Source organism: Portunus trituberculatus, chromosome 39 (genome assembly GCF_017591435.1).
Source record: "Portunus trituberculatus isolate SZX2019 chromosome 39, ASM1759143v1, whole genome shotgun sequence".
Classification (NCBI taxonomy): domain Eukaryota; kingdom Metazoa; phylum Arthropoda; class Malacostraca; order Decapoda; family Portunidae; genus Portunus; species Portunus trituberculatus.
The window spans coordinates 10,718,633-10,862,811 of NC_059293.1; the positions used below are offsets into that span (position 1 = coordinate 10,718,633).

The following is a 144,179-nucleotide window of genomic DNA, read 5'->3' on the forward strand; positions in this document are numbered from 1 at the left end:
TGTTGACTGGTTGTTTAGAATAACTTAATTCGTGACTCATATTTCCACATGCATTATTCGAAACAAACATGATTTCACGTTAATATCTAGTTGTACATACATCCACGAACGACATTTAAAAGAATACCAACACTTATCGCGCCTACTTTTAACAGGTTATGTTAATTTCAATTTTCTAGTGACGGTTCAACAGGGATTGTGCTCCAGCAGTGAAGAAAAGAAAGACTTGATGACAATGCAACCATTCATCTCTATGGCCTTTGGAAGTGGTTGTGGTGAGACCCCCAGAGCGTTCAAAACATGGATCCCAAACGTTTCATAAGTAATAGTTAATATTCTACTACACGTTATGCTATACGCTTATATTTTTAATGTTTTCATCACAGATAGCGTGTATATTGTTTTAGGAGATGAAATTATATATGTGATTGTAACGTGATTTTATATGTATTACTAAAAAGAAATGAGACTACTTTTTTTCACAGATGAGACTGGTCATGTATGCCTGTAACAAATAATGGATGCTATATTATATATGAGCTGGAATTGAATAGTATATTATGATTGTTGACAGAGGATGAGATGTTTATTTTTTGGCTGTAGTACAAAATGGATGATATATATATATATATATATATATATATATATATATATATATATATATATATATATGTGTGTGTGTGTGTGTGTGTGTGTGTGTGTGTGTGTGTGTGTGTGTGTGTGTGTGTGTGTGTGTGTGTGTGTGTGTGTGTGTGTGTGTGTGTGTGTGTGTGTGTGTGTGTGTTACTGGACCTGCTGCGTGCACTCACCTCCATTTTTTTTTTTTTTCTCCCGCAACCTCATTTCGGAGCTGTATGCATATTTCAGACTTGGAAACTATTGTGCAGTGTGGTAGAGAAGGCTAGCAGTTCGAAAGTTAGGAAAAGTAACTATTGAAATCCCGGTACAAGATGGTAAGAAATGCATCATTGCGACGGCGAGTGAGAGAATCAAGACAGTCAGTAATCATATACAAACTAATAATGTGATAGACGGAAGACAGATCGGTTGGCAGCCTTTAGAAAATGCGACAAAGTCATCTGATCAGCGAACTTGAAATTAAGAGAAAACAGAACAGGCAGAAGAAAACTTGTCAAGTTACCTTTCTTGTGACCACTGGTGTAAGCTGGAGGTCGAAGTGAAGTCACCAAAATGTACGTAGGGATGGGTCGCAAGTACGGCTGCTCCAGTAGTGATGTTACATAGTTCAGTGGATGAGATACCTAGAAATTGACAATTGCTTTATTTAAAAGCTCCGCAAAGAACAAGAATCAAATATAGATAAAAATTCAGTATTTTCTAACATGTTGTCGTGAAATATGACATCACTTCTTGAGACAACTGTACTTATCATAATTGTGTATACACGTTACGTTGCCGACGATAAACGTGCACACTCGTCGGCTATACCAATGCACCACGCAGTTCTGGCTACACGCGTTTGGTATGAGTCATGCACGTGTAGGTTTGTGTTCCGTACTGTTTGCGAGTCATTACTTTATGTATATAATAATAATATTTGATTGTGGATGTGTGTAGACTAACCAGACTTAAAGGTCATCAGCAATGTATGAGAGAGAGAGAGAGAGAGATCGGTGATATTAGGAAAGTTGAATAATCGGACGCTGTATAATAAAACTCGAAGAATTATGCACCGGAATCTTCATTTAGTTAGGTTATGTTTAGATGTATTAGGTACAGATTAGGGCTAGTCAAGTAGGGCGAGAGGGAAGTGATAGTCACTGGACAGGGTAAACATCGCAATATATACCTACATTGCAAAAGACAGCTTGAGGAGTAAATGAGTGATGAATAAATGAACTGCTGCTAGTGTGTGGACAAGTCTATGCTGTGGACGGTTCACTGTTGAAATTAATGGACTATGAAAGCGTAAGAGAACTGTTCATATATTTGAATATATGAAGAGGACAGGGAAAGATGCAGACAAGGACGAGTGGAAGGAGCAGCAAGGGTAGACATACGAATATTAAACTTAAGCATGGCAAGAAGCAAAAATGTGAGGGATAAACGGAAGCGAGGAAGGCATCACAGAATCATATGACGGGACTAACTTGAGAGTTTGTACTGGAATGTTTGATATAACGTAGAGCTGTGGTTCTTAACCTTTTTAATACCACGTTCCCTCTAGGATTTTATCCTTCCCTCCCCTTTGCATCTATGAATGTAATTTCTTCCCAGATTTTCAAGAAAAATGCGATACCTTTGCACTTTTTCATAAACTTCTCATAACTTGACCATGCTATCGTTAAGAGAATGACAAATACAAATAGAAAGGTTCTTGCTTTTTCCCAAGAGCTCACCCCCGCCCCCTTCGAAATTACTGACGGCCCACAGGTTAAGAACCACTGTATTAGAGAGTGTGTAGGACGTTATGATAGTGAGTATCGAAATGCAAGGTACTAGACTACGTGTTGTTTGAAGGATTGGTGCGGGGTTAGAATAAAAGAATATCATGGATTTAATGGAAAGGCCTAAGTGTGTGTGTGTGTGTGTGTGTGTGTGTGTGTGTGTGTGTGTGTGTGTGTGTGTGTGTGTGTGTGTGTGTGTGTGTGTGTGTGTGTGTGTGTGTGTGTGTACTACCCTTTTCATGTTCCCTCCACTCTTCCTATTAATTCAAAACTTCACATCATGGCGTTGGGAAGAATAAAAAGCAAAGAAAATCAAATATTAATTCAGGAAGCATTAACTGTATTGTTCTTATGTTGTTCATTCTATGTGTAATGTTTTCAAGTTCAAATTATACTTAGAAAAAATGCATTACAGTTACAAAATATAATTAAACATCATAATGGAATATTGAGTGAATGTAAAGTGTATTATTACCATTATCATTATTATTGCTAACGTGTCATAAAGGCGACAGCTCGTGTCTTCCCCGCTGGCCTTGCCCTCACGCCCTCCCCTGCGTCCACCAAGCAAGCAGTTCGCCCCTCGCTCCCCTCACCCAATCCTGGCGCGGCAGGAAGCAGGGAGACTTGACGATTGGCTCCGAGACCGTTTTTGAACATCCGGGAATCTTGATTCAACTATTTTCATCCTCTTGCAGATGTTTGTTAAGGTTTTTGATGGTGTTATCATGATTTTAGTGATAATTTGACAAGGATTCCACATCGCCAATAGGAAAAACGCCATTGAGAACGTGACCCTTCATCTTTGTAGTCTTTGAAATTAGTCTTCGAGATCTCGGAGTGTCAAAATCTCAGAACGCGATCTTCCGGCGAACAGTGTCTCTGTTGAACGCAGGGCTGTCTTCTGCCTGTGTCTCCCACGTAATCAACAAGTCTGTGATCCAAACACAATAATATTTTCTTAAGAGCTATTATATGAAGATGCTGTGTGTTAATAAATGAGAGGTGTAATGGTATTGCTTGTATTTACCCTTTCTCCGTCCCTTGTGTGCAATTACAGCTCTCTCTCTCTCTCTCTCTCTCTCTCTCTCTCTCTCTCTCTCTCTCTCTCTCTCTCTCTCTCTCTATCACGAACCCTTACGAGAAGTTTGGTTTTGGAAGATACACTGTGTTATAGGATTGCCATGTGTAGACTCACTAGTTTCTTAGTTTCCCCACAAATGTGTACTAAATTAAAGACCGTCAAACTGTTGATGGACTAGAGAGAGAGAGAGAGAGAATAATGATGGTTGACTCCTAGCTTTGTTTTCATAAATCAATACAAAATTTTAGATGACTATGATAGATACATTGTCCACATATTCCTTCTCGTCGTCGTCGTCGTCGTCGTCCTCCTCCTCCTCCTCCTCCTCCTCCTCCTCCTCCTCCTCCTCCTCCTCCTCCTCCCAAAACCTGAATCTTATCTCCTTGCTGGCGCCACGTGATCATCACACACACACACACACACACACCTGTTTGTTCACATTACTACTAATGCATGGAAATATGACGCAACGTTTATACAGAGCATCACCAACACCACCTTAATTATTACCTCCGCAGCGCAGGCCACCAATAGGTACAGTACCTATAACTGACCGGCAGCTACATACCAAGATGCTGCATAGAAATTCAATGATACACTAATTACACACAAAGCTAATCGGAAGATGCTAGTTGGTGGTTTGATAATACGCTTCCAATGCATTATACTTGCTGTGAATCATGAAACAATTAACATAATATTATATATATATATATATATATATATATATATATATATATATATATATATATATATATATATATATCTTATAGCGCTTGTAGGTATACTTGATGAGTAAGGAAAGCGCTGTTCAGGTTCCACCCATAAGCGGCGCAGAATTTTATTTATTTATAGTGGTACCCATATTAGGGCCCATATCACCACTAGTATTACTTCCTGTGATATGCATATTAAAGATTTACTAATACTTACTATAATGGATAATGTTTTTTTTTTTTCGGGGGAAAGGGGGAGAATTAACCTCAGATACATAGATTCTTATCAGAAACATGGTAACGATAGTTACAATAATCACAATTATTTATACGTCTTGTTCAGAATAGTTTGATGGTTTATTTTTTAGAGTTATATTACTCAGTAAAGCGGAAGACATAAGGCTGTTACGTGTACAAGCATTCTTTAAACCCTTGACAATGAATTTTATGGCATTACTGAAGCACAGGTATGAATGACTTTACGTAATTATTAAAGACCAGTGACAGTGGCCAGGCCATTTTGCTTTGTAAGGTCTGATTTTACTAATGCTCGACAAATATATGTAATGTAAGTAGAATTGAATAACAAGTCTCATTATCACTCAGAAGGGTCAAAGGTGAGTCTGGTTGGCTTTCTCTGCTGTGCTTAGGAAGACGGACCGAGTGACGTCATCTACCGCTTCGTGTCACTCGGGGACTCGCTGCTGCTCATCGACTCTTACCCGGGACTGTTTCCTCATTTATTTTTTTTAATATACTGCAATGAAGATATTCATAAAAACCTTAAAATACACTGTAAATAGCATTCAGAATTATTGATTTATTCTTTTATTCAATATCAGCTTGTTCTAATTGCATAATAAGAGTAACAGTAATTTTTGAGGGGATGCCATGCATTTCCCCAATAATCATCACACGGAGTGGCTAGGAGATTTACTTGAACTTGATTATACATTTCAAATATCATTAAACAATATTTTATGATTAAGTATAATCACTAACATTACGAAAAGGCAACGATAGTACAGTTTGGAAGTATAGACGGTCCTTGGATGGTGAGCGAGTGATGGCGAGGTAAACAATGGAGGGGCCCAAGGGAGGCTCCTGTCGTGCCTGGCTTGCCATGGCCCGTGGACCCTTCAGACTGCTGTTGTGTGTAGCTGCCCTTGCCCCGACAATCCTGGCCGCCAACCAGATCAAGGGCCTGGACGATGCCATCCTGTTTAGACTCAACTGGGGTGGCGGCGATGCGGGCCTGCTGGTGAGTAGGGGTGTGGTGAGGGGTGCAGTGGTGCTGGCTGCTGTGCAAGGAAATTAATACCAAAGCTTATTGATTAATTGCCACAAGACTCAAGGCTCATATACGTGCACCGCCTGCGTCTGTATTATGAACTTCACTGTCCCCTGATGTGACATGGTCCCCCAACAGATAGAACTCTTCATATTGCAGTGCCCACGCTTCCCTCCCCTATCGCGCTAACCCACACACTGAACTCCTTACTCAGGAAGTCACCACCTTCTAGTTGTCCACCCTGGTGTTGGCAGCTGGTGTTCACCCCACATGACAATCTGCTGTTATTTGCCACACTAGTGCCTTCCTCAAGAAGACAGGCTTAGCTGTGCGAGTAGTCACAGCAAATCGCGAGGGTGTGATCAGATGGAGCACAAAATACCACCGGGGCCAGGAACACAACACAAGCACTTGCTGATGCTTTACATTTATTTGTTTATCCCCTTGGATGATCTTACTAATAGCTAGAGATGTACCGATACCAAAATTTTGGCCGATACTGATACTGCTACTTATAGTGATTACTGCACTGGACACCAGGATAAGTTGGTGGACGGCAAGCGTTATCAGATGGGAGGCTGTAAGTCCTTCTGAGAACGTTTGTGAAATAGGAGCAATTCTAGAAGCTTTTTGAAGCCATTTGCAAAGGTAAATTACTCAGTATATAATTGGAATGAATATCTTCTCAGTCTTCTGATTTTTGTCAGTTATTTTAAATTCTTACTTCTTACTCCTTTAGCGACCATTTGGTCTTGTGCATTTTCATTATTAATTTTATTGACAATATTTTGGCAATCAAAAATATTTTCTAAATTATTAAAATTGTAAAACAGATACAAAATATTAGCAAAAGAAACTCATTTTGTTGTGTATGTTTCTCTTTAATTAACTCTGACATCCTTTGATATTAATTCATTAGACATTAGTAGACCAATTCAGAAAAATGAGCTTTCACCTAATCTTTTCAATTAAATAGAAAAAAGTTAGTTTATTCTAAATTTCTAGTGTATTGCTATGATCTTAAATAATTAATATGCAACAAATTATACACAATGCACATGATTACAAAACAGAATCGTTACTTTCTTAGTTATGGAATTTTTACATCCTTAGGTTAACACAAGTAACTCAAAAATTAAACTTGCATTAAAATTAATATACATATATAATTCGAGCTTCCACCTATTCCAGTATGATATCTTGGAAAAGGCTAGCACTAGCACTGTTAATTATAAATCAAATAAGAATATGCTGTTATTTACAATAATGCAAAATGCCTAACTATATATATATATATATATATATATATATATATATATATATATATATATATATATATATATATATATATATATATATACCAAATAATTTTGTTGGATTCTCAATATCTGAAGTTTGACATTCTTAGATTATAGTTAAAAAAAAACATAAGCTTTTCACCTGTGTGAACTTTGTGTGGGTGGAGGAGCAGCGTCTGACTGAGAGACAGTGAGAATGCGTGGTGACTCATGACCGACCGTGTGACAGGATGCCGGAGTTCAGCCTATACGCATTTCATACACGTCCAATTTAGAAGTTGTGGCTTATTACCACAGAAAACAGTATTCTATGACAGACGGTAATCACCACGGAAACTTAATACGCCATATTATATTAATTTGGTATCATCAATATCTTATATCGAATATATCACTAAGTAGTAAATTCCTTTTAGGTATCGGAAGTATCGGCATAAAATAATCCGATACCAATACCGATACCCAAAAAAATGGCCGATACCGATTCCGATACCGATACCGATGCATCGGTACATCTCTACTAATAGCACCTCCTAACAAAGCTGTAAAATACTGACATTTAGTGATGAAGTAGTTTATGCCCAACATGTTTGTTGTGGTTTTATTTGGCAGTTGACCTTAATGTGTCCTACACAGGCTCTCAAAGTTTGGTAAGTGCAGGTGTTCGGATGTTGGTGAGCATGCGGCCACTGTGACTTAGTACAACATGACGTCACACCTGCCAATCACAAGGCCAGTTAGAAGGCAAAACTTGTGGACCTGCGTACTCGCATCACCTGACACCTGCAAGGCTAACCAGCTTCATGATCACAATGGTTGATGTGATGGCAGCAAACAGGCGTGAGGATTGCAATATTGGACTAATTGACTTTTGCTTGCATTACTGTAGTAAAATGAAGGATCTCTTTAACTTCTGTGTCCGCCACAAGCTTATTTAGAAAGAAAAACAGTGTGAAGGGTGCGGAATGGTGGCTGTGCTGGACATTTAGGTTAGGTTAGGGTAGGGTAAAGATTCTAGGGGGTGTCTGGGGGGCACAGCCGCCTGTTAGTTTAGTCTAGGGGGCATTCTGGGGAGCATATAACCCCTCCCTCCTACTAGAAGACATTTAGGTTAGGTTTGGTTAAATTAGGGTAAAGATCCTAGGGAGGATCTGGGGGGTGCAGCACTCCTGCTAGTTTAGGCTGAGGGGGTTTGTAGACTTTTTTGGGTTGCAAATTTTGCAAAATTTGTCTCCCCCCCCAAAACCCCCAATTCCCCACATGCCTCCAAAGAGGGGTATTTAAAAATACTTGGTAAGATTTACCATCCCCTTTTTCACTTTACATTTTAACCGCCATAAGCCCATTCTGGAACTCCCTCTTAGCGCTATGATGTTTACCACGCAGTCACAGTCAGTGCTGTGGCAGCAGTGAAGTGATAAGGTGGGGATGCATTTGGGTCCTAATAGACTCTCTTGGACCTGTTAAAGTCATGTTACAAGGGTGGTACATATGGCAATACATTAGTCTGAGCACTTCATCAGCGTCACATGAGCCACTAGTGGTCATAAAATCCTACGGTGCACCCATGGCTCAAATGGCGATAAAAATATCATTCATGTTGAATAATTTAGCTATTAGGCTAAATGTGGTTCAGTGCCATAAATTTTAAGTTTTATGCTTCACAAAACAACCATTCAATGGAGGCTCATCAGTTTTATGGACATGACAAGATGTCATCATCTTCCGATGAGTGTGACGGGGGAAAAAGCTATGAACCATCACCACAGGAAATGCAATCAAGTGATGAATCTGATGCAAGCAGAATAAGTGACTCAGCAAGTGTTTCATCAAATGATGCAACCATGAATGAACAGCCTGCCACTTCTAATCACACTGCATGGCAAAACATCACTGCAGGCACACCAGAATTTGTATACTTAGAAAGCCAGCAGATACATTACAATTTATCATCATCATCTGTCAGAAATATTTAGCCCATTGATGTTTACAAGATTTATTTTACTGATGAGGTTGTTGATTTGATAGTTAAGGAAACTAATAGCACTTTTCTTTTACAAGGCAAACGATGATAGATTTTATTCGTTTTTGTACTTTGATTTTTGAACAATACTGTTTGATACTTTTTAATGTGCTATTTTTCTGTTACAGAATGTAAGGAAATGTATATGAAATTCAAAGAACATTGTGTTTATAAGGAAAAGTAGTTTTTTATTTTAAGGCAAAAAATGTCAGTTTTCCTATGCATGATATCTTTCAATGCTATAGTTGTGAAGAAATTAATAAATAAACCATCACTTGAAATGTTTGTATCTGCATTTTATCTATTATTTTGTTAGAAATATTGCTTAAAAAGGAAGAGGAAAAATCTCATTAATGTACCACTGGTGGTACACGTGGCAGTTATTGAAAATATGAAATCTACCATCGGTGGTACATATGGCAGTTAATGTGTTAAGAACACTGGGGCTGATACACCACGGCACCCCACAACTCACTCACACACCTCAATAACCACTAACTGGCCCTACCAGATGACATCCAACTTGGTGCACCTACTCTAACACAACCTGGGTTTACCCAAGGAGGGTCAAATTGACCTCAACAATGAGTGAAACCCCCTACCCTAACACCTAACTCGGACCATATGCTTGGCACTGTGAGTTTTCTCCCCACACTTCTTCCTCACTGGTGAAAACAAACCATGTGAGCCTATTTATGCCATTTCACCTGGGTTTTACAGTCACATTTTTTACATTAACACTTCTTCAAAATGCAAAAAAGCATGATACCTTGTGAGAGAGCAGATTCAGGTCTGGGTAGCTGACCAGAATGTAAATGTGGCTGGTATGGAAGGCAGCTGGGTAATGGCAGACTGGTATTCAGGCTCCTTCCATCTCGAGTAGAAACGAAGCAGACACGTAGCAGCGATACACTAAAGTCACCCGCTCGGGTAGATATCAAATCCAGGGTGATTCAGAACACTTCATGTAGCATTATCTACTGTGTGGATCGTTACATTCATAGCTGTAGTGAAATCATTGTGTATTTTCTCATTGCATTGATTGTTGTTGATGGGAAATTAAAAAGAATTTTAGATGTTTTTTATGGAACTTTCCATCACAGACGCATCAGATACAAGCACAAAACTCGTGTCATGTAGAAGGATCGATGACTTTGCCATAAACATAGAAAAATTGCAGGGCATACGTGCAGTATGACTAATAGCACTGGAGTGTGGCGAAATTTGAGATTTTCAAAGTCCAGCGAGCTGTGCACTAGTTGAAAGCAAACATTGTTTATAACAGATTTTTAAGTAATGGCATATGAGGATTTCATGGTACCTATCTATAGAGCTAATCCCTTAATTCACACACTGCCAATCGTGGGGCCACCAATGGTAGGTTCAGTTACACTTTTCATTTATTTTAGACAAGTCAGGCTTTCTGATAGAGGCTCACTGTCGTTCTTTAATATAGCTAGCTACCCAGTGGAGGAAAGTGTAGCAAACAGTACCAATGTTCAGAAGAAGAAAAAAGTCAATATGTAGGGTATTTAACAACTACAATATTTAAGGTGTGAAATACAGACATAAAGAAGAGATTCCACGGGTTTATTATTGAAGCTGCAAAACTGTTCACACCTCCATTACCCAGAGGAACTAGTTCCTTCACCTCACCAGTAAGGCACAATGACATATTTTTTTTTAGGTGTTTCATTAGGTTAAGTTTGGTTTACAGTGGAGGGGGAGATCTAGGGTGTCTGGACACCCAATCCTCCACAGCAGCTTCTTTTAGACTGATTGATTATTCTCAGTTACTGAGTATGATATTTGTAATACAATTTGAAAAAGGAAAGGAAAAGAACATAAATTCAGTTATATTTTTAGTCATTGTGTAAACAAGAGTCACCTCTGTAATGATTTTAGAGTAGATTTAACAGCTTTCTTTCATTGCCATCTGACAAAGGAAAACTGGATTCTTCATAACTTTGTGTACATTGAGTCTGTTTTTATTATGATATTTTTTTTTTTTTTTTCAGTATCAATTTAATCTAGAAAATTAGTTCATGGCCAGATTTATGAAATGTATTTACATATTGGGAATTTACTAAAAACAAGTTTTATGTACCCTAAGTATAAATTAGTTTAATCTGCCAGTACAGTACCAGTAGCAACTGATCATTTTCAAAGTGTAGAACATATCCTTGGCCCGACAAGTAAGTTAGTGCTACCCAATTATTTTGATCTCTGGTTTGGTGACAGGTACCTTATTCCATTTGGCAACATTCAGTTATTATTTGCTGAAAATTTCCGTGCAGTGTATGTTGTAGGCTATAATTGGGTAATATAGAAGAATACTGGTGTGACAGACCCTTATTAGCAATATTTTATTTGGGAAAATATATATATTCATTGTGTAGATCAAGCTACAATTGATTTTCACTGTTTTTATTGATGTTTATCGAGTTTTATTGTGGATTGTAATGTTTTATGTATGCTTGCTGTTGGAAATTCATATTTACCATCACATGCATTAGGCCTAGGCTAGACTGCCTCACTAGTGGGCAGGGCTATGAACTTAAGCTAAGGGAAATTATCATGTTAAAGTAATAAAATGTCAATAGTATGGCTTTAGAATAGTAAAAAATGTTAATTAGTTAGGCCATTGCTGTGGAAATTGATTTATCCAACCAAACCAACCTACCCTAACCTAGGTTAGACACCCCAACAAAAAATCCTGGAAGTGCCACTGGTTTAAGCAGGGCGGGTGGTCCAGTTAGGATAGGTTAAGTTAGAAAAATTAGCAATATTAGATAAAATTCCAGTAGACTATTCAGTATTCAACACCCATATTTCACAGAATTTTTGTCCACCACCTAACACCCTAAATTGCTCACACGCTGCAAAGCTTGGTTGGGTGGTGTGGGGTGGGTGGAGGAATATGGATCTAATATGAATAATTATTGTATTTTTTTATTCCAATATTTGTTCAGCATACATTGCAAGTCTTGAGATGGTTATGCCAAATAATATTTAAAAATTAATTTCCATTGTTACTCTTAATTTGCATCAGCTTGAGTTAAAGATTGAAATACTCCAGATGATCATATATAAAACTTAAGAATGGTAATTTCTGCATGTAATGGTTGAAACTGATAAAATTTTACTTAATTGTCACCGTAATGTCCTCAGAGAGTGTATATGTAACTCTTGTCATGGCTCACTTTTCTTCCCTCAGGATTCACCAGATTATGAGAAGCTGGTGATGACAAGCTCCATGAATGAGAGATATGAGTGTCTGGTGCCCATCAAGTATGGAGACAACAGTGTAAGTGTTCAGGACAAGTATGAGTATTTGATTGATATGAGAATTATGAATCTCCTTACCAGAAAAATACTGAACTCCCTTTACATTTTTATCTCTTTTTTTTTTATCAATCTATCAATCTGTGTATAGGCAAACACAGATTAGCATACTTTTATTTTTGTACCTGCTTTTCTGATCTTGCTATCTGCATGGCTTTGGATTTCTCTCCTATGGCTTGCAGTAGGGAAGTTTCAAGATACTCATCTTCCAACTTTGTATTGTCCTTTTGACATCTCTTTAGGAAGTGATATCTTAGTGGACCTTCTTTTCCATTTTTTTATTGTCTTAGGCAATGCTCCTCCTATAGTAAATAAAAATAATAATAATAATAAATAAATGATGAAAATATTGAAGGGAAATGCCCAGAATATAACCAGGTAGAACAATCATCTTCACAATAATTGTTTTATCTTTGACAGGACAAACAGAAAATCTACAAAGGTCCCAGCCCTATAGCACTACTGATGCCACTCTTCAAGAAACAATCCTGCAACTTGCGGGTGAGTCTCCTCCTCCACCACAGTCTTGGTAACAACAACATGACTCATCACGCCACTAGCACACTGAATTGTTATGCACTAAAGTCTCATGAAGTGTTTGAGCGTATCTCTGTATGTAAATCTAAACTGGACAACCTGATTAGTGGTAACTCTGAGAGGGAGAGTGGTTGCATATCATTATTAAGCAGCAGAAATACCAATTAGGTTCTAGATGGCCATTTGTAAGTTATTAATTTGTACAATGTTGTGGGTGTACTGCTCCCTCTGGAGTTTTCTGCTTACTCTCTTCTAAAACCATAGTCTGAAGCTTTAAATATTGGAAACTCTAAAGTCTTATTTTTTCTCTCTGTAGCTTGAGCCTTACTGGACCTATGAGTTGTGTCATGGCCGCCACATCAAGCAGTACCGGGAGGAGCGGGAAGGCAAGAACATACAGTTGCTGGAGTTCACTCTCGGAATCTTCACGGAGGAAAGTCTCGCTTCTCTCAGTAGGTAGTGTGTGGATTCCCTCCCCCTCCACTCCTCTCTCTCTCTCTCTCTCTCTCTCTCTCTCTCTCTCTCTCTCTCTCTCTCTCTCTCTCTCTCTCTCTCTCTCTCTCTCTCTCTCTCTTTTATTCTGGTTATGTAGTATTTTCATCTTATTTTTTAGTGTTTTTTGTATGTATTTCTTAGTTTTATTTAGTATCTTTATTTCAGTTTATTCCCATCTTCTGGTTTGATTGTTTTCTTTGCCTTTATTTTTTTACTTGTCACCATCCACAATATTCCCAGTATGCATATGAAGTCTTAAGAACTTGACCCATACCTCATTCAGATATAAGGCTCGGACACACACACTCTCTCTCTCTCTCTCTCTCTCTCTCTCTCTCTCTCTCTCTCTCTCTCTCTCTCTCTCTCTCTCTCTCTCTCTCTCTCTCTCTCTCCTTAAGATATCCTGAAATTAAGGTAGGATATTACTTGACCCATCATGCTTAACTGTTACACTATCATCTAGTCAGGTTCTCATGGCAGTCATTCAGCATTTGACAGTAAAGAATCCTTCCACTAGAACATATTAATTAAGAGTACTCAAGATGAAATGCCAAAGAAAAGTTTTAGAATACAAGCCTTAATCCTGCCATGCATCTTCAGGTGAGCAGGCAGAAACCATAACTCAAGAGATTCCTGTCAGTGCCAACATTCCTACCACCAAGATTGAGGGGGTGGACACTCCTTACTTTATGGTGAACTATACACACGGCTCCATCTGTGACGTGACTGGCCGGCCACGAACTAGTCATGTGCTCTTTGTGTGCTACGAGGAAGGCAGGCATGACATTTACAGCATCAAGGAGACATACAGTTGCGAGTATGAGATTGTCGTCCTTTCCCTAACCTCTGCCAGCATCCTCTGTACAGGTGTGTGTTTAGCAAGTTGGAATGGGCAAGGTTTTAATGTATGTACTTGTAACTTATGTTGTGTTGTCCTTTTGTCATCTCTCTAATAGGATTTTTCTGGTTTGGTAGGTTGTAATTCTTGGAGGAGAAAAATTATTATTTGCTGTTATTTTGTCATTACTGTATTGAATCTTAGAAGATTATGTTGATGAAAAATCAAGAAATGTGCTATATTTTTTTACTATTAGTGATCTTATGAAGAGCTTAAGATGAATTAATGTGAGCAAATTTTGGTAGATCTTTATCTTCACAAGTGTAGCATTCCAATTAAGCCATCAAAGGCCATGAAAGACAGATGGATACTTCTCAAGCCTATTGTTACTATCTTAAACTATCATAATATAAGCTGATGGTATCCTGATACATGCAATTATTACGTACTACTGTTGCCCCTTGAAATAGAGAGAGGTTAGGTAACAAAGCTCCTCGCAGACTTCAAATATCTGTGAATGTTTTGCTTCCCTCATCAAAAGCCCTTAAGACATCCTTATTTAACTAAGACTAAACAAAATGCAAATATATGTTACTTCTAGAAAGTTTATTGTTAAAAGAGTGATAAAAGTTGTGGGAGTTGTTATTCACTATCCTATGGAGGTGTGGTGTGTGCAGGTGATGCAGATGAATGCACGGAAAGGTGTAGTTATTTGACTTATCGACACTTGCAACATTACACACAAATAAAGCAAATTTCAAGCAATGACCATAGGTATTGTTCATAGAAAGACAAACTTGTACATTTAATAAGCACACAAGAAGCCATCAAACCTTCATGTGGCAGTCCCTGTATGAAACATGCTTACCTATTGCCACCTGTCATCCCCATCCATGTATCAGTCTAATCTTCTTACCTTACTCAGTACTAACAACTTGATTGCCAAATCCATTCCATTCATCCACCACTCTATTTGAAAACCAATTCCTTCCCATCTCAAACACCTTGATTATGTGGTAAATGCACTCTATCCCTGACATACAAGGTGAATGTCATAGAAGTGGTCCCATTTGTCATTATCCGTCTATTACTCTTACAATGATCCGCGATCCAGCGATTTACTATAATAGCTCTGGACAGCCACTCGGCACCAATTTCCTTACTTGGCCAGACACTACATACCACAGGAACCCGTCCCTTGTTCCTAATCATATCCAAAGCGTGTCTAAACTTATGGAACAGCTCCCTAGTCTTGACCTTGACCTCCTGCACTGAGAAAGACAATAGATTTGGTCACCATCCTCTCCCAAGCATATGTCTAGCCAATCTGCTACCTATCCTATGCCTGCACTCAGCAAACACACCCTCATCCTATGCTTCCCATCCCTGGCACAAAAAAGCACAAGCACTCTATCTTGGGGTCAGGGTAACTGTGCCTACCCCTACCTTCCTCTCCGTGTCTCCTTTTCTTTACATATCTTGGCTTTCCATGGACATAGTTTTATAATTACAACTAAATCCTTCATCCCTAGAAAGCAATTCAGTATAACACTGCCACTTGTCCCCAGGCCCCGGGAACTTCTCCTGACAAATCTGCACTGCATTCCCATGGAGGGCAGCCCAAAGAGACCACGCAACATGCTGCAAATTGAAGCCGAGAGTCTGAAGCTGCGGTCCAGTGACGCAATAGTGAGTGGGAATGTGCAGGGAAAAAATGGAAGGCAGCATAGGTACCAGTAACTACTGAGTGTTTATTGAGCATGTTACTGTTAAATACAGACACAGCTATGTCATACCAAAGCTGAGTTAAGGGGATCTTCTGCAACAATTGATTTATTTTATATATTATTTTTTTTATTTATTTTTTTTTTATCCAAATTATTCAATGAGCTCACTTTTGTTTTAAATGTGACAATTTCAAAGAAAAAATGTGATTGTGCTCAGTCTGTGATCAGTGAGGCAGAGCACAACTGGTCAGATTATTAGATGAAGGCCTAGGAAACCTTACCTTGGCTTAAACCTTTTGACATTTATTGATCTCTTGACTAGAGGATAAAAATAATTCTTGTGTATGGGATGTCAGTATATCACAGCAGTACTGAAGGAGGACAGTAATGAGTGCCCTGTGTCCACTGCCATTTGTGTACTTTCATAAAAATTGAAAATTTATTACAATATTGAAAATCAGTTTTCTCCCTGGTTTTAAGAGAAAATATATGGCTCAAATAACCTTAAATTTGATTACAATTATTATGATTAATGAATACTTATGTTAATGTAAAATCTTTTAACATGTTAATTATTAATGATTTCTGTGGATGATCCCCTTAAAATGCCCATGCACTATATATTTTCTAAAATCAGTGAAGTTATTAATTTTTTAAAGATTTATGTGGATGATCCTTTTAATAGAAGCATGATCACTTACTATGAGGTGTTTCCCTTTGCCCAGTACTCCTCTTACATACAAAAAAAAAAAAATGTATGCACTAAATAAGTTTTCTTGTGATCTGTACTATATATACACATATACATATTTTTACAAAGCAAACCTAGCAAGTAGGCTCAGTCCGTTGCACTTGCTTAGCTGGACACATCTCCAAATGAGTAACTATAAGAGGTCTTAGAATACTATTCATATTCATAATTACTTTATTAAATGATGGCAATCTCTCCTGTCAGATTCATCAGTTTTCAAGCTTACTAATCTGTTCAATTATATCATATACTGAAACTGTATTTGTACTTAGGCTGCATCATTGTGTGAACTTTTTCAGCTACTAATATTTCCATCATCAATCAGTCAAATTTTCACTTAGTCTTGGAGAATGGTGTGTGTGTGTGTGTGTGTAGGTGTAGGTGTAGGTGTGGGTTTAGGGTAGAACAAATGGTATAATAATTATGCAAGCTATGATTTTCAGGAAATTTGTAGAATATCTGCACCTCATTTTATCAGTTATTACTTTAAACTGGTGAATAGTTTTCTGGAGTTCCATGGGAATCTCAGACCCTGAAATTAGATGTAAATACTTTTGTTTACTGTACAATAAGTAGTTGTTTTAAAACTGTAGGAATGCTTGTTGGTGATGTTGTCAAGGTGTGTTGGCCCAAAAAATTCATGGCAACAGCTGTATTTGTAGTGAATACCAAACATTTCCCATGTTCCCCACAGCTGGCTGGTGACACTTCCAGTGGTTCTGTAAAGTTAAAGGTTCAGGACGAGGAGGAGGAAGATACCACTACTACTACCTTTTCCTCTTCGACTTCTGAACCACAGCCTCGAGTGCCCCTCTTTTCACCTCAGCCAGCTATTGATCAGAAGCTAGTAGAGGACTTCCTGAATGGAGATTATTGCCTTCATGGGGTGAGTGGAATGCATGATGACTCCCACAATCAGAATAATTGCTTTTACCTGTTGGTGTGCCTGCTGTCTGTAGGATGTGAGTATAGCTAGAATAGGTGAACAGATAGATAGAAGCAGTTGAAGAATAGTGCCAATGTATTCAGGAGTAAATTAAAGGATGGATGTGGTATCAAGTGTGCTGATAAGCTTTCAAGTATTTTCAAATTGAAGTGTAACTTATAGGATCACTGGAATCTGTCAGTCTTCATTTAGAATGAAAATCTCTCAAACATAAAAATGCCCAAGATCAAGAAAGAGCTCGATAGGATGAGATAATTTGATTACAATGAGAATCATTGCAACTATTGCAATTACAAGAACTAAAAAGCATTTTAAGAATATAAATGAACCTTCTCCATGAATAAATGCTAATCATTACAGTGAAATTGTTGATTTAAAAGGTCATGGTTCAAGGTCATGCTGGACAATGCTGATGTGGCATTGCATCCTGTTACAGGGTAGTGGGTGGTGGAAGTACGAGTACTGCCATGGACGCAAAGTGGAGCAGTACCATGAGGAACAGGACGGCACCAGGACTTCAATCCTCCTAGGTACCTTCAAAATGGAGGACCACAAGAAGTGGATTACACAGGTAAGGAGACTGGTTTGATTGACTGCTTTAATAGAAGCATGATCACTTACTATAAGGTGTTTCCCTTTGCCCAGTACTCCTCTTACATACAAAAAAAGAAAAAAAAATGATAATAATAATAATAATAAAATTTGAAGTAGATAAATAATTAATTTAGGAAAATGTTTCAGAATCCAGAGAAATCCTACAAGCCAAGTAAGAGGCATGTGTCCCACTTCTACTCAGGTGGCACAACTTGTGATGTCACCGGTGCACCAAGGCAGGTGGAGGTGAAGTTGAAGTGTAAGGAGTCCAACAGGTGAGTTTAATGCTGACTTTGTTTTGCTTATTTCCAGCAAATCAGATTGCAGCTCAAGGAATTAATTTAGCAGTTGAGCATATGGATGCCACTCTGATAAAATTAATGAGTTTCCTGGCAAACAAGGGTGTTCAATGTTGCAGTCATGCATACATAGTAATGAATCAATATGTTGCAGCCCAAGTTCCATGGCTGTTTACCTGCAGGAGCCCCGCACCTGTGAGTATGTGCTGGTTGTGGAGACATCCATTGTGTGTCCGTTGTTGCAGCATGCTGACCATCTGGGCTGGTTCAGTGCAGCACTCCCACCAGATGTTGCTCAGGTTCGTTAATAACACCTTACTCGTTACACAGTAAAAAATAATTCTCTTGCATATACGTCACCTAAGGCATTAGGGTCAATGTTTTGCAAGTATATATTTTTAGTTTCCAGGGCATGCTTGATTATTTTCTCCTACATCCCTCTTATTTATGTTTTATGAATACATTACCTCTCTCTCTCTCTCTCTCTCTCTCTCTCTCTCTCTCTCTCTCTCTCTCTCTCTCTCTCTCTCTCTCTCACACACACACACACACACACACACACACACACACACACACACACACACACACACACACACACCCGGTAGCTCAGTGGTTAGAGCGCTGGCTTCACAAGCCAGAGGACCGGGGTTTGATTCCCCGGCCGGGTGGAGATATTTGAGTGTGTCTCCTTTCACGTGTAGCCCCTGTTCACTTAGCTGTGAGTAGGTACAGGATGTAAATCGAGGAGTTGTGACCTTGTTGTCCCGGTGTGTGGTGTGTGCCTGGTCTCAGGCCTATCCGAAGATCGAAAATAATGAGCTCTGAGCTCGTTCCGTAGGCTAACGTCTGGCTGTCTCGTCAGAGACTGCAGCAGATCAAATAGTGAAACACACATATCAGAAAAGTAATGGGGCTAGATGGTGTATCAGGCTGGGTGCTAAAAGAATGGAAAGAGCAACTACTGGATCCAGTTTGGGAAATAAAGGCGTTTTCAGTAGCGTCACCGCAAGGCCAAACATGTTTGAGTTCACGCTGAAGAGGACAGTGCTGAGGACACCGTCGGTGGTGCCAGACGACCGTGTCACTGTGATCTCAATCCCTGGGAGAAGTTATTGTACACATCAGTTGCCTGAGCCAGCACTGTGGTCAAGACGTAAACACAGCAGCATAGTGGAAGAGTTTGGAGATTTATTCCTTGATGGGGAGTATTATAGGTCACCAGTGTTTCATCATTTGTATATGCCAAGGGCCAAGCAGCACAATACTCATCAAAAACAAGAGGTCTTCAGTCCTGGAAGTGGTTTGATCTACACGGGCTTGTTTTGAAGGTGTTCCATTGTAGATGTATGGCTGCGGTTTTCTGATGCCTATATAATTGAATTACGTCAATAATTAGCAGGTAATCTATTTTTACCATCATTCATTACTTTATGATATAAGGATTTGCAAAAATATTATCATTTTTTCACCTAATAATAGAAAAGTAACTCCATTATTGTATCGAAGTCACGACTAGAAGTATGGAATCGGACAACACCCACAACAAGGACGGATAGATGCGACAGGTCACCAGCTACCACCAGCTCCTTAATTTATTTCACGCCGTATTTTTTATATCGGTTCTCTCCAGTATGCCACACAATATGTAAGTGTAAATCTACATCTACAGTATCCACTTCTATGGCCTAAAATGCGTCGGAACTATTCAGTTTTATTCAAAATGTAACTCCTTCTTGATCTCATTCCATGAGGTTGATGGGGTTGCTCCATGCTGATTGACTAAAAAGTGTTTGCCAAATGAGAGCAAATGCTTTGGAAAGGCGTTTGTTCGCGTTTGCGAAAACTTGCCTCCGTTTGACTCCGTTTGCCCCAGCTGCGCCGCCACTGAAAACGCCTTAATTACAAGTTCACTAAATGAAGGAAAAGTTCCACTAGAATGGAAAAGAGCCAACGTAATATCAATATTTAAGGAAGGAAAGGCAACTGAGTCATTAAAATACAGACCGGTGTCACTTACAAGCGTTATGGGAAAGTTGTGTAAAATAATTACAAAAGAAAAATGGGTTAAACATCTGGAAGAAGAACAAGTCACATCAAAAGGACAATTCGGGTTCAGGACAGGATGGTCATGTGTCAAGAAGGACTGGAAAGTAGAGATGGATGGATTCAGTAAACCTGGACATAAAAAAGGCTTTTGATAAAGTCCCTCATGGACGACTACTTTGAAAACTAGGGAACATAGGAGGACTGCGAGGAACTTTGTTATAATGGACAATTGATTATTTAAAGGATAGGAACTGTGATCAGAGATACATACTTATCCTAGGGTAAAGTAACAAGCGGGTTGTCACAAGGGTCAGTGTTAGCCCCCACATTATGTGTCAGATTTATGTAAATGATATTCACAATGGGATAAACAATTACATTAATATATTTGCTGATGATGCAAAGCTGCTAAGAGTTATCAATACCCGGGAGGACTGTTTGCTCTTACAGGAAGATATAAAACAGGATATATGATTGGAGTAAGAAGTGAAAATTGGAGTTAAATGGCAAGAGATGTCACGTAATGGAACTAGGAAAGAGCAAAAGAAGACCAGTAGGAAACTCTCTGATGGGAGAGGAACAATTAATGAAGACTAAAGAGGAAAAAGATCTGGGTGTAATTATAAAGAAAAATCTGAACCACAAAAAACACGCTTAAGATATTTGGATTATCATACAAAATGAGTGGCATTTCAATTCATGGAAAAAAAATATGATGAAAAAAATCATTACAAGCATGATAATGTCCAAAGCTGGAATATGCAGCTGTGATGTGGTCTCTGAGCTCTAAAAAAAATATAAGAAGATTAGAATGGATACAGAAGATTGCTACAAAGATGGTGCCAGAACTAAAAGACTTAACATATGAAGAGTGGCTGAAGGAAATGGGACTACCAACCTTACAAGATAGAAAAGAACATGGAGACATAACAATAATGTACAAGATAGTCAATGGCATTGAAAAGACAGACAAGGAAGACCTGGTGCTGGTGACAGAAGAAGATAGAAGGACAAGAGGTCATGTAAATATCAGGATGAGGCAGTGTGTGAAGGATATTGGAAAAGACAGTTTTCCACATAGAACAGTGGAAAAGTGGAATGCATTGAGTGAAGTTATAGAACAGTGGAAAAGTGGAATGCATTGAGTGAAGTTGTTACAGCACATAATGTGCATAACTTTAAAGAAAAATTGGATAGATAGAGATATGGAGACAGGACATTATGAGCCCAATTTGCAAGGGTATTTAGTATACCAGCAGAAGCAAAAATCATAGAAGACAATCTTTTTTTCACTAATGATATGGCTGAACAATGAGAATTATGTGATATGACATCTTGGCAGCTATACAGACCATTCGACCCACAGCAGCCTCAGGGCCCGATGAGTTCCCGGCGATTCTCTTTAAGAAACTGTGCAAAAGAATTAATCAAGCCATTGCAAAAGCTGTTTGATAGATCAATTTAAACTGGAGTCATACCTGAACTTATGAAAACTGGCAGAATTACATCAATATACAAAAAAGGTTTACGTGCTGATCTCTCAAACTATAGACTGGTTACACTTACATCCCACTTAATGGAATGGAAATGGAAAAAAATTATCAAGAAAATTCATTCATACCTAGAAACCAACAACTTAATAAATGCAGGACAACATGGCTTTCGCGCAAGACATTCATGTCTCTCACAACTCATTGAACATCATGAAAATATAATGGAATCATTGGAAAGGGGATGTAATGTAGATGTAGTCTACCTAGATTTTAAAAAAGCCTTCAGTAAAGTAGATCATGGTGTTCTGATGCATAAATTATGAGCACTCGGGATCACAGGCATTCTTAGAAGATGGATACATTCGTTGCTAACGAACTTAGTGGACTCAGTTTGTGGCCATCAAAGGAGCTACTTCTCAGGCAGTGGAAGTGGTGAGTGGGGTACCTCAAGGCTCAGTCTTGGAACCACTCTTTGTTTTTTATGCATATTGCAGACATCAATAATGCAGTTGTACACTCAACAATAAGATAATTCGCAGACAATACAAGAGTAATGTGTGACATAACAGATGTTAACAGTGCAGTGAATATACACAATGATCTTGAAGTCATTTATGCATGGGGAGAGGAAAATAATATGAAATTCAATGACAATAAGTTTGAACTACTACAATATGGAAAACATGAGGAAATCGAGAGCCGAACATCATATAAGACACCCAATGGGGCAGATATTGAAGAGAAGAATATGGTAAAGGATCTCAGGATTATCATGACTAGTGATGCTGTGTTTGGGAATCACATTGGACAAGTGGTAAGAAGGTGCAGAATACAGATGGGATGGATCTTGTGTTTTTTTTTTTTTTTTTACATTACAAGGGCACTGGCCAAGGGCAAACAAAGTGTTGGAAAAAAAAAATCCCGCTGGTTGCCAGGCCCTGTTAAGAGGAAGTAGAAAGAGAAAAAACAAAAAAATCTAAAAGGAGGGTCCAGTTAACGTAAGAGGTGTCTTGACACTCCTCTTTTGAAAGAGTTTAAGTCATAGGCAGGTGGAAATACAGACACAGGTAGAGAGTTCCAGAGTTTACCAGTGTAGGGAATGAAGGAGTGAAGATACTGGTTAACTCTTGCATTAGGAAGATGGACAGAATAGGGATGAGAAGAAGTAGAGAGTCTTGTGCAGCGAGGCCGCAGGAGGGGAAGGCATGCAGTTAGCAAGTTCAGAAGAGCAGACAGCATGAAAACAGCGGTAGAAGACAGATAAAGATGCAACATTGCGGCGGTGACTTAAAGAATCAAGACAGTCAGTTAGAGGAGAAGAGTTGATAAGACGAAAAGCTTTAGATTCCACCTTGTTTAGTAAAGCTGTGTGTGGATCCCCCAGACATGAGAGCCATACTCCATACACGGGCGGATAAGGCCCTTGTACAGAGCAAGCAGCTGGGAGGGAGAGAAAAATGGACGAAGACGCCATAGGACACCTAACTTCTTGGAAGCTGATTTAGCAAGAGTAGAGATGTGAAATTTCCAGTTTAGATTTTTAGTGAAGGATAGACCGAGTGTGTTTAATGTAGAGGAGAGGGGAAGTTGAGTGTTATTGAAGAAGAGAGGATAGTTGTCTGGAAGGTTATGTCGAGTAGATAGTTGTAGAAATTGAGTTTTTGAGGCATTGAACAAAACCAGGTTTTCTCTGCCCCAATCAGAAACAAGTGAAAGATCAGAAGTTAGGCGTCCTATAGCATCTCGCCTTGAGACGAATTAACAATGCTAACCCTTTATTGGGTTCCTTTGCTTGAATATTCCTGTCAACTGTGGCACCCATGGAAACTGGGTGAATCAAAAGCATTAGAAGGTATATAAAGTGGGGGGCCGCCGTGGACAGTGGAACCATGTGTGCTTTGGGGTCCGAGGGGTCTCCAAGTGCACGGTTTCGAATCCTGTCCACGGTCCGAGTGTAGGTTGGGCTTCCTCACTCGGGACAACGGTTTAAGGTTTAAGGTAGCCCATAAATTCCCGTGAAAAGCCCACATGGTATTAGAAACAAAAAAAAATTTACAAGCAAAGTATCGTCCATCAGAAATTGCAACTACTGGGAAAGATTAAAGAAGTTGCAACTGTATTATTCACTAGAGAAAAGACGCAAAAGGTATATAATAATGTACACCTGAAAAATTATAAACGGGCATGTACCAAATGTGAGTCCTGTTGGGATCACTATCAGAATACATCCACGTTTGGACACTACGTGTGTGGCACCAAAAGTGAATATCCATAGTGGCAGACTGACAACTATAAGGTACCATAGTTTGTCGGTAGTGGGCCCAAAGCTGTATAACTCCCTACCCAGATACCTACGTAATTCAACAAATGTCTCTGCTGAAACCTTTAAAAACCGCCTGGATAAGTTCTTGAAATTTATTCTGGATGAACCAAGCCTGGACCACTCACTACCAAACAGCCGCTGACACCAACTCCATTGACGACCAACTGAGATACCTAATAAACAACGGCATCACCATACAGGAGGAGGAAGCATCACCTTGTCCTGGGATCCCTTACATCCTGATCAACCTTCAGGAACAAACGAACACACACACACACACACGGTCTTGTCTCAGGTATAAATGAATTGAACAACTTTATTCCAAACATAATGGGGATTGCAGAAACCAAACTAAGAGGCCAACTGCCACCAAACACCATTGGGAACGGTCTATATAATATCTACATAAAAAATAGAGAAGCGAAACAGGGTGGAGTGATGATATTAAGCAAAAAAAAAAAAAAAACTTAAAGGCATTGAACGTGAATTATAGTAAAAACAGTGCAGAAATTATCTCAGTTGTAGTTGAGAAAAATTACATGGAGAAGAGAGAATTTGTAGTCTGCTATGTACCTCCTAAAACAAGATCTTGGAGTCTAGGGGAGTATGGAGAAGTTCTGAAAGATACAAATGCTCACTAATTGAGATATTGAAAAATATTGTAATAATGGGGGCTTCAACTGTAAGGAAGTGCACTGGGATGACATGACTACAGAGGGAAATGAAGATTCATGGGGATACACGTTACTGGAGTTAACTATGTAATATACAATGACACAATGGATTCAAGAAAACACCAGATTTATGAACAGTGAAGGGCCATCGAGACTGGATTTATTATTTACAACGGAACCTGAAATTGTGGATGGCGTAGAGTATAAGACACCTTTGGCAAAAAGTGACCATGTACTAATAGTAATGACCTTCAAGCAAGTGATTAATAAAGAATGGAATGGAAAACATAGAGAAGGAAGATTGATATATAGCAAAACAAATTTTAGAGATTTCAAAGACTTTTTCCAAAAGACTGACTGGACTAAATTTGACAACCAGGCAGGAGTGGAGGAAAAGTGGATGACATTTAAAGAAATTTATTATGACTGAGTGAATAAATATGTACCGAGACTGAAAATTATAGATAGATATAAGGAAGAATGATTTAATAGAAAATGTGAAGAAGCAAGAGATAGAAGGGATAGAACATGGAAGAAATGGAGAAAAGACAAATGTCCAAGGAAGTGGCAAGACTATATCAGAGAAAGGAACAACTATGTTAAAATACGGAGAGATGAAAAGAAAAACTATGAGAAAAACATAATAGAAAAATGCAAGGAACAGCCAAAGATCTTTATTTATAGATATATAAATGGAAAGTTGAAAAATAAACACAAAATAGAGAAACTAGTTTATAAAAATAATGAATTCAGTGATGAATTGTAAATCGCTGAAATAATGAACAGACACCTTCAAGTTTTTACAAGAGAAAAAAACATTGATTATGAAGAACTAGGAAATAAATTTCCTCTGATGAGTGACATCATTATTTCAGAGCAGGAAACAATGATACAATTAAGAAATTTAGATGTAAGAAAAACACATGGTCTGGATGGAGTTGTAAATTGGATATTAAAGAGTGTAGAGAAGAGCTGGCAAATAAGGTACAGGCAACCCCCGCTTAACAAACGGGTTACGTTCCTAAAAACCCGTTCGTGAATTTTTAAGTTTAACCAATTATAACAAGTTTGACCCCTAACTTTAACTTCCATTGAGAGTAAACAAAGCGAGAGTGCATCATAGTACAGTAAAAAGTTTAATGAAAGTAAAAATTATGAAGTTAAATATTTAAGCAGTTTAATTTAAGACTAAGTCATTATAATGTACACTAATGTATGTAAGTAACTATAATGTTGATGATCTTAAATTTATGAAGGGAGGGAGAGTGGAGCGGGAAAGATGCTAACCGGCAACCTGTGGAATTTAAACAAATACTGTACAAAACTTGTGCACCACATTTGCACAAGGGTTTCCATTTTATCCATTGCAGAGTCATGAATTCAGGTGGTTCTTTTAGCTTACAAGGAAGATACAGTCTCACCAGCCTTCTTAATAGAGTCTGCTGACTTGAAAATAGTAGAGACAGTAGATGGAGTCAAGCCATGGTGGCGAGCCATGCTATTAGTTTTCTCACCTCTCGTGTCTGTGAATAATATCCAGCTTCATTTAGAGAGTAAGAGACTTCCTGGTCTTCTTAGCAACACTAGGCGACATTGCAGGGGTGGTTGCAGGGCATTTTGGTGGCATGTTGAGTGAGAAAAGACAAGCTGCTGCTTGTTTTGAACTAAAAGCGGGGAAGGGTAAGTGAGTGAGTGGTGAGCGTTTTGTCTATCAGAGGTGCTGGTGTATTCAAAAGCCTGTCGGCTTGCGTGATACAGCAGGGCTTTCAAACTTGGAAAAAATTACCTGGATAAAATTTTGTTAAAGCAAGTTTGGTGTTCATTATATGAGCAGATGGTAGTAAAAAGAAACGTTTGTTGTAGTGAAATTTCATTGTGTGAACGTTCGTTAATCGGGGGTTGCCTGTATACAATAAAAAATGTTCTATTGAAAATGGAAAAGTACCAGAAGACTGGAAAAAAGCCAATATTGTGCCAACACATAAAGGAGGAAATAAAGAGAACCCAACAAATTACAGGCCAGTGTCCCTAACAAGTACAATACCTAAAATATGTGAAAGTGTGATCAAAGAAAGATTGAGCAAACATTTGGATGAAAACAATATAATTAATGAAAGACAATTTGGCTTTACAAAAGGAAGATCATGCGTAACAAATCTTATATGCTTTTACTCTAGAGTCATAGACATAACACAGGAAAGAGATGGATGGGTTGACTGTATTTTTAGGTCTAAAGTTCCACACAGAAAATTAATAAGAAAACAAGAAAATATAGGGGGAATAAAAGGAAAATTGCTGGAATGGATGAAGGATTTCCTAACTGGAGGAACTATGAGAGTGACAATTAGAGATAAGGAGTCCACCTGAAAGGAACTTATAAGTGGGGTTCCGCAAGGTTCTGTGCTGGCCCCAATTATGTTTGCAATATACATAAATGACATGGACAAAGGAGTAGAAAGCTATGAGTTTCTTTGCAGATGACGCAAAACTTTTGAAGAAAGTTGGGTCACGTTATAATGGTAGAACTCTACACCAGGACTTAGATAGACTATGGGAATGGAGTAAAAGATGGGAGATGGACTTCAACATTAAGAAATGTAGCATAATGGAATTTGGGAAGAGCAAAAATAGGATAACAAGACAATATAAACTTTGGAAGAGAAGATTAAAAAGGTGGACAGCAAAAAGGACCTGTGAGTTCTCATAACAAAGAAATGTCCCCAATAAACATATAAATAAAATTGTTGGTGAGACCTACAACTTACTGAGAAATATTAGAATTGCATTCTCATATATTGATGAAGATATGGTGAAAAAGTTATTGGTATCCTTGATCAGACCATGACTGGAGTATGCAGCAGTACTGTGGTCACCTAACACGAGGAAGAATATCAGGAAAATTGAAAGGATACAAAGAGCGGCCACCAAACTGGCCCCAACCTTGTCGGCTCTTACATATGAAAAGAGACTGGAGAGACTAGAATTACCAACACTGGAGCAGAGAAGAGAAAGAGGCAACCTGTTGACTATCTACAGAATAATTAATAATATGGAGCTTCCTGATAGGATCGACCTGCTGAAGAAGGACAGAAGGGACACAAGAGGACATGGATTAAAAGTCAGAAAAGATAACTACAGAAGAGACTTCAAGAAAAACAGCTTCCCCCATAGAGTGACAGATATATTGAACAGACTGGACACTCAGAGAGGTGGTGTGTGCAAATCTATACACGACTTTGAGAGAATTAGACACTGTGAGATACAGAAACGGAACAGCACGAGCATAGGCTCCCCTCCTGTAAAATACAATTAGGTAAATACACTGAGCTGGCCCAACGTGAGATTGTGAAAGTCATACAACAGAAAGAGACCATGGTGAAGAATTTTGCCGAAAGAAAGAGGAGTGTCATCGTGAGCGGATTTAGAGAGGATAATATCAGAAACTGGCAGGAAAGAAAGAAGAAAGAAGAGAAGATGAGAAATTTGCTAAACAAGATCTCGGAGGAGGAGGATGTGTTTAGTGAAGTTGAGGATTATATGATGCTGGGAAAATACGAGAGCTATAAAGATAACATTGAAATCTCAAGTGACTGCATAGGGACTACTTAGCAATGCATGGAAATTGAAGAATGCCCAGGAGACGAAGATGATTTATTTAAGAAGAAACATGATAGAGGAGGAAAGAGCTAAGATGAGGAAATTGGCGATGGAGGTGAGGGAAAAGAATGAGGCAAGTTTGGAGGATAAGTTTTTTTGGAAAGTGAAAAACGAGGGTGTGGAAGTGGTGGTTCAATGGGAGGGAATAGATACTTTGTTAGAGGAGCAGCCAAAGGAAGGGAAAGACATAAGAATATCATATACTAATATAGATGGCTTCTTATTGAAAAGGTTAGTGTGTATGGACCATCGGGAAAGAGACAAGCCAGACATTATGTGCATAGTGGAGTCGAAGCTAAGACCGAACACACAAGTGGACTGGTTTGGGGGATGGAAATTATAGATTGTGGAGAAAAGATAGAGTGAAGAAGGGTGGAGGTGGTATAATTGTGTTGACAAGAAAGGACTTGACAGTGAAGAACGTGAGCCTCGGCGGGGATGGTGAAGAAGTGGTGGGCCTTGTGGTGACTGATGGAAGACAAGATATTAACATTGTAACTGTGTTTGTACCACCAAAAACAAGTGCATGGCCAAATGAACAGTATGATGACATGGTGAGAAGCACAATAGAGAGAATGAAGATCGAAGTTGCAATAAAAGACAGAGTTGTTACAGTTGGCAATTTCAACTGCAAAGAAGTCATGTGAGAAGAGTTCAAAGTGGGGAATGGTGGGGAATGGGGTGAGCAATTGCTGGAATTTGCAATGGAAAATCTGTTAACCCAGTGGGTGAGGCACCCAACAAGATACCCCGTTGAGACTGGATTTGACATTTACAAAGGGAGCACAGCTAAGACAAAGGATAGAACTTGAGTGCCCTTTGGGAAAGAGCGACCATGAATTGTTGAAGTTTTGTTTTGCTTGAGAGTGGAAAATTATCAGAGTGAGATATAATGACGAAGTATTTTGGCAACATGGACTGGTCCGCAATGTATCAAAAAGTAAGCATTCAATCAAAATGTGACAAATTCATGGAAATATGCAATAAGGCCGTGGAGAACTTTGTGCCAAAGTGGTTCAATAAAAATTGCGAGAAGGCAAAAAGTGAGAAAGAAAAAACATGGAGAAAGTACAAGAGGAATAATGAAGAAGTGGAGAGAGAAGCATATAGAACTGCAAGAAATAGATATGTTGAAGTGAGACGAAAAGCACAAAAAGAATATGAGCAAAAAATAGTGGAAAATTGTGAAAGGGATCCAAAAATGTTTTACAAGTTTATCAACAGTATACTCCAGAAGAAAGAAATAGTTGAAAAAGTGAAAGTTGGGGGTGACGTATATGAAGATGTCTCTGATATTGTTTCAAAGGTGAATGATTGCTTCTGTAAAGTATTCACAAACGAAACAGAATTCAATGGGAGCATACTACCTGAAGAGAAACAAATGCAGGATGTGATAGTGACATTGAGAAAGTTGTAAATGGCATAAATGTCAACAAGTCAATGGGTCCGGATGGAGTGTCCGGTATAATGTTAAAAGAAGTCAAGAGCAGTTGCTGGAACCAATCTTGGATATCGTGAAGACATCGATTACAACAGGACAAGTGCCAGTGCAGTGGAAGAGGGCAGATGTAATAGCAATATACAAGGAGTACCAGCTGGGGAGAGAGTTAATAACTGAAGTCAACGAAGAAAAGGACTTAGGAGTGATTATACAGAACAACTTATCACCAGAAAAGCACATTACCAGAATATTTGGAAAAACTTATAGCACACTCCAAAGTATTGGATTCTCATTCAGTTAGACAATGATAATGCGGTCGAAAATGGGTGAAAACGTAATGTATTATACACCAATGGAAAGCTTTTAAAACCAGCCTTCACATGAAATGGGTATTGGGATGAAAAATGCCATTTTCACAATAAAAAAATCACTTGAAACATCAACCATCAATAGAAATGGTGTCAAACCAGGGAGGAATTAACTGTTAGAAACTTCTATTATGTACTTTTCAATGAAAAAATGGTGGATAATGCTAGAAATTACATGTTAGGTTATGAAAAATGACCAAATCTTGAAAAATCTAATTATTAATAATAATCATGTCTGTCCATGGCCCAAAAGGCATCAAATATCACTTTAATATTATCAGCACCAACCTTGGCAAAACACTTATTTTTGCACTTACAATCTGGGCCAACCTTTCATGCCGCCACAACTTTCCCTCCCTGACTCATACTCCTCACCTCAGTTTCTCTTCGCCTTCCTCACGTTTTTTTTCCACGTCTCCGGTCATCTACACTTACTCGCCTAAGCACTGACACCTCCCCTCCACTCTGGTCACTCATTTTGGCAGGTAAATCCACAAGAAAAATGGCTGAAAACAGGGAGAGTTCCCAAGGAGATGCAACATGTGTTGTAAGAATGGCGCCACTTGACTGAAGAAGCGGGATGGTAAAGTGGCTATGATTGGCTGAGCAGTGGCTTTCCCACAACCCGCGCCCCCATTGGCTAGCTCGCAGTGGCTCATAAGCTACGTCAAATTTCAGACCTCCTCCATACATTTATTGCATGTTGGAACCTGACTAAACCCTCTGCCTTGGGGTCATAGAGGTGGCTATTGGGTGTTTCTTTGTAGTCATGTGGCGTACGAGACTGCCATCTACCAGGAACCGGTACTAACTCAAAAACGGTTACGCTACTTCAGCATGAGACTCCTCATATGATAACAATATATAAAGTAGTAAATGGAATGGATATCCTCGATAGAGAAGACTTGATAAGGATGTCTCCCAACAATCAACTGAGAGGACACCCAAAGAAAATACAAAAAGGACAGTTGTATGGGAGATGTCGAGTATAGTTTCCCATATCGTGGCATTCACAAGTGGAACAAATTGAGTAGAGAGGTGGTGTGTGCAGTGAGTGTCAGTCAGTCAGATGAAGGACAAAATTGATAAATGTAGACAAAGAGACAGGACATAAAGGCCCTGTAAATTATAAATAGGTAAATATACACACAAACACACACACACACACACACACACACATATTAGGGCCCATATCACCACTCAAGTGCATCTTTGGTGTAACTACCTAGAACCTTGGTATCATGGTGACATGTAGGTAACTTTAAACCACTCGACAAATGGCATAGCTTCAAAGTGGTATGTGGTGGGATTCGAACCTATGCGTGGACATCTGCCTGATCCCACGCTCACCACCTTATCCACTACCTGCATCAACATTTTGCTTCCTTCCACCCTCTCAACAGTCCAAAATGACTACAAGCAAGGAGAAATATAAGGAGATGCTTATATTACAAAATCTTCCATGTATTTAGGCTGAGGACATCATAGTGGTTGGTACACAGTTTCAAGGATGCTCATGGGCCTACTGCACTCACCCCACTTCCCAAGTCTGACAGGGCTCATAAGACCTGATATCCAGGCATGTTGCTAGAAAACAAAAACTGATAGCAAAAAATAAATAAATAAATTAAAAAAAAACTACCACTCAAACAGGAGTTAGGCTGAGGACAAGAGACCTACTACTCTCAGCCTACTTCCCTAACTCCTGTTTGAGTGGAAATAAAAGGGAGATCATGACCAGCCTTCTATAATGTAAGCATCTCCTTATATTTCTCCTTGCTTGTTGTCATTTTGGGGAATGATGAGTGGATGGGAGGAGGAAAAATATTATCACAGTTAACATTTGTCTTGCACACCAGATGGACAGTACATATTCTCTCTTGCACACCAGATGGACAGTACATATTCTCTCTTGCACACCAGATAGACAGTACATATTCTCTCTTGCACACCAGATGGACAGTACATATTCTCTCTTGCACACCAGATGGACAGTACATATTCTCTCTTGCACACCAGATGGACAGTACATGTTCTCTCTAAATCAGCTGAATAGCTAACTGAGGTGACACATACTGGTGCCTGTTCCCTGCAAAATGTGGAAGGCTCTTCAATGAGCCCTATAGCACACTTAGGGAAGGCTATCAGTCAGTGGCACATCGCTGAGGGCTGTAGTCATATCCTGACAGAGGCAAGTTTTTTTCATGAATATTTACCACCAGCAAAGGGGTCCAATATTTATAAACACTGTAAACATGAAAAACACAACAAAAATCAGCACATGTAAGAATGCTTGGCCACCTTCCATTACATTAGGTAAAGTATTCCTTATACATACAGGAACCTCTGAACACACTACACATGCTATGCACTTGCTCAAATCCTCAGTGTTTGCATAAGTGATAGTGTAGGAATCTCTACTCATGACTACTTTAGCAGTTTGTTGTTTTTCATTATAATTTTCTGAGAAATCTTCCAATGACCAAAACAATAGGATAAAAAAACAGGATACCAGTCCAACAGCAACAAGGAGTCAGTGATGTGTGTGGCCTTGGCTGTGTCAGAAACCCAATCCATCATAAAATATTTCAAGCATAAACTTTGCCTTCATTTGTTTCTCCTTATTATGGCCAGTAGAGTGATCCAAAAAGCTAAAATGAGAGAAGCAATACAGTTAGTAACTTAGTGGTTAGCAACATGCCTTTGCAAGCATTGAAAATGCCAGTGATGTCAGGGCTTATGCAGTGTGCTTGGTAGTAGTTACCTTGTATACAGCTAGACAATGGATCAACACTTTAGCATGCATAGATTTTTCTTACACTTTTTGTGCAGTTTCTTCTGCAATGACAGCACAGACACATCCCCATAGGTTCATAAGAGTCCAGCCTTAATATATATCCACATGCTACACATCATTAGCCCTTTAAGTAGTAGATTATATTAATATATCATTCTCTCTTTTAGATAACAAACGAATTGTCTTCCTCAATCAGTGGATCAGTAAAGCAAGATACACACAAGGGAACTGTTGAGTTGACTCCCCTAGATGAAGATGAAGATGAAGAGGAGGATGAAGATTATGATGATGGTGGTGAATAAGTGTTACTGTACATTAAAAGTGCCTTCTATTGACCAAGTGGAAGAACATCTTTTCTCAAATTTTAGATATATTAAAAAGATAAATGGTTTAGTGGAGGGTTTGTCTTGAAAGGAAATTACTCTGTAACTTAAATGGCAAAACAGCAGTTGGGACTTAGGGACCATGACTGATTTATAACTTATTTGTCCCATTTGATTCTTGTGATGTACTACAGTTGATAAAATTTATGATTACAGACAAAAAAAAAAGTACCAGCTATAAAAACCTATATATTGTGCTGATAATGCTCAAATATTTTCTGTGAATTTAATTTAAGTATGATAATATTAGATGAATAAATACACTTGTTCACTAGAAAGTAAAACCAGAAAGTCTTCTTTTTTAGTATTCAAAATGACTGAATAGCTTCTTTACATTGCATTCCATTTTATAAAGTGATGATCAAGGCATGGCATGTAGTTTAATGTTTTTTTTTTTTTTTTTTTTTTTTCTCTCCAAGCATACAAATGTCAAGAAAATAGAAACTGAAACAGAATACAGAGAGATTTGTATGAATTGTCAACAATTGTTATGCAGCCTCACATCTAATCTGAATTTTTACAAATACTGCTGCAGCACTTAACTACTAGATATGTTTGTTGGATGGTTCTCAAGCCCTTTTTTTGTATACAATTACCAATATATTTTGCCAACTAAAGTTTTGAAATGATTTTTGGAAATTGTTATCAAACAAATCAAGTTACTTAGTCGTAATAGATTTGCATACTATTTCATTCATTACTGTTTAGTAGTTTGTATTACTCAGGATTCAACCACTACTACTACTGCTGGTAGCCAAATGCTAATACAACATGCAACTAAATACCTTACAGTGCCACTGAATAATACTGATTAATACAACCAACAGTGTTGCTACTACTATTGCCAATGATAATGTGCATCAAAGTTAGCTGAAAGTACTTCCCTGTTCAGCAGCTTACTGTTATACATTTGGCTGAGCTGTGGCAACTTGAGGTACATCAGATATCACAAAGGGAGTGGCTTGGAGGGACTTGACTGGGTGGTTTAAATGATATGTTTTAGTGATATTCACTTTTGATATAGTGATGTAATGTCTTCTGCACTGGTGAGATAAAGAAGTACAGGTGTGCAGTGTGGGGTTTGATATGTTGTAGATTACTCCTTAAGTGTTGCTGAGAACTAGTAGCTTTCTTCATGATTCATAATGATGTCAGTGAAATATTAATACTGTTCTTATTCTCCTGTGATCTGTGATGACGGAAATAAGATTAAAAAACAAATATAATGATGCTGTAGATATAAACCAACACATATTATATATAGCACATTTGTTGTTGAAGGGTTAGTGTGATGTTATTTATAAAGTGAATGGTAAAATTTGTATGGTAGGGACTATACTGATGCTGTGTGACAACTACCTTGAAGCCTATCTCCTATCACTGTGTAGAGAGTTTTGTATTCCTGTACACATTTGGAAGTAAAATGTATATTTATAATAAATCCATTTACATAATGTAAAGTCATTTATGTGATATTTCCTAATCAACCCTTTAAAAGACTTGACAACTAAAATATGTGTTTGTTTGGTATCTTGTAAATTCTATACAAACTCCAAATGAGATCACTTACTACAACTACATATAGCTTGTCTTTTTGTCTGACTCCTTATTGCTCACCAGTCAAAACTTAGTTATTATCAGCCCTACCACTCAGGTTATGGCCTATTTTGATATTCATTACTAGGTTTCCAGTAATGATTGCTACCTAAAGCTGAACATCGCAAATTAATTTTACAAAGGGTGGTGATATTTCAACAGCCTGCATCCTCAGGAGCTTACATTGTTCAGCTGTTCATCAAGTGAAGTAAAAATTGATACCGAATTCCACTAACTGTTGAGAGAGTAGCCTTTCTTTGGAAAATTAATCTATAAATTGCAAGCCACAGCTCTCACTGTAGTGTTTAGTCCACATGTCTCACAAGGCTTCAGTACAATGCAAGAATCTTGCTCTATAGAGCATGACAGTTGCCACAGAGGTTGGCTGAAGACTGCTACAAATGATACCAATACAAAAAAAATAAAGAGAAATGTAATAAATTAAATAAATAAACAAAAATAGATAATAACAATAATAATAATGACAACTATTATTTAACTTGATATATACATAACCAAACAAATGCCAGTACCCTAACATGTAGAGTAAGTGTGTATCTTTGGCTAAAATATTATCATAAAGGTTTAAATATACAATTATCTGTGGATCTGGAATGGATTAATCTAACTTACATATTTCTTTTAGGAAGAAATTATTTGCCATTCATACTATTCACAATCTGAATAGCCTCCTGGAATGGATTGTGTATGAATAGAGGCTCCACTGTACGAGGATTTCTCAAATTATATAGGGATACATTCCTGAAGGGATCATGCAATGTAAAAATTGCAGAAGGTGAACATGATTACTGAACAAAACTGTACAGTACATACCAAGTCTGAAGGACTGCATTCAGCTGACATTAGGTTGAAGGATACAGCTCGTTGGTGGTACACATGGGAACACTTGGTGATACCTGGGGCCGTATTCTACATAGTTATCATCAGGTCTCACAGAATTCCTGACCATCACTCCACTGACATTCTTATGACTCACAATTTGTCAACTTTAAATATATAGAAAGAAATAGGTTCTTGGCAAAATTTCCTTTATCTAAATTACTTTGACTTTGTATTACTACTTTTGGGAATAGTCAGACAGTGTAGCCAAACAAAAGAAACTTGATAAATAGGAGAAGATTACGCTTGAAAGCCCAACACATGCAGGCTGCACAGGTTTGTTCTGACTTTGGAAATAACTAATCGTACCTCTCTCCTAGCAGTTATTTACAATAATACATTACTGCATCAAAGAAGAACATCACTTAGTCATCATTACTGATATTTAGAGTTAATTAATAGTAAAAAACTGTTAGGGATCGTGTTATTGTATATACAGCCATATATTCCCACAATGTTGACTAGAGTTAAGATTCTCATTGGCAATGCTATAACAGGGTTAACCCTGCCTTAGCACTAAAAACTACGTCACAAGGTTAGAGCCTGTCCTAGATGGACTTACGAGTATATCTAAAATGCACCATTTTGTCTCGCTATGACCACATCATTACCCATGACAGTTTGTATAAAAACGGCACATCACGGAACTAAACCAGCCATGCAACTTAACTTTCTTGACATTGTGTTATTCTAAATAATCTGTGTAATACGAAAAATTACTAGTTTTTTTACCTCACATTATTCCAAAATTGCATATTCTAAACATGCATAAATGGAGAAATTGCTGTATATGAAAATATATCAATCCACTGTTATGTATATATTCATACAAACATTTATTAATATCTTAAAGAAGGAAGTAAGGTAAAAAATATATCAGTTAATACATCTACATCCAAAATGACTACCACTAAGAAAATACCCAAAGATTTTGACCAATCAGGAGAAAGATTGTAGCCCTTCATTTACTTTCTGTACCTGATTTTTATTTTGGTGACAATGATTTTTAAGTGATGTACAAAATAAAATTGTATGTTTTTTACAAGAATACTGGCAAAGACTGAAGTATCTACTCAACAGTGATTGTTGTTATTGTCTGTCATTTATGAATTTACAGTGAATTAAATACACTTCTCTCACACATTAAGTAGGAAAAATACTCCTGCCTGACAAAGTTATGGCTTATTTTACTTGCAGCTTAACAATTCATGCTTTGCTGCTTTCCCTTGTACTAAAAAATCTTACTTAATATTAATATAGATTCCTCTTTTACTAAAAAAGAGATGGAGAAGTTTTCAGGTATCTAAAAGATACATGATCAACTCACTACTCCAACATAACAACAACCATGTTACGGAGATACACATTCCATTCCCCGGCAAAGTTGACTACCCAGTCCATAGGAATCAACCAAATTTCTAAGTTTACCACTATAATGGTTCTGGGAATGATGCAGTACACTTGAGTCTCTCAATATTGCACTGACAATCACCTGTCATCTTTTGAAACCATGAATATTACAAGCTTCAAAACTATACATTGAGTTAGTTGGAAGTCATATACTTGGCCAACTATATTGTTTTCTTGATGCCAATAATGCAAAACAGAACAGATTTTGACTAACATGGATGACAGGTAGTGGTCAGGGTAATGGATGGCAGGGGAAGAAATAAAATTTATAGTGTGTAACCAGTAACAGATGATGGAGAAAGGAAAGAAGTTGAGTACAGAAGTGGTTGGATGAGTGGGTAGGATGGTGGCTGAAAGATGAAAGTAACCAGAAAATCCAACACAGACCCTGCCCTCCTTGTCTTCACTTCACTTCCAGCACCTCTGCACATGGGTCAAAATTAAGCTCTTCCTTTCATTCATTTTTCATTCATTCATTTCATTTACATTCCTTTGCACATTTTCCAAACTAATCTAAATCACCAGATTCACATATTCAATGAAAAGTTTTATAAAAGAATTATGAGTATGACAGTTGTTTGTTTGTAACATGCATAAGCACACCAATCAGCAACTATCACCATTTTTGTTGGGCTTCTGGTACAAAGACTTGCATGTCATCATAACTCTTCATGAAGCCACTTGTGATGACAAATAACCCTAAATATATAATGAATTTTTGGTATTTGCAATGGTTTCATTCAAGAAACCTATGAAAATCAAAAATTGTCAGAAGTATAAAATGTATTAGTAAGCATTTTTGTCATGCACCAATGCAATTTCATGTCAGCAATGAACAATATGTAACCTGAACTACCAAAATGTCATTATATGATAACTGTTTTATGAACCAGAAACTGTATAATTTATATAGATACCCATCATATTGCCAAGAATCACAGCAAAATTACAAATACCAAGAAAACACTATATACAAATTTTTCTACCATGTATTTTTGTAAAATAGAGATTAATTATAATGTTCTTTTCAAATTCTTGAGAGACTCCAATGTACCAAGAATGTTTGTGGGAAAGACAAACCAACACGTGGAGGAGAGAGCAATGCCAGAAAGAGTCCTCGACTCTCTATGAGTGTCATGAAAACAAAACTGCACAACGATTTGCCTCCTTCCTTCCCACTTCAACGAATACGTGAGGTATACTCTAATACAGTCCACATAACACAAAGATTTAAATCCTATTCTGTAACAAATGAAAAATTGAAGATGTTATTGAAAGTTCTCATTCCCAAAGCCCACCAAACTATAGAAATCAGGACAGCTTAGACAGAACATATAAAAAAATCTGGACAGCTTTTGTGGAATATAAAATAATAATAACAAAATAATAATTACAATAATAACATTAATGATAATAATTATGATAAATAAAGAGGCCTTCACTAAAACATACAGTTTGTACATTGTAAAAAGATTTTCCCATAACCCCCCATAACACTCACTTCTGTGATGCCCAATGTGTCATCATTGCTTCTTGAAGCTTTTTAAGATGGGGTAAATGTTGTCAAAAGCTTCATAAATCTGATTCCTCACTTTTGCACCTGTTGGAAAAAGGAACAGCAACTATAATATATTTTTAATGTTATGCTAAATAGCACTATATACTTTCAATCATCATTATTTAATTTTCTGAACAGTGTAACTTTGACATTATTCACCTCAACACAATTTTTCTTTAGATTCATTCATCCATAATGATCTCAATTTTGAGAATGGTCCATAACATTGAATTTTCCTTAGATCTAATAAACATTAGGTTCTGCAACCAATACCCACATCCACTCACACCACAGATAACAACTTAACTGGCCACAGCTCTACATATATACTCTTGAAATACAGGGATTTCTCGATTTATGCAAGGGAAACATTCCTGAAGGGATTGCATAATGTAAAAATTGCATAAAGTGAACATGATTACTGAACTAAACTGTACGCTGTTAGAGGTTCCAATATACAGGTAACTCTTGATTTACGCGTGTTTAATTTACGCGTTTTTGTTAATACGCGACCAAAAAATATTATAATTAATTAAATTTGCACAATCGGTTTGCTTATACGTGATTTGGTCCATCCGCATTTTCAAACTGAGCATCAGACACAATTTCAAACTGTGTGCCAGAGAGTTCCGCAGCTGGCCGATAGGTGGGAGCTCCGCTGTCATGGACGCACTCTTCTGCTACACAGTGATGCAAGAAGAATTTTCCAAGAAAAAGTGCCAGACCACCATGCTGCAGTTTTTCAACAAAACACCAATGGATGATGTAGTACCAAAAGAGGATGTGGACAATCTCGTGGAAGTGGAGGAAGCAGAAGAAGCGCAGGTGGATAAAGACGTCCTTGATTAGGATTTGGACAGCGACGGCGTGTGCTTGTGAGGGATGAAGACATTGGCGTCCTGCGTTTATTTTTTTATTAGTGTTTACTTTTATACAGTGGGATTATTTTTGATAAATGGATTTTTGATAAAGTGGAAAAGGTCAGAGGAAGATGGTGACTGACTGTGGTGTGAGTGGTGCAGGCAGTGATGCAGTGAGTATTGTGTTTACGTATTCTTTGTTTTGTTGTTTCCTCTTATTATTTTTTGCTTTCTCATTATTTCTTGCTTTTCCCTTTACATTAAATACACTTCTAGTATTTAGAATGGTAAATAATAAAAACATGTTGATTCAGCCAAATAAATAGAGTATTTTGTAAGAATTTTTTTGGACCACATCCCGCATCCCCCCCTATTATCTATTGTTTCTTATGAGAATTACTTTATTTTAAGTGGATTTTTATAAGCGCAATGCCTCTTGGAACACATCTATTGTGTAAATCGAGTTACCTGTATATATATATATATATATATATATATATATATATATATATATATATATATATATATATATATATATACTGTCATACCTCGCCGAACACGAATTCGCCAAACACGAATCTCGCATATACAAGAATCGGTAAAATATACCATATTTCGCCGAGCACGACTTTGACTCGCAATTGCACGATTTGGTCTCCATTTGAATCTCCCGCTGGTTCTGTGTTACTAATGAAATACCGCGGTATTTCAGTAGTAATTCACTATCACTACCTGCCACGGAGTCCAGGTTATCCTCATGGCATGAGTATATATGAATACTAAGATATGATATCCATTATAGCAGGCAATAGAGGAGTGGAAACAAATGTAATATCGTGGTGAAAGAAAACACGCCACGCTAAAAAGGTCACAAGAAGAAGAAGCAGCCAAGTTGCCGGAGTCTCCACCGTCTGTGACCAATCTCATCATCACTGCTTTATTTTTTGGTATTCCTTGTAAGATTTCACTTTATGCATTACAAAACAATCCTTTCTTGCGGGAAAGGCTTGTAAAAAGCTAATAGAAATATATATATATTTTGTTTTTTTACCCATGTGGTATGTTGGGGGCCAGCCCAGAACGCATCCCCCTATTTCCATTATTACCTATGGGAAAATTACCTCCACTTAGCAAATTTCCACTCTACAAACAGCTTTGACACCCCCTATCCTGTTTGTTAAGCGGAGTATTACTGTACAAGTACTATAGTTAAATAAAATGTGTGTTTGGTACTTCACTTATTGTTTTTTTTCAGTCTTTTTGGTAAAAAAGTGTTTTTTTGGGAGGATCTGGGAACATAACCCCTATTTTCCCATAGAGCCTATTATTCACCCAACACGAATCTCGCCATGCACGACGAGCTCAGGAACGTAACTGTCGTGTTGGGCGGTATGACAGTATATATATATATATATATATATATATATATATATATATATATATATATATATATATATATATATATATATATATATATATATATATATATATATATATATATATATATATATAAGTTCTGTGGAAGTCAACAATGGTGTAGTCTCTTCAATCTTTCTGACGAGCTGGCGTTGATCATCGTGAAGAAGTGCAAGAAGAATTCCAAATTCCATCTCAATCCCAAGACGTCTTTCAGTCCTCAGGGTCTTCAGGGGTGAAGTGAACTCCGTGGTGAAAGCGCGGGGTTATATCTACTGGGTGCAGTCGTGGTAGTAGCACTGGCGCGTCAGCCAATCACAGCGCAGCTGCGGTGCGGGAGGCGGTGGTCTATCACGAGACAGCTCCTCTCCTGTATGAGGGAAGGCTAATGTCTGGTAGCAGTTGAACGTTGATAGTAGGTTTGTGGAAATGGATGAGAACTGCTTCTGCCATCCTCAAACGTTGTGTGTCGGACTCTGTGTGGATGATGTTAGTGTTGTCCACTAGGTGCTGTCGTGTGAGAGGGATGCCATGACTCGTGCTTGTGTGTCTGCAAATTGCTCCATCTTGTAGATGGGCAGTGAGTCTTCTTGATAATGTGGTCGTGGTCGAGCCAATGTACAAGTACTTGGGGTTAAGGCGACTGCAGTCACCAATGTTGCATGTGTACAGGGAGTCCTCGGGTTACGACGGTCTCGACTTACGACATTTCGTGGTTACGAACGCGCTCATAAAAACATAAAAAATAATATTAGGTGTCATTCTGTCCTACGTGGTTTAGCATCGTAAGTGACGTAAACAAACACGAACTAGTTTCGGGCGCGCGGCGGAAGAATACGCTTTGTTGTGGTTGTAGGGCGAGGAAGACGGCGTCTCAAGTCTCTGTACATACGCCATTTTGGTTGTTTGCACCGTCTCTCTCTCTCTCTCTCTCTCTCTCTCTTGGTTATGGCTCCCAAGCGTAAGGCAGACTCTTCTGATGGTAGTGCATCAAAGAAGAGAAAGGCCATCACCATGGAAGTTAAAGTGGACATTATAAAGAGATCACAAAAGGGAGAAACACCAACAAACATTGGCCGGTCGCTTGGCCTTAGTCGTTCCACTGTGGCTACCATCATCAAAGATAAAGAGCGCATTATGGAACATGTGAAAGGATCTGCTCCTATGAAAGCGACAATGATAACCAAGCAGCGTAGTGGTCTAATTATTGAGATGGAAAGATTATTGGTGCTTTGGTTGGAAGAACAAAATCAACGGCTTATTCCAGTGAGTCTTATGGTGATTCAGGAGAAGGCGAAAAGATTGTTTGAGGCACTGAAAGAAGAAAAGGGGGAAGGAAGTGAAAGTGAAGAGATTGTGGCTAGTAGGGGTTGGTTTATGCGATTTAAGGCTCGGGTCAATTACCATAACCTTAAAGTGCAAGGTGAAGCTGCTAGAGGTGATGAGAAAGCAGCAAGTGAATTTCCTAAAGCAGATCATAGAGGAAGAAGAAGCACCCACCCCAGAGCCTAGGGCTTTCACAAGGCAGGGCTTGGCAAGAGGTTTTGCTGAGATGCATCAAGCGTTGGCAACTTTTGAGGCTATGGATCCCAACTTTGAAAGATTCACTAAGGTTTCCAGAGGCATCATGAATTTGATGCAATGTTACAAGGAGATCTTGGATGAGAAGAGGTTGCTCTCTGTTCAGACTAACCTGGAGCAGTATTTTAAGAAGGTAGAGAGGCCTGCAACAGATCCTGTACCCTCTACCTCAGCTGCCTCTACTACTCCAGACTCACCTGCCCCAGAATCTCCAGCACCTTCTGAATGTTCTGCCTCACCTCCAGGCTCACCTGCCCCAGTTTCTCCAGCACCTGGAGGTTCTGCCTCACCTCCAGACTCACCTGCCCAAGCATCTCCAGCACCTGAAGGTTCTGCCTCTCTTGATTCACCAGCCCCAGTATCTCCAGCACCTTCTGCAGCTTCCTCTACACAATAAGCCTGTCTCTCCCTCCCTTGCAATGCCTCCTTCCAGTGTGCAAGCCAACCAAAGGAATAAAGGTAAGATTTTTTTTTTTTTCCCCGATGTTCCGACTTACGCCAAAATTCGGGTTACGACACGTGTCAGGAACAGATCAACATCGTAACCCGAGGACTCCCTGTACTGGTACACAAGGCTGACCTCTTGTAGTGAGCTGGTGCGCGGAAGGCAGGAATTCTTGAGTATAAGGTTGGAGGTGTGGCGCATCTGGTAGTATATGGTGAGCTTCAGCTTGGTTTCTGGGTCGGTGGTCTGTACGTTGTCACTGATGATTTTCTTGAGGGCCTTCTCGTCGTCTTTATAGGTGGAGGACATGTAATTCTTGTAATACAGGAGTATGGTATTACTGGTGTCTTGCTGCGGTTGTGATGTGGCCATGAACGCATCCATGCGCCGCTTTATAACGTCGTCCACTTCGTTTTTCGAGTACCCGTTGTTGGCCAAAATCTGGGAGACTCTTCGGAGCTCGGCGTTGGTAGCAGTCCAAGTCAAACAATGAGTGATGGCGCACTTGACGAAGGCATTGATGATGCTCCGTCGATACTGTTCAGGACAATCACTAGCGGCGTTGAGGCAGAAACCAAGGTTGGTAGGCTTGACGTGGACTTCAGTGGAGAAGCTGCTGGTGTTCATGGCCACATCACAACCGCAGCAAGACACCAGTAATACCATACCCCTGTATTACAAGAATTACATGTCCTCCGCCTATAAAGACGACGAGAAAGCCCTCAAGAAAATCATCAGTGACAACATGCAGACCACCAACCCAGAAGCCAATCTGAAGCTCACCATATACTACCAGACGCACCGCACCTCTGACCTTATACTCAAGAATTCCTGCCTTCCGCGCACCAGCTCACTACGAGAGGTCAGCCTTGTGTGCAACATTGGTGACTGCAGTCGCCTTAACCCCAAGTACTTGTACATTGGCTCGACCATGACCACATCATCAAGAAGACTCACCGCCCATCTACAAGATGGAGCAATTCGCAGACACACAAGCAGGAGTCATGGCATCCCTCTCACACGACAGCACCTAGTGGACAACACTAATATCATCCACACAGAGTCCGACACACAACGTTTGAGGATGGCAGAAGCAGTTCTCATCCATTTCCACAAGCCTACTATCAATGTTCAACTGCTACCAGACATTACCCTTCCCTCATACAGGAGAGGAGCTGTCTCGTGATAGACCACTGCCTCCCGCACCGCAGCTGCGCTGTGATTGGCTGACGCGCCAGTGCTACTACCACGACCACACCCAGTAGATATAACCCTGCACTTTCACCACGGAGTTCACTTCACCCCTGAAGACCCTGAGGACTGAAAGACGTCTTGGGATTGAGATGGAATTTGGAATTCTTCTCGCACTTCTTCACGACGATCAATGCCAGCTCGTCAGAAAGATTGAAAAGACTACATATAAGATCAACAACGCAGTCACCGCTGTTGACTTCAACAGAACCTGTATATTAAATGGCCTACTTCCAAATATATATATATATATATATATATATATATATATATATATATATATATATATATATATATATATATATACAGGCAACCCCCGTTTAACGAAGGTTCACACAACGAAATTTCGCTACAACGAAGGTTTCATTTTACTACCACCTGCTAGTTTAACGAACACCAAACTGGCTTTAACGAAGTTTTATCCAGTTTTTCCAAATTTGAAAGCCCCACCATATCACGCAAGCTGACAGGCTTTTGAATCCTGGGACACCTATAGAATAAAGATCAAGATCAAGATCAAGCCTCTCGTGGACAACACGCGCAACACTCACTCCCCAGTCAAAACATAACAGCCTCAGCAGCAGCTTGTCTTCCATAGCTCAACTTACCACCAAAACACCCTGCAATTGGCCTAGTGTTCGTAAGAAGACCAGGAAGTCTCTTACTCTCCAAATGAAGCTAGATATTATTCACAGACACGAGAGAGGCCAGAAAACTATAGCAGTGCTGGCCACCATCTTGACTCCATATTATACTGTCTCTATTTTCAAGTCAGCAGACTCTATTAAGAAGGCTGGTGAGACCCTATCTTCCTTGCAAGCTAAAAGAACCACCTGAACTCGTGACTCTACAATGGATAAAATGGAAAGCCTTGTGGAAATGTGGTACATAAGTTTTGTATGCAGTACAATGATGCGCACTTTGTTTACATTCCACAGGTTGCCGATTAGTGTCTTTCCCGTTTCACTCTTCCTCCCTTCATAAAGTTAAGATCATCAACATTATAAAGTTACATACATACATTAGTGTACATTATAATGACTTAAATTAAACTACCTAAATGTTTAACTTCATAATTCTTACTTTCATTAAACCTTTTACTGTACTATGATGCACTCTCGCTTTGCTTACTCCCAATGGAAGTTCAAATCAGGGGTTAAACTTGTTATAATCGGTTCGCTTAACTAAGTTTCACTTAACGAAGTGTTTTTTAGGAACATAACCCCTTCGTTAAACGGGGTTTGCCTGTATATATATATATATATATATATGGGTATTAAAAGATAAGTGCAATTTCAATTGTATAAAAGTGTGTTTTACCTCAAGGAGTAACAGCATCACACTGTAAAGAATGCAGTCATGCTTGCTCATGTCAAGATCAAGATCACTGATCATGTGTTCATTTTAGTTATGAGGTGTATGAGAGGTGGTATGATGGAAGCCTGGGTGGTGATCTACTCTTTAAAGCTAGGGCACAGTGTATGGATGTGAATGCAAGGAGTTACAGGTGGTCTGAGTCCCGCAGCAAAGTGTGCCAGATGTGCGACTCGGGAGAGGACGAGACGGTGGAGCATGTGATGCTGGAGTGTGTGAAGTATGCCAGAGACAGGTATGAGATGATGCAAATGGTGTTGACTGAGCTAGGGCATAATAGGAACGAAAGAGTGGAAAAGACGGGGAGGGAGTGGATGGTGGTGCTGCTGGGACTAAGTAGAGAAACGAATGAAAGGATGATTGAGGCGGTGAAGGAGTTTCTGGAGAGAATGTGGCGTGCCAGATGTACAGACGGTTAGAGCAAAGGACTCTGTTTCCCTTTTCTTGTCATCTACAGGAGCTGCCGATCCAAAGGCCTGGCTCAGGAGTGATCCCGAGTCGCCTGTAGTATCAAGATCAAGATCAAGATCAGTTCATGTGGTGCATGGTCACTTGGCAAATTCCTTCTGACTGGTGTCATTCTTTGTGAATCACCAGTAAGTATAACCTATTACATATTGCTACCTTGAAAGAAAGAGTTGCTTTATGGTGAAGTACCAATCATGATTTTGTTTACATGTGCAAAGATGTCTGGGGTTTGATTTTAGAGCCTCTGTTGCCATAGACTTATCCCCAACCACTGCCTCAATACCGAACCTTGGCTTCATAGAACGCAGGCTCATTTCTTGAGACTTTCTTTTTGGAGAAAAGGTGTATTGTATATGCTATCAAATATAGTATATATATAAGAGTATATATATATATATATATATATATATATATATATATATATATATATATATATATATATATATATGAAGCCTCCTTCCTCAACTTTACCCACGAAGAAGCAGTACAGAACAACCTACCCTTCCTCGACGTCCTCACCACTGCTACAAATGCAGGATTCACTACTACTGTCTACACCAAACCCAGCAACATAGGATCCTGCCTTAATGGAAAAAGTGAATGCCCACAACGCTACCGCACCTCCACCATGAACGCCTACATACGACGTGCGCTCACACACTGCTCAACATGGAGCAACACCCACCAAGAATTAGAACGCATCACACAGGTGCTTATTAACAACGGCTACGAAAACACAGAAGTCAACACAGCCATCAAGAATGCCATAGATAAATGGTACAAGAAAGACGATCCAGAAAAGAAAAACAAAATACTACTCTACTACAAAAACATCATGTCTACAGAGTACAAGACAGACGAGCGCATCATCAAAGACATCATACAACACCACGTCAAGCCTACAAACGAAGAAGACTGCATATCACTCATCATATACTACAACACCAAGAAAACGTCACAGCTGCTGATAAAAAACAAAACCACCATGAAGAAAACTCCTTTACAAGAAGATCATGTCATCTACAAACACGCCTGCAAAATTGAGGACTGTGGACCTCAAACATATATTGGGATGACAAGGACAACATTGTCAAGGAGACTCACCTGCCACCTACAGAATGGAACAATCAAGAACCACTACAACACGTCACATAAAACTACCGCTACAAGGAAACATTTGGAAAATAACACTACCATCATCGACCGCGAAAGGGACCCACGCCGCCTACTCTTCTTGGAATCACTATACATAGCACAAGATAGACCAGCCATGAATCTACAAACACAAGACCTACAGATATTACCCACACAAAAAAGAAGACCTACACGGCTTGATACCACGGCCAACACGTGATCACTACTCCCACTCATTCTGCCTGAAGATGTTCCATGAAAAGGAACGAAACGTTGCAAACAACTCTACTTTTGGATAGCTCATCGGGGCTCTTACTGCTCTAAACAAAGAATTAATAAGACAAATAGAGAAAGCTCAGCAAAAACTGAACAATGCTGAAGTTGCTCACGCCTTCAATATCGTCTGCAAACAAGAGAATCTACTCCCTGGCTACACTAACATATATATATATATATATATATATATATATATATATATATATATATATATATATATATATATATATATATATATATATATATATATATATATATATATATATATATATATATATATATATATATATATATATATATATATATATATATATATATATATTCATGAACCAAAACTATTTTCCCCATAGGAATCAATGTATAAATAGATTAACCTTTATACCACATTATAACAGGAGGGAGCGGTTTCAAGATACGTAGATAAAAAATAAATAGCAAATGTTAGAAAGTTTCCTTGAGTCCTTTAGTGTTCAATCATTTGATTTTAACAAACACTGGGGCATTTATACATTATTAGAAAGCTTAAGAGTTGCTCTTTGCTGTGGCATAATCATTACTGAACAAACATAACATATATGCACAAAGAAAATCAAACAATGGTAAAAAAAAAAATTATGGCAAGATAGATTTAGAAAGGTATTCTTTTAATTCCTTCATTTTTTTTTTTGCAAAAACACATCAACAAAGTTTACAAATCACATATCACTTAAAAATAAGAAGTTTCTCTTTGATATATTGCATTCATTAAGGAAAATAAAGCAGGAAAGTAAGCAAAATGAAATATAATGAAAATTCAACTTCTCATGGTCAGAAACAAGCGTCACCACATTCTCCTCATGTGACTCCATCTAGCCAGCACCACACACTCTTATCTAAGCCAACAAGAAGTTTTTTGACATACTGCACTCATTATGGAAAATAAATCAGGGAAGTAAGTAAATTGTAATATAATGAAAATTCAACTTCTTTGCGGTCAGAAATATCAAGCTTCAACACATCCTCCTCAGCCAACTCCATCAAGCCAGCACTACGTACTCTTATCTAAACCAATAACGAGATAAAAATAATTCCAAAATTGTCATGCATCATAATATGTTTCTGAACTGCTTACTTATCCATGGAAATACACATACATCTTATATCTCACCAAGAAATACATAAAAAATGATAAAATACAGCACACTGACATTAGCGTTCTCACCATCCTCACGCTTGGCACCCTCACACCTACACAAACATACCCTTGTAAAAGCTGATACATGATTGGCTAAGTGTCCACCATCTTGAAAACAAAGGGCCAATGACAGACCTCGGTATATGACAGATAGCCTCAAGCATAAACAAACTGTGTGGCATAAAAGGAGTGCGGAAGCTGAAAAGCGCCAAAATCGGTCTAACGTAAGAGTCACAATCATGCCTCATGGGGTAGAAGAGTTAATCCATTCCTGGAAAGGCTGCATCTCAAAGAGCAACTGAGCATGCACCCTGCAGTACCTGCAACACACATCCTATACAAAATGCTTTTGTGCACCTCTCAGCTGGAATAATCAAAGGATTGTCGTTTCTTAGTAAAGGCATCTAGCTGACAGCAAGATGGCATACACTCATCTTCCTGATGGCGTTTATCATGCATCACAAGCTGTCCTGAGAGGTGAAGTGCCTCTGTGCTGCAATCAGCTATGATAATAATATGGCAGCCTAAACAAACATTTCGTGGAATCTTGTAACTCTCATGATTTGCCATACCAGCAAAGAATCTTGATGTTATTCTAAATAATTTGCATAAGTTTAAAAGATTATTACTGTATGATGGCTCATAAGATGCATCTTTTTCCAAAAAAAGGTCTGAGGAAATGAGCCTGTGTCCTATGAGACCAAAGTTCAGTATTGAGGCAGTGGTTGGTGGTAAGTCTATGACAACAGAGGCTCTAAAATCAAACCCCAGACATCTTTGCACTTGTAAACAAAGTGATGATTGGTACTACACCACAAAATAACTCTCTCCTTCAAGGTAGCAATATATAATAGGTTATAATTACTGGTAATTCATATAGCATGACACCAGTCAGGAGGAATTTGCCAAGCGACCATGCACCAAACATTGTGTGATCCAAAACAAAACATGCGGTCAGTGTCAGTGATCTTGCTCTTGACACGGACAAGCTTCACTGCATTCTTTACAGTGTGATGCTGTTACTCCTTGAGGTAAGACACACTTTCATACAATCAAAATTACACCCATCTTTTAACATTTTCATCTTACATACATGTACAAAAAAATACATAAATAAATAAAAAAAGTAAAATAAAATAGATTAAAAAAATTCATTATTAGCCCAGTAGTCTCTGACTCTCTCCCAGTCACTGCCAATGCCATATGCCAGATACAAGTTTACATCTCACAAATAACAATAGGATTTGTATGTATGCTACTAGCAAAGATCAAAGTTTTTAAATGCAAAATATTGGGATCTAACGATGATCTAAATCCATGTGAGTCTTCAAATATCAGGTGAAATCCTTCACTTCATATTCAGACCTTAAATCCATTCATTTGTCTTTTTTTTTCATTTCAATGTCTACCAAAACTGGGTGCATATTATGAGCTCATGCATCTTATGAGCCATCAAATATGGTAGGTTTTTTACTTCATGTTATTTCAAGAGCACATAATCTAAACACGCAAAAATCAAGAATGACCTGTACACCATATGCAACAATATTTTTCCACATATGAGACTTTTACACCAATGTTCATATTAACAATTTGACAATAAAACACCATCCAGTTAAAAAAAATAATAAATCCTATATAAAGACCTACACAAGGCCAACACAGTCTCCAATATAAACTTTTCAGCATGAAGTATATGAAACATCTTTCCACTCACCTGTGAGTACCACCTTGCCAGACACAAATATGAGGAGGACAATACGAGGCTTCACCATACGGATAGATCAAACCAGGGAACAACTCCGGCTCATAACTGCAAAGGAGGCAAACTGTGAATGGGTGAGGCTAACATATCATTACAAAACAGAAGCAGCAACTCAAAATATAGAATGTGTGTGCATTATGTGTTTGATGCAAACAACACTAACATCACAACTCTTGCTATCTTCTATTTTTATGGTAACTGTTCTGATCTTGCTAACTGTGTGCTTCCCCTCCCATAAAGTCTCATTGCACATGACTTCTTTCTTTCCTTCATCCATATTCTGTCCACCTCTCTAATGCAAGAGTTAATCAATATTCTCGGTCATTCATCGTTCTCTCTGGTAAACTCTGGGAGCTTCCTGCCTGCTTCTTTATTTCCTCCTTCTTGACTTTAATTCTTCCAAGAGGAAGGTTTCAAGACACCTATCCTTTAATATCTTAATGGTGACCCACTCTCCCAACAAGCCTACCAGCTCCACTAAGAAGATACAGCAACTACATTAATGAACCAGATGCCAAGGTGGCCTCTAAATGGCTCTGGGAGACACCTAAGTCTATAAGAGCAGAGACTTACCACTATTTGCAACAAAACAATACATGTATATATATTTACTCTACTTAGCCCAGTGGTTCCCAATATGTGGTACACATACCACTAGTGATACATGAAGGCCTTTCAAGTGGTGCATGAGCAATTTCAGGATCATATGTAATTTTAGTTAAATCAAATTCATCCACTTATAAAGATTTTTGCCTTACACAAGATAATCTGCCATTGATCAGCTGGTGGAGAAGAAACAGATGCATCCCTTGCATTAAACTGAGTCATATTCCTTATTGTTAGTTCATTTGTGTGTTCTATTTGTGAAGAAATTGATATTTGCTGGAATTGACTTTTCTGGAACCCGGTGGTACAGGACCTCCAAGTGGTACTTACTCAGGAAAAGTTTGGGAAGTACTGACTTAGCCCAGCTAACTGGGTACTCACATGCCATTTTCCTCTCTTTTCCAACTCAACTCAGTACAACCTCTTTTGCATCTGGCTTTTAACTGACAAAGGATTGTGAGTGTCACCCCAAGACCCCTAATCAAGGACAAAATAGGAAGAAGTACAGGGACAAAAGCAGCCCACCTCAGTCACTCACAGTCCCTTCTGATTTGTATAAAGGGGATGATCATATTTCATATACTCTAGTGGATATTTGTAAGGCTGGGTGCACACGAGCCACTTTTTTTGTGCTCAATGGCTGCAATGAAAAGTGGCTGCCACAAAAAATGGTCACCATGAAAAGAGGTGAGTAGGTGTACCTTGCACACAAGCCAGTCGGTAGAAGCCACTAATGATGTCAGTGTCATCATATAATAAGAAAGAAATATTTACTATATAAACACAGCACACACACACACACACACACACACACACACACACACACACACACACACACACACACACACACACCTAGGCTACACATATACATACAGATCATACACAAACACACACGTTAACACATACACACATAGATACAAACACGTGCATTTACAACTAGGTAAATACACATATATACATGCATGCATACTAACATACATAGAGACAAACAGACAAACAGACAGACACAGACAAGCAGGCAGGTGTAACATAAAATTTACTGATGAACAATGTCTTTTTTTTTTTCCCTTTCAATAAAGTATTTTGTTACCTTCCATTTTTTTTTTTTTTCCAGGCAAAGATTACTACAGTCGATGACCACATCCTCACACACCTCTGTCCACAACTTTCCTCATATTCTTATCTCTGTATTCCTATAGCTACAAATCACAGTCTTGATCTTTTCTTGACCTCTGCAATCAATGCTACACAGTCAAACAACTCAAACATGTCTTCCACCCTCTTCACTCACAGAAGGAGAAGCCAACTCTGTGACACGGGTGACAAGGTGGTGGTTGTGTCGATGCTGCCATTGGAAACAACGGTTTCTATTACTAGACACTGTGGCCAGCCACAGTTGTGTGATCAGAAAGATAAACCTACCTGCCACTATTCACCATTATTTTGTGGTCACCACAAAAAAGTGGACAATGTGTACGCAGCTATAGAGATATGCATATTCTATTTTGACCATTCTTTTGTGGTGGCCATAGACCATAAAAAAAAGTGGATTGTGTGCACTCAACCTAAGAGTCTGGATCAATTCTGGCTTAATTAACATAAAAAACTATTTTTCAACTAAATACTATGCAAGATTCAAAATAAAAGGACAAAGAGAAGGGGACAAAATCAAACAGGGAAGAACTTCTAGGTACATTGAAATATATGCTTATTGAGGTGCCACTGGGCTACACAGCAATAACAGGTTTTGTCTTGTTCTCTGAATTTGTAGCTCTTTTTCTTCTTTTCTTCATCATGATACAACAGGCACAGATCATAACACTATTAATAGTCACTGCCTGTAACCATCACACTCTTCAAGTGATTTATTCTTCTCTGCTGCTCCTTTACTTCATGTTTCAGTGTTATTATAATGTCATACAATTTTCTCATTTTATCTACTTTAAGAAACATACATTTCAATTATCAATTTTTGCTTCTTCACTAATTCTAAGCTTCATCTTCATATCTATCTCTCTATTCCTCTATTCACAGCAACATAAAATACCTTACCTGCTGAACTGACTGTGGGTGAGCACAAGGCCTTCCAGTCTAATAGGAAACTTCACATCACAACTGCCCACCATGTTTTGTATCTTGAACTCCATAAATTTTGCCTGTTGTGAAAGAGGGACAAAGTATGAAGAAGTCTTGCACTTACTGATGCTAAACTAAATTACTATCAGTTGTCTGACATGTCCATAAATATTCACCCCCAATCTTTTAAGGAAAAGTTTAAGTTTTGAGCTATTGTTCCTGTATAATGATGAAGGGTGCATCACTGACAAGCCACAACACGAAGGGCTTGCTTGACGGTGGATTCCCTTACTTAAGTATGTTAGAATCATGGCAAAATTCACCATCCCTGTTCTGCATAATTCCATGTGTTTCTGAGCTCTGAAATGACAGGAATATGTAATACTTTCTTTTCTTGATGACTATGGTATTAATTGCAGTATTTATCGATGTCACAGTTTCTGTTAGCCTAATCAACAACTGATGATTACTATTACAGTACAGATGGGTTTGCTGATACACGTGAAGCTGTCAGTAAGCATTCAACATTCGTAAAGAGAACTCACTTTGTCATGTCATATATATACAGGTAACTCTCGATTTATGCGATAGATATGTTCCAAGAGGCATCGCGTATATCAAAATTCGCATAAAACAAACATGTAATTCTCATTAGAAACAATAGATAATAGGGGGGATGTGGGATGTGGTCCAAAAATATTTGTACAAAACATGGCATCCAGGCAGGCCACACTCCACCGTTCCACCTCCTGTCTCCATGCCGCTTCGACCATACCGCTCAAAGCCACCTCCAGCCCCAGCCCTAAGAAGCACAATTTCCAGCCTTTCAAAGATAAGCTTGAGCTTATAAGAAGGTGTGAGGAAGGTATAGCTCACAGTGTCGTTGCAGTGCAAATGGTTTTCCTTAGATCAACAGTATCAATAATTTGGAAGAACAGGGACAAGTACCACAAGACCACTGCATCAAGCAAGTGTTTTTATTTCCAAAAAATGTACTGTACAGCACCCTAATGTGTTTAATAAAAAAAAAGTTAGATATAAATGAAGCCTTTAATAGTACTGATTTAGTATAAGTTAGTGTTTTTAGAGGTTATAGTGATGTTTTGGAGGGTCTAGGCTGGAGGTTGGTCCCTATCCCCCCCTAACTCTTAAAGTATCCTATGGGAAAAATTGCTTCATGATTCGAATAAACGCTGATTCGACCGATGATAAACCGCCCTAACCCTGTCGAATTGTGAGGATCCCCTGTATCTGGTAATCAAACGGCCGCACATGCCTCTATTAAAGGCTTCATTTATATCTACAAAGCCCTGTCATCTCCCTTTTCGCAGCCGCCTCTGTACCGTTCTGATACCGTATTACTGGTAATACCGTTACTACTCCAGTATACCGATACCGGTGCACATCCTTAGTCCTGCCACAGTCTTGAGAAAAACACCATTCTTCTGCATTGTCTGCAGTTTTTCATTTACAAACTTAAGATGGCACCAAAAAGGCTTATTAGTGGTGAAAATAAGGAATCTGGTGAGAGTGCAAGTGTTAGTGAGCCACAGCACTCCATTAGTGGATTCACAGGAATCACACCACAAGAAACTTTACAAAGACGCTTTCATGGATGGTAACTCATCCTCCGGTGACCTTCCTCCTCCTCCCCATCCTTCTCCAATCCTCTTCTAAATTATCCATCACCAGCCTTCACTTATGGTATGTACAAATCAAAATTGTAAAAAAATTACATTGAAATTTTTATAAACTTGAGGGTTTGCTAAGATTAGAATGAATTACCTGATTTATAGGTGTCAATAGTCGAACTTTTCAATACTCGAACAGCCATTTGGAACAAATTAAGTTCGAGTATTGAATCTCCATTTTATATATATACTGTATATATATATATATATATATATATATATATATATATATATATATATATATATATATATATATATATATATATATATATATATATATATATATATATATATATATATATATATATATATATATATATATATATATATATATATATATATATATATATATATATATATATATATATATATATATATATATATATATATATATATATATATATATATATATATATATATATATATATATATATATATATATATATATATATATATATATATATATATATATATATATATATATATATATATATATATATATATATATATATATATATATATATATATATATATATATATATATATATATATATATATATATATATATATATATATATATATATATATATATATATATATATATATATATATATATATATATATATATATATATATATATATATATATATATATATATATATATATATATATATATATATATATATATATATATATATATATATATATATATATATATATATATATATATATATATATATATATATATATATATATATATATATATATATATATATATATATATATATATATATATATATATATATATATATATATATATATATATATATATATATATATATATATATATATATATATATATATATATATATATATATATATATATATATATATATATATATATATATATATATATATATATATATATATATATATATATATATATATATATATATATATATATACAGGCAACCCCCACTTAACGAAGGGGTTATGTTCTTAAAAAACACTTCGTTAAGCGAAACTTTGTTAAGCGAACTGATTATAACAAGTTTAACCCCTGACTTGAACTTCCATTGAGAGTAAGCAAAGCGAGAGTGCATCATAGTACAGTGAAAGGTTTAAGGAAAGTAAAAATTATGAAGTTAAACATTTAAGCAGTTAAATTTAATTTAAGTCATTATAATGTACACTAATGTAAGTATGTGCGTAACTTTATAATGTTGATGATCTTAAATTTATGAAGGGAGGGAGAGTGAAACAGGAAAGACACTAACCGGCAACCTGGAATGTAAACAAAGGGCGCATCATTGTACCGCATACAAAACTTATGCACCACATTTCCACAAGGCTTTCCATTTTATCCATTGTAGAGTCACGAGTTCAGGTGGTTCTTTAAGCTTGCAAGGAAGATACGGTCTCACCAGCCTTCTTAACAGTCTGCTGACTTGAAAATAGTAGAGACAGTATATAGACTCAAGATGGTGGCCAGCAATGCTATAGTTTTCTCGCCTCTCTCGTGTCTGTGAGTAATATCCAGCTTCACTTCGAGAGTAAGAGACTTCCTGGTCTTCTTAGGAACGTTAGGCCACATTGCAGGGCATTTTGGTGGTAAGTTGAGCAAGTGAAGACGAGCTGCTGCTGACGCTGTTATGGGAGTGAGTGGTGCATGTGTTGTCCACGAGAGGCTTGATCTTGATCTTGATCTTGATTCTACAGGTGTCCCAGGATTTCTCCTAAGGCAGGCGTTAGTATTTGCGGCTCCTGGTGTATTCAAAAGCTTGTCGGCTTGCGTGATACGGCAGGCCTTTCAAACTTGAAAAAAATTACCTGGATAAAACTTCGTTAAAGCGAGTTTGGTGTTCGTTAAACGAGCAGATGGTAGTAAAATTAAACCTTCGTTGTAGTGAAATTTTGTTGTGTGAACCTTCTTTAAACGGTGGTTGCCTATATATATATATATATATATATATATATATATATATATATATATATATATATATATATATATATATATATATATATATATATATATATATATATATATATATATATATATATATATATATATATATATATATATATATATATATATATATATATATATATATATATATATATATATATATATATATATATATATATATATATATATATATATATATATATATATATATATATATATATATATATATATATATATATATATATATATATATATATATATATATATATATATATATATATATATATATATATATATATATATATATATATATATATATATATATATATATATATATATATATATATATATATATATATATATATATATATATATATATATATATATATATATATATATATATATATATATATATATATATATATATATATATATATATATATATATATATATATATATATATATATATATATATATATATATATATATATATATATATATATATATATATATATATATATATATATATATATATATATATATATATATATATATATATATATATATATATATATATATATATATATATATATATATATATATATATATATATATATATATATATATATATATATATATATATATATATATATATATATATATATATATATATATATATATATATATATATATATATATATATATATATATATATATATATATATATATATATATATATATATATATATATATATATATATATATATATATATATATAATGGACACTCAATACTCAAACTTAATTTGTTCCAAAAGGCTGTTCAAGCATCAAAAATTTGACCATCGATACCTATAAATCAGGTAATTTGTTCTAATCTTAGCAAACTTCAAGTTAATAAAAATTTCAACGCAATTTTTTTATAATTTTGATTTGTACAACTGTAAGTGGAGGCTGGTGATTGATAACATAGAAGAGGAGGAGAAGGGTGGGGAGGAGGAAGGAGGTCATCGGAGAACAAGTCACCATCCATGAAAACGTCAGATGTGATTCCTGTGAAACCACTAGTGGAGGGATGTGGCTCAATAACACCACCACTCACACTTTCACTAGATTCCTTATTTTCACCACCAATAACCCTCTTTGGTGTCATTGTAAGTTTCTACATGAAAACTACTGATAAAATGCAGATGAATGTGGTTTTTATCAAAACTGCAGTAGGACTAGGGATGTGAGCCGACATCTGGCATACCAAAATACCAGCAATTTTTTTTTTAACATTAATATGGTATCAGAGTGAAACAATGTCAGCGGCGCAGAGGGAGAGGTCAGAGCTTTGTTTAGAACCATGTATGTGGTCATTCGATTACCAGATATTTTCACCACTTAATAAGCCTTTGGTATCAATGTAAGTTTATAAATGAAAAGCTACAGACAGAATGCAAAAGACTGTTACTCTGAAGACTGCACCAGCACAACTGGCAGATGGAGGGAGGGAGAAACTAATGAGCTTTTGTTTATAACCATGTGTGTGGACGTTCAACTATCAGGTATTTTTTCTAGCATTAAATCAAACTTCTGTGTTCAAGTACTAGAAATCTTAACTATTAGGACAATCAAGAATTGAGTCTCCACTGTATATATATATATATATATATATATATATATATATATATATATATATATATATATATATATATATATATATATATACAGGCAAACCCCGCTTAACGAAAGGGTTATGTTCCTAAAAAAACTTTCATTGCGTAAATTTTTGATAAGCGAACCAATTATAACAAATTTCATCCCTGACTTGAACTTCCATTGAGAGTAAACAAAGCGACAGTGCATCATAGTACAGTAAAAAGGTTTAATGAAAGTAAAAATTATGAACTTAAACATTTAAGCAGTTTAATTTAAGACTAAGTCATTACACTAATGTATGTATGTAAGTAACTTTATAATGTTGATGATCTTAAATTTATGAAGGGAGGGAGAGTGTGAATGTAAACAAAAAGCTACATACAAGATTTGCACAAAGCTTTCCATTTTATCCATTGCTAGTCACAAATTCAGGTGGTTCTTTTAGCTTGCAAGGAAGATACAGTCTCACCAGCCTTCTTAATAGAGTCTGTTGACTTGAAAATAGTAGAGACAGTAGATGGAGTCAAGCCATGGTGGCAAACAATGCTATTAATTTTCTCCCTCTCGTATCTGTGAATAATATTTAGCTTCACTTCATGAGTAAGAGACTTCCTGGTCTTCTTAGCAATGCTAGGCAACATTGCTCGCCACTATGGCTTGACTACATCTACTGTCTCTACTATTTTCAAGTCAGCAGACTCTTTTAAGAAGGCTGGTGAGACCATATCTTCCTTGCAAGCTAAAAGAACCACCTGAACTCGTGACTCCACAATGGATAAAATGGAAAGCCTTGTGGAAATGTGGTACGTAAGTTTTGTATGCGGTACAATGATGCGCCCTTTGTTTACATTCCACAGTTGCCAGATAGTGTCTTTCCCGCTCCACTCTCCCTCCCTTCATAAATTTAAGATCATCAACATTATAAAGTTACTTACATACATACATTAGTGTACACTATAATGACTTAAATTAAACTGCCTAAATGTTTAACTACATATTTTTTACTTTCATTAAACCTTTCACTGTACTATGATGCACTCTCGCTTTGTTTACTCTCAATGGAAGTTCAAGTCAGGGGTCAAACTTGTTAAAACTGGTTCGCTTAACGAACGTTTTTTTAGGAACGTAACCCATTCATTAAGCGGGGATTGCCTTTATATGCCTTTATTTATGTATGTATGTATGTATGTATGTATGTATATATATATATATATATATATATATATATATATATATATATATATATATATATATATATATATATATATATATATATATATATATATATATATATATATATATATATATACAGTCAAACCTCGCCAAACACAAATTCGCCGAACACAAAACTCGCATAAACACGAATTGGTAAAATATCCCATATTTCGCCGAGCATGACTTTGACTCACGATTGCATGATTTGGTCTCCATTTGAATCTCCCACTGGTCCTGGTGGATGTACTTGACCTCCCTTCCCAAGCATCTTGGACTCTTCGTAATTTGCTGAAAGTCATGGAAGATGCAACATCCCTCTTCACTGAAACAGATCCCATCCTGGAGAGGAGCATTACTGTATTTTACGGCTTGCAAGATGCTGCATCTTGGAAGACGCATCCTAATATTTGAAAGAAAATTCTAAGAAAAGAAAAAGTCATTCTCATACAAGAACGCATTCACCATATATCCGACCACTGAACACAAAAACATCAGAAGCAAGGAGTCTGCAAGACAATATTGTTTCACCACTCTTTACAAATTTGCTAAAAGAACCACCTGAACTCGTGACTCTACAATGGATAAAATGGAAAGCCTTGTGGAAATGTGGTACATAAGTTTTGCATGTGATACAATGATGCGTCCTTTGTTTACATTCCGCAGGTTGCTGGTTAGTGTCTTTCCCATTTCACTCTCCTTCCCTTCATAAATTTAAGATCATCAACATTATAAAGTTACGTACATACATACATTAGTGTACATTATAATGACTTAAATTAAACTGCCTAAATGTTTAACTTCATAATTTTTACTTTCATTAAACCTTTCACTGTACTATGATGCACTCTCGCTTTGTTTACTCTCAATGGAAGTTGAAGTCAGGGGTTAAACTTGTTACAATCGGTTCGCTTAACGAAGTTTCGCTTAACCCTTAAAGTACGGGGGATTGATTTACTTTCCATCTGTTACAGCGGGGAAAAATCACACCTGTCAAAAATGCTAAAAATATTTTTTTCTTATAAAAGCGTATTTCTTTGTGTTATTCTGAGTACAACAATGTAGTTTTCAACATGTTATCACCTCTCACACCAATGTTATTGCAGAGCAAAAAATTCATGGCAGAATCCGCCGCTAAGAAATACCCCCCAAGCTCAGATAACACCGCAATCTCTCTCTCTCTCTCTCCATTTGGGCATATGAATTTGATGTAAAAGTAGGAACTTTTGCACTTTCATGTCATGAAAATGCGAACTCAAATGAAATAATGTTCAAAACAGAAAAAGAAAAATAAACCACATATTACAAATACGTATTGTGGTTTTGTGTAATAATTGTAATGTGGCAACTCTTATTAGCAATGGGACTGACGTGACTTGGCTGACAAGCACAGTCCTGTAGAGGCAACCATAGGTGACACACACCAGCGCATTGCTCGAGGGGAGTAAGTGAGGAGGTTTATGAACGTCGCTGTGAGGGTTGGTCTCTGTCTCCCAGATCACTATCAGAATCACTACTGGAGTCTTCACTTTCTTCTGTCTCAATAAAAAAAATCACTGTCTTCATTTTCACCACTGTCCTCAATGTCATTACCAAGTAACACTGACATAACATCACTCGGAGTATTGTTTCCTAACTTCGGGTCACGGGGATTGCCAGATGTTGCCTCGAAATGGGAAAAGATGACCTATTGTGAGGGAACATCTGTCTCAAGGCTCAAGGAGGCGAGCGAGAAAAGATGCCAGAGACTTCCACTTGCCCCAGAACCAATAGTGACGGGGAGGGATTCAAACGTTTAGCGCTGAAAAATCATGATTCCCGGAACGATCCCCGCCTCTCTGCACGCAACGCTACAATCGTCCCGAAATGATCACCGTACGTTAAGGGTTAACGAAGGGTTTTTTTAGGAACATAACCCCTTTGTTACGCAGGAGTTGCCTGTATATATATATATATATATATATATATATATATATATATATATATATATATATATATATATATATATATATATATAATGAGTGTCTGTTGCTGTAAAATTAATTCCAAGATACTGCAGCAGTTAATATTCACCAAAAGTTTAAAGGGTTGTGTTTTATTCTTAGTATATAAGACAACCCCTTGATTTAGGAGCCTCAGAATTGGCAAAAAAAAAAAAAAAAAAAATTGTCATATTCTGGCATGTACTGTAATTAAAAAATATTTTTGCAAAATAACACTAGATATTCATTCCCTAATGTCAATACACTCCAAGGAATGCACTTAAATCAATGACTTTTCACACATCTACTCTTGTGAAGAAAAGACAATTAATCAATACACCATTCTAAACAACATACTCCCACAAACACTTACTGGAAACCCAAGTTTCTGTACAATCCGAGCATATTTCCTGGCTGCTAGTCTGGAGTCATCCTCACTCTTGGCACCCGTACACACCATCTTGCCTGAGGAGAAAATAAGGGCAGTGGTGCGAGGGTCACGGATCCTCATAATCACCGCTGCAAATCGCTTGGGATTGTACTCTGCATTACGCGCATGTAGGGCAATTTTTTTGAGGTCAAGTTTGCAGTTGAGGTTGACTGTGGAGACAATGTTCCTGAAAGACAATCACACACATAAAATGAAATGTGTAATTTAAATGTAGTAATTTTAATATTAGACAACATCAATTGTTAAGTTAGCATGAATTTGTAAGGAGTTTAAAGGTTAATGATATGACAGTTTAACAAAGAATACTCATAACATCATTATGTTGATTAATTAGAAAATAAGAGACATGCTACGAGCAATTAGAAGATAGAGAGCTAACAGTCCTGGTACATCTTTTATTAAGCGCAAAAAAGACCTTACTGATTAGCTATATATGTAACATCAATGTAAAAAATTAAAAGAATAAACAAAAAAATAATCAAAAAATTTGCAAGAATAAAATCTAATAAATAGCATGACTAAAGGAAGCAAATTCCACACATACTTTTTATGCCCAACACTTTCAGACAACGTATGGAGACAAAATTATGTAAGGCAATAGAGGACACTCTTGGAAACAGTACATATCCAATAGATAGATAAATTCATTTTCCTTAATACAACTGTCCATCTCCCATACATACTAGATAATACTTTAAAGAATAAGCAGAAGCCATTTCAATACAAAGGAAACTAATAGATTAAGAAATACAGAAATTAGTGACCACAACAACAACATGAGCACTAACTGTAGCTGTGGTACAATGCCTGGGTCATTGGAGTGTGGGGTCATGGGAGTCATGGGCCCCCCTGCTGGAGTGGAGGGTCCCAATGCTGAGCCAAACATACTGCCCACACCAACCTGTGACCCACCAGTGCCCATGGCTGGGGACATCAGGTTCTGCAAACAATATAATGATTAATGCTCCCATTCATCAGCTTGCGGTGACCTGATAGACTCCACAGATAATGAGAATAACGATCATAGTGAATCCATCTTTATTCAGACACTAACACACAAACCCTCCAAAAGCACTCAGGACTTGAAGATTAAACTGCTTAACATCAAAGATTTCTGATCAAACAACTCCCACTACTACAAAACAAAAAACAATACACATCATCAAAGTAGTATCAACACATGATTACCTTGACTCTGAAAAAAGTATTCTTTTAAAAAATGACACATAGTAACAGAATAACATAAATAAGACAAGACACTAACTGGTGTGTGAGGCTGCAGGAGTGTGTGTGGCGTGAGGCCGCTGCTGAACTGCTGCTGCCCCATCTGTGACCCTTGCTGCTGCTGCTGCTGCCCCATCTGGGAACCCTGTGGCTGCTGCTGTTGTGAGGACTGTTGCTGTTGTTCTTGAGTGGATTGTTGCTGCTGCTTTTGCTGAGCAGAGAGCAATATCATCTCCTCCTCCCCTGAGTGTGGCAGAGGTGTCCCAATGCTGGGAATACTGAACCCCGGTGATGGTAGAAGCTGATCCATGGCGGGGTAACCTGTTAAAGCATGACAATGCATTACTACACTTTCAGGTGTGCAGAAACACACACACACACACACACACACACACACACACACACACACACACACACACACACACAAACAAACAAACAAACAAACACACACGCACACACACACACACACACACACACACACACCCAAACACACACACTAATTAAAGGAATTATGATCATTTACTTCTAAACATCTGAAAATACTGAGCTCGACTCCATCCTATAAAAGTACAAAGGGATTAATACGTACATGAAAAAATACACACATTAAAAAAGAAATAGACTAAAGCAGAGCAATTTTTACCCTTGATCATCAATTCTGACTGGGTTTTGGTGTAATTTGTTGGTCAGTTTATACAAAACTGGACACTTCAAACAGTAGCTGCCTTTCATCATCTCAATGTACAGAGTAACTGCCAACAACTGATCATATTAGACACTGCCTGACATGTGTAAATAAAGTGAGGCTTAAACAGATCCAACTTGCATGTTTATTTATTTATTATTTAATTTTTTTTTTTAATAAAAGCCTGAAACTGTACACCTCTGAACTCATTAATTATCTAAAAAAAATTGACCTTTAACTCAGAAAAAGGTACAGAAAGGAGAGAAAAATTCTGCCCTGAAATTTATCACTGTAAGATAAAAGAGGTATTAGTTGTGATTTGGATAAATTTGCATATGTGGCTACAAATTCAAACCTGTCTATGCACACAGCTCCATGACTAAAAATCCTGTAAGATAAGATGTATCATATAATATGCATTAGAATAATTTCTACTGAATATCATCATCATTGATTTGGGTAATATTTCCAAGGAAGCCTTACACACACACACACACACACACACACACACACACACACACACACACACACACACACACACACACACACCTGTTCTCAAGGTTCATGCCTCTATTACAAGAGATTGCTGTAAATAATATATCTGCTTTAACTCACATGAAATTAGCCAGGTTCTCCCTAGTGTAAAATAAAAAGTGAAGTAATATAACCAAAGGGAAGGATGGGCAGTTGAAGACAGTGGAAAGTGTAAGAATGGAATGTGTGGACAAGAACAAAATAATTTCTGCCATGACTGAACATAAAAGACTAGATTAGATTTTATAACAGTAGTTATTAATTTTTTTTTTACCATGAAAAAAAAAATTAATAACAAAAGCAGAAACAAGGAATTGAGGAGGAACTCTCACAAAGCTCCTGAACCAAACTGATGCCTTAATAAATAACATAGCTTGGAGAGGTGATGTCCTCCCTACACTGCTCACTGATATGTATATAAACTAAACCTAAACCTATAATATCATACACTCAGCATGTATGGAGTCAGATCCCGACACACTATCCTCACAAGAACATTAGCATGTCCTTACTATACAACCTCATAGCCAAGTAGCACCACCAGAGACTCCATCACAAAACATGAGTTACCTAATCATGTATGTACCAATATACACAAAGTCTTAACTTCTAAAGTATAAACAATATAAGCAAGACACCTCAATCACAGAAATATTGTTTGAGGGCTTTTACTAGCAATTGGTCAATGAAACATTGCAATTGTGAGCAAGACCAGACATTGCACAAACCATCCATGTTGAAACCGATTCAAAATGTTCAAAGAGAGCAGGATGGCAGAGCTTCTGGTCACACACTGGTCACTCGTCTGTCAAGAAACAAAAGAACCAATCACCATGACTCATGTGGCATCAGAGCACTGGCAAGGAAATGCACAGATGAACGAGTGGCAAGTGACTTCCATCCACAGGTTGGCGTCAGTTATTCCTCGTCAATCACATGCATGTCAATCTCGCTTAAACCATAACCACTGCCTAACACTCATTAATCAATAAAACTTCTATTGGCATTATCACTAATTTGCAACAAGATAAACATCAGATCCAAATGTCTATGAATGAGGTTATCTATAATAAGGGCACTGGGTTTGTGGTATCCTTTACAAAAAGAATACCATCAAGCCATAGTTAATAACAGAGTACATTAGGTTAGTTTAACAATGAGTAGCAGGTCATTCCCCCAGGGAAAGTCATTGCACTGAAAGCTATAGGAAGTGGGGTAAATACATTTTCAGCAATAGATCCAAACATAAGCAGTTAGCAATAATAGTTTACTGAAAAGTTACTGACCTGCATGCATACATTTCAAACTTACAATAAGCTTTTCATCTCTATCATATATCAGCTTAAATTTTGTTTCTTTTCATATATGTTATTTAGAAATTCATTCTAATCTCATCATTCTTGAACAACAAATCTTTTCCAGTATCCTTCTTTACTATACTGATTGGAAATTTTCTCAAAAGTTTTCTCCTAAGCCTATATATATATATATATATATATATATATATATATATATATATATATATATATATATATATATATATATATATATATATATATATATATATATATATATATATATATATATATATATATATATATATATATATATATATATATATATATATATATATATATATATATATATATATATATATATATATATATATATATATATATATATATATATATATATATATATATATATATATATATATATATATATATATATATATATATATATATATATATATATATATATATATATATATATATATATATATATATATATATATATATATATATATATATATATATATATATATATATATATATATATATATATATATATATATATATATATATATATATATATATATATATATATATATATATATATATATATATATATAAATCTTCACACCTTCTAAATGCTTGATTCTAACCTATCATACACTTTGCACAGCTGCTTAAAAAAAGGCCAAAACTCTAGGTAGAAAGGTGTCACAACAAAATTGTTGCACTGTCTCTTATGGAGTGTCCCTTGTACAGACTGCAGTAGCATACCATGCTTAAGGCAATGTGAAGTGAATAGCAGCTGTCCAGGCTATGGGCCACTCACTGGGACAAGAATGAGGCCTTCAAACCACTTATCAGAACCATTAAGACCACTACCAGTCATGTGTGTTGATCTCTTAAGTACCTTGGCAACCTTAAGTCATTCTGTGGTGTAATTTTGCCAAAAATTACAGGTCATCAGAAACTGCTTATTCTGAGGGGCCTACAAGTGACTGAACAAGATACTTCATTATGCGACAAGACAACAGTTATAACAAGTATGCAAAAGATAATCGCTCAACCATCATAAGTAGCTAGAATGTTAGATACTAGACCCAGAGGAAAGCAGCAGAGAATGAAGCAGCTGTGTGTTCTCTAGAGGTATGGTTGTTAGGCATATGGAAGCATCAATTGGGCATAGTGATGAGAAGGATGCTAGATACAAAGGCCTGGCAATGAAAGATAAAAATGGTGTTAATATGCTAATGAATGAGAAATGAGTAAAAGAAGTTGTAGGTCTGATAATATAAATGAATGCATCATGGCTTCAAAGATGGTAAATTATCAGCTGTAATGGTGTATATTCCACAACCTGGCTTAAATTGTATGGGTTTTGACAGTGTTATGCTGTATCCACCCCACCATGAGATGTCTCCTGTTGCCTGGGTGCCATTCAGAAAGAAGTCAGAGACCTGCCGGCCTCAGAGCCAAACATGCTGCATTCTACCACAGTACCAGTTTTTATTAATATATGGCAGTCTCTCTACACATTGAGTCTGGCACTTATAGGCACCATCTGAATACCAATGGCAAACTTTCAGTTAACCAGAACATATGGTGGCAGTGGTGGAAAGAAGAGACAACTTGATGTCCTGGTGCTCTGTCTGTTTCTCCAGCCCATTACATGCATACCAGCTACTTCGGCCTTCATCTTGTGCTATGAGCTTCTAGCTACTTACTACAACTTGAATGCTTTGTTGCTGTTCCTGTTCCACTTTTAGACTTCACAGCCACCAGCCTTTACATCCACATCTTTTAGAGTACACTTATGCCTCAGTTAAACAAACTAAAAGGGGGAGCATTGGTCCAATAAAGCCGACTGTCTATAATTACCAATGACAAAAACTTACAGTGTGAATACCCAGCTAATATCAACAATTATGTTAAGAAAGACAGTAAAAAATACAGTGCTGTACCCTTAATCAAACACACACTCCAATATAACAGTGTAAAGTACTTCTATTCCACTACACTGTAAATATACATCAAAAGAATACTTCACAACGTATTCAGTCAGTTTAGATTTTGCCTTATGAATATCAAAAACTTTTTTACACCATATTCTTCACAGACACGTTTCACAGATGCACCACTTTCCAACATTTTAATCAGATAAAGCTTCTGTGCTTTAAGTAAATTCATCCTTTCCCTCTTTTCTACTTCTCCTCGAGATGACATGGTTGTAGAAAATTATGATAATCTAAGCACAACAAGGGCAAAAACCACGGAACAATGAGCTACATGTATTGCTTGCTGTACTGCTGAAGTTCACACAGAATAAGTATTCCAGTCAGGACTATGTCCATTTGGGTGGGGTTGCTTTGGTTAATCCCCTGGTCACAACAATGCCATATCAGCCCCAACACACATCACTCCATCTCATTTTGTCAACTATTTACTACTTCTTAATGATTTATATATTTACATGCATTCTAATAAGGTTACATAGTGTAATGAAAGTGATCTACTTCATAACAATATAAGTAACATGACATGTAACAATACTCCCGTCACAAAGCCATGAGACATTGTCAAAACAGGTCAGGGATCAGGATGCAGGGCCCTCACACACATTCCTCAACGGACTCCCACATTACCTCTACAATGGACGGCTGCAGTCTGCTGGAGACGCCTATGGCTACCCCCTTTGACATGGTGACCATTGCTCATGCCGGACCTATAGTAAGTAAAACCCTTGCTACTGGTCTCACCACTGCCAGGTCTCCTTGTCTCAGAGAGTCCCACCATATCCACCCTCAGCCTACTGAGCTCATTCGATACACGAGGCAGTCGGTGATCCTCTCAGAGGCTCAGGACGTTCCAGGAGCCTAAACATAGAACCCTCTGAAGGTTTACTCCAGGAATGGTCCGACAGGCAGCCGCCACGTCTGCAGCCCCATCAGCACCCCCAAACCTAAAAATATGGCGAGGGGATCTTCCCGTCCCTCTCAAGACACAGGGATCTCGTGAGCTTTCCCCTGCATCCGTCATATGGGTAGGCAAGCCCCTCTGGTGCCTTGGCACCGAGGGCCTTGCACAGTCAAATCCCCCAGCAGAACTGGATCAGGATCGTGGCAAGAGGCTCACCCATGCCTAGAGCCTCGACCCCTACCTCTACCTCTAACTCTGGTAGTGGCTGTGGACTTTTTTACAGGGAGGGGTTGCAAGCCCCACCCCAACCAGTTAGGTCAGCCTTGGACAGGGACACTGGCATCCCTGAGGGTAAAAGATCCTGGCTCCTGGCTGCCAAAGAAAAGACAGAAAGGGAGGCAAAGACAGCAGAAACAGAAGGGGACTGAGCTATGGGATGTAGAGGGCACTCACTTAGATAGAATCCACCTACCACTACTGCTTACACCCAATACAGTATTTTCTTCTGCCTCTGTAACTGGCATCAATATAATATTTTTTCACATGTTTTTGCTAACACCTTCAGTTCAGATTACAAGTGACTGAATGCCCTGTTACAATGTCACTGTTTGTGTTACTATCTCATGTCTTACACAGACAAGCACCTGCATGTCATCTATGTGTTCTATGCATCACTTTGTTAGACATGAGACCATGCCTGGCTGGCAAAGCTGAGCAATTGTACAGTTTAGGACACAGGGTGACAGGTGACAACACCGCCGATGACCTGACGCCGAGGAGGTAAGACGTGGTGTGTTTTTTGCTCCCGATTTTCTTTGTTTATTTCGTTCTCTTCTTGTGTGATTAAGCAGGATGTATGATAATGACTGTAAGGTATGTAAAGGTGAGGTGGATAATAGGGGTACTTCTATAGCGTGTGAGTTTTGTGGTGATTGGTACCACATGCGATGTGTGGACCTAAAGGGAGCTAGCCAGAGGCTGCTGAGCAACGACTTTCTTATAGGTCTATGCCCTGAGTGCCTAGACACTACCAGGGCATGGTGGGAGGAGAAACGCAAAGCAAAGAACAAGGGAGACACGGGTAGGACAGGGGAGGTCCCTGACCCTAGTAGTGAGGGAGAAGTAGAGGTGGTAGGGGGCGCCACATGTACGCTGACCCCACAGGAGTCTGACCACTCTTACAGCAACAAGGCTGTAACAGACTCCGTAGTAGCCAAGGCGGTGAAGAATTGAGGGTGGAAGAGGACAGTAGCTTGGGGGAGGCAAGTAAGAGTCGAAGGTACAGGAGGAGGCCAGGGGAGGAGCTAGGAGCAGGAAAGTACAGGATACCCCCAGCCAGACACAGTTCAATGGACAGAGAGGTAAGGAGGACCAGGGTAATGTTGAGTCGGCGTGGATGGGCGTAGGTTGGTAATCTTGGAGGTATATCCAGGATGGCAAGCGACTGTGGCTCAAGACAGGGAGTAAAGTTAGGAGGATGTGGCTGTTTGGAGACAGCCTGATGAGAGGAATAGGAAAAGAAATATACTCCCTGTCCAAAGGTGGCTACAAGGTGATGGATAAGAGCAAACCAGGGGCCAATATCCGGGGCATCCGTGAGGCGGTGATGAATTCCCTCCACCAGATGGAGCCCGAAGACCTGGTGGTGATAGAGGGAGGAGGAAACGGGCTGGAAGATATAGGAGGACAGGAGACAGTTAGGGTGATGGAGGAAATAGTTAGAGTGGTGGAGTGCAAGGTACACAGGAGGCCCTTGATGATGTGTTTCCCTAAGAGGTGGGACAAGGCTTTTGGTCGGGAGAGGAGATGGGTGAATGGAAAGTTGGTAGGAAGGCTGGAAGACTGGAAATGTGACGGGATGCAGTTGTGGGAGAAGATGGACTGGAGACAGGTGTGGACACAGGACGGAGTGCATTTGTCCAATATAGGAAAGGTGTGGGTGGCCTGGAACCTGGTGGAGTGGACTCAGCGATGGGAGGAAGGTAAGAAGGAATAGGATAGAATCCGAAGAGGAGGGGTGGGTGTTTTTATGAGAGAAAAGGAGGACAGAAGCATGAAAGAGAGCAGGCTACCGAGAGAAAGGGAACCTGCGGCAAAAGAGTGTGAATGTGAAAGGAAGAGGAGGTACCCACGGGGCGTCAGGATGCATGAAGATTGGGTGTGTGAATGTGAGAGGATGGGGCACTGGGAAATTTGAGGACGTGTCTAAGGAGCTGGAAGAGTGGCATTTTGACTTAGTCGGAATGACCGAGACACACCTGAGGGATGATGTGAAAGTGGATGGTAGTGAGTATGTGATGATTGGAAAGGGACGGAAGATGCAGGACAGAGTAGGAGGAGGGGTAGCTATCATGTATAGGAAGGAAAGGAATTTTAGAGTAGAAAAACTAGATGTAGGAAGCTGTGCCATGAGTGAGGATATTCTAGCAGTGAAGGTAGAGTGCACAGGTGAGCATAGGAAGTGTGAAAGTTTGGTGGTGATTGTAGTATACATGACAGTAGAGGGTGAGAGAGTAGTGACAGAGAACAGCAGGAAGTATGGTATTCTAAGGAAGATCGTGGGAGAATGTGCTGGAGAGAGAGTGATTGTTATGGGAGATATGAATGCACATGTAGGTATACTAGGCGAGCAAATGAACAGGAATGGAGAAATGCTTGACAGCTTTGTAAATGAGATGGAGTTGGAGAACCTGAATGAGACCCTGGCTGAAGGACGAGTGACTTGGTGTGCGAGGAACCAGGAGTCTGCGATTGATTATATGTTAGTGAATAGGAGAATGCGTGAGATGGTGGACCGCATGTGGATTGACGAGGATGGAACGATTGACATTGTCTCGGACCATAACATGCTGGTGTTGGAGTGTAAGTTGAATGGGAGACAGAATAGGAATATAAAAGCTAAGAGGAGAAGGTGGAGGCTAAGAGATGCAGGATGGGAGAATTTCCAGGTAGACCTGAGTGAGAGATGCTGGGAAGATGAAAGCTTGAATGATGTGGATGAATTGAATGATAGATTTGTCAAGAATGTGAAGAATGCAGCTGCCAGCCAGATAGGGTATGTGAGGACGAGTGCCAGAAAGCATACCTGTAAGCCATGGTGGAACGATGAGGTTAGGGATGCCAGGAGAGAGAGAAAAAGAGATTAAATAAGGTGTGTAGACAGCTGAGAAAGAGGAGGCATGAGAGTGAAGAGGCAGAAAGTGAATACCAGAATGCATGGACAGCATATGTGAGGCAGCAGCGAGTGATGAAGCGAAAGATAATGAATGCCAAGGATAGGTGTGAGAGAAGCGTGATTCAGTCCCTCAGAGAGAAAGGCGTGGAAGGTGGCAAAGAATGGTATAGATTCCTGAGGGGTGAGGGGATGTCTGACCGTGAAAATGTGGAGAGCCTCAAGGTGAATGGGACAGTGGTGACAGACAAGGTAGAGATGAGAAAGGTGATCAAAGAGTTCTAGGAAAAGATTGGAGGTGTTGGTGAGGTTTTTGATGTTAAAGAAGGGTGTGTGACACTGGAGAGAAAGGACGCGGATGAATTGAATGATAGAATCAGCAGAGAGGAAGTGGAGAAATGTGTGAAAAGGCAAAAGAATGGTAAGGCAGCAGGGCCGGATGAGATACCATATGAGATGTACAAAATGGAGAAGTTCTGATTGATAGGATGACTGAGCTCTTTAACCAGGTGTGGGAGGAGGAGAGAGTGCCAAGAGTGTGGAATGAATGTAGGGTGACTCTGTTACACAAGGGAGGATACAAGAGTAAAGATGAGTTGAAAAACTACAGGCCCATTGCATTAGTGAATACAGTGGGTAAAGTGTTCAGTGGTGTGCTGAATGAGAGATTGTGTAAATGGATTGAACAAACTGGAGTGCTGGGTGAAGAACAGAATGGTTTCCGTGTGGATAGGAGAGCTGAAGACAACATGTTTGTGGTGAATGAGCTGATTGAGAGGAAAAGGAACGAGGGTAGTAAATTATACTTGGGTTTTCTGGATATAGAGAAAGCATATGACAGGGTGAATAGAAGAATGTTAGGCAGAGTCTTAGAAAAGATTGGACTGAGTTCAAAGATAGTTAGTATAGTGCAAAGTATGTATGTGGACACAAGAGCTAGATATAGACTAGGAGACATAGAAACAGACTGGGTAAAGAGTGAGAGAGGAGTCAGGCAGGGTTGTATTTTGTCACCAACCCTCTTCAGTTTATATACAGAAGAACTGGCTGCCAGAATGAGAAGGATGAATGCAGGAGTAAAGGTGGGGAATGATAGGGTATGTGTGCTCTTGTATGCAGATGATGTGGTAGTCATGAGTGAATCAGCAGAGGAGCTCCAAAGTCTCCTGGATGTTGTAGATGGCTATGGAAGAGACTTTGGGGTGAGATTCAGCAGTGAGAAGAGCAAGGTGATGGTTGTGAATAGGTCAGATGATGAAAGAAACTTGGTGTGGAGACTGGGAGAAAATGAGGTGCAACAGGCTGAGGAATACAAGTATCTGGGGATGTGGATGAGTCCATATGGCTGTGTGAAAGCAAAGAATGAAAAGATGAGTTTGGTGAACCAGTGGGTGGGTCGGCTAGGAAGTGCAGCAAGGATGAGAGCCAGCAAGTATGATGTGCTGCGAGAAGTTTGGAAGAGCGTGGCTGTTCCAAGCATCATGTATGGTATGGATGTGATGACGTGGAATGAAAGTGAATTAGAGAAGCTAGAAATAGGACAGAACAGAGTAGCAAGAATGGCTCTAAATGCACCAGGGTATGCAGCAATAGAGGCATTAAGGGGAGACATGGGATGGAGTACCTTCAGAGAGAGGCATGTGAAGGCAACACTGAGATTCAAGGCTAGGCTAGAACGAATGAATGATGCAAGAATAGTTAGGAAGGTGTTTCTATGGAATGTTAGGAATAGCAGGTGGGGGAAGAAGTGTGTCAGGATGGTAGTGAAGAGTGGTCTGGAAACTAGTTGGGCATTCCAGCGAGTTGAGGGGAAGCATGTTGAGAGTAACTGGAGCATGATTGTTGGAAATGGAGAGGGCCCAGACTGGGATGTAAGGAAGTGGAAGAGAGAGATAGACAGAAGGGTGAAGTGTATTGGACTGAGCGAATGGAGGACTAGGATGGAACAAAAGAGTACTCTGGAGTGGTATAGGGAGAAAGAGGCCCCAATGTATGAAAAGTGGTATGATGGCAGCCTGGGGGGTGACCTCCTCTTCCGAGCTAGGGCACAGTGCATGAATGTGAATGCAAGGAGTTACAGATGGTCAGAGTCCCGCAGCAAAGTGTGCCAGATGTGTGACATGGGAGAAGACGAGACGGTGGAGCATGTGATGCTGGAGTGTGTGAAGTATGCCAGAGACAGAAATGAGATGATGCAAGTGGTGCTGAGGGAACTGGGGGATGCCAGGGTGGAGAAGACTGGAAGGGAATGGATGGTGTTCCTGCTGGGACTGTGTGGAGACACGAGTGAAAGGATGATAGAAGCTGTCAAGGAGTTCCTGGAGAGAATGTGGAGTGCCAGATGCAGGGATTAGTAGTATTAAGGATGGTGTGTGGTTTAGGTTATTGTTGCCTTTTTTTTCTTTTTATCCCCTACAGGAGCTGCCGATACTAAGGCCTGCCTCAGGAGAAATCCTGGGACACCTGTAGAATCAAGATCAAGATCACAGCCCCATGCTGTGTTCATTGGCAAATCTATAGAACAGCAACTCCTTACATATTCTTTTCTATTACCCCCTTCCCCCCCACAAGCTTGGGGGCACGTGGGGAATCGGGGGGTTTTGGGAGGGGAGCCAAAAGAGGTGAGATATGGCGATCCAAAAAAATCTAAGGAAAAAACCTAACCTAACGTAACCTAACCTAACCAGGGGGGCTGTCCCCCCCGGACCCCCCCTCCAACACTAAACTAACCCTAACATAAACCTAACCTAACGTAACCTAACCTAGACGGGGGAGCTGCACCCCCCCGGACCCCCCTGCAACACTAACCTAACCCTAACATAAACATAACCTACCGTATCCTTGCTTTGGGGGCAGCTTCCCTCCCCCCACACCGGTTCTCTTATAGCTTCACACAATATGCCCTACCTCTACCAATACCCCTCCTCACAATACCTTAACGAAAGGATGAAGGTCCTGGCTGGTCCTCTTCTCAATTGTACACTGACTTGCATCGCAGGAGCGATGATTTCCCAGTAATCAAATTCGCAACCTTTATAACTAATGTCACTGGTGGCCATGGCTCAACTGCACACACAGATCTCTGTGCACCTGTCTGCTCAGCTGTGCCCCACCTACAAATACATATAGCAAATTCCCATTGGTGCAGCTTGTGGTGTTAAGAGGTGGTGGCACGTCATTGGACAAAAGAACTCTAGACACAATAAGAATCGTATTCAGCAGTTACCCACAAACCCAGGATGTGAACAACAGACAGTCACTTCCTGTTACCCACAAACCCCAGATATATACAATAGACAATAGCAATGTTTAATATTTGGACTTAGACTCCAAGTGACGTCTCTAATTTCAGTGAGGCAATGTGACATAACCGTGTGACCCCCAAACAAGACCACAAGGTACGTGTTCTCCATTAATTACTCATCATTGTGTTATTATTGCACAGATTAGAGAGGAGGTCCTGTTCTTAAGATTTACTTTTTTTTTTATAAAATAACACATCCATGATCCCATGTGCTACTGTAACAATCAAGTTTGTCTCATACCAAACTGTACACTCTGACCATAACTTAACCTAGTGATCTGCCTGGCTAAAGCTGAAATAACAAGCATTTTCACTTGAGGGCTAGGTTAAATTTAAACTCATTCAGTTCATTAATTTCAAAGCAGATCCCTCCATTGTCTAAAAACGACTTGCAAAAGCATCATATTTTGCCAAGAAACAGACAGTGCCAGAAAATTAAGAGCCTTAAATTATTTCTGGTCCCCATTTGCCAGCGCGTCGCTTCCCCCACCACCGCCTCAAGCTACTGATTCAAACAGCTAGTTGGTCCGCCACCTTCACGTAACAGCCCTCTAAAAGCTACAAATTTCACGACAGCTTAAGTTATTTGCTGATTGTTTTTTTCACCTCAACAGAGATGTCATTACCACAGCCTTTGGTCAGCCTGTGAGGTGTGAAGTCGGGAACATTCGGCTTCCTAATCATGTCGCCAAGATACATTTACCATTATTACGTATCAGAGTACAATATACGAGTACATGTGACCGCAGAGTGCATGATCATCCAAGCCCTCAGCCCGCGCAGTGCCAAGGAGTGCCTGAGAATTGCAGCAGCAGGAAGCATTTTTTCAAGTGGTTTGGAAAAATATTTGAGCCGCGGCCTTTCATCCTCCCAGCACTGAGCCGCGGCGCAGGAAGCAACATGCCAAGCCAGGCACGCCCGCCCGCGATGTACATATGGCAGGGCGTGCACCACTCACCTGGATTACTGGAGGGAAAATGATGACCATAGAGTAGGAACAGCAGCCCGTCCCTCTCGCTGTTGCTGCTCCAAACACCGCTGTAGCCTCACTAGCCTGCCTGCTTCACATGTTCGGCACCGCCACCATTTCGGTCCCCACTTCAAGATTTGTATAAAATTAAATTGCTACTATTTATTGGTTGGAGAGGGGATCACAGGCGTCTTTTTCAGTTCTATATTCTAAGGTCTTATAAGTTCTGCCCACATAACAACTGAATAGTGGAGTTGCCCACGGAAGTGTTTTACCACAGTTCATTATCATAGCGAGACTTCCCTCACACAGACTTCCCTCTGGTACGTACAACTGCAGTAGCCTTATGAATTTAACCACTTGCTCCTTGAGGCTTATGTTATTTAGAAGTCAATATCTGGTTTTCCAGGCCATGCGATATTGTCAGTTGAATAAGAATTAATCAAATGTAATTTGTCATAAGTAACGCCGAAATATATGTTTAGCAATGGTTGATTGTCTCGCTCAAGGGACCTCTCTGTTTCATTGCAATAATATGCAATGCAAATAGATCAATAGCTACTTTATGTTAGTTTTTTAAAACAAAAAGACCGACATTCTTTTATTTTATGGCAGTCAGGAAAAATAATAATAATAAAAGTTGCCTGGAGAGTCCTAAAATAAAAAAAAAAAAAAACATCGCTCAGTCGCGACTCGCTCACACAGACTCCGCGGTACGTTACCACTCGTTCCTTGTAATTTATGCTATAGAAATAAATAGTTTGTCTTCCAGGCTCTTTGATGTCAGCTGAATAAAAGTAATCATATAGTGTCGATGTTTATTATTATTATTATTATTATTTTACCTACCTAGATAGAAGGAAAGAGACAAAGGCACAATGGTTGATATTCTTGTTTAATGGATGTTATATTAAAAAGGAAACAGGCGTAAGATAATATGCTGTAGCCTAGTTACTTTTATAAATACATAAATTTAGAGAAATGTCGATAAAATTTTTATCCGAGATACATTGCACCGAACTGGAGAGTGGTGATGATAAACAAACTAAACGTGGGAACTTGCTCACCCTCCTGGGCGGCCTTAGTCGTCCACCCCTTCCGGCTACCTTCGCCTTACCTGTGCCTTTTTGAGGAAGATCGGCCAGATACCCACACAGGACTACCCCAGGGCCCATAAGGATCTATAGATCTTCGCGACCCTAACACCACCACCACCAACAACAACAAATAGAATAAGTCGCAGCCATAACAACAGCTGACGGCCCAGTGACGGGATTTCTTCTCTTCGGTAATGGTATTGTCGAATAAGTGACAAGCGTTTTGGAAATAAGCGTATAGAGAAAAGGTAGGTCACAAAGTACAAAGTGAAAATCTGTTTTGCCAATATTACTCTGCAATAATAGTTTCCTAAACTAACATATGTATTATTGAGTAATTTGAGATGCCATTGATTAATGAAATGAAACCACGGTAAAGGTTCAGAATGACCTAAGCTACATATATGAAAGTCATGCCATATATATATATATATATATATATATATATATATATATATATATATATATATATATATATAATGACCCTTTACCCTAACCTAGTTATATGGATAATAAAAACTGCTTTGAAATTCAAAGGTATCTTATGATTGAAAAGGCAAGGAAGCTAGCTAACTTATCAATCATGGGGGGGCGTTCGCCAGGAGGCGTGTTGCCTTGCCCATCCTATGGCACCACTCCAGGTGGTCAAGTCTCGCGAGTCTCCATGCAGGCTCCCTTTCCATGCCAAGTAACTCCCAGGAAGAGGCATGCCACAGCCATGAGCTGTGGATGTCCCCTTGGCCACCTCCATGCTGGGTTATCCCTTTCAGAGACAACCCAATAGGCAGGATCGGCTTCCGGATAGTGTGCCACATACCTATACAGTCGCATTTGGCATTGATGGACTATGCTGGTAATTGGTCTCGAATCAGTGTCATGGAGCAATCACTGATTTGACACAAATTTTTACCAACGGTACCCCATGATTTTGCAAAGGCATCTAGTGCCAAAGACATCAATTCACCTCTTCAGATCGGTGTTCATTGTCCATGTCTCACAACCATTGTTGCAGTATACCTACACTCCTATCGAGGTGTGTGAAACTGAAGAGAAGGAGACATTATACGCCAAACTCGACTCTGTACTGGACCAGTGTCCCTGTCGTGATGTACCTTTTGTCTTGGGGGACTTTAATGATGTCACTGACACTGAGAGAGTTAGCTACGAGTTATGTGTTGTTCCCCATGGCTCTGGTACCAGGAATGACAAGAGCTCTTTCCTTCTAAATCTTGCAAGATCCAGATGGTTGAGAATTACAGGTTCCTGGTATCAGAGACCAACTCTGCACTGCTGGACTTGTATAGCAATGCTGGAAGGGTAGCGAAGGAGATCGACCATATCCTTGTTAGTACTCGTACTCGTTGGAGGATCCTTCAGAACTGCAGGGTTTTTAGGAGTGCCAACTTCTTTGCAACTGATCACAGGCTTATTGTTGCTACACTCGAGCTTCATGTCAAGTCCAGAAAGCCTCCAAGATGTGACCACATTGTGTTTTATCTTGAGAAACTGAAGGACTTGACGTGCCGAGGAGTATGTAGTGACAGTCTCCAATCGGTTTGAAGTGCTCAACACCCTTCAGGACCCAGTACAGCTATGGGATACCTTCAAACGGGAGCCATTTGAGGCTGCCAAGGAATTCGGTGTTAGAGCATTCAAGGTCATGGAGTGGTTTCGCCTCAGTAGAGATGCTGGACAATATTGAGGAGAGTCACGCTGCCAGACTTGCTGGGAATCGCGACCAGTACAGGGCTCTGTCATGTAGGATTAGAGCTCTCCTGAGGAGAGACAAGGAGAGGTATGTCAGGGTCTCGCTGAGTATGTAAAGTGTCATTTAAATGCTAATGACCTCTGACCTGCCTATTGAGCCCCGAAGAAACTCCGCTTCAAGTTTACATTTCAGGCGAGCGCTATCTGAACAGCAGATGACCACCTTGTATTAGGTGCTGATGGGCAGATGGCTCATTGGGCTGAGTATTTTGAGCAGCTGTTCATGGTGGATCCTCCAAATGGACATTTCCAAACTGCAGGGTTACAGATGTTGGATGTTGATCCACCCATTGACGAAACTGCATCCTCCTTTGATGATGTCAAAGAGGCTGTGGCAAAGTTGAGGGGTGGAAAGGCAGTTGGCATCTGTAACATCAGTGCAGAGCTGCTCAAAGCAGAGGGTGAGGTCATGATCCATGGGTTGCAGGCTGTCTTGACTGCTGTATGGCATTCAGGTACCATTCCCCCTGACTGGAAAAAGGGATTGGTCATCCCTTATCTGGAAGGGGAAAGGGGACCTTCAGGACTGCAACAGCTACCGTGGTATAACACTGCTCAGCGTACCAGGCAAAGTGCTTGCCCCATTTGCTGTTGATGCATATCTGCAATCACCTGCTGAAACACCAGAGACCTGAACAGTCTGGGTTCACGCCCAGTAAGTCAACAACTGACCAGATCCTAGTGCTTCATGTACTGGTGGTGCGCTGATGTGAGTTTCAACAAGGGATGCTTACAGCCTATGTCGATCTCAAGGCATTTGATTCAGTGCATCAAGAGACACTCTAGGATCTTCTGTGTCTTCGTGGGATTTCTGCAAAGATTATTGGTCTATTAATTGGCCTCTACTCTGGGATTGTGAGTGCTGTGAAGTGTGTTAGGGACATGTTCAGCTTCTTTCCTGTGAATACTGGAGTGAGGCAGGGATGCGTGCTTGCTCCATCACTTTTTAACATTTACATGGACTGGGTACTAGGCAGAGTTGTAGACCAAAGTCATTGTGGAGCATCTGTTGGCAATACTGAGATTACAAATCTTGTTTTTGCAGATGATGCAATAATCATTGCTGAGTCACGGGAGGTTCTGGTAATGGCTCTAGAGGCACTGCATGAGGAGGCAAAGCCCCTGGGACTCCATGTTTCCTGGCTCAAGACTAAGATTCAGGTGTTTGGAGGCTTACTGGATGAAACAGTACAGTCTGTCCATGCATGTGGCGAGGACATTAACATCTCAGAAAGTTTCACATACTTTGGTAGTGTAGTGTGTAACGACAGTGGGTTGAACCTGGAAGTTTTACAGCGGATTGGCCTGGCCCATGGCATTATGGACTCGCTCAACACGAGTATTTGGCGTTGTCGGTACCTGTGCAGACAAACAAAGATTTGGATCTTCAAGTCACTGGTGATCCCTGTTTTAGCTAACTTAACTTATTCAATTATAGCTAAAAGCTGCTGAAAAATAGCAATTGGAAAAGCCTTTTGGAAGAGTGTGGCCCTCCCTGCAGTGTTGTATGGTTCCAATATAGTAGACTTAACTCAAGAAGAAATTAAGAAATACAGAAAAATTGAAAATAGTGTGGGTCATCAGATGCTGGGACACCAAGGTATGCACAAAAAGCAGCACTCAGGGGAGAAATAGGAATTTCAAGCATGAAGGCAAGAGTAATGGAAGGGAAACTAAAATACTTACAATATATACTAAGAGAGGAAGGTAATGGTTTGCTGGGAAGGATAGTGGAGAAGATGAGGACAGGGAAAAAGAACAGGTGGACAAATGAGGCATTACTAGAAAGGAAAACACTCAGAATTAGAGGAAAAGACATAACAAATAAGGAAACAAAAGAAATAATTAGAATGTCGGATACAAATCGTTGGAAGCAACAGATGCTAGGAAAGGCAAGCTTGAAAGTATATAAAAAGTGGAGAACAGAGATAGGGGGACAGGATAAGATGTATGATAACAAAGAAGCATCAGTAATGCTATTTAGGTGCAGAACGAATTATTTAAATCTGGGATACAGGAAGAGATTTTGAAATGAGGACATGGGATGTACGTATAATGTGTGAAAGTGATAATGAAGACCTGCATCATTTTATTCTACACTGCCCAGCCTACACAGAAGAAAGAAGGAAGAACCCAATACTATAGCAACTCTATCAAGAAGACGAAGAAAATTTAATAAGGAAATTGCTTTTTGTGGAAAAAATAGAGAACATAAAAAATACACTCTAGAATTTCTGGAAAATAAGGGAAAGAAAATAAAAGAAACAGTGGCACCACAATGAAGGAAACATAAGGGAGTTGGGAGTGCCAATCCAAAGGTAGCACAAGCTGGTGGGAATGCAGGGCAGTGGGGTGTTATGGCGGGGTAAGATTATTTTGGGGGGAGTAAATTACCAGAATTGTCTAAAATATGGCAAATATATGACCAGAATCAATTAAAACACCCAGGTATGCACATTCTACAATTATAACAAACTATCTGAAAAATTTCCCACCATATCGGGAAAAAAATCCACTGCCTTGCTTTACCTAACCTAAACCACGTATTTGTCATGTTTTAAGTAATTCTGCTGATTTACTCCCCAGAAAATATTCACTTTCATCTCATCCCATCCAAAAGCCCCACATTCCCACAGGTCCCTAAGCTTGTTGGGGGTAGAGAGTTGGTGGCATTTTTCTAAAAGTTTGTACTATCATATTATATGTAGACAATGGATTTTGTGAAGGTCTGGAAGAAATTAGTTGAAAAATAAGGCACTAGAGTTATACTGGACCATTACTGAAACCCCTCTGAGTAATATATTTTGAGGATAATATCAAAGTAACATCAGTATTTTCATCTGAGGGCTAGTTGGGTTAGATTTGGTAAAGTTTCGATTCATTAATCAATTTTACTCAATCTCTTTATTATGTAAATCACAAATTGTAAAAGTGTCAGATTTTACCAGTTAATACTAGATGGTCAGTGTCTGGAAAGTAGCAATCTAAGGTTATTTACATAACCCACATTTGTTCAGTAATTTCTAATCAAGTATTAACCTTCTAACTCTTATTATTGTAATTTTTAGGGTGATTGTTAATTTTCCTAACCTACAGATAAGCACACCTACCATCCACCATGAAAATCAGGCGCCAAAAAAAATCCCAAAAGATCCTTGCATTCTTCCAGAGCAACTTTGCACTGCAGGCACCCTACACCGTCCTGCTGGACGCCACCTTCTGCCGCGCTGCCTTGGAGGTGATTCACTTGTAGGATTTGTTACTGTAATTTGGTTTACACTTACACATGTTCAGAAACAGATCTTGATACATATTTCTTTTTTGCAAAATGAATGTTTTATTTTCTTAGTATAGATAGACTCATGATTTCTGACCAGGAATTCAATCTAAAAATTGGAAGCCACAGCTAAGGTTGGACTTTTTTTTTTTTTTTTTTTTTTTTTTATGCAAGCTGGGAAACTGGCCAAGGACAACAAGAATGAAAAAAAAAAACATGATTGCCAGTTCCCTTAAAGATAATAAGAGTCTGGGACAAATGTTTTCAAACCTCCCTCTTAAAAGAAGTCAAGTTGTAGGAAGATGGAAATACAGAAGCAGGTAGTGACTTTCGGAGTTTACCAGAGAAAGGCAAGAATGGGTGAGAGTACTGGTTAACTCTTGCATTAGAGAGCTGGACAGAATAGGCGTGAGAGGAAGAGGAAAGCCTTGTGCAGCAAGGCTGCAGGAGCAAGGGAGATATGCAGTTAGCATGAAAATAGCAATAAAAGATAGCAAAAGATGCATCATCCCAGTGGTGAGAAAGAGGCTGAAGACAGTCAAAGGAAGAGAGTTGAGTACTCCATACAAGGAGGGATAAGGCCCTTGTACAGAGTTAACAGTTCCATGGCTGAGAACAGCTGGCAGAGATGGTTCAGAACACCTAACTTCATAGAAGGTGTTTTAGCAAGAGAAGAGATGTGAAGCTCCTATTTTAGATTATGAGTAAAGGACAGACCGAAGATATTCAGTGTGGAAGATGGGGACAGCTGAGCGTCATTGAAGAAGAGGGGATAGTTGTCTGGAAGATTGTGTTGAGTTGAAAGATGGAGGAATTGAGTTTTTGAGACATTGTAGGCTGGTATCATCAGCGTAGGAATGGAAAGGGGAAGAAGTTTGGTTAAGATCATTAATGAATAATAGAAAGAGAACAGAATGACAGAACCCTGAGGAACACCACTGTTAATAGATTGAGAAGAACAGTGGTCATCTACCACAGCTGTAATAGAACATTTGGAAAGGAAACTTGAGATAAAGTTGCAGAGAGAAGGATAGAAACCATAGCAGGATAGTTTTGAAATAAAAGCTTTGTGCCAGACTCTATCAAAAGCTTTTTAATATGTTTAATGTGACAGCAAAAGTTTCACTGGAATCTCTAAAAGAGGATGACCAAGATTCAGTGAGGAAAGCCAAAAGCCATACTGACGATCAGAGAGAAGATTGTAAAGTGACAGATGTGTGACTGTAAGCCACAGCTCTGGATGTAGGAACTTCAATAACCTATGAATATACATCAGTGGTTTCCACCCAGTAGGCATCACTTAACCTGTATGCTATGGCACATCAAATGATGAACAGCGTGTAACTGTGACTTACATCATGTGATCTAAAGCAATGGTTCCGAAACCATCATACCTGGCCCCCTTTTTACTTTTAGCAAACCTCCCCCTTTATTTTGGATTTAGTACATGAAATTATATAATTTTCCTATATATTTACATCTTAGCATTGTATAGAAAAAACAGATCTCTGCTTGTACTACCATGAATTAGAGAAACAAATTATATAATTATACTCTGCATGTATGTAAGAACAGATATTTGTTCTTGAAATAATTTCATTATTGTTATTAAACAAAGATTTTTGAGCAGATTGCTTCACACTCCCCTTGTTTCTTCTTCATTGCCTTCTCTTGGAGGGGAGGTGCACTTTCTAATTTGGAAACCACAAATCTAAAGGCTATTTTTAAACTGGGGGCCTATGGTTTGCTCTCATATGTTTTGAAATTATATTTAGCAACTCAAGATGAATCCAGCCTTATTACAAGTAATTGTATGTGTGCTGATGATACAGTACAAGAAATTATATAGTATAAAAGAATATGAAAGGCTACATGAAAGTGTATCTTACTGTACAGACAAAAATTGGTAATCCTAAATTATAAATAAATTTCCTTATGGTTTATCATCATTCTATGTTTAGTATTTTATCTACCTCCTTACCAGTTGACTATCTGTTCATGACCTCACTCACCACCACAAAAACTACCTTCCAGCTCACTGAAATACCACAAATATACTACACCATCATACCTGATATACATAATGTATATAATGAACTAATGTTTGGTTTTCCTATACTTTTCATGCAATCTTTCATCTTGTAATGGTAAAAATTATTTTTGAGAATTTTTTTTTATGCCAAGAATTGCACACCACAGGTATGACCATGGGAATGCTATTGGGCACTTAACAGGTTGATATTTTATGGTAAATTTTATATAGTATATGTGTAAGTCAACTACCTATATGAAGGCCAACAACCTCTAACATCTATCAAGTGAAAAAATCTATTGACCTTGGAGTGCTGTGCTGTTTATGATAACAAGTATTCAATCATCACATTTTGAGGAAACATAGAGAGAGAGAAAAATGTTCCATATTATTCCATATCATAAAAGGTATACCATATGTCAACACTTAGTTACTATCACTTATGTGTAATTGTTATTCTTATTTTTTTCTTTTTAGGGCAAAGTGCTTATCAAAGAGCAAATTCCAAAATACCTTGGAGCCCAGACTAAGATTGTCACCACTCAGTGCATCATCCTGGAGGTGGAGAAGCTAAGCAAGATAAGTGAGTGAATGCTCTCTCTCTCTCTCTCTCTCTCTCTCTCTCTCTCTCTCTCTCTCTCTCTCTCTCTCTCTCTCCTTTTGGGCATTTGAATTTGATGTGAAAGTAGGAACTTTTGCACTTTCATGTCAAGAAAATGCTAACTCAGATATATGAAATGATGTATAAATCAGGAAAAGAATTGTAAACATCCTGGCTTAGATGCTTTTTTTTTTTTTTTTTTTTCATTAACAATATTTTGCATACCAGTGTTTATATTGTTTATTGACTTACGCAGTGGCATAGTGAGGGATAAATATACATGGGGTAAAACATGAAAATGTCACCCAAGAAAGTAATAAAAATGTGAGATTAGGAATAAATACTTGTTTATTATGTATACACATATTATACTATACATACATGAATATTTTGTGCACCTTCAATTTTGCAAAGTTTAAAATAAGTCTGATCATCAATATTCTCAGTAGCCTCGCTTGTGCTGTCCCCTCACAAATGTGCCACTTGGAGCATTTGTTCTGCTTGCCTCCTATCACTATGCCACTGAACTTATGTTCTAAACTTACTTTTTTCTTTATCCTTCATTAGCTTAATCACACAAACAGAATTTAGAAATGTTCAATATGTAAAGTTGATTCAGTGGATATGTCTTTCCTCAGGTTCTAAATTGTATGGTACATGGATAGTTGTGAAACAGTTTCCTGTACACAAGTGTGGTCATGAAGGAGATCCTGTGCCTGCTTCTTTTTGTGCAAAATCCCTCCTTGGCAAGAATAATCCAGGAAAGTAAGTTTTTTTTTTTTTTTTTTTTTTTTTTTCATTATGCATGTGTATGTATTCTTTGTCCATTTACATAAAAAGCTGATATCATTGGTAGGGGCATGATACTGTTACACAAACATGCTTGAATCACATCACTCTTGCAGTATATTATTCCTAATTCACAAATTCAGACGAGTTTTACCATAACTACTTCAAATAGAAATAGTATAAATCATGTATTAAGTACTAAGGTCCCTTTCCATTATCCACCTTGCCATATTTTTGCAACATACATATATCTTTCTTCCCCTTTTCCTTTGTTTGTCACTTTATTTATCTTGTCAGTTATCCTAGCTTTATTCATATATATGATAAGGAATTCTGTATTAGCTTTTTTTTCTCACATTTTGTCCATACACAATATGGAAAATTATCCCATCTCCTTAAGGTACATAATGGCCAGCCAGGACCCTGAGCTGCGGTCACATGTCCACCAGGAAGTGGTAGGCACCCCCATCTTGTACCTACACCAGAGTGCCCCAACACTGGAGAAACCAACTAAAAAAGTGTAGCAGCAGCTCAAGCCCCAGGCAGGTGAGAGAATTGATTATTCTGTATCACATCTAGCTTTCCTGTAGATCTTTATTAGCCTCTCTTAAATTTAAACACTTGCCTGCCCTCATTCCACTGTATATCATCTAATTGATGCATAAACAATGAGTTGCGAACTGTTAAAAGTTGAAATAAATGAATACTTGATCACCAAAATCATCCCATTGTATATTCTTTGACTTGGAAAATCCAGAAGGGTATTATTATTGGAATTTGTAATAATAATTTTGCATGAATACATATCCTCAACAGCAAATTGTCATCACATGAGGAGACCACCCTGAAGACACTGAAACGCAAGCACTTTGGAGAAACAATACAGGAACCTCCAAGGAAGAAGAAAAAAGCAAAAAATCCTCATTCTTTGTCATGTAAAAAGAGCAAAAAAGTTAAGCAAGCAAACCAGCAAAAGACAGATGGAAAAAGGAAACGCAAACGACATAAAAGGAAAGGTGGAGCTGCCAAAGATATGTCTAGGAGTGAATAAATCAATAAAGTATACGTGTTTTCAAAATGATTTCATTGAATACACAAAATCTGAAGGTAAAGAGGTTTATGGAACAAAATTCTGCCTATGCTGACATAGGCCACAGACTAGGATGGAAGGTAAGCAAGAGTTTTATTTCATTTTATTTTTTTTTAAGGAGCTACAAAGATCTTGTTATTCTTAGGGTGCATTCACATAGTCAAAGTGTCCATTGAGCAAACACTGTTACCATATCATAAGGCAAAGCAGGATTACGTCATAAGCGTTGAAACGAGGGAAGTTGATACAGCAACAAATGGTGGTACCAGATGAAGTTGTATACCATAGTTTCTACTCTGTTCACCAGGCAAAAACTGGCAGACAGTGTTCAAAGCTGATGTCTGCTGGCAACACGCAATTAGTGTGAACTTGTTGGTACAGACTGATCCCAAACTCCTCTTTCTCACCACCACAATATGGCATCTCATGCTATCTTCTACCACTATTTTAATCCCAACTGCCCTTCTGATCTTACTAACTGCATACCTTCCCTCCTCACCCCCTACCTATTTTCTCCACCTCTCAAATACAAGTACTTTCAATAATTCATACCTTTCTCTGTAAACCTTGGAATTCCCTGCCCGCTTTCGTATTTCCATATTCCTAAGACTTCACCTCATAACCTCATTTAAAAGAAAGATTTCAAGACATTTATTGCTTTCTGTTGACTAACTCTCCTGGGCCTGCATGGGGACTTTTTTTTTTTTATTCTTTTTTTCCTGTTGCCCCTGGCCAGCTTTTCCCCTCTTACAAAATAAGAATAAAAAGACACCACTAATTACACTTATTTAATGTAAGACACCAGATGGTGTCAATTTCTGAAACTACGAACATGGGCAGAGTCCAGTACACCTCTTCATGCTTCCTTCTGATGTCTTTCCATTCTTAACTGGTAAAAGTGTTTGTCAGACAGACACTTCAACAGTGAGGACACACCCTTATGAGCCCTGTAGTAGTCCTGTGACACTATCACAGGTGTGGCAGGTGGCTCATCTTCCCCAGCAAGGCCTGTGTGTCAGGCACACATGGTGATGGAGTGGATACTCCTTTAGTTTTTTAAGTTCTGAGAAGGGGTTTGAACCTATGCTCCCCTCACATTCCTCCAAAATCTTACCCACTGGACCATAATGGCCCTTAAATAAGAATTGCTTTTTCCTCCTGTATGTTTTATTTGTATACTTGTCTGCTTGGTAAGAAAAGCATTTCATTTTATTTGGAATAATAGATTTTGTATTTCATATACTGTTAGAAATGAACACAAGTATTTATAATGTTTGCTGTACTTAACCTTTGTAATTTCTATCAAATTACATTCTTCACAACAAAACTGACACCCTAAAGTAAATAATATTTGGTAACACTGATTATATAGCACTTGTGACAAAGATCAATAAAACACAACTCTTGTACAATCCCATGACCTTGGCATCAGAGATTTTCTATCAACATGAATCATATCATAAAGGAAAGCAGTACAAGCTAAAATTTCATCACTAAATTGTCTGATATGACATAACATACAGAGACAAATGTACTTCTTTGATACAGCCTCAAGAGGAAGTGACCCATGCAATATATTGAGCCTCAAATGTAACCTTGTATACTGTGTGGTATTGTTTAAGCAAAGAACTTCCACAATGGAAAAAGAACAAACAAGCAGCATCAGTTTTCTCTAGTGCATAAGAGAATGCCACTTTTCACTGAATGCACAAAGGCACTTCAATACAATGTTTATGATAATCAGTATATACTGGCCTTTATAATAAACCACCAAATATTGACACAATATGGCCTCATGCATGTCTGCAGAACACTGGTGTGTTGGAGGAACTACAGCATATTTACACCTATTATCACAGAGAAAGTGGTTGAATCCAAATAATGATGCACTACAGATCACATGACTGTAACAAACTTCTGGAGAACAAGTCAGCTCAATCAGTCAAATTTTGCTTGTTTTTAACTAACTTGCACAAGTGTAAAGAAAATCCTTTCAATTAATGTACACAAGTGTAAAGAAAACACTTTTAACAATTGATCTAAAAAAAATTTGACAAAATACATTCACATAATTAATAATTATGTAGCTACTTAGACATCTAAATGCACTCATCATGCATATCACATTTACTTACAGATGTATTTTGTATGAATTCAGAGGATGAAGTCCTCAATTTACTTTTACATTTTCAAACAAATCTTCATTATATTATAATATACATATATTATATGGAAAAAAAATTTTGTAGTCAACACTGTCAGTAATCCAATTTTTAATTTATAACATATTTCTAACAATACAGGAAAAAAAAAAAAAAGAAAGAAAGAAAGAAAACATGTATAAAAATAGCTTTGAAACCACAAGAAAAAATTTGTTGCCTCACCTTACATGACTTAAACATACACATACACATCAATGATCTGAGCCGTGCATATTCCATGCTGCCAACATCACAGCTGCATCAAAGAGGTTATCCTGAAACTGATAAAACAATTTTAAATTCTAGTATTACTTACTTCTAGTATATATATATATATATATATATATATATATATATATATATATATATATATATATATATATATATATATATATATATATATATATATATACAGTAAGCCCCCACATTGGAATTTCGCCAAATTTGAATACTACTTTAAATAGGGAAAAATACCAATCAGTCTTTCATCCGCCCAAAGTCCCCATTTACAGCTGCAACATCGCCACCTTCATGAGAATCAGCCCCCTCGAACCACTAGTGGAGGCCATGGTGATAGCTGGATTAACAAACACAATAGCTAAAGTGTCGAGCGGGAATGCCGAAGGCACTGTGGGACTGACGTCACGGCCAAAAAGACATGCGATTGGCTCAGCGAGCGGGAGGCGGGACAGTGTAGCGTGGTACATTCGCTAAATATGAGAGAAAATTGCTAAACTTGAGGGCTTGGCCTTTTTCCAGGCAGTCACTAAATGAGGGTTTCGCTAAATTTGGGGGCTTACTGTATATATATATATATATATATATATATATATATATATATATATATATATATATATATATATATATATATACACACACACACACACTAAAAAAATTGCATATAAAATCATGATATATCAGATAAACTAGAACAGCCCTCTTACATCATCATTGAAGAGGAAGTGGTCAGCAAAATCATCACTGTCATACCAGCTGGTATTGAAGCTGACATCAGAGTATTCAGAATCATCTGCAAAGAATGTCAGAGTTAAAGAAACAAGTACAAGTACCAGACTTATTACCTGCTAATGGATATTAACTTAGTGTTTAGTACGTACATATACATACCTCCTTGAGAAGTGTTTAGTACATATATATACGATTTTCTTACAGAGCCTTTGAATGTCCTCGTCATTGAATTTTGTTTATATATACAAGATTTGGCACTAACAGTAACATAAGAAATAAGAAATTAACAAAAAAAGGTGTCACTGGGAAACAGCTGGACCTAGAATCCTCACCTCCCCTCTCCTCTCCATCACCTGTGTTATCTCCCCCTCCAAGACCCATGCCTCACTGCCACCCTTCTCCACCATCTCTCTACATCATAGGACTGCTATTATTTTTTCCAACACTGTTTTTCTTCACTATCTTTATCATCACAACTACACATCACATAATTCTAACAATAACACTATTACAAAAGATAATGTTGATACAGAGATATAAAGTTGGACCAGACAAATAATATATATTTCACTGTATCATTATTTCACTTCAACACACCAATAATGACTCAAGGACGAAATTTTGAAAAATCTTTAGTAAATATCTGTTTCTTTTTACATTTACAAAAATTTTCACAAAATCAGTACAAACTCTGATCCACTTTTGTTTGCTATCATTTCAAACTACAACAGAAATCCAATTCTCAGTTGGAATTAGATTTTTTATAATGTCAATAGAAAACAAAATAAAAAAGTAAAAAAAAAAAAAAATTACGGGCAGTTCAACTCAGACTTTAGTCCCTAGGGTGGTCAGAATCTGATTTATTGTGAAATCCGAGTTATCGAGGTCCAAGTTATTGAGGTTCAACAGTACATACATTAGTAATGGCTCAAGTGGCTGCAATGAATCCTTTTATACCACAACTGCAATGATGTATACAAATGGCTGTTAATGTGTCACTTTGCACATTTCAAACTAAAAGAATACACAATTGTGCAATGGTCGAGGAAAATGAGGGAGGAAAAAAACTGGTTCTGAAAAAGTTCATCTTCATTCCTCTAAAAGTGCATCACTCATGCAGCATAGCACACATAAAGTCTTCACACTTACCACTATCATAGCTGAAGGGATCATACAGGTATGAGAAATCACCTGTAAATGAAAATACTTGTTAGGCTTCTTCATAATCTTCAAGTTTGGTCCTTAGTCCTAAATTCTTATCATCCTGAATTTCACATATTATCACCATGAGTTTCACACTGCTTTGACAAGTACTGGTCATGTCTACATATGTTAACATCACACATGCAAGACTCCAATGAGATCTCCCTGATCTGCAACAATGACAATGTCATATCCACTGATGGATAACTTTTTAGCCAACTGAAACTGTGAGTCCATAGCTGTCGCTATACTCTGTCTCTCATGCTTTGCACTGAGCTCACCACAGCTTGTTTCTGCCTTGACCCATGGGAGAACCCTACCAAACCCATCTTTTACTTTAGCAATATTGACAAAGTGCCAACATTCCACCAACATTGAATCTATAGCTTTCTTGATATTAAAATAATGAAAGAAATTATGTGCTATCACAATTTACTTAGATCTGGCTTGTGCCGGCAATGCTGGTTGAATGTTATCTTATCTGTCTGATGCACTGCTCAAAGTGATGCAGAGCTCCATCTCTGTTGCAGTGTTCAGTGGCATTGCTAAGTGAAATACAAGAAATATAAACAATGGCAGGTAGATGTAACCATGAAGGAAAACAACAAAAAGTGTTGATGGTACAAAAAGCATTGTGTTATATGGCATTGATGGGTAAGTGAGGAACATGAGTAAAGTTGCCAGATGCTAATTATCAATGGTACATACAAACAGTACATATATACTAATGATAATATCTGGCAACTCTAATATCTCTCCTTCACACTCCAAAGCCACATTACATGATGTTTTTAGTATAATCAATTATTTTGCTTCCTTTCATGGTTAGATTTACATGTCATTGTTTATTTGTCATGTACTTTAAGTTACCAATAACACTGAACATTACACCAGAGTTTGGAGTCCCACATGAAATGTTAACATTCTTCTATTATTTTTTTTCTTCTTCTCAATAGTTTCCCAAGTTTTTGTCTTTACAAAAGCATTATTCATTAAAATTACAACACAGCCATTAATTTAAAGATAAATTTTGAGATAAAGGAGTAAAATGACCAGGGAACAGAAGTTTGCTTCTTATCAGGTCAGGACAAATAAACACCGGGAAAGCGAGGCCACAACCCCTTGAGTTACATCCCGTACCTATTTACTGCTAAGTGAACAGGGGCTACACATTAAGAGGCTTGCCCATTTGCCTCACTGCTTCCCGGGACTCAAACCCGGACTCTCTCAATTGAGAGCCGAGCATGCTAAACACTACACTAACTGGTGTGTGTGTGTGTGTGTGTGTGTGTGTGTGTGTGTGTGTGTGTGTGTGTGTGTGTGTGTGTGTGTGTGTGTGTGTGTGTGTGTGTGTGTGTGTGTGTGTGTGTGTGTGTGTGTGTGTGTGTGTGTGTGTGTGTGTGTGTGTGTGTGTGTGTGTGTGTGTGTATTTACCTAGTTGTAGTTTTACAGGGCCTGGACTTTACGCTCATGTGGCCCCGTCTCCATATCTACACTTATCCAATTTTTCTTTAAAGCTATGCACACTCTTTGCTGACACCACTTCCAAGTCTCAACACATCTGTGTGGGAAACTAACATCTCTCAAACATCTTCCCTTCCTCAGTTTTTTACTATGCGATCTTGTGCTTCGAATGGTTATTAAGGTGTGTGTGTGTGTGTGTGTGTGTGTGTAATTCACTGTTTGATCTGCTGCAGTCTCTGACGAGACAGCCAGACGTTATCCCACGGAACGAGCTCAGAGCTCATTATTTCCGATCTTGGGATAGGTCTGAGACCAGGCACACACCACACACCGGGACAACAAAGTCACAACTCCTCGATTTACATCCCGTACCTACTCACTGCTAGGTGAACAGGGGCTACACATGAAAGGAGACACCCAAATATCTCCACCCGGCCGGGGAATCGAACCCCGGTCATCTGGCTTGTGAAGCCAGTGCTCTAACCACTGAGCTACCGGGCCGTGTGTGTGTGTGTGTGTGTGTGTTTTCTATATCACAAGTTTTACAATCCTCAGTTTAGCGCAATACCTAAGGATCCAAGCAAGTGTAAAACTTGAGAGGGGGGTGTAACCTTCAAAAACAATTCTGCAAACAGATAGATGCTGCATTAAAGTTTAACTTATAAAGATAAAAATAAAAAAGAATCTATTATGTATTATGCTTAACTGAGAGATGAAGAGAAAGACTGAAAATATGTAGTTCTTGATCAGTGCACTTAGGCAAGATGGGGAAGAAGGCAATGAGCTCTTTAAGACAGAATAAGAGATATTCCAATACGTTTGAAGACATTGACAGTACATAGTGACTTACGTGAGTAGTCAAACTCTATCTTGTTCTTGTCATACTGGATATCTTGAGAGAGGAGCATCCCGCTCTCCCGCACTTCAATGACCAGCTTCCCTGATCGAACCTTCATGATCTCATCCACACTGGTGATGAAGGAAGAGGACAACTGCACACTAGGGCAGGCTATCCTCTTCAGTTTGATGCAGCCCTTTAAGATACTGAAAATACCTTGCATTAATCATCATTACATCTGTCTATTCACCCTCATAATGTCCGAATATATCCACTACAAGACCAACATCCCTTAGTCCATAGAACTTCAAAGTATAGTTCAAGACCCAAAAGTGGGTGACAAGCTCTTGTTCAGTAAGTCACTATATCATAAAAAAGATATATGAACAACAAATATAAATAAGTAGTCTGTGTGTGTGTGTATGTGCGTGTGCATGTGTGGTGTAGTGTGTGTAGTGTAGTGTAGTGTGGTGTGGTGTGGTGTGATGTGTGTGTGTGTATTTTTGTAAGTTTATTTATATCATGACTGAGTTTAATTTTAGATTAGAATAGTGATGGAAGCAAATAAAATTAAACTCAGTCATGATATAAATAAACTTACAAAAATACTACCTCTTTATGGCCTCATTATAGTTTCCTGTTTGCATGGTGAAAGTAGTAGATAATGCATGGAAGAAAGCCATCCTATCCCCTTCATGGCAATGGTGTGAAGTTTCCTACTTTTCAGTGATTCATAAGCAGAAAAGATCTCAGCCTTCACAGGCACATAAATCAAGTTAAGGCTGCACTCACCGTAAAAGAGTTTCCTGAGATAAAGAGTAGCACTTGAACAGGTACAACTCCTCCAAGTGTTTGCACTTGGCCAATGTTTGGAGTGATGCATCTTTCAGCAATGTCTGGGTGAGTTTCAAACTCCTCAAGTTTTCCAATACAGAGAAGTCGGCTTCATTGCTGACAAGGTCCTTCTGCAATCAAATACATTATTTTTGTCTTCTATTATACAAAGATCCAATCATATCAAATATAATTCAAAGATGCCTTCATTCTTCATGCAATTAGGAGAATCAGAGACACAGCACCCCATACTACCATAGAAAGTATGAATATCTAAGTTTAGAGAGAGAGAGAGAGAGAGAGAGAGAGAGAGAGAGAGAGAGAGAGAGAGAGAGAGAGAGAGAGAGAAATGAGCAATAAGAATGATTACTTACTGCATCCAATGAGAGCACCTCTATTTTTGAGACATTTTTGAAGAGTTCTGGCAGGTCCACTACATCACCAACTAGAGTCAGATCCTATGAAAAGACCAACAGAAAGCATTACCAAAAGTACTTTCTAGTATTCAGAAACAATAATTTGTTGTACAAATTTTTATCATTCATCATTCATGTCTTAAACTTTTATACTGTATGACTTTTTCTATGTACATAATAACGAACATCGTAATGCACATACACGCACGCAGGCACGCAAGCACACGCGCACACACACACACATGGAAACATGCACACAGTTAATATGAGTTCTAAAGTCTTTCCATAGGGGAACAGTTGGTTGGGTAATTAGCAGACAACTGTGGTAAATTATATACTCCTTACAATTTTTAATACAAATAACCATGAATTGCAATAAAATAGCAAAACATTTCACAAGGCATGTAAGGATGATGCTTTGCATACGGAAACTAGCATAAGTCTGACCTGAAGGGAACATGTTGTCTGGTCAAAATGATGCTGTAGGAATGATGAGTTAAATTCTGTGAAAAAATTGCATGACTGGCAAGCTGTTCTAATGGTGGAGTTTCACTGTGTGTGTGTGTGTGTGTGTGTGTGTGTGTGTGTATATATATATATATATATATATATATATATATATATATATATATATATATATATATATATATATATATATATACATATATATATACATACATATATATATACATACATATATATACATACATATATATATATATATATATATATATATATATATATATATATATATATATATATATATATATATATATATATATATATATATATATATATATATATATATATATATATATATATATATATATATATATATATATATATATATATATATATATATATATATATATATATATATATATATATATATATATATATATATATATATATATATATATATATATATATATATATACATACATGAAATTTCGCTACAACAAAGGCTTCATTTTACTACCATATGCTCGTTTAACGAACACCAGCGCCTCTCGTGGACAACACGCACCACTCACTCCCCCTGTTCAAAACAATAACAGCGTCAGCAGATGCTCGTCTTCCCTCACTCAACTTACCACCAAAACGCCCTGTAATGTCGGCTAGCGTTGCTAAGAAGACCAGGAAGTCTCTTACTCTCGAAGTGAAGCTGGATATTATTCACAGACACAAGAGAGGCGAGAAAACCAATATAATAGCATTGCTCGCCACCATCTTGACTCCATCTACTGTCTCTACTATTTTCAAGTCAGCAGACTTTATTAAGAAGGCTGGTGAGACTGTATCTTCCTTGCAAGCTAAAAGAACCACCTGAACTCGTGACTACAATAGATAAAATGGAAAGCCTTGTGGAAATGTGGTACATAAGTTTTGTATGTGATACAATGATGCGCCCTTTGTTTACATTCCACAGGTTGCCGGTTAGTGTCTTTCCCATTTCACTCTCCCTCCCTTCATAAATTTAAGATCATCAACATTATAAAGTTACATACATACATACATTAGTGTACATTATAATGACTTAAATTAAACTGCCTAAATGTTTAACTTCATAATTCTTACATTCATTAAACCTTTACCGGGCAAGTGATCATATAGGATCACTTAAACGGGCGTCCAAAATGGCGCCCCACGCAGCCCGATGTGTGGCTGCAATGACGTCACCGTCTCAGCCAATCAGGAAGGATCAGGCAACACACTAACCCATGACATCACCCCTTCAGCCACCTCAGTATTGGTTGAGAGCGATCCAAATATCACTTACAGCACGGCAGGAGCATCTTTGCACTTTTTGTCCCAACGCCCACACTTCTACCAGGCAAGTGATCAGATATGATCACTTACGTCACCCCCTCAGCCGCCTCAGTATTGGTTGAGAGCAATTCAAATATCATTTACAGCGCAGCAGCCATAGGAACATCTTTGCACTTTTTGTCCCGACGCATTAATATTAATATTCCATATAATACAATATTTGAACTTTCATTTGATGTATTTTTAACCTTCTATTGACATTTTTAATTTTGCACAATAGAAGAATTTTTTTACCCTAGACTGGCAAGTGATCATACATGATCACTTCAAGAATTGCAATAAACTTATTATAATTGGTTCGCTTAACGAACGTTTTTATATGAACGTAACACGTTCGTTATATATATAAAAAGCAATTTGTGTATTTTTTGGGGTATATATGAGATAAATAAAAGTACCTAAAAAAATGCAACCTACCATGAGCCCTATTTCTGAATAAAGGACAACACTGTATGGATTAAGGGACTGCACTTCACCAGACAGTGACGCACAGGCAAGGCTGGTACTCATTTTGTTTCTAATTAATCAAAATATAATGCTGCATTACCAAAATTACCAATTACAGTCTTATCAAAACCATACAGTAAATAAACTTCAAAACTTGTATACAAGAAAATGATTCACTGCTTTCTCAACTAATATCTTCTGTGGCTAAAAAGCATTCAAAACAACAATAGGGAAATTCTCCTGTAATGTTGCACTTTACCTTCAGGCTCTTGAAGAAGGATAGGGATTCTATGGCTTCAACACCTGGCATAAACACTGACAGCTTGGCAAGGCTGTGGCAATTCATTCCAAAATACTCTAAGTCAGTCTTGGAGATCCTACAGGATCAGAAAAAAAAGTTAAGTTCAATAATGGGCTTGACAATTACTATATTATCTTTGTTGTTACATAAAAGTAATTCATTCCAGAAACTTGATGTTTAGTATAAAACAACAAAGATATAATACTAACCATTATCTAAATACAGAGAATAGTTCTGTGCTTAAAAACTTTCAAACTTATTTCTTTTTTAAATCATTTATTTTTAATTAAAAAAAAAGAACCTCATCATGATAAATGAACACATACATACCAAAAACATGCAAGATACAATACAAATATCCAAAAGTGAAATCTTGTACCATAAAATGAAGGTGTGTAGGCTTGAATTATATCACAATAGACACAAAGAAACTCACATGCATTCCTTCATCTCCAAAACTTCAATGTTGGGGCACCTGTCAGCAATCTGTGTTATGCTTTTCTTCTTGTGACACAGATCTGGAATTCTTTCAATACAGAGTTCCTGTGAAATGTAAGAATATATACAGTAAGTCCCCACACATGGCAAATTAATTAGTCTGGCGAAACTACCACCAAATGTGAATTTCACCAAGCATGAGTTCTTTATACCATATAAATTGCCTAAAGAATGCCTAAATCAGTCTTTGGTCATTGCCAAAGTCCCTCTTTTGACCCTTAAAACACCATCTTTCGAGCTTCACATATTAGAACACATGTACAAAACAGACCAATAAACAATAAATAAAGCTAATAAGACATGATATAAAGGCTGTAACTCCTGTTTTTCCATCTGTTTCCCCCGTCCACTTTCGTCAATGCCACCACCATCATTGTCCTTACCCCCACCGGTACCACCTGTTGCGCTGGTAAAGGCTATGTTGGCAGCAAATCGCCAGAATTCATTCCCATGCTATCAGAACAGAGGGTAGCACAAACAAAATGGCTGAAGAGGAGTCTCACACTGCGTTCTGATAGGTTTAGAGAGAGGTCTGACATCACCGGGGAGCCGCGTGGTTCACCGCCAAGTTTGAATTCAAATCGCCAAGCGTACACTCAGTAGTCCATGGCCACCCTACAGCCAAAAGTGAATTTCGCCAAGCTGAGATTCGCCTACTGGCTTACTGTACATGATTTGCATTCAGCATTCCAATGTAAATAATAATAATAATAATAATGACAATATATCCTTTCATAGATGACATGGAAAATTTCAAATCCTCAATTCTTATTGGATATTTCCAAATATCCAAACAATTCAACTACTACAATAAGTGTCATCATTCTCAATGAGCAGCAAACATTACTGTACCAAACTGTTCCATCTAGTTTCAGGAACTCTCTGGAAAAGCAAGCACATCTCCAACCAAACCCTTAACTGCACTGATTAATTTCTGCAAGTCACAAGCTTTCCACATACCCTATTAGCTTACACTAGAGGCCACCATAAGTTCAATCTCTGTATCATTTTTTAACGAAGGTGCATCTGTGAGCTATATAATAATCATGTCTCTGTTAATAACATTACCTTGATGGTGCCGGGCAGAAAGTTAAAGTTCTTGCCATACACTGAAGTGCCAGCTACGTCAAGTTTCTCCAACTCTGGATAGCTGACCAGAAGCTGATGCATCGCCTTCTCATCAAAATCAAAGCAGTTCTGTAGATATAAAAACATAAGGAATAAGTGTGAATGTCATTGTTACAAGGGAAACTGATCTCGTTGAACAGCTGTGAATACTAAGGATCACCATTCCACTAAGCACATTTAGAAAATAGCACATCACTACCTGAATGCAAACACAGAGTGGCCATCTAAGAAATAGGGGTACCTATCATAAGCTGCAAAGACAGGGTGGATGGAAATGGATTAACAGATTTTTACAGGGATTCCTGTGAGGAAAGCAAATTTGGTTTCCAATCAGATTTTAATCAGAGTTCAAGAACCAATCCACCACTGTAGAGAATTTCATGAAAAAAATATCCACAAAAAGATCAACTGTTCCTTCCTTTGATACTGCAATTGTACCATATAATTCACAAAAGATCAAGAAAGATCATTTTAATTTGTAACACTAATTTTTTTAAGTGCATTAGAGTTCAGCCCTTGCCAAGACCAAGATCATAAGCAACAAAATAAATCAAGTAAACGGGGATAAACAACACAATAAATCACACACCTTGGCAATGAAAGATTTGATATTTTTGCAACCTGCTGCCAACTTAGAAATGTGAGTAAAGTTGATGCCTCGCGCCCTTGTGACGTCCAGGTGTTCCAGCACTGGGCACAGTTGACCTGCACAGGAGAAAAGAAATGCTGGGTTACATTGTCACCTTCACTCAGTGTCAGGAATGTACAAAACATTATAATAAGGAAACTTGTCTTGTGTAAAAATAAATAAATAAATAAATGAAAAAAAATAATAAATATTCTGATATCATTAATTAAGCTACAATATATGAAAATCATGCTTTATGTTCTTATAAAAATTCTTCTTTCAAATGGTTCATTATTTTGTTTGCAAAACAATAGTGTATAAAACATTCAAGCCTTCACTAAACTTTAAAGCCACTGCCTCACTCTCCTAAAACTGGACTTACTGATAATCTTGAGGATGTTTTGTTTTGTGGCAAAGTCTGCTCTCTGCACCTTGAGGGACTTGAGGTTGGGACCTGAGAGGATGAGCAGCTTGGAAATGACAGCCTTTGTAAATGGTGGTGCTATTTCCAGGGTGCTTTCATTGATTTCCAGGGTGGTCATTTTGGAGAAGTGCCTGTGAACCAGCATCTGCCATCGCCGACAAACTGGTCAGAAAAAGGATAAATCTTACAATGCTACACAATCTTATAAGAACTATCTTTAACATAGATTAATTATTTGTTTCTTGTATCTTCCCACTGATGTAACTTAATATTTCCAAGCAAACACTCAAAAACATCCATATAATTTAAAAAACTACCAGTTAAGGGAGATCAAGATAAAATATTGAAATAATTGAGAATATGATTCAATATGTTCTGCCCTAAACATAAAGTGACAAGAAAATGCATAACATATATATGCAAATGAAAAATGTAAACAAAATATTCCAAGTTATATATGATTTCCTTGAAACTGTATTATCATACCAGCCTTACACTCACATTCAACTCAACATTTCTGACCTTTCTGCTATTTTCTATTAGATAAAACGCAGCAACATAAAATAATACTTTAAGCCCTTTGTTAACGGAACTCACCCCTGCTGCCATGCTTATCCCACACAATGAACTACATGTGGAACTAGAAAATAGGGATGTTTGTCACCCACAATTTCGTCGTTACTTTTCAGTGTATATGAAGTTTTTGTAATTCATTAAATGCATATTGGCTGTATTGTGAGATTATATTGAAATAAAATCACTTTAGAAGCCATTTTATATGTATATTAATTTGTTCACCAAGTGTTCATTGTACGTATACATAAATGTAGAAGTTAGAGAGACTACGTCTCCCCTTACAAAGCAAATCTAATATAAGAAAGATAGGAACAGGTTCATATTTAGACAAAGAAACCAGCATCTCAAGATTCTTAGCATCATGCCATAAAGTTGAGGTGTGTAGAGGAAAAGTCCCATGTGTAGTCCCTCAATTAAACTTTGATCACGTTGTATACATTGCATTATTCAACCTACTGGAAATTCTGTAACAAAGGGATTAACCAATTCCTTCCATTATCAATAAAATCACCTTCCACTAACAAAGAATATTCTTAGGATTTTCATCATAAAATTCAAATTTATTTGACATACTAATCTAACTTTCATAAAAAAAAAAGTAAAATTTTTTTCTGCTCTTCCTAAGTGAATAATATACACAAGGGCCTTTTCCTTTTGCTGCTATCCTTGAGTCAGGGATTGGCATCATGTATGACACCAAGTCCAAATGTTTCTGTTCCTCATATCTTCTGTGACTCACATCTATTTCAATTATTCCACAATTCCATCCCTCCACTTTACTCTCAAGTCTATACAAAAACCACATACATACATACATATAAGATATATAAAAGTCTAATCAACAAAATCACACACCAGCACTGCAGCCCCTGCACTACTCACCTCCCTCACAAAGGACAAGGTTCCTGATTGGGAGATAGGAGAAAATTTTGAACATGACATCATCCACCAGCATGTGTACAGAGGGTTGGCTTGGATCTGGTTCACTCAGGTCAAACTCTCTCTCAGGTAGTGGGTGGCGTGTATAGCTGTCATCCCCTGGCAGGCTGATCCTCTTCTTAGCCAGCTGGATGACCATTTTTCGCCATGGATATAACTGTCACCATCGTGCAGCTCAAGCAACCTACAACACACACACAAAGTTAGCTCCATTTGAAACTTGCTTATTTTTTTTTTCAACATTCATTTAAGCTTCAATGTCATCACTACCACCACCATTACTACTACTACTACTATACTATTACTCTCCTGAAATTTAAATGTCAGTACTTTCACAGCATTCATTTACTTTTAAGTTTCACTGTCTAATATTACTACATCTCTATCTCTCTCTCTCTCTCTCTCTCTCTCTCTCTCTCTCTCTCTCTCTCCTAAAAACAAATATAGCCTACATCCATAACAAACACTTTGTACTAGCCACTATTTGAAGCAACTCACTTTCTAACATCCTCCTGAGTCTTCACTTTGACAAAGCCATAACCTTTGCTCTTCCTTGTCTGCTTGTCCTTAATGATGGTCACCTTCTCAACTGTAGCATAGTGAGCTAGAACCTCCCGCAACATTTGTTCTGTAACCTGAAGCACAACCCATACGTTAGAAGTTGCCAATGATGTATGCATTGCATTATATCAAGAAAATGAACTGAAAACAGTATGATAGTAAAACCACTGTTGTGTGAATATCAATGAACCATGGAGAATGTAAAGAATGTAAACAAAGCAAAAAAATAAATATGAATAAATAACAATAACAGGTCTACATTACATAATTGCAGACCTCATCACACCATATCTAGAATCACTACAAGATTTTCCGAGTATTTTAGGAGTCACTTTCTTGAATACCTCAAAACACAGATACAGTATTGCTATACGAACAAAAAATAACAATGTGTAAAGGGAAAGAAAAAGGCAAGGGTTTCAGGCACTAAGAAAGCAGTGGATGCCAGGATGGTAGGATACATTAGCCAACGCCTCGAAAGAGGAACAAGGATGGCAGGAAGATCAAGATAAAATACAGTCAACTCTCGATTAACAACAGGGCTACATTCTTGGCGATGTCACATTATTCAAAATCGCACTATTCAAGCGTAATTTTCCTGTAGAAAACAATGATAATAGGGAAGGTTACATTCCTGGCCAATAGAAAAGTCTGCCTAGTTTGGGAATTTTGTTACTCAAACAAAAAAAAAAAAAAAAATTAATACATCACTAGATCATGGAAACAATAAAAACACATGTTCTCACCTATGCATCTTTCTTGTCGGGAAAATGAGAAAATTATTAATTCATGTGTACATACTCTATGACTTCTCTTATCCTCTCCTCCTCTTGCCTCCTTAAAGCTTCATTTCTTCTATGAACAATATCTACAGTATTTATAACAGGATCATAAAAAGAGCTCTTCTGCAATGCACAGGCTACATCTGATAATTTCCTCAGGGTGGCCGCTTTGGCTGGTGCCACACACTACTGGCTGGTGGCATATGGTAACTATGTCCCAGACAACGGGAGAGTGAAAAGGGGACATGAGCCTGCCCTGAAACAGGCCCTATGAGTATAATTTGGTGGTGGTTGGTAACAGTATGTATTTGTTTACCATCACCAGCTGCTTGAGCTACACAATCCAAAGCACACTGCCTCCCCATTCCACCACAGGCAACTTGAAAAATTTTATGAAGAGAACTAGCCCTATTACAGCAGCGAGCATGATTTATTAATAGACTTGGTGAGCCAGGAAGTGGTTCTAAATAAAAGCACAGATGGCCATACAGTGGCCTTAACACAGGAGTGAAATGCCATCTCCATCAACTGTGCAGGCTTTGGGAGGAGGACAGTCCACCAGCTATTTACATAAATGGATAATTGTCAAGAGATAAAGACATACAACTGATCATAAGCTAAGTAGAATTCTGATGAAAAACTTGGGAAATGAAGATGTGGTGATGGAAGCTGGCAGCATCAATGTTGTTGTTATTGTTCCTGGATTTGGTTCCAATCACAATTCTTATAAAGTAGGTTATTTGAATGATAACCTATATATTATTGTGTTTCTAAAATCAATTAGTTCACAAAAGCTAATAATAATAATAGGTATTTACACAAACTTTATACAAAGGTAATGACAAAAGACATGGGTCCTAGTTCACCTTCACAGTGAAGGTAAATCCTGCCTGAGCATTGCCTTCCTGAGCTGCGGGAAGGCAACATTTGCTCTTAAGAATACCAATTTCTCCCGGACAGTATCCTTCAATGGACGAAGGTGGAAGGTATTATTAAAGAATCCATCTCAGAGCAGTTCCCCCCAGGAGCAGCATGGGTGTGCATGACGTCAAGTCAAGTTAACCCATGTTAAATTTAATAAATCATATTATTCAATTGCATCTCCTTAAATATCAAGTCGCATTAAATCAAAATTGTGTCATTCAAACTCGCATTAATCGAAAGTTGACTGTATATGTTAAAACTAACCATTATTTATTCTCCTATTCACATGTGTGTTTATTGCTTGGGTTTACAGGTTACACAAGCTGGTACATTTATCTAAATGGTTTTGCAACCTCACAACAGAAAAACAAATAAAATAAATGAGTAAAAACAACAAACAAATAATAAATAAATAAATAAATAAATAAATAAATCTCACCTGAGGCCGCAAGTTTGATACAAAGACCTTGCAGGGATCAACTAAGTCATCTGGGATATTATTGTCTGGTGCCTTGTCTGAACCAGTCTTGCTTCTGCCCCTGCCCCGTGACATATGGTTTCGAGAACTGTTTTCCCGACCTCTTGCTCCACTCTTGAAATTATTGTAACAAGCCCCAAAGCACACGTGGCCGTTCATGTTTCCTTTTATGTAATCAACACTGCACTGGAAAAAAAAAAACATTCATTGTAAGTTACTTAACATCATTTAAATTGAGCAAGCAAGTTGCCTTATATCAACAAACATCCCCAGTGGCCAAGTGACCTATGCATGGTATGTTGTTACACAGATATATGAACAAGTATTAGACACTGCTATATTGTCATCTACTACTTCGGCAATTCAGAAACATTCAGAAATGTCTGACTAAGAAAGGCTGTTACCAAGCTAGGGATAGAAGAGCAGCCAAGGACAAGAAAAAGGACAGCAGCACAACACCTTAGATGTTGGGATCATAGTGATTACAGAATCACAAGATCATTTTGTGGCTTTACAATTCCTGGTCACTCCCTTATTAGGTACCTATCTCTGTAGTATTGACACTTAATACCACTTAATTTCATCAGCAATTGTGATTGTGGTAATTGTTCAGTATAGCTACACTATATCTTTTTATCATTTCCTTCCACACCTTCACAAAACCCATAGTATACATATCATATGATAGTATAAAGGGGCAGAAAATGTCACTAACACTCTTTATGCTACAGATGACTCGGGATTTCTCTTAAGCCAGGTTTTTGTATCTACCACTAAGCAGGACCTATTGCAAAAATAAAACAGTTCTTACAATGTTGAAAAATAAATCACTAGCTACTGTCAAAAATAAATCATTACTGTGCTTTTCATATTCTAACCTAACTTAACCCTAACCTAACCTAAGCTTCATGATACTAAGCACTACCACTAAGCACAAGCATTAGAAAAAAAAAACTAGTTGGGCTTTAAAGCAGATTAAGGGGAGGCATGTTGAGAGTGACTGGAACGTGGTTATTAGAAATGGGGAGGAACGAGAGTGGGATGTAAGAAAGTGGAAGAGTGAGATAGAGAGTTGTAAAACATGTGGGATTGAGTGAATGGAAGAATAATATGGAAAAAAAAGAGTACTTTGGAGTGGTACGGAGAGAAAGAGGTCCAGATGTATGAAAAGTGCTAGGAGGAAAGCCTGGATGGTGACCTTCTCTTTCGAGAGAGGGCACAGTGTATGAATGTGAATGCAAGGAGTTACAGATGGTCTGAGTCCCGCAGCAAGGTGTGCCAGATGTGTGACATGGGAGAAGACAAGACAGTGGAACATGTGCTGCTGGAAAGTGCAAAGTATGCCAGAGGCAGGAATTAAATTATGCAAGTGTTGCTGAGGGAATTAAGGAATGTCAGAAAGAGAATAGATGGTGTTGCTGCTGGGACTGTGTGGAGACACGAATAACATAGGATAACTGAAGCTGTGAAGGAATTCCTGGAGAGAATGTGGCATGTTAGATATGTGAATCAGTAAGGTGAATTATGGTGATTGCTTTCTGTTTGGCATTTTTTTTTCCCTACAGGAGTTGCCACTACAAAGGACTGACTCAGGGACAGTCCTGAGTCACGTGCAACATCAAGATCATAAGGTAAAATTATTTTGCAGATTACATTTGTTAGATTACATTTATTGTCTGAGGTTGGGTTAGATAATGTAAAGCATGGCAGTAAGGCTTAGGTTAGGTTGGAATATGTAAAGCATGGTAGCGATTTATTTCCTCCTACATGGCGTGAAATATTCAATTTTCAACAGGTCCCACTTGGGGGTAGATATAAGAACCTGGCTTAGGAGGAATCCCCAGTCACCTGTAGCATCACGAGGGTTTTGTGAAAATGTGGAAGGAAATATTTGAAAAATAAGGAGCCGTAACTATACTGGGCCATTACCATGATTGCTAACATCAACAAGGGAAAAATCACACGCCTTTAATCTGATGGGCTTATCTAGTTGACTTAATAGTTGGCTACCTATCGTTACACAAGTCAGGCCCAATCTCAGAAACAGTACATAGCTACAGTAACTAATTGGATAGCCCATAGCCACTGGCACACCTGTCCATCATGAGTGCCTTACGTTGGCAGTCATTAAATGTAACCTAACTTTGTGACCACCAATTCAGACCAGTTGTAATTTTCAACCATTTCATTCCTTTATGCAAATTATCTTCATTACCTTGACTTATTTTGTCCAAAATTAATAAAAGTCAGTAGTCTAATTTAGACCAAGAAAACAGGCATGTGTATAACTCATTAGTATACACATGTTACAGTAAAAGACAATCCAAGACATTAAAACAAATAAAGACAAGCATATCATATATTAGCCACAAAGAAGGTACAACATGGACAAATAACACAAAGACAAGCTGTAAGGAGCCAACAGACCTGACCACATCAGTAACATAAATCCAAAGTACACTCATGACCCCTGCCCTTAAGTTGTCTTCTGCCATTGCTTCCCCCATTCATTTTGGTAATATTTTACTCTTACACCAACAGCAACATGGCTTTTGTTACCCTTCTCATCTTATAGAGCTTTTCATTCTGAATAATTTGAACCCATACATACCCATTGGAAGTTATTTATAACATTGATAAAAAAAAATTCTTTAAATTTACCACTTTTTAGGAGGGCGAACGACACCTGCAAGTGTGATAGCCTGAAGGACACTGACTGAGTTAGTTTAGGTTAGGTTAAGTTAGGTTTATGCAGATTCATTCAAAACAGGTCAAAATATACCAGAAAAAAATACTTCGTTTCACCGCAAAATCATGGGCGGGGTCTACGGATTTGAGGCAGAAACGAAGTGAATATTCATTCAAAACAGGTCGAAATACACCAGAAAAAAATCAATTTTATCCAGAAGTAACATGTTGGCATAACCAAAATTTACCTTCATTTTGCACTAACATCTGCCTCGTTCTACTTATATCTACCTACCATCACAATTGAAATCTTGGACAATAAGTAAATAACGGTGACATACCAATTTACAGATACTGACTGCTCATTTATCAGCAATGTGACTTTTTTTTTCAAATCACAACTCAGACGATGAATGTAATGGACTGAGAGATTTAAAACCAACCTATCCCAACAATTTATAACCCTCTTATAAAACCATCCATATTTAAATATCCAATAAATCTTTCACGCCAATTCTGAAATGGGAATAATAAAACTTAAACTTATTGATCTGCATTGCTGTAGTAATAATTCCATCACAAGAATTCCATCCACACACTTCGATGCCGGGAGGCCTCTATGTTTCCACCACCTAGGAGGCCCGAATGTGAATCGAAGAAAAAAAAAATAATAACCTAAAACTGACATGCAATAAAAGACCGTGATATAAGAAATACATGAATAAAGAGGCAATTCTCCCTTTAAAACACACGTGGCTACAGGAACAAAACGCTGCAAAACAGGGAAACAGGAAACAGTAAGGGAAATAAAGAAACGAAACCTCTTTTTTTTCCTTCCCCTGCATACTGTTTTCTACTTTCCTTATTTTATTTATACTCACACTTGGATACGTTGAGGTCCAGGCAGGATCTCGGGACACCGTGGGATCTATGCGGAAGGTGAAAGACACAGACAACGAGCGTCTTTCAGCTGCAGTGCTACTCGACCGAGAGAGAGGGAATGAATGTTGTGATGTGAGCATTGAGCTGCCTCTCTCTCTCTCTCTCTCGAGTTTACTACTAGTGGATTTTATTTATTTTACAGTTCTATTATCCATTATCTCTGGTTTCATTTTACCCTAATTGGCATAAGTCTTTTGTAGTGCTGAATGACATTGTGCACTATGAATAGTCAGATGTGTTTCTTTACATTGCTTCAGGGAACATAAAATAACATGACTCTCTCTCTCTCTCTCTCTCTCATTGTGCGTGTGCAACTCATTTCTTAGGTTGACAAGTTAGAAATAAACAATTTGTTTGTGCGATTTATTCCGATAACAGGATCTCTCTCTCTCTCTCTCTCTCTCTCTCTCTCTCTCTCTCGCCACATTTTTGTTCCCTAATTTCGTCCTGCGATCTTGTATCTTTCACAGATATATTCCTCTCTAAAACATACGTGGATATATTTATACATGTGGGTAGAAGTTTAGGTAGTGCCGAATGAGTTAACACTGAACAAATTTCCTCTTCTATCTACTGTGGTCGACCAAACGAGTAACAGATTTTTCAAATATTTCCTTGCTCGATTAGTAATAGATTTGTATGTTGGCAAATGAAATTATTGATTAACAAATGATCTCGCAACTTTGAAACTTGATCTGTTCTATAGTTTTTTTTTTTTTTCCACTGACCGAGATCATTATTGGTCATTGCAGTCTGCCCACTGCTAAGGCAACACATCTGTTAATACCTTTCTTGGTAGAATTGTGGAAATATCTATGGAAACACCATAATTTCTATATAGATATGTTGCTAAGAATATATATATATATATATATATATATATATATATATATATATATATATATATATATATATATATATATATATATATATGCACTATACAGTGAAATGTGTGGAAGTAAGGAATGCCACGTACGGATAACGGATCACTGGTTGCCAGGTGGTGGTCACTGGTCAGGTCATCGTCAGGTCATATGACCCTGCGTGGGTCTGTGAGGTGAAGGTCAGGTGTGGTCAACCGCAGGGAAGTTTGGGTGCGCCATTATCCTCGCTCAGCCGCCTACCGTCACTGCTTCCTATCACATTTTTTTTTTCCTACTCATCTCATTCATGGGTAGTTTAACTGATCCGGTAAAATTCACACGTAAATTGCTTTAAAAACGGTATGGTTGGTATTTCTAACAGGAAATACAGGAAGCCAATAGGCCTATATGGTACCTACTACATACAGTACCGTATCGCCCCGAGCATATTTGCGCTTGTGTACTCATGAACACTTGCTGAATTGTGCACAATATGGGTGGTGATAGGTGGGACGGCGCTGAGACCCGAGTGAAGGGCTAATGGTTTAGCGTGTCACGGTGTTGGATCGAGGCAGATCACCGCTGCTTGGATAAGGGTACGTGCCAGCGGGAGCTCGTGGTTGGCAGGCCTTCAAGAAGCTGAATGGTTGACAGCTGATAAATGGACGCGGGCCACGTGCAATGGCTATGAAAGGATGTGTGTTTACATTGTTCATGTGGCTAATAGTTCCCTGGCACACGGTAGATTTGAGAGAGACAGAAAACTCCTACAACAAATGTGGAGGTATAGCTGCAGTATTGGTTAGATGGGAGGGGGTGGTAGCCTAAGGTACGCAGGCTGGCTATGCAGTAGTACCCCTAGGGACTTCCACGGGTGATAGTAGGGTTTTCTCCTTGTCACTGTACGTGTTAACAATTACCTTACTTTTTCTTTTCTTTTTGAGCTGCAGTTTGGGGAATAAAGAAGAAATTTATCCTCAAACCGCGGGTGTAGCTTAATCCTTCTTATATAGGGACACACAGAGAATAAGGAGAGTAGGGAGGTCTTTGTTTATGGAGAGCGATACTTGAAAGGATATGAAAGCTTGTATTATGATTCTTATGCTGGGACACCTACGAGCTATACCGTGTCGCGAGTAAATAAATCAATCAATCAAATGAAATAAGAAATGAAATAAAATAAGAAAAAAGAAACTAAAATAAAAAATAGATAAACAAATAAAAACACAACATGCAAGGCTGCAAGCACATGTCCACCTATATCACATTTCTACGTCAGGATGTCTAATCTCTCTAAGTTCTCTATCTGACTCTGCACTAACAAACTGATTGCTGATCGAGTCTTTTCAAATATCCTGCATGTATTTATTCAGAGATTTATTTTTTTATGTATTTTTATATAAAGATAAGGATAAAGATAAGGATATCTTTACCCATCATTTCTACATCCTTTATGCCACTCCAGTTACCTTTCGTCTCTCAAAGGAATGTAAAAGAAAAAAATATTAGGTATTGAAATCTATACCTCCTATTATCAATTTTTATATTTCATATTAAAATCATGTATTTATATCTTTATTTATTAAATTTATTTCTGAATTTTGCTGTTATCGTCGTTTGCTAATATCCAGAGTGTATGAATGAATGGAGGATTAAATAGATAAATAAATAAATAAACAAGAAAATACTGTATGCACACACACACACACACACACACACACACACACACACACACACATTTTGCAATACTATCGTGTGTGTGTGTGTGTGTGTGTAATTCACCTCGGTCGCCTGTGTGTGTGTGTGTGTGTGTGTAATTCACTGTTTGATCTGCTGCAGTGTGTGTGTGTGTGTGTGTGTGTGTGTGTGTGTGTTTGATCTGCTGCAGTCTCTGACAAGACAGCCAGACGTTACCTTACGGAACGAGCTCAGAGCTCATTATTTCCGATCTTCGGATAGGCCTGAGACCACACACACACACAGGCACACACCACACACCGGGACAACAAGGTCACAACTCCTCGATTTACATCCCGTACCTACTCACTGCTAGGTGAACAGGGGCTACACGTGAAAGGAGACACACCCAAATATCTCCACCCCTGTGTGTGTGTGTGTGTGTGTGTGTGCGTGTGTGTGTGTGTGTTGAAGAGAGAGAGAGAGAGAGAGAGAGAGAGAGAGAGAGAGAGAGAGAGAGAGAGAGAGAGATTTGTTACACATAAAACTATTCCATATTTTCTGATACGTAAGGTACTCCAAACTATGTCAAATAAATAAATAAATAAATAAATAAATAAATGACTTTTCATATCAAAGAAGCGCTTATATGAAGGACAGTAGACTTGCTGTGTTACCATCACCAATACTTCGACAAGTATTGAAGTCTGTTACGCCTTCCCGACTGTGTTGCTAAGTGTGCATTCTGTGACACGATATGTTTTTTTTTTTTTTCCATCACTGTGCCACACCACCCTGCACTTGTCATCACATTACGCCACGTGAAGACGTCTTGTATTCGTTTGTTTATGTAGTGCTTTCAGGCTGAGAGAGAGAGAGAGAGAGAGAGAGAGAGTGTATTAAATCAAAGAATATTATAGTAATCTAGACATTATTTGATCACATATTCACAATCCATTTTCCTTATCTATTATTACTTTGCGTTCTATTAGTTCACACACACACACACACACCTCAAGAATATGAGAACAAAAATACATTCTAAGAAGTAATGAAGCATCTGTATCGCTGCAGAGACTTATGATCTGAGTAGTGTGTGAGGTCAAGCATACCTGGCGCTCAGTCATTAGTTCAAGTCAGGGATGAAGCAAGGAAGAAATTTCAAGGATCTCATTTAGTGTAGGCCTACTTACATGGGCGAGGTCAGTGAGGTAAACAAAGAAGTAACCACACCACATCCTCTCGCGATACGATTATTATAGTAGACTGCACCAAAATTGCTGTCAAAATCCACCGAAAGTATTGACTAGGTATTACGAATGAGAATTGTCCAAAAATAATTGTTTGAGAAATCATGTTATGGTATAGGAATATTTGAGTTGCGGAAGTTTGCAGATTCCTCGGCAAATAAACTGTGAATGGTTATTATTGGTCTTAGTATAAGTTCAATAAAGTAATTTATTAATTAAAAGATGCGTCTATCATTGCTTTCATCACTGTCATAAAGGAGATTGTGGCTGATTCTTCCTTCCCCATGACTGGGATGCTCAGGCCATATTTGCTGAAAACACAAGATATCAAATGGTAAGGGATAAATGGTGCCGATTAATACATAAATATACAAACAAAACAAATAAAACGCATGCATAAGAGGTAGAAAATGGTACCAGGAAAAAAAAAAAAAACATTAAAAATATATCACAAGGCTGTATCCATATAACGAAACTTGATCCACTAATATATATACGATGACAAATACTTAATACGCGTATTTTCTTCTTCCTCACACTTGTCATCTCACTCCCATAACTTCACTCGATCACACACCCGCCCCAAGCACATATTCAGCACAATTTGCATATGCAGACATACACGTGATAATCACATTCTTGCTGGTCTCATCATATCTTCGTTTAAGTATCTTTATTTAGCCTATCTTTTCTGCAATAATGGCTTAAAAACGCGTTACAGTGTTCAAACAGATCTCACTATACTTCATTTAACAAAGCCACCTTCCTTATGACATGAGCAGTTTTTCTACTACCCTTAACACTATACAATTTGCTGATGACTCTACTTTTTTGCATTGAAAAGAGAATAATGAGCTGCTGGTAGACCGTTTGAGTATGTGGTTCTTGATTGCTTAATTGACTGCTTGAAAGATGAACTGATTGAATGACCAGTTAATTGACTATTTAACTGGACTAATATAGATGGCTTGACCGACTGACAGGTAAGGTGGGGTAAGATGGACCACTTAACAAAGTATTGATTCTAGAAACCATATCTATATGATTTTTTGGGGTTTGTGGGTTTGTGGTGGTGCTTTGGGATGTTATTTTCGAAGTTCACACCCGGTTCATGCTTTTTAAAGGAAAACAATGAAGCACGAGAATTTACAAAATAATAATTTATCTTGGACCCAAAATAAAACGATGGGGTAAGATGGACCCCCTGGGATCCATCTTACCCTACAAACAGAACATGAAGAAACAAATCCTTATTCGCATAAAGCACAGATAAAAAACTCTTCCTCATCATCATCCTATCCCTTCACATTGCCTATGAGCTAGATTTATTGGTACAAATCAAACGAACAAATAAGAAAAAAAAAAAAAACTTTCCTCATCATCATCTATCCCTGCACAACTTAATGACATAAATCCCACACAAAAACCTCTTCCTCAGCATCATCATCATCATCTATCCCTGCACACTGCTCATGAGCCCAGCTTTTGCAATTAGCACAACAAACACACTCTTCCCCTCTCATGGGATCTATCTTATCCCATTAGTAAATATTAAAATGTCGAAATGTTTACCAAAGTATCTATATTTACTATGCCGATTTATGGTATCTATATAGCATGTATACACTCATGGGCATGTATAACATAAGTACTAAAGCATTGTGACAATTGTTTAAATATAAAACAAGCAGTGTCTTACCTTGTGCGTATAACATCAGCACTGCATAAAATGACAAATATTTCCCTCTGAAGGGAAAAGAAAACTTAGCGTGCCTACTGGTAGTGATGATGTCACTGTTGGGAGACGTGAAGGACATCTAAGAGTAAAAAATTGAAACTCACCCTTTATGCTTGGATTTAGAAGGGGGGTTTCGTCTTACCCCATGGGTCCGTCTTACCTCACCCTCCCCTATATTTCATCCATGGAGTTCTTTACTATGTATATAGTTCGACAACAATTATAATAATAAAGAAATAGTTTGTTAACTATTAAATGGTAAATCTTACCAGTTACACTCATGCTTCTTTTTGTCATCCCTCCCGTTCTTGGGGGCCTGTGCGGAAGCATAGGTTTTGGGTGAGAGAAAGCCATATATGAGTGATATAAGGACTATAAGAAATGTAGGGTTATTTCCCCAAAGTATGAAAAATCCAAGGAAATGTTGCTCAAGTAACCGTCGGAAACAAGCTAGGAGGTTGTTAGGTTGAATTCAATTAACTTCTTAATAATTTCTCTAAATGCAGGGATTTTTCTTGTTCTACGCATCAAAATACAAATATCGATGCATTCCGAACAAATTTAACCCCTGATTTAACCTAACCTAACCTAACATCATTGAAGAGTGAAGACCTACCTTAAGGTGGGTTCACAAGTGCTAATTTGCGACTGAAATTGCAAGTCGCTACTTATCGGCTGAGTCCTTTTAGTCGAAAAACGTCACACATAGCGACTGGGAACTTCTGAATATAGTTAGCGCCTTGGCTACTAGTGGTGGGCAGGAACCGTAAACTCAAGTATTCAAGGAGCGCGGCTGATGAATACCGAATACCAGTCTCGGAACTGCCAGCGCGCTGCTTGATGAATACCAGGGGCGCTGGCGGTTCCGAGACTCTGGTATTCATCAGCCCGCGGAATCAGTTCCGGAATCGTTTTCTAGGGGGAATCAATAGAGAACGGCTAATGAATACCAGAGTCTGAATACTCAGCGCATTGCTTGATGGTTACCAGGGAAGGGTGTAGGATACATCTAGATTGCTGGCTGGGATGATTTTAGAATACAAAGTACTGACTCCCGGTCCTAAGAGACTTATAAATCTGTGATGGATACTGATCAACAGTGGATGTAAATGGATGCACTGTTCAGCTAATGATATACTCTTATCTCACACAGGATTCCTTTAATAATACACATGCTTGAGCTGTCCTATTTCGCTTTGATGTCATTATCTTAGTAGTTTTGAATGTGATAAATAGTTTTTATAATACCGCAAATTTAGGTATTTGTCTTGATATATACATCTTTAACACAATGTTCTAGAAAAATCCTTGGTGCCTGGAAAAAAAAAATTACGTTATGATTCGATAGAAAAAAGTTCGTATAATAAGCAAATAATGAATTATGTGTGTAGGCAAATTACGTTTTTTATTTTATCATGAGAATGAAGGTCGCGGGTCCCACTCTCAGTTCGACAGGCTTAAGTTAGTTCTTATGACGTGTCTTTTTTTTTTTTTTTTTCCATCACCCTAGCATGGGTATTAGGTCATCTTTCATTTATTTGTTTATTCTTTTAAGATTTAAACTTTCTTGGATTTCTATAAACAATATATTTTTTTATTTGTTTATTTCTTTTTATTTATTTATTTTGTATTTCTTTTTTAATATTGACATTATATACACACTCATGTTTTCATACAAGCTTCATTCACACAGGGATCCTACTCCTATCACAAAATTATTGTCCTTTGTTAGGGCGTGGGGGAAGGAGAGCTAACTCACAAGTATTCAGGGTGGCTACGTAGCATCACTACATAATTTATTACACATATACATGAAGAGGGAAAACATTCATATTACACCATGAAATCATACACACTTTCGTAGTTTTATTTACATACATAATGCTGAAATATTTACAGTGTCAAAATAAATATATACTCATAAATCACAGCTCTCTGATTAAATTGGTCTCAGTCAGGTAAATCATCAGTCTATCGATAGAAATAAAGAATGAAAGAAATGAAATAGTCTGCAGCCTTTTAAACACCTCGTTTCTTGTCCCGCGGGAGCCGCCAACACTCGCTGTACAACTAGATACAATTTGATATATACTGCTTTGACAGATAACCAAAGCTGGATACGATAACGAAGAGAAAGATGTCACAATAACCAGTAAATCATTATTTCATATTCTTACAAGTATAGTATCTCATTGATGATAGATTTAGTAGTAGATAGTTATCATAGACATTCATACTATTATACGCACGTAGTTCCTTCACAGACATATACCATCTGCTACTGGTTAAAACGGCAGTAGTGGTCTTGTGGTGGCGGTGGTAACAGTGGTGGTGGCGGCGGGCTATACTGACCCATACATACCCACACCCAGCCATAAATACTCAAAAGACACCCACCAGTCTACTATTTCATATCCCATGGTCAAAAGTTCCCTATATAGCTTAATTTTGGCTTAGTGAGATGATAAAGACAACATATGGAGGTCCATCACCGCTAGTCCCGGTGTTGCCTCCGGGCCGCCTCCCCCCGTGGACTTCCCACGGAAGCCTGCGGGGTGAAATACTTTTTAAAAAATATTTCCTAACAGTAATATTACGCTTCCATGGTCTGTTTATATTGTTTCTATAAAGGTTTCGTTGTGTTTGAAGTGTTTTCTGCGCCTGTATTGGGTAAATATGTAGCGCTTAGTGGCGTTTTATGGCGTAAGTTAAATTAAGGGTTTTTAACGGTCAAAAATTTCAACTTCCCATTTTGATCTTTTTTTATTTGAAGCTACTATAAGTGAGCCTTTATGGTATCAAAGAATCGTCTGTGCTCCTTTAAGTGTGAAATCAATCCAATGAGAGAAATATGTGGACTTTGAAATGGTATTTGGTGCTGTTGATCACAAGTCTTATTTTTCTTTATTTTACTTACTCACGTTTCTGCTTTTCGGTATAACTCGCTGTAGCATGCCTTAAAGATAGCTCAGACTCCGTGAAATGTGGTAAAATACTCGCCAAGTAAAAATGGCCTGACTTTCCAGGACGTTTTAAGAAACTTATTGTTAAAAAAGTTTTATACTTTTAACGTAATTAATTTAGAATTTTTTTTAAACTAGCTGAGCTGGAGATATTTTGATATTTTGAAAACTAGTTTAAATATTTATCACGTCATAAAATATCATGTATTCGGCCGTGGCTTCGTTTTTTCTAAGAGTCATTTTTTAAATCATATTGTTTACGTAATTTAGCAGAGTCACCCCGTTCTCGTTCTCTCTGATGACCACAGCCCAGGTGGTGAATCATCATAGCCCCTGGCTGGCGCCTCTTTTCCAACACCCCAGTTCATCAATATTTTGCCCAATATCTAGTGATTTCTACGTGTTTTCATGTGTTTTTAGGTTCAGGTGTGTATATGTTGGTAGCAGAAGGAGGAAAAAAGGAGAAATAAAGGAGGATAAGGGGGAAGGAAGGGGGAAGAGGAGGAGCAGCCAAGCCACAATACTTAAGTCGCCCTCCATTTCCTCAATATTTTGTCTAACATCTAGTGTTTTGATGTGTTTCTGGGCTCAGGCGTGTAGATGGAAGCAATAGAAAGAATACGAAGGAAAAACCATGGAGGAGGATGAAGAAGAAACGAGAAAAAGAAGCGGAATAGGAGGAGCCAATGTGTAATATTTAGGTAAGTATCCCTTTTAATCTTAACGTTCTTTATAATGCATACTGTTGGTTTTGGGATATATTTGGGGTGTTTCAAGTGTGTTCAGTAATGTTGCAGGGTGTTATGAGTATGTTTTTTATGCTTTTGTGTGTACTTTCAGTGTGTTTTAGGCCTTTTAGGTATATTTTACGTATCTTGAGTATGTGGATTGAGATGTTTTTCAGTATTTGCATGTTTTGAGTGTTTTTTGGAAGCATTTTGAGGGGTTGTGTGGTGTTTTGACTGTGTTTTTTGGTTAATTTTGAGTGTTTTAAGATGTGTGGGTGTGTGTTAGGAATCTTGTATGTGTGTGGGGGTGATTTGGGTATATATTGAGTGTTTTTAGTGAGTTTTAGGTGTGTTTGGGGCATTTTGAGGGGTTGCATGGTTTTTTGAGTGTGGTAAGGAATGATATTGAGTGTTGTAAATGGTTTGGGTGTGTGGGAATAGTGAGTTTTAGGTGTCTTGGTGCATTTAGAGGTGTTGCATGGTGTTTTGAGTGTGTTTTATGTTAGTTTTGAATGGTTTGAGTGTGTGGGGTGATTTTGTGGTATAGTGGTGTTTCTAGAGAGTGTACGTTGTGTGTGTTTTGGTGCGTATGTGCACACGTGCTCTTTGCTTTTTTGTTTTGTGTACCTGTGCCCTGCGTGGCAACACTACTTTTGTTCTTTTGTGTTTGTGTGTGTATGTGTGTGTTCCTCACCGTATTTTGTAGTGCCATGTCTGATTAATTTACTACCGTGTGATCCATGTATCCGTGTGTATGACGGGCTGAGTACACTGCAGGATAGCTCTGGCAAGATTCGGGACAACATTGACAGGGTAGCGGGTGAGGATGTAGGATGGGAACTTCTTGGGCCTCTCGGGTGAATCCTGGGAGAGAAGAGAAAAACCCAAGAACTCACCTGTCTTGACTGTCAATAATGTCGCTGCGCTGCCTGGATATGTAGACGAGCCTGGGTGTGACGGCCGTCATCTTGACTTAAGCCAGTTCCCGCTGCAGATGGAAAGTCTTGGTGATGGTAGACAGCCATCGCAGCTTCGTGTCGGTTGACGGGTCTCCGTTAAACTGCAGCTTGACGTACATGTCCCTGGGAGGAAGTGGAGGAAAGCCAAACGGGGGACTGGAGATAGCATGGCGAGAAACAGCAGCAGTATGAGACAGAGGAGGGCGAGACACAGGCTCGAAGCGCGTAGGTGAAAAACCTCTCGCTGTTTTGGCAACAGGGGCAGGCAATCCGTGATCGTGGGGTTCGAGCCTTCATCCACTCGTCTCTTGTTGGAAGTGGTTGAGCTCTCCGACCGAACCTCATGCTGACGATCAAACGGGGACTGAGTGGTGTCGTTAACAGGCCATTCATTAGGAATGGGATCATCCTCAGACAATGCTAAGTCCTCCTCCAGACTTGAAGCGGAGGGCAACTCAGAACACTCCATCGGGCCAGGCAAGGCCTCGACGGAAACCAAATAAGCCAAGCGGGGAACAGCTAGCACAGGCGAACCAGGAAGAGAGTGCCAGGGAAGGTCCGCACCCAACCAAGGTTGAAGTGCGACTCACAACGTAAAGTCGCTAATCGACTGAACAAGATCAATATGTTGTGTTTTTGCGACTGGTATTTCCAATTCCCGAAAGCTTCTTTTTCTTTGGCACTACGTGGCTTTGGTTAATGCAGCGCCAACGAAGTGCTTCTGCCCGTGGGGCACTCGACACTTTTCGAAGAGTATACCGTGCGACCCCAATTAATAAGTCCCTAGCAGCGGCATCCTTTTCATATAGTAATCGGCGATACACTTTCAATAATTCACCACACAACTAGCACATTAGGCCATATGGCACTGAACCTATACAAATCTATACATAGTATCGAAAATAGCAAAAAACGTTAGTTAATATAAATGAGTAAATAATGCATTTAGTTTTTATTAATGCGCATATAAATGCATTTCGAAACGTCTATAATATACATAGTACTCAAAATAAAATGGCGATCATGAGATGAAATCTCACAATAGGACACCTACCACATGCAGGACCTGCATCTGCTTGGGACTCATTAAGCCTTCCCCCAACACACACACACACAAAAAAAAAAGAAAGAAAAATTGTGCATAAAGTATTTTACTGCCTCGCAAGGAGGTGTAATTGCTAAGATTTACCGGTTATTCGAAATGCATTTATTTATTTATTTATTTATTTATTATTATGCAAGGCTGCCTAACTTTTACATGTGCTTAGTCTATGTTAAGGAGGAATCTGAAGCCAGCACACATTATAACAATAAGGTCTCTCTCTCTCTCTCTCTCTCTCTCTCTCTGAAGTCAAGAGTCGACCCTTCCGAATACATTGGTGAGTGGTGACGTCACATGTCAACAAAACCACCACCACCACCACCATCGCCACACCTCGGCTTCACCACCGGTACTTCGTAGCAGACAAGCTTGTAGCAAAGCAATGTCTGCCGTCAGGAGAGTCCAGGCAAGCTCCTATTATTGTTTATTTTGTCTTACATCCGTGTGGGAGTATTTATGTGAGCTGGAGGTTCTAAGGAATGAGGAGAATGTTTATTTAGCGGCACAGTCCGAGCATGCTTGTTTTACGACATTCTGTGGTGAAGAGTGTAGTAAAGATCGAAATGTTCTAAATATGCAACATAGTGCCTTATGTACTATGTAGATTGCCTAGAGAGAGAGAGAGAGAGAGCCTCTGTTATTTTACTGTTATGGATTCACAAGTAGATAACAATCTAATAAAATTAAGTGTTTTCTTTTTATCTGAAACAAGCAAAAATATATACTTAACAATTAATAGAAAATGCTTATTATTGTCAAATCCTGCAGTAAGTTAACAATTTGTTGAACAAGTACGTACAATTTTTGCTACATACAGATTTGTCTTCAGTACAAAGAGATTTGAAAGGTAAATATAAAATTAGAATGCACTTCTAAAACTATTAGACATAACTTTAAAGAGATTTTCCTTATTGTCACACACAAGTCATGGTAATCTTGTTTATGTTTAAGCTTAGTTATTATACTCTTAAGAAAGAGGGGCATCAGAAACAAATACGTTGATAAAGATACAAATAACTTTTCAGCAATGGGCAACATTTGGACGTATGTGGTACTTGTATGACTGCAAGTGGCAAAATCCTCTTGACTCAGCTGACAAAATTGTTCCCTACCTTGATGGCTCACACAAACCTATCTTCCATCCCTTGAGTAAGTATGGCACCTCATATCCTTTACTCACAATCAAACACACATCATTTTGATAATTTGCAAGATTCAATTGTGTTTCTAGAAAAGAGGAACATAACCTAGTCTATCCCAACTTAGGAACAGGGCAGATTTACACAGTGGATTCACTCACAAATGAGTCAACACTTAATAAAACTTAAGAAATGGTAGTTATAGATGGACAGCAATTGCAGTAGTGAACCTTGATTGACACCAAGCCTATGTAACTCACCTAGTTAGCCACCCTTAGCTCCCAAACCAGAAAAATACAATGAAGAGTAGAAAAAAGGTAGCTAGGAAAATGGGTACGCCAGTCAACTTTAGATGTAGATTACTGGATGATTGTAACAAACTGTGAGTGGACTGGAATGTGTACCCATTGAAACTGTTCAGAAATGCAGGATATATTATTGTGCAGCAAACAGCAGCACATGTGTGTATGCATATTACTCCACAAAGTCGTACAGAATGTCGCCTAAATGACTGTGAAGGGCTGATTTGAAGGATGGCAGCGAGTTCAGAGCAACAACATGGTCAGGCAAAGAATTCCATAAACGGACACACCGGAATGAGAAAAATCGAGATCTAAGATCCACTGAACTGTACTGGTGAGCTAATTTAAAACGGTGTCCACGAGTATGTGCATGTGGTGTTGTGATGAATAAATCTTCGGGAGAGATAGAACACTCAGAGTGGAAGATCTTCCAGTACTTTATTATGTCAGCACGAGTAAGGCGTCCACATACAGAGTAGAGGTCAAGAGCTAACAAACGCTCTTTGTAGGACAGTCCAGTCATTCCGTCTATGTGTCGAGTCCACGACCTCTGAACACTTTCTAGCATCTTTAGGTCTCCAAGATAACATGTGTTCCATAGGCATGAACAGTATTCTAGTAGTGGTCTTACATGTGTAATAAACAGATTTAGCATAAAATTCTGTGATCTACAAATAGTTGCTTTTAGTAAATTTGCTGCCAGACCTGCAGCCTTGTTAACTGTGGTTTTTATGTGCATGTGGAAGTGTAAAGAAGTGTCAACCAGTACACCAAGATCCTTGTGGGCATTAACCTTTTGTATATCTGTACTATTGAGTGACTAGGTGTTATATGGGCCTATGTCTTGCTCTGGAAAAGTGCCTCTGTTGAATCTCAGTGTGACACATTTATCTATATTTAAAGAAAGCCCCCAGGAGTTAGATATTCTATATATAGAGTTGATATCACGTTGGCAGTTAGATATGTCAACAACTGTGTGGGTGTGCGGCAAGTTACGAATGGGCAGATAAATCTTTAGATCGTCAGCAAATATTTTGCAGTCACTCTTTATATAAGACGGTAAGTGGTTTACATAGATAATAAAAAGTAAAGGACCGAGAACTGAACCCTGGGGTACTCGACTGGGTATTAACCCCTTCAATACGGTGACGCCTATGTAGGCATCATGAAGCCCCAGTAGCATATACGGTGATGCCTATGTAGGCGTCATATTTCTTTTCTGAGCTTTCTTCAGTTCATTTGTCCTGTATAGTGTGTTGGATACCAACTATACATCCTGTATGCTGTCCTTGAAATCCTAGTGCTCCTCCCACCATCCTTGTCTCCACCAATCACTAAAGATAAGCTACATGCGTCCCGCCTTGTGTCTAAAATTCCCCAATGGCATAGACTGTTCCCATCTCTCTCTCTCTCTCTCTCTCTCTCTCTCTCTCTCTCTCTCTCTCTCTCTCTCTCTCTCTCTCTCTCTCTCTCTCTCTCTCTCTCTCTCTCTCTCTCTCTCCTCTCCCATCTCCCTTCCCTCCTCCCCTCTCCTCTCGAAGATAAGTTACATGCCTTGTAACATTCAAAACACACACACACACACACACACACACACACACACACACACACACACACACACACACACACACACACACACACACACAAATACAAAACAAATTTTCTAATCTCTCTCTCTCTCTCTCTCTCTCTCTCTCTCTCTCTCTCTCTCTCTCTCTCTCTCTCTCTCTCTCTCTCTCTCTCTCTCTCTCTCTCTCTCTCTCTCTCTCTCTCTCCTTCCCTCCTCCCCTCTTCCTCTCGAAAGATAAGCTACATGCGTCCGCTTGTGTCTAAAATATTAGCAAATGTCACTCTCTCTCTCTCTCTCTCTCTCTCTCTCTCTCTCTCTCTCTCTCTCTCTCTCTCTTTCTCTGAAGAGAGAAGCGTCCACTTTCCTCTTCGAAGGCGATATAGTAACTAAAAAATAGCAGCATAATACACAAAGACGACAAGTATGACAAGCTTGCACGAGTTTCCTGCGCTCGGGCGTGCGGCACTACCACCCGTATATCATACAGGCGGGCTTTTTTAACATCCGGCGCGAAGGGGTTAACTTGTGACTGCTTGGGATGCCTGTAACAGAGACAGACATTGTTCACTGAGTGAGGAAGTCTTTGATCCACTGTAGGAGGACACCAGAGATGCCAAGACAGGAAAGTTTTTTAGGAGAATAGTGTGGTTGACAACATCAAATGCTTTAGAAAATCAAACAGAATTAAGTCTACTGTATATCCACTGTCTAGCCATGTTGTGATAAGAGTTGTAAGTAAGCAGTAGTTGGTCCTCAGTTGATCTCCCACTCCTGAAACCAAACTGGTCTGTAGATAAAATGCCATTACTATTAAGATATTCTGTAGGACCGTCAACCACTATGCGCTCAAGAGTCTTGCAACACACGGATGTTAGGCTTATTGGTCTATAGCAGTAGTACTCAACTGGCGGACCGCGGTCCAAATCCGGACCGCCGATAGCTGTTGTGCAGACCCCGGTACACACACACAAAGGCAAGGTTTTGGAAAGATTTTGGAGTATCAGAAAAGAAGTACAAGAATTCCTTAGAAGCCAACAAAGTGCCGCCAAAGCAAATAAGTTTTTAGACATTTTGGAAGACGAAAAGGAGATGGAAAAGACAGCATTCTTAACAGACATCACTTTTCATCTCAACTACAAGAAATAAAACAACACAGTGTGTGATCTTATTTCATCTGTTCAAGCTTTCCAGAAGAAGCTGGAACTTTTCAAAAATGACTTGCAGGGAGAACTTCATCACTTTCCCAGACTTTTGGAGCATACCAATGGAGAGAAAGGTCACAATTATACTGAATTTATTGATAAACTGATTGGCAACTTCAAAGATCGTTTTGGTGATGGTGATTTTTCACTAGGAAGTCTGCTGTTGCTTTTTATTTGGAACCCCTTCATGGTTTCAAATGTAACCTTGTTTTCACACGAAGCAAAACAGGCGTTCAAATGGGTAATTGCTGCATCAGTTCAAATGGAACTAATTGATCTGCATGAAAATATGATCCTAAAAGAGGAGAGTGCTCAGTGTGATCCTGTCATATTCTGGACACAGAAGGTATCACACGATTCTTTTCCTAGTCTGCATAAAGTTGCAGTGTATGTTCTGACAAAGTTTGGATCTACTTACAGTTGTGAATCTGCTTTTTCTACAATGAATTTAGTGAAAACCAAATACCGCTCTAGAATGACCAATGAACACCTTCACCAATGTCTGAGATTGGCTGTCACATCCTTTGTTCCCAGGTTCAAGGCCATTGCAAAGAACAAGAAATGTAACTTTTCACATTAATGAGCATTTACAAAATTCAATCATTCTGTGACAAATGTACATGAGTAATGTTTACGAACTTTACGTTTTCAGTTAGTGCAGTACCGGCATTATAATGAGTTTAAAAGATATTTTCTCTGGATTTTTCTTTGGCAGTTAGAAAGGATTTCTTTGCAAACATAGTAATAGTACTATTATTATTATTGTAGAATTGACTTTTTTCTGAAGTTGGAATTATGAATAACTTTGAAGTTTAAAGTTGTGTACTTGTAACTTGAAATAAAATGTTTTGCATGCTTATGTGTATCAGATTTATATCCCTATTTTATAAATCATCATTCGGACCTTTGACATATAGAAAACTGTGTTCTTGGACCTTCACTAAAAGAAGTTGAGTATCCCTGGTCTATAGTTTAACGGCTGATGGTGTTTATATGCAGGGAGTTTTATATTAGAGTACTCAGTGTTCACATTGGTAACTGCTGATTGAACAGTTGGTCTTCATCTGAGTGAGCCATGCTACCCTTAGCTCTTCCTGCCAAACCATGTCAAAAATAATTTCAGTTCATATCACCTGCATTTTTCTCATTTGTGATTTAACTTCCTATCAGGGGTGTGGAGTCGGATTTTCAAAAGTCCGACTCCGACTCCGACTCCGACTCAAGTAAATTTAAATGTTGCGACTCCGACTCCGACTCCAGGAAATTTGAAGGTTGCAACTCCGACTCCGCTTTTTTTTCTCTCGCTGATGAGGCCTTCTTGGCATCTGCTGAAGTGTGTTGTCAGCCTAGCTCAGCAAGGGGGAGAATGGAGACGCATACGCAACTCGTATAATACAGGATCACACGATGTACTAGTACCACACTCATTTTACCATCGTTGGATATCACTTAGCAATTAACCTCTATGATAAATATACACATTAGCTCATGCAAAACACCATAGAATATGGCAAAAGGGGATACCCGTATTATCTGCTGTCTGGGTAGTTGTTGCGGCATGTACCGCCTTCCTTCCTTAGGGTATATCCTCAACAAAATACAAAATAAAAAGCATGAAAAAATATTGAAAATACCAATATTCCCGCAGACTGCTTGATTGGATGCATCCTCCACAAAGTAAATTTCTCCCAATTTGTAGGAATCTCCATGAAGTGGAATCTTTACTCGAAAATTTATCACGTAAAGGAGTTGGAGTCGCTCATATTTTTACCGACTCCGACTCCGAGTCTGGCTTCAATTCCGACTCTGATTCCGACTCCGACTCTGGCCAAAAGTAGCTGACTCCAACTCCGACTCCGACCAACTCCGACTCCGACTCCGACTCCGACTCCACACCCCTGCTTCCTATCTCAGCTAAACTTAGTATAACTTGTCATGATATAATGTTTTCCCCCATCAGAGTCAAACACATTTGAAAAATGAATTATTAAGTGGTATGAGACTGTCATATCTACATAATTTTAAAATCTCTCTGAATGTACCTTTGTACCTAGTATGCCAAATTTTGGATATATGCATATGAAGACATGTAAGCTTTATTTTCTTAACTTAGATAACCTTTGTACTTATATACATAAGTATAATGTTCTTTAAAAGAAAGTAAGAGTAAAATTAAAGTAGTACATTACTTGTATCCATACTTGCTATAGAGAGAGAGAGAGAGAGATTAAAGGCAGTAGATACTACAGTAAATGACTCCAACAGATGACTCCGGAGATCACGTGGTGGTGATCAACTCTCGGGACATTGCCTTTCCTGGTGACGAGTGGGAGAAACGTGTGTACTTCCACCACACAGGCTATGCTGGAGGAGCCACCTGGACCCTGGCGTGGCAGCTTCATGAAGCTGACCCCACCATGGTAAGAATGGCATATCCACTCCACACAGAATGTCATTATCATTTGTGTTAGTCATTATAATGTTACTTTTATGGATTTAATATCAGTTTTGATAATATTGTTCGAAATTACAGTAGTTTTTCCCTCTCTAGGAGTCTTTACTATGTATTTTCTCCTTAATTTTTTAGAGTAATTTGAAAAAGTTATTTTATGTGCATAGCATTCATATACTTGTATCTTTATAAGATGAAGGTAGAGGTGGGAGCATGTGATATAACCTAGGTGCATGTGGCCTTAGCACTTACCTTAGTCTCAGTAACCTTTGTTGTGAATGGTATCCCTTACCCAGGACACAGGCCACTGTGATGTTCATCTTTCCCGGGTTTCCCAGGTACCTGGTAGCACACACAGGCTTACCCATACCATTTCATAATGAGCCCTTTCTTTGCCTTATTTAAAGTGTATTGTGAAATCTTAGTACAGTGAAGACTCAATACTAGAACGTCTTAATACTCAAACTTTTCAATACTTGAACGCAAAAGTTCAATTAAATAAAAGCAACCCCCGCTTAACGAAGGTTCACACAATGAAATTTCGCTACAATGAAGGTTTCATTTTACTACCATCTGCTCGTTCAACGAACACCAAACTCGCTTTAATGAAGTTTTATCCAGGTAATTTTTCCAAGTTTGAAAGCACTGCCGTATCACGCAAACTGACAGGCTTTTGAATACACCAGTGCCTCTCGTGGACAACACGCGCACCACTCACTCCCCCTGTTCAAAACAATAACAGCGTCAGCAGCAGCTCGTCTTCCCTCGCTCAACTTACCACCAAAATGCCCTGCAATGTTGCCTAGCGTTGCTAAGAAGACCAGGAAGTCTCTTACTTTCGAAGTGAAGCTGGATATTATTCACATACACGAGAGGCGAGAAAACTAATAGCATTGCTCGCCACCATGTTGACTCCATCTACTGTCTCTACTATTTTCAAGTCAGCAGACTCTATTAAGAAGGCTGGTGAGACCGTATCTTCCTTGCAAGGTAAAGAAACCACCTGAACTTGTGACTCTACAGTGGATAAAATGGAAAGCCTTGTGGAAATGTGGTACATAAGTTTTGTATGTGATACAGTGATGTGCCCTTTGTTTACATTCCACAGGTTGCCGGTTAGTGTCTTTCCCATTTCACTCTCCCTCCCTTCATAAATTTAAGATCATCAACATTATAAAGTTACATACATACATACATTAGTGTACATTATAATGACTTAAATACAACTGCCTAAATGTTTAACTTCGTAATTTTTACTTTCATTAAACCTTTCACTGTACTATGATGCACTCTCGCTTTGTTTACTCAATGGAAGTTCAAGTCAGCGGTTAAACTTGTTATAATAGGTTCGCTTAATGAACGGATTTTTAGGAACGTAACCCCTTCGTTAAGCAGGGGTTGCCTGTACTAAAAAAAATACCTAGTAGTCAAACATCCATACACATGGTTGTAAAGAAAGGCTCCCTGGCCTCTTTCCTCTTTCTTCTCCTCCTGCAAGTTGGGCTGCTGTGGTGATCAGAATAACATTAATCTGCATTCTGTTTGTATTTTTTTTTATTTAGAAACTTATAATAGAACCAAAGCCTTCTTAGTGATGAAAATATCTGGTAATTGAAAGGCCACACACACAGTTGTAAACAAATCACTGGCCTCTCCCTTCCTGTCACCGCCATTGTCCCGTTCTAATACTGGTAATACCATAGCAAAATACCAGTCAGGTAAACTGGATCCCTAGTCCCACACTCATGAGAAAAACAACATTCTTCTGTCTATTGTGTAGTTTTTCATGTAAAAACTTACAATGGCACCAAAGAGGATTATTAGTGGTTAAAATAAAGAATTTAGTGAGTGCAAGTATTAGTGAACCACAACCCTCCCCTAGTTGGTTCACAGGAATCACACCAGAAAAGTTACCAGACATTTTCATGGATGGTGACCCATCCTCCAACGACCTTTCTCCTCCTCCTCACCCTTCTCCCCTCACCTTCTATGTTATCCATCACCAGCCTTCACTTGAGGCCCCGCGTGCCAAACAATCGTAACCCGAAAATCTTACTTTTGAGTAAAACACGCTTAAAGTTAAACACTGATTACTCACCTAAGATTGGTCAGAATATATGTAAGTATTATACATGAAATGAAAGGTCTTGGGTAGTTCTGTTTAGTTATTTAGGTTTTGATAGTAAATCAGAATATTTCCGGTTTATTAACATTGGGTTAATTAAACCCCACTCAGTAGCAGTAATTTTCTTTTTTTTCTTAAAACATTTCTAAGTTATTATTTTAAGAGTACTTGTTTTAATTTGGAATATGTCAAGGTTTCATGATGGTAGCTGTAAAAGTAAATATTGTATTATTTTTTTTCGAGCAAAAAAAATTAATATTAATCCTTACGAGTTAAAGGGCTAGTCTGACACATACGTGTCAAGGGGGAGAGAGAAGGTCAGATTTGGCTTGGCCGGCATCACCATACGACTTTTACACCCATCTATTCCATGGAGCAGTCGTTATCTCAAAATCTCAAATTTCAGGGTTATGTTTGGCATGCGGGGCCTCACTTGTGGTATGTGTAAATGAAAATTATTAAAAAGAAATGTATTGAAATTTTTGTAAACTTGAGGTTTTGCTAAGATTAAAACAAATTGCCTGATTTATAGGTATCACTAGTTGAACTTTTTGATACTCGAACAGCCATTTGGAATGAATTAAATTTGAGTATTGAGTCACCACTGTACTAAATTATCCCGTCACCATATTGATATACACTTTTAGATTGAATTTGTTGGTGAAGTTCTGACACTCTCCGTTATGTAACTCTTCTTGTATTTTCTCAACCATAGTGTATAAAATTATTGTTTCCAGTTCATATGAAAACAGATGTACATTCATTTAACTGTCCTTTGAAGGAGTTTTCTTTTCTTTATATACACATACCTCCAATCTTATTGACTTAGGGGAACTGAAACTTTGGTACTTTCTCAGTTTTTTCTATTGTATTTATGTAATGTGGGTTATGTATGAAGTGTTTCTTCATACTACAGGTAACTCTTGATTTATGGGTGTTTAATTTATGCGTTTTTGTTAATACGCGACCGAAAAAATATTATAATTAATGAAATTTGCGTGATTGGTGTGCTTATACGCGATTTGGCCCGGCCACATTTTCAAACTGAGCGCCAGACGCAGTTTCAAACTGCACGCTAGAGTGGACAGCGACGGCAAGTGCTTGTGGGGTGTGAAGACATTGGCGTTTTTTGCTTTCTCTTATTATTTCTTGCGTTTCTCTTTCCTTTAAATACGCTTCTAGTATTTAGAATGGTAAATAATAAAAACATGTCAATTTAGCCAAATAAATAGAGTATTTTGTACAAAATTTTTGGACCACATCCCCCCTATTATCTGTTGTTTCTTATGAGAATAAAAAGTTTGTTTTACGCAAATATTTATATACACGATGCCTCTTGGAATGCATCTATCGCATAAATCGAGCTACCTGTATATTGTATGATTTCCTAAGGTTAATGATATTCTTTTATTAGAAGACTCCTCTGATTCATCAAATTGACTCCAATCTTTTGCAGATAATAAGGAAAACTATATACAACAAACTAAGTAAAAACCTATTAAGGCGAGGAAGAATGGCTCGGCTCCACATATTCCCTGATGACAAGGTATGTTAATGTAGTTTTAATGATCAAAGTAAACCTTCTCAACCAAGAGTGTTACTGCTGCTTTCATCCTCTTTCTAGGGTTGTTTCAATGGTTTACAGAAATAAAGGGAGAGATTGTATTATCAGCTGAATATCCATTCTTATGCATCTATTTATATGCTTAGGTACTACAAGTTTTCTCCACAACAGATACCTGACAGCATCCTGAAGAATGTTTCAGGCCAGATGCGCCAGCTCCGCCCAGTGCCCAGACGCCTTGACCATTACCCACAAGAACAAGTAGAAAACTTTCCCAAGATATTTGACTGGCCAAAGGATCATGTCATCAATTAGTTTTGTAAAACAATACATAAGGCATATTACATGTAACAAATTCAATGCAAGGTAACATGATATTGAATGGGAGAAATTAGTTTATCATGATAATATTGAATGGGAAGATTTAAATGTTTATTACTGCAGTAATATTCAGGGTAGTGTAAAGAGATAAGAATATCTCTTATAATTAAATAAGTAGCTGAAGGATTACATTTTCTGGTATGTTACATAATTACTGATTCGCTGTCGAGATTCTCTATCTCCCTATCCTCCATTCATTAGAACCATGTGTGTGTGTGTGTGTGTATTTAGAATTTTTATATCTGGCATGTTCTTGTAAATAAAACTGCCACAATGAAATCCACTTGTGATCAGTACCTCATAGGCAATCAGTGAGGAACTCAGTGGGTGTATTTCCAAGTAAATTTGATCTTGTAAATAAAAAGAGTAATTATTATTTACTTTTGTTATTGTTGTTCACATTTATAAGAAAACCAATAACATGTAACAAGTGTAGACAATCTTGGTGGCCACCATACTCCATGATCAACATGCAATTCTTGTTGAGACAATATTCAATTCTGTATCCAAACCCTTATCAAATTGCCTTGTAAGAAAAACTGATTAAACATCTTACACACTGTCCAAATAACTACATATATTGCAGAAAGCAAAGTTGGTCACCATATACATAATTATTAACTTTTAATGCATGAATATCACAATTCCTGAAATGAAATATGAGTGTATCCACAGCCCCTTTCCCTGCATGCTTAGCTGTTGTGGTGGCTTCAGCTGAACAGGGCAATGGCTAGTGAGGATTGTTGTTGGCTTTCTTGTTGCAAATCACAAACCATCATACACCAGCCATTAATGAAACAACCTTGACAAACTCTGGTATTCTCTGCTCTGGTCACTGGAATCATACCTTTCATAACCTATTTGCAGAGTGCTAACTGCTGGACTTATGTTCCTGCTGCTGGTTAACTACATTGTCACCAGTCCATCTCAGCAAACACAGGGTACAAGGTTGTGTGAAGTGTATAGTTAAGTTGGATGGAATGAAACATGAGAGCTGCTGAGGAAGGGGCATTGCCACCTGTTGAGGTGAGTTTGAAAAGCTACCAAGACAGAATACCTTGACTGGCAAGAGTTGGCCAGCTCCAAGGTAGCTGTAAACCACACAGCATCAGTCTCTGATATGAACCACAGGGCAATACTACTACAACTCCAGGGCTCCCAAGAGTAGCCTACAAAAATAATTATTTGAAATTCAAAAGATTTAGTACTAAAAATTCTGTACACATCATGTCACTGATATAAGACAACGAAGTATACATTATATCAAGATTAGGTCCTGTTTACAAATATAAAAAACCTTGAAAAATTTCATCATAATATTGAGTCAACTCTTGCTAAAATTTACGAAATTCCAACAATAACAAACATCTACATTCCTACATATGTGTCACTGCAGTGATCTCTTAAAAAAAAATATGCAAATTTTTCCAATTAAAAAAAGAGCACCTTTAGCTCACACCAGTGAGATAGAGTGAAGCACAACAGTGCTCACTCCACACAAAGATATGTCAAGGACACGATGGCAAGTTAGTCTGGTCCTAGGCAGTACTTCATTCTACTAACATTTCAAAAGCTGGGTAATAGGGGCTATATATGCAATTTCTCTAACAATAATGTAGGTGCTCATTTAAAGTCAAAGGGCTTCATAATTGATCACTAATTTAAACATTTATGTACATTACAAGTATTTGCAAATAAACTAACACAAATGTGAAAAATGAAGCATGGAAAACCACAGGACAGATAGAATGTGGCAGCAGAAACAAGCCCTTGCCTCTCCCCTTCCTCAGAATAATGATGGTAATGAGATGAATCATGACACTGTGAACACTCACACAAAACTGCCTTCCATCTCCACTTTAGCTTAGCACTGCGTGGCTCAAACTTAATGGCCAAGGGCCGAGGCTGCATTTCAACATTTTTCCCAAACACCACTAAAGCGACCCTCAGTTCTGTTTACCTTCACCCTTCCCTTCTATATCAAGGAAGAAATAGTTGCCAGAACTCTTCTGCTCGGTATCCTTCTGGCTGGAGTCCTTGTTGATGCGCGGCCGGAAGTTGTTGGGGTCACGACGGAAGGTGATGCCCAACATCTCGAGGAACTTGTTCATGCCAGAAACAAGCGTTTGTGGGGCATTAGCGGTAGTCTTGACAGAAGGTGTCCCTTCAAACACAATGACACGGTCTGCCAAGTAAGTTGCCATGATGAAATCGTGCTCCACAACAAATGCGGTCTTCTTAGCGTGCATGATATACCGTTTGATGACCTTGGCAGCAGCCAGACGCTGCTCAGAGTCCAGATAGGCTGAGGGTTCATCAACGAGGTAAACTTCAGCTGGCGTGCCCAAACACAGGGTAAGTGCTACACGCTGCAACTCTCCTCCTGAAAGATGCTGCACCTCCTGCTCTATTAGCTCCTCAATCTTCATTGGCTTCATCACATCTGTTACAAACTGAGGGTGAATATAGGCATCGCGAATCTTGTCGTGAAGCAGTTGGCGAACAGTCGACTGGCTCTTAGGGCTGATCTTCTGTGGCTTGTAGGAAATATGAAGCTCAGGTAATTCTGACTTGCCATCATCTGGGTCGAGTCTCCCAGCCAGCATCCTAATAAAGGTAGTCTTTCCTGTTCCATTTTCACCCAGCAGAACCATGATTTCAGAATCAGTAAAGTTGCCAGCCTCCACTGTAAGTTGGAATTCTCCCATCTTCTTTGTCATTTTGGGGTACTTGAAGCGACACATGCGCTTGATCTCCTCCTCAGTTAGCTGGTCTGAAACCTTGAAGGTGAGAGATTCCTCCCTAAAGCGAAGATTCTCAGTAGGAACAAAGCCGTCCAGGAAAACATTGATTCCTTCACGCACAGAGAAGGGGACAGTGACCACCCCATAAGCTCCAGGCTGGCCGTAAAGACAGCAGATGAAATCTGAAAGGTAGTCAAGGACAGCCAAGTCGTGCTCTACCACCACAACATAGTTGTCAGCCTTCACCATGGAGCGGATGGCCCGGGAAGCATTGAGACGCTGCTTCACGTCAAGATAGGAGGACGGCTCATCATACATGTAGATGTTGGCATTCTGGATACAAACCATGGCAATGGCAAAGCGCTGCAGCTCTCCACCAGAGAGATCTTCAATGTTGCGACCCAAGACAGCTCGCAGATCTAGGGCAGTGAGGATGTCCTCCATATTCCCGAGATCATTCTTCTTGTGGAGAAGATCCTTGACAGCGCCCTTCACTGCCTTGGGGATCTGGTCCACATACTGAGGCTTAATGATTGCCTTCAGGTCATCCTCCAGGATGCGAGTGAAATAGTTCTGCAGTTCATTACCACGGAAGTAAGTCAGGATGTCAGTCCAGTCTGGGGGATCAGAAAACTGGCCCAGATTGGGTTTGAGCTTCCCAGCCAGGATCTTCAGAGCAGTGGACTTGCCAATACCATTGGTGCCCACCAAGCCAAGCACCTCCCCTCGGCGCGGTACAGGCAGACGATGCAGCTTGAAGGAATTCTTGTTGTAGCGATGAACAGTCTCCTTCTCAAGATTGCTCGGGAGGTTGATGATCATGATGGCCTCGAAGGGACACTTCTTGACGCAGATACCACAGCCAATGCAAAGCTCTTCACTAATGGCAGCCATCTTGTCATTTGGTGTTACTTCAATGCACAGCTTGCCCATCCGCACCACTGGGCAGGACTTCTTGCACTCCTGCCGACACCGCTTGGGCTTGCACTTCTCCGTGTTAACAATGGCAATACGAGTCTGCTTCTCGCTGTCATCTTGCTTCTTGCGGGGAGGCATCTTGACAGTAGATACTTAGTGTCTGTAAAGAGGAAACTGTCTCAATATGATTTGTAACTTTCAGGCTTCCTACGAAAGACACAGTGGAGAAAACTTAGTTGCATTTAGAAAGAAAATAATTAAATGTTTGAGACCTTGCTGAAGGAAATATTTGGAATATCTAATAAAAATCTTTAGCCAAAAAGAATCTAATAAGAAAAGTTATATTAATCCTCAGTTTAATATATCCTAATCTAAAAAAATATATGAAGCTGACAAGGGAAATAGTATAATACATCAGTTAATAAAATTAATGAAAAATTGACAGTTCTTAAGTAGCTCATCTAAAATCTCTTAGAAACACATAAAGAATATGGAAATGTGGTTATTTCTCTCTTTTCAGTCAGAAAGTGTTATCACGACTGGCTCTATTTCTGTAAGCTGATAAGCTGCCAGCTGTGTTCCTCTCATCACTGCTATTCCTAACTGACAATCACAGTGTGACTTTCCTATATCAATACACAAGAAAACCATTGAAATTATAACAATTACAAGAGAATAATGAAAATGCAAAAAAAAAAAAAGATAGGAACAATAAAAAATACATTAATATAAAAAAAAAATCAGTTTACATCCAAATTAGATTCCAGAACCTATTTCAGGTATTTGCCTGAGGCACTCTCTCTCTCTCTCTCTCTCTCTCTCTCTCTCTCTCTCTATATATATATATATATATATATATATATATATATATATATATATATCAATGACTGGTGAACAAAACTGGAACAAACTGTGAGGACATGCTACGACTGCAATTGTTATGAATACATCAGCTACACACAGGAATATGGAGGATATACAAAATATATGGAAATAGTCTTACATATATGAATAATTTAGTAAACTTGAACATTACTGACACCTTCGTTCACTGGCATAAAGGAAACTGACAAACACTGAATCACATGACGCAGAATTATAAGACCAACAGTGAAAGAAAGCTCCGCGCCTTCAGCCCATCATCAGTGGTGAGGAGGTCAGCACTGCCGGGTATGACTCGGCCTGCCCCGCCGATCTCCCCACCACTACTTTCACCCACCACATATGCCCGTGTGGCCCTTATTTTGAGCTCCCTTCGAGCCAAAGTCTTCATATAGGTATGATTTAACCTGAGATCACGGTGAGGTGCCGTAGGGAGGCAAGAGGGAGCGGTGCCGCCCTTCAGGCAAGACACACGTGGAGCCTCTTAGGGCGCCTTGGCCAGCTGTCAAAGGCAATCCAGATCTTTTCCATTAACGCCCATTTTATAGACCCGCTTCCCTCCCCTCACCCTCAAACATGCACATCATCCTGCACCAGGGATTAATGACGAATCTCACTTCAGTCTGCAAGTCAAGACGTGGAGGACTCACCTAAAATAAGACCAAAGTGGGCGCCGTGAGGTTGCGTCACGGAGAGCCTGGGAGTGCTATGGTGGTGGTGGTGGTGGTGGACGAGGTAGATAGAGAGGATACAAGCCTAAGGTGGACAGGCAAAGCAGACAAAAAATATATCCGCATTTATCATCGTCACCAAAATAACAAATTTATCTCCCAAATCACTGTTTCCCAACTTAACCTCAGAAGCTGAAATAAATAGCTATGGATATAGGTAAGTACGTTGTTCTAATTAAGTTGAAAATAAATAAATAAATAAATATAAATGAAATTAAACTTTAATGATCCCATTGTTTTTAGGTAAGTGTACAGTGACATGTAATCACACATCATTAGAGAGAGAGAGAGAGAGAGAATTTAGGAACCATCCCCTGATGCGGATAATCTTGGGATGCCCCAGGATTGCACGGATTGAAGTCCTTAGAGCTGAACTGCACCTACCGAGTATTATGTGTAGGGTACAGGAAATTACTTGTCGCACAATTAGTCGGATGCTATGCACGGGCTCTAACTCTCTAAAGGGATCACTGAACCCCCTGTATCATGATCCTCGCACTCCTACAACACCATATCTCAGGAAGATCTTGGGAGTACTGACAAGTGTAGTGTAGCCGAGGCTTGTATTAACGTTGTTATGTCACCGCTACAAACCGCCTGGAACCCTCATCGTGTCAGTGTTGATATTCACTCTCTGCATCAGCCCAAGAGGGACTGGCTCCCTCATGTGCTGCAAGACATGTTATGACTAAATTGCACCCACACGTTCAGGCTATTCATGTTTATTGTGATGGGTCAGTCAATGGCAGCAGGTCTGGATGTGGCCTGTTCATCCATGACTACATCCCTGCCAGTCTCTACACTGACACTGAGGTTTCCAGGCGGCTCCCTGCACCCATGTCTTCCACTAGAGCAGAACTGTATGCTGTACTGGAGGCGCTCCATTTTGTGGCGCCTCTCCATAAGAATGTATATTTCTTTATTGATAGTCAGGCTGCATTGTATGCCCTTCAATCCACCTCCCCCATGGACTGTGATCTAGTTAATAAGTGTCTTGATCTCATCCACGCCCTAGAAGGTGTCGGTGCCACGGTCCATTGCCTAGGGCACCGAGCTCGTGGGGGCCCCGAAGGACGGCTGATAGTGCATATGGACCAGGACCACCATGTCAGAGACATTGTCATTCCGGGCTCACTTATTCCGGGCCGGGGGGCCCCATGGTCTTTCTTGCCTAGGGCCCCCGGGGGTTCTAGAAATGCCCCTGCCAATAATTGATTTACTTCTTCATCTTTCTCCCTTTTAATTCATCCTAATGGCACCGCCATCTCATCAGTTTAAAGCTGAACTTTTTTCTCAAACCTTTGCTAACAACTTGGGTGGTTTTGGGCTTGTCCCTCCCTCTCCTCCCCCCTCCGACTATTTCATGTCTTCAATTAAAATTCTTTTTAATAATGTTTTCCATGCCCTCGTTGGCTTAAACCCTCGGAAGGCTTATCGACCTGATGGGGTCCTTCCTATTGTTCTCAAAAATTGTGCTTCCATGCCTGTACCTTGCCATGACTAAACATTTTCAACTATGTCTGTTGACTTCTACCTTTCCTTCATGTTGGAAGTTTACCTACATTCAGCCTGTTCCTAAAAAGGATGACCATTCTAATCCCTTAAACTACCGCCCTATAGCTTTAATTTCTTGCTCTTCTAAAGTTTTTTAATTTATCCTCAATAGGAAGATTCTTAAACATCTGTCACATCACAATCTTCTATCTAATCGCTAGTATGGCTTTCCTTACTGAGTCTTGGTCATCCACTTTTAGAAATTTCAGTGAAACTTTTGCTGTTGCGTTAGACATATCAAAAACTTTTGATAGAGTCTGGCACAAACCTTTCATTTCAAAAGTCAAAACAACCCCCCTGCGGCTTCTATCTTTCTCTCTGCAACTTTATCTCTAGTTTCCTTTATGACTGTTCTATTGCTGCTGTGGTAGACGGCCACTGTTCTCCTAAATCTATGAACAATGGTGCTCCTCAGGGTTCTGTCCTGTCACTCACTCTCTTCCTCTTATTCATAAATGATCTTAACCAAACTTCTTGCCCTATCCACTCCTACGCTGATGACACCATCCTGCACTTTTCCACATCTTTTGAGAGACGATCAACCCTTCAGGAAGTTAACAGGTCACGCAGGGACGCCACAGAACTACTAACGTCTGATTTTTCTAAAATTTCAGATTGGAGCAGAGAATACTTAAGTAGTGTCCAATTGTCTCAAAAATTCAATTCCTCTATCTATGAGCTCGACATAACCTTCCGACAACTATCTCCTCTTCTTCAATGACATTCAAATGTCCCCATCTTCCACAGTGAATATTCTCCGCCTATCCTTAAGGCGTTTAGCGACTGGAAAAAACAGTTGCAAAACAAGACTTGTTTAGTCGGTTTGCGACTTTGTTTACGTCGTGACGTCACGGAGAAAGGTTTAAAAACGTGGTGTCGACGTAGAAAAGATTTAGGAGTTGGTGAGGGAAAAAGCACACCTGGGACCCTAAAAGTGAATTCTACAAAAAAAAAAAAAAAAAAAAAAAAAAATCAAGCAAATTGGCGTTCGATGCGGTAGCTGCCACTCTCTGATGACTGCTTCCCTCTATGCAGGGTGTTGTTGGAGGTGTTGATTGAATACTTGTGATGATTTAATTTGATCGCAATCATCATCGTCACCAGAGGAAGACATCTTGTTGGGTAGCTGTTTTGTTTACACTCACTTCCCGCCAACCAGCCGATACTTCCCAATCGCTATGTGTGCACATATTCCGACTAGAGGGGTTCAGTCGATACTTCTAGCGACTTGCAACTTCGGTCGCATATTGACACTTGTGAACCTGCCTTTGCTCATAATTCAAACTGGAAACTTCACATCTCATCTCTTGCTAAAATAACTTCTATCAAGTTCAGTGTTCTGAGGCATCTCCGCCATTTTTTTTTTTTTTCGATCCTTCAACTGCTACCTTTTTTACGTACAAGGGCCCTATCCACCCTTGTATGGAGTATATACTTTTCACATATCATTGGGGTGTTCTACTCACATAGCTTTATTAGACGGTGGAATCAAAAGATTTTCGTCTCAACTCCCCTCTGACTGTCTTCATCCTCCTTCTCACCGCCTGAATGTTGCACCTCTTGCTATCTTTTATCGTTCTTCTCATGCTAACTGTTCCACTGATCTTGCTAACTGCATGCCTACCCTCCTGCGGTCTCGTGGACAAGGCTTTCTTCTTCCTCTCACCCCTATTCAGTTAGCACCCGTGGCTGGCAGGTGTCTATAAAATGTTTTGATACTTTTACCATACTTTATTAACAAAAACTGTTCTTTAAAACTAGTTTGGGTGGAGATATTTTGATATTGTGGATATTAAATGAGGCCAAAGCCAAATGCTTACTATTTTATGATATGATTAAAGAATCATATAATAAAATAGCAAGCATTTGGCTTTGGCCTCATTTTTATCTTTGGATAACTTTTTAGAATTATTTAAGTAAATTACCTGAGGCACCGCTGTTCCTGTTCTCCCTTGATGATGTCCCAGTCAATGTGGTGACTCATCATTCCCCTGCTGTCATCCCAGTACCGTAGAAGGAAGAAGAAATGGGAAACAAAAGAGAACAAACTTCAAAGGCAAAAGGGAGGAGAAAGATGAGCCAATTCTCCCTTATAATCTTGCCATTCTTTATAATGCATTCTGGTGTTTTTTTTTTTTATATATATTTGGGGTGTTTTGAATGTTTTTGGTAGTGCTGCATTGTGTTTTGAGTGTTTCTGGTATTATAAAAGTATGTCTTGCATGCTTTCAATGTGTGTTTAGGTGGTTTTAAACATATTTTATGTATTTTGAGTGTGTTGTGGGGGCTATCTCATTACTTGATACAAAGATATATAAAATGGTTGGGTTAGGTTAAGGTCCCCTAGCAAAGGATTTAATCTTGTGCCTCTAATGATTAAGTATTTGAGTTTAACTTTACAACTACCAATATGAAAGTAGAGATGGGTGAATGTTATATATAGTTTGTTTTTATCTGTACCCAACTTCTTCAAATGGAGCATCAAGGAAATTTTTTAAGCATTATATACATGCAACATTCTTTTCATTTTACCAAGTCACCAATGATATATCTCTCTCTCTGTCTTGTATATCTTCTTTTCCCAGCAAATGTGACTAGTCTTCAGTCTTTTATTTTTATAGGTGGATGACAGAATGCAACTACAATATTATGTGAGAATGAAGCAATGGCTTCCTTAATCTTGAACTTTGCCATTGGTGAACAAATGCAAAAATAACAGGTAACTTTTAATTTAAAGAATCTGAGAGATTAGTTTTTCACCCATCAGTGATACACTGATATAATAAATATTTATAAGGATGGTTTTGTTCTAAAATAGACCTTTATGCATAGTGTTTAGCAAATTGTATGTTTCTTTTCAAGTATAAACTATGCGCATAGCATGCAGCCATCAGACTCTTATCTGTATACTCTCCTCGTGTTGTTTCTCATAATTATATATATATATATATATATATATATATATATATATATATATATATATATATATATATATATATATATATATATATTTATATATATGCAGAAGTTTCAGTGGAGTAAGAGATTCATGAACTAGAAGAATCTTTTCCTATCACTAAGCATGTGCATGGCTATGGACCTCAAACTTCATATCTCAGTACAACTTGGGGATACAGCCCACAGTAATATAGCAGTAGATTCAGTGTGATACTTGGTTTAGCACCCTCAAACTCTCAACCTCAAGAAAACTTACAGGAAGGTCTTTTAAGAAAAAGCCCATAAGATGGAAGGCCTTGTACCAGATTCCCAAGGAATGTAATTAACTCTCTTGCACCTGAAAGGTTAGAAACTCGAGAAGAAATCAAAGATAGTTTGGAGAGATGTGTAATGTCCTTGTCAACAACAATGGCAGAGGCAGCTTTGGACATCATTTTGTACTACATGGAGCAATATTCCTTATTTATCAGTATACTCTAAGAGTTTATTGCATGTAATATTTTGTTCTATTTAGGCACAAGAAGTTGAACACTTGTTTATAATGGGAAGGATATCTCTTCCTCTTTATAATATATACTATAAGGTGCAGTCACTAATTTCCTTATTCTGTCTGGTATACAATAGCAGAGCAGGAGGGAGGGAGGCAGAGGGAGCAGCACGTCCCGGGGCCACTGTTGCATGGGGGTCCACCACCAGACTGATGATGGATTGCAGAGAAGAAAAAAAAAAAAGTCCAAAAGTCACAATGTAGGACTCTGGCAGCTGTATTTGTAAGGATAAAGATGATAAAGTAAAGTAGAAAAAAAAAAAAAACATTTGGTACAACTGGCATGTTTAAATAATGATCACAAGGGCCCATTGAGAATGCTCCGCTCCCTCTAGGCTGAGACCCCTGCTCCGCGCCTGCTGGTATATATATATATATATATTGTTTAAACAAAATGTCACATATAACAAGCTGTCTTTTGGATAGTTTCTGGTGGCTTACTGTTCTTACTGTATTCTGCTTAATAATTTACATATAAAATTCAAGTAATGTTATTTTCATGTGTTGACAAGACAATGGATGCTGGATAGTAATTTCTAAGATCAAGTTCATTTATGAGATTAGGTTAAAGTAATAAAAAAAAAAAAAAAAAAAAAAAATTCCATTGATATTCTTTTTCTTTTAAATTTCTATTACCTAGTGATACATAATATTGAAGTGCCACTGTTGTATGCAGGTCAATAATATATAACCAAATGTTAAGACTAAATTTACAAGTAGAAAAATCACATAACTTATTTCTGGTCTCACCGTTTCAATATTGATTTACATTAGATATGATCTCATTCCATACACATTAGTAATACAAAACTTAACAAAATATAAAAGATAAAAACACATTCAAGCCCATACTGATCCTAACCTTAGCTATATATTTCTCATATTTTGATATGAAACAAAAATTAATTAAAGTTATCAATGGGATATTACTTACAAAATCAACCTACTGAAAAAAAAAAAAAAAAAAAAAAATCGATGATGAAGTGCAAATACTTAATGGATAAATTCTCATCTTGTAACCGTTCCATAGACATTGTACACAGGAAAGCAGAAATACAAAAACAGGCAAGCAGGCAGATAGGCAGACAGACAGGGAGTTCCAGAGTATACAAGTGTATAAAAATTGCAAATATTGTTTCAAATGATATAAAAAAAGGGGAATGTAAATTATAACCGGTTGTAGAAAAAAAAAGCAGAGAAAACTAGAGAAGATTATATATCTTCTTCCTCATTCCTTCTCTCTGGTTTCTCTTTCCTACTCTCTTGTTTTCCCAGTCTTGCAAAAAGACTCACTAATATACAAATAAACAAACATACAAGCAAACATACACACAAACAGACATGTTTCAAGCCATACTATAACTGTAAAAATGCAATTATCTTTTTTTTTTACAAGATGGAATATATATTTAAGAATCGGGCAAGATTCACTAAACAGTTGCACCCTTCTTAGGTCCTTGAGAAGTTTGTATCTATGTTAAGAGGTATTCACTAAACAATTATGAACCTCAAAATTTAAGAACTCTCTTGGAATCCCATAAGGTTTCATAACCCAGACCTATGAGCACCTTTTTTCCACTACACAACCAAGACAGAGGTTAGAAGAAGTAAATTGAAGTACAGAACTACTAGTGACAATAGCACATAAGTAGCCTGAGAAGTAATGAAAGACTCTATATATGAAATTGAGTGTATTAGACTATGACAGGCCTGAAAAGGGAAGGAGAGTGAGATATATGCATGTGATTACAAGTGACAGTAACATATGATAGTGGCCTCAGGAGGGAAGGAGACCTCTTTAACTCTGTTGAGATGAATGATGGAAGGTTTCTACAGAGGAAAATAGTGGTGTGACATACTTGTGTGACTCCTTGTACAATCTTCTTGTATGACAAGGAGATTGCATGCCACTTCTGCCCAGACATGTGCTGAAACCATTGCAATTCTATACAAGTGGAAGCTTCCAGAGTGTTGTGGGAGATGTTTGCGATCTCAATAAAGTTGGAGGTTTATCAGTGGGTTTGGTCATCCATACCTGTGCTGGGTGAGTAGCATATTCTGTTTGAATTAGGTGATTTTTAGAAACTGGGCCTCCAGACAGTATGGCCCTATCACTTTCAAGACCTGTAATTCTTGCTTGTCTCATCATTCAGTACCTTGCTTTACCAAACTAGAAAGAAAATGCTATCTAATTACCTAACTCAACATAGCATTATTTCTGTCTTTTGGTGTGGTCCAAAGCAAAACAAAAATATCCTCTCATCATTATTGTGTGTGTGTGTGTGTGTGTGTGTGTGTGTGTGTGTGTGTGTGTGTGTGTGTGTATTTACCTAGTTGTATATTACAGGATTTGAGTGGGGCTTATAGTGACCTGTCTCTATATCTACATTTATTCAACTTTTCTTTAAACTTTTGCACACTTTCTGCTGCTACAATCTCTTCACTCAGTTCGTTCCAAATATCCACCATCCTATGTGGAAAACAAAACTTTTTTAATGTTTTAATGTTTCTCAAACAATGACTTTTTTATGATTTTCTTAGATTGCCCTCTTGTTTGGCTATCTCCATTCTCTGTCAGTTTTACCAGATCTTGTCTGTCTATCTTTTCCATATGGTTTACTAACTTATATATCGTTATTAGATCTACTCTTTCCCATCTGTCTTTCAAAGATGGTAGTTCCATTTCCTTCAGTCTTTCTTCATAGGAAAGATCCTTTATTTCTGGCACCATCTTTGTAGCAGTCCTTTGGTGTGTGTGTGTATTTACCTAGTTGTAGTTTTACAGGGCCTGGGCTTTTACGCTCATGTGGCCCCGTCTCCATATCTACACTTATCCAATTTTCTTTAAAACTATGCACACTCGTTGCTGTCACCACTTCTTCACTCAGACCGTTCCACGTCTCAACACATCTTTATGGGAAACTATATTTTTTTTATATCTCTTAGACATCTTCCCTTCCTCAGTTTTTTACTATGAGATCTTGTGCTTCGACTGTCATATTTTTCTCTCAGGAGCAGTTTCTCATTATCCACTTGGTCCATTCCGTTGATCAATTTATAAACTTGTATCAGATCCCCTCTATTCCAGAGTTGGTAGATCCATAAACTTTAGTCTCTTCTCATATGTCATCCCTTCAAATTCTGAAACCATTCTTGTAGCCATTTTTTTTAGTCTCTCCAGCTTTTTATGTGTTTCTTTTTATGAGGGGTCCACACTACCCCTGCATATTCCAATCTGGGTCTTATTAAAGTACTTATCAATTTCTTCATCATTTCTTTGTCCATGTAGTGAAATGCTAATTCAATATTCCTTAGCAAATTATGTCTCTCTGAAGATTTTATCTATATGGCTTACTGGTTGATTGTTTTCTTCCCATCGTCACCCCCAAATCCTTTTCCTTTTTTACTTTCTCCAGTTCTACTCCATCTCGCATCTTGTAGATTCCCACTGGTCGTCTTTCACTCTTACCCATTTCCATGACATGGCTTTTGTCCACATTGAATTTCATCTCCTATTTTTTACTCCATGTGTGTGTGTGTGTGTGTGTGTGTGTGTGTGTGTGTGTGTGTGTGTGTGTGTGTGTGTGTGTGTGTGTGTGTGTGTGTGTGTGTTCTATGAATATCATTAAAGTGACATGAAT

The 144,179-nt window shown here is 38.4% G+C and overlaps 7 protein-coding genes across 9 annotated transcripts in view; 3 read left to right on the forward strand and 4 right to left on the reverse strand.

Annotated features, from left to right (window-relative positions):
• The first annotated feature begins 5,223 nt into the window (after positions 1–5,223).
• LOC123515354 (endoplasmic reticulum lectin 1-like) lies at positions 5,224–34,988 on the forward strand. The gene is given in 12 exon segments (XM_045273855.1): positions 5,224–5,469; positions 12,038–12,127; positions 12,586–12,666; positions 13,019–13,154; positions 13,798–14,031; positions 14,034–14,064; positions 15,604–15,724; positions 17,208–17,399; positions 17,896–18,030; positions 18,201–18,328; positions 18,507–18,651; positions 33,319–34,988. Coding segments are annotated over 12 exon segments (1,608 nt in total). The 5' UTR covers positions 5,224–5,289; the 3' UTR covers positions 33,454–34,988.
• Positions 34,989–36,835: 1,847 nt separating this feature from the next.
• Positions 36,836–76,598, reverse strand: LOC123515355 (TATA-box-binding protein-like). The gene is given in 9 exon segments (XM_045273856.1): positions 36,836–39,040; positions 50,695–50,755; positions 50,757–50,790; positions 53,401–53,504; positions 62,291–62,534; positions 63,157–63,308; positions 63,633–63,913; positions 65,540–65,616; positions 76,454–76,598. Coding segments are annotated over 8 exon segments (960 nt in total). The 5' UTR covers positions 65,547–65,616; positions 76,454–76,598; the 3' UTR covers positions 36,836–38,963.
• An 880-nt stretch (positions 76,599–77,478) lies between these two features.
• On the forward strand, positions 77,479–87,106 carry LOC123515482 (rRNA-processing protein UTP23 homolog). The gene is made up of 6 exons (XM_045274084.1): positions 77,479–77,810; positions 82,426–82,567; positions 85,116–85,221; positions 85,878–86,004; positions 86,429–86,551; positions 86,845–87,106. The coding sequence occupies exons 2-6, from the start codon at positions 82,448–82,450 to the stop codon at positions 87,077–87,079; spliced, it is 711 nt and encodes a 236-aa protein (XP_045130019.1). The 5' UTR covers positions 77,479–77,810; positions 82,426–82,447; the 3' UTR covers positions 87,080–87,106.
• A 100-nt stretch (positions 87,107–87,206) lies between these two features.
• On the reverse strand, positions 87,207–108,293 carry LOC123515481. Its single transcript, XM_045274083.1, is given in 16 exon segments — positions 87,207–89,600; positions 90,264–90,349; positions 91,438–91,479; positions 93,806–93,999; positions 94,586–94,758; positions 95,002–95,085; positions 97,580–97,697; positions 98,058–98,164; positions 99,188–99,316; positions 99,837–99,952; positions 100,258–100,461; positions 101,758–101,958; positions 101,961–101,998; positions 102,313–102,449; positions 104,521–104,745; positions 108,129–108,293. Coding segments are annotated over 16 exon segments (2,064 nt in total). The 5' UTR covers positions 108,270–108,293; the 3' UTR covers positions 87,207–89,531.
• An 11,435-nt stretch (positions 108,294–119,728) lies between these two features.
• Positions 119,729–130,580, forward strand: LOC123515443 (39S ribosomal protein L13, mitochondrial-like). The gene is made up of 5 exons (XM_045274009.1): positions 119,729–119,875; positions 120,495–120,618; positions 125,948–126,102; positions 129,716–129,805; positions 129,995–130,580. Exons 1-5 carry the CDS (start codon positions 119,852–119,854, stop codon positions 130,136–130,138), a joined length of 537 nt encoding a protein of 178 aa, XP_045129944.1. The 5' UTR covers positions 119,729–119,851; the 3' UTR covers positions 130,139–130,580.
• Positions 130,575–135,527, reverse strand: LOC123515442 (protein Pixie-like). 2 transcript variants are annotated; one of them, XM_045274007.1, is made up of 2 exons: positions 135,399–135,527; positions 130,575–134,026 (listed from the first exon to the last, which is right to left on the reverse strand). In XM_045274007.1, the coding sequence occupies exon 2, from the start codon at positions 134,002–134,004 to the stop codon at positions 132,151–132,153; it is 1,854 nt and encodes a 617-aa protein (XP_045129942.1). In that variant the 5' UTR covers positions 134,005–134,026; positions 135,399–135,527; the 3' UTR covers positions 130,575–132,150. The 2 variants fall into 2 exon arrangements, with proteins under 2 accessions (XP_045129942.1, XP_045129943.1); XM_045274008.1 differs by lacking the exon at positions 135,399–135,527 and adding an exon at positions 135,156–135,243.
• An 8,538-nt stretch (positions 135,528–144,065) lies between these two features.
• Positions 144,066–144,179, reverse strand: part of LOC123515577 (zinc finger protein 84-like) — a 5,877-nt gene continuing 5,763 nt past the window's right edge. For both annotated transcript variants that reach the window (XM_045274320.1, XM_045274319.1), the window contains exon 2: positions 144,066–144,179. This exon is cut by the window's right edge and continues 5,356 nt beyond it. The gene's annotated coding sequence lies outside the window, so the exon portion shown is untranslated.

What these genes read in the sequence shown, in the direction of transcription:
- LOC123515482 (XM_045274084.1), top strand. Translation starts at nt 82,448, where the DNA reads ATGAAAATCAGGCGCCAAAAAAAATCCCAAAAGATCCTTGCATTCTTC. An exon ending in TCTGCCGCGCTGCCTTGGAG is followed by an intron (nt 82,568 to 85,115) that starts GTGATTCACTTG and finishes TTTTCTTTTTAG; the next exon opens with GGCAAAGTGCTTATCAAAGA. An exon ending in AAACCAACTAAAAAAGTGTA is followed by an intron (nt 86,552 to 86,844) that starts GCAGCAGCTCAA and finishes TATCCTCAACAG; the next exon opens with CAAATTGTCATCACATGAGG.
- LOC123515443 (XM_045274009.1), top strand. Translation starts at nt 119,852, where the DNA reads ATGTCTGCCGTCAGGAGAGTCCAG. An exon ending in ACCTATCTTCCATCCCTTGA is followed by an intron (nt 120,619 to 125,947) that starts GTAAGTATGGCA and finishes TGACTCCAACAG; the next exon opens with ATGACTCCGGAGATCACGTG. An exon ending in ACATATTCCCTGATGACAAG is followed by an intron (nt 129,806 to 129,994) that starts GTATGTTAATGT and finishes TCTCCACAACAG; the next exon opens with ATACCTGACAGCATCCTGAA.
- LOC123515442 (XM_045274007.1), bottom strand. Translation starts at nt 134,004, where the DNA reads ATGCCTCCCCGCAAGAAGCAAGATGACAGCGAGAAGCAGACTCGTATT.